This window comes from Dipteris shenzhenensis, chromosome 27 (genome assembly GCF_047967505.1).
Source record: "Dipteris shenzhenensis isolate YYH24624 ecotype China chromosome 27, Dip_SZ_1.0, whole genome shotgun sequence".
Taxonomy (NCBI): Eukaryota; Viridiplantae; Streptophyta; class Polypodiopsida; order Gleicheniales; family Dipteridaceae; genus Dipteris; species Dipteris shenzhenensis.
Window position 1 is genome coordinate 296,237 of NC_141622.1, and position 144,179 is coordinate 440,415.

Genomic DNA, 144,179 nt, shown 5'->3' on the forward strand with positions numbered 1-144,179 from the left:
AGCAGTGTAAGTAAACACTCATCTTGAATGGCCTTCATCTCGAATCCATTGATTAGCCTGCCTGAGTATATCCAGTGCACAACATGATTCTCCCACAATGAGCTCTAGCACAACTGAACCAACGTTAACTTCCCTGTGGCGCCCGGGCCCCACAAATAAAGACTCACTTGTTCTTTGGTATTCTGGTTAAACAAAATCCTAAGGAAGGCTCTCAATAGGTTTATTCAAAAGGGGTCACCATCCATAAGGTCTATAATAAATTGCTTCTACACCCACCTACAAATATGCCAAGGTTGGCTTATCCCATAAAGCTTCTCAAAGGTGGTCATCCCATGTATGGCATCCATGGGAGTTCTATTCATTATCTACACTGCTGTGTGTACTGATTTGGCTGAATATGTAAAGGGCATATCCATTTCATCCAATATGGCTCTAGGCATGTCTCCAATAACTCTATTTTCCCTTTTTGCAATAGCATTTTATTGAGGGCTATATTTACATCTAACCCATCTCTTTATGCCTTTACTATACAAGAACTTATCAAACCCATAATACAAGTATTCTCCACCATTATCCATATGAAAGAATTTTTTCTGACACCCAAGCTCGTTCTCAACCATTCTTTTGTATTGTCAAAACACTTTGAAAGCATCACTCTTTGCTTTCAAAATTTACAACCATATCATGTGGTTGAAATCATCTATAAAGGTAATGTAATACCTTGGTCCTCTTGGGATCACATTATTTGTAGGACCCCAAATATCAAAGTGCACTATCTCTAAAGGATATTTACTTTCCCCCTATTTGGAAATGGAAATCAAGTTTGTTTGGCAAACTAACATGGTAGGCATACAAGGCTAAAATCCAAATGACCAAAAATAGGCAACCTTTTCACTAGCTCATTTGCTTGCATCTCTTTCAACCTTCTATAATTGATATGGCCAAAACTTTTGTGCCATAATTCAGCTTCTTGATCTTGTTTGTATCCACTTTGTGTAGAAGGTGTTCCTACATCAAAAGTAAAGAGTCTTCCTCTCTTGTGGCCTCTTGCAACCACTTTTCAACTCTCCCATTGTAAAATTTCTCCACAAAGCATCCAAACTTATTGAATCTCACTTGGTAATCTTGGTCAGCCATTCGACCCACTGATGCAAGATTCTTAGTAATGGTGGGAATATTCCCCAAAGTGCTCTCAAGACCATTTTTATCAACAAATGGAATATTTTGAATGTGGGTTATTTTATGCATAGTATCATCCCTCTGGCACCTTATCTTTATGAGAAGACCATTCACCCTGGTAGGTTATATGAATGGTGGCACACAGATCAACAAACCATTTGTGAGGGGGTTAACATGCTACCCATAACATGCTCCATTAACTGAGCTCCATGCCTTTGCCAATAATCATACTCTCTTTGGCCAACATAATTGTTACGTTGATGTCTTTCACCACGGCCTCTACGGTAGAATTTTTCTTGGCATAGGAATCTCTCTCATAATGACCATATTTTGCACAAAAATGGCACTTTCTAGCTTGTTATACATGTTTGGCCCTTCCTCTACTAGGGTTTGGGGCTCTCCCCATTCCTCTTTGCATGTAGCCATGGCCCCTTGACACATATTCATTTCTTTCCATATTGTGTTCATGAGCATATGAGGCTCTCCCATGCCCTCTTGAGGGTATATTATGCCCTCTCAAATCACTTCTACCTCCCCTGTGGTAGAATAAACTGTCTCTTCCACTACTATTTGACCCTTTTAATCCAAGCTTCGCCTCTTTCATTATGCATAGAGTAACCAACTCTTCAAAATTGAGCATAGCACCTCTCATGGAGGTAGATGTGTTCAAAGACTTGTATTGAGGCCCCAATCTATTTAAGCTAATGGACACCAAGTCATCATCTTCCGCATTGTAATGACAGAAGCCAAATCCTTTGTGATTTGCCTAATTTCTGCAACATAATCTGTAATACTTCTATTACCTCCACACCTTCCATGGAGTCTTTTCTTAAGTTCATTTTTTCTTGCTTTGCTGGTTGTACCATACATTTTTCGAATTATATCCCAAGCTTCCTTTGGAGTGTGGTTCTTCTTGACATGTGGAACGAGAGTTTCTAAAATCATATTGATATCCAATGCAATATCTTCCTTGACTTCTCAACCCATGTCCTTTATCATATATGCCAACTTATCCTCATCCAGGGTAATTTGGGGCATTCATCTTCTCCTGTAATCAAGCCCCATAATCCTTTGCCCATGAGAAAATTCTCCATGTGATAGGGGAGGTTTCAACCATGCTTGATTCCCAAGCTTTATGCATATAATTCCTTTCAAATGCAATTCAACAACACCCAAAGTGTTGGCACATTTTTGAATTTTTGGCTCACCAATTTCCACTCATTTCATGTGAGGAATATAGCATCCAAATCTGAGATTTTCCCTTTGCAAAAGGTGTATTAACTTGCGCTATTCTTGGGCATTCAAGAGCATCAATTTTTGGCATCCACCAAGCCACTTTTGGGCATCAAAACATGCATATAGCTAGAAATCTAGAATTTATTTCACTGTTTTGGGCATCAAACACACCTAATAGTGGTCATTCACACCCTTATATGCATCCTCCAACATGAATTTACTCTTTGGGCAATATCCACAAACCAACCAAGAATTCAAGCTTTTGGTATCATGCACTCTTCTGCCTCACGGTGTAATGTTTTGAGTTTTTATAAGAAATTCCTACAAGTTCTATGCCGAAGGCAAGTTCTTCCACCATGCTACCCACAGGTACAATGCCAACTTTTGCAATAAAATAAATCACAATTTGTGCTCACATAGGAGCAATGGCATCTTACTTGGTCTCCGCTGATGATGGTAGGTAATGATTACCCTTCTCTCTTAAAAACAATTAATGAAATGCTATGGGCTAACTTCCACGATCGCCCAAAAAGAAATTAAGGTCCTCAACACATTTGTGAATAGAGGCCAAGAGACTAAAAACCACAAAGCATACTTAGTTAGGGACTCATTTACACTATGTTTTCTTGAGCCCCAATCTCTACCTTCACTCTCCTCTATATTTCCTTGACCTTTGATGTTTTTTCTGCTCCTAAAACAACTGCCAGTAGCAACACATATCAATCTAACCTTTTCTCTGTCTTTGTACAAATCATGCGAATAGTAGTAGATAGAGCTGTTGCACAAATGTCACTTGTAAATCATAGGCCATGCTTGAGTGTTTTCATGACTTTTTGCTCTTTTTTAAACTCGACTCCAAGGTGGTCGCTCATTATGTCTGTGACTCCACATTAGTCGTCTCTCTAAATCTGGGTTCGTTCTCTCCATCTCAACAAGGTTTGGTATACCTAGAGAGCTTCTTTTAGCAAGTGATGTTGCCACAATATTGCACTTGAGGAGCTAAATTGATAGAAAAACTTGGCGTGATACTGCCAAGGCTGTAAATCATGACATGCAAGACCTCCATGCACAATCTGTAGGGTTGAAATTAAGGATGAAGTGCAAAGCAGAGTGACACGTGGACACCCTTGGGCTTCACCCTTCTTGTGTAGCTCTCCTTTGACTTTGTTGCTCTTCTTATCCCTTACACTAATATTGCTCTACTACAGTTGTAATGCATTGTAGACAATTCTTGATCAGAAACACTTGTCTATAGATGCAACCATCGTATTTGATGGTTGGTGTGATTTAGGTGGCAATTCCCTTTTAAGGTTGCATGCGCCTTACCAGAACTATTCATTGCCAGGATTTTCTTCCCTTGACTAACATTACAATTTGCATATCCTTGATCCAGGCAAGACTCGTCAGAGGATCTAAAGAGATATAAGAAGAGATGCACAGTTCAGATGCCTCTCCTTTGAAAACACTCGAATTTGGGATCCATTGTCCTTTCACATTTACTCAATACATTCTTGAAAACTTCCCAACCACACAGCCAATCTATTGTCAGGTGCCAAAGAACCTTTCATTACTCTATTGCCTCAAGTTATAGTACCTAAAACTAGACTTGGTACGGTACAATCCATGCAACACAAACAAATATAAAGGTATCCTTCATCTGCTATGTGCATATCTTTCTTCCACACAATGCTTGTGCACCTTCTTGAGAAGAAATTATCTAAGAGTATTCACACACCTTTTCCGGGAAGGCTATGATACCAAACTAAAGATGGAAAGGAGAGGGGTATGCTCACACAAGGCAATGCTCATGAAACATACTTTTTCATTATAGGGGAGAGAGAGCTCATTGCACCTCTATTCACTTCTTCTTCTCTTCATTCACCATACAAGAATATTGTCCTTAAGTTCATTTACATCTATTTTTAAACATGCCAAGTCATCTTCTCTACACGCCTCTATATCCAAACATATATACCACATCTATACATCAACACCATGGGTAGGCCAAAAAGAAAAATTTATTGATTACATGATACATTTAAAGGGCATTAGGAAAGAATTCAAAAGAAGAGGTAAAGAGGATACCCTAACACTATCTTCTATCTGTCCTAATGGCACTCTTGCACTTAGAGCTTGGCTCAACTTATTTCCATATGTAGATTCTTTTTATGGGGTGGTTGTTCCCAAAGTAGGGCTCTATAGTTTTGGCAAGGGGTGCTAAGTGTGGGACATTATATCCGTTACATGTATCAAGGGTGTTTAATCATGTTGTTGCAATGACCGAGCAACCAAGTACTTCTTTGTGGCATTGCTAGTTTGGGCACATGAGCTAGAATGGAATGAAACTCTTATGCCATTTGGATTATGTACTGCATTTAAGTTTTACTGTCTTTGAATTTTGTGAGCATTGTCTCTATGGGAAGCAAACTAAATCAGCCCATAAAAGAAGGACAAAGAAAGAGCTTGAAAGGCTTGATTTGGTGCATTCAGACGTATGTGGTCCCTGCCTACACGGTCATTAGGTGGGGCTGAATACTATGTGACATTCATTGATGATGCAACTAAGAAAGTGTGGGCTTATGCTATAGCTCGGAAGAGCAATGTCTTTCGGGTGTTTTAGAAATGGCTGGCTTGGGTTGAAAATCAATCAGATAGAACACTTAAATGCCTACGGACTAACAATGGTGGAGAGTATCTCTCTCATGACTTTCAACATTTCTGTGATACACATGGTATCAAGAGGGAGCTCATGTCCCCTCGTACTCTAGAGCAAAATCCAGTTGCAAAACGAATGGACCGCACCATTCAAAAAAGGTTGCAATGTATGCTTTTCCAAGGCAAGTCTTTCTAGTGGTTTTTGGGCTGAGGCAACAAAGACTGCAATGCATGTGATCAATAGATCACTAAATAAGAGTTTGGATGGTGGTCTCATTTGTGTATATTTGGGTGTGAGACATATGCACATGTGCTAAAACAACTTCGGAAGAAGCTGGATCCTAAGTCTAGGAAATGTATCTTTCTGGGCTATGGTGAAAGTGGAGCGATGGGATATCGTCTCTCAGATCTAGAAGCAAAGAAAATCATACGAAGCCATGATGTGGTCTTTAATGAGAAGAAGATGCATAAGACACCCATGAGGGATGTGGAAATGAGGAGAATCACTTTCCAGGATGTGAATCCACCAGCATATGTTGATAGACAACAAGATGTCCATGCACCGAATGTGCAGGAAATGGTGCCACTAGGTACTCCCACAGGTACACAATCAAGCGCAGATGATGGATCATCTATTGGTGGCAATGATGAGCCAAATGCGGATGATATGAAGACGGGACAACAAGCTGAAATGCCCTTGATAAGAACATCTAGAGTGTCTAGACCGCTTGAGAGATTTGTTCCAAGGGCAGAGTATGTGATGCTTATTGATTGCAGGGAGCCTTCTTGCTATAGAGAGGCTATGATGCATGAGGATAAGGGCACGTGGGAGTATGCTATGCAATTAGAGATGAATTCACTCATGAAAAATAAGACTTGGGACTTGGTTTCTTTGCCACATGGAAAGAAAGCATTGCCATGCAAATGGGTCTACAAGATGAAGGTCACAAGTGATGATGTGCCTAAGTTCAAGGCACGTTTGGTTGCTAAAGGGTTCAAGCAAGAGAAGGGTGTGGAGTTTGATGAGATATTCTCTCCGGTTGTGAAGATGACCACACTTAGATGCGTACTTGGACTTGTGGCAGCAGAGGATATGGAGCTTATGCAGATGGATGGAGCTTATGTAGATGGATGTCAAGATAGCTTTCTTGCATGGGGATTTTGTTATGAGCTTCCTTGTTAACGGCGATCTAATCGGCTGGTGTTTCGGGGGTCTTTGCTTCTAACACAAAGGTTACCACTGTTGTTAAATGAATGTAAGGAGAATGTGTCAGATTTGGGCGTGTTGGTTGCTAAGAAAGACCAGTTGGTGGGTTGTATCCTTCAAGATATGGTTATTTTATTATAGTGATGCTCTGCTTTAGCAAGGTAGGCCACGGGGGTGTTAGCCCTTTGAGATGGCCACTTTTTGTAACTGATCTTACTTTTGGGGATTGATCACTCCTTTAATTCAAGTCGACTGTTGTTATTTTTTATTTTTATTTTAAACATACGTACTTATATTCTTACAAATGCACATACCCACACATACTGCCCAACCAACACGACAGCACGCATCTCACGTGCACACAAAAACAATATAGCAATAAGTTACTCACGACCCTAGTTAAGGATATGGAAACTCTTTTTTCCTCTTAGTAATAAGAAAGATAAGACATTGTGCAACTGAACATAAAGAAAACTTCCTTACTATAGAGTCAAAACACCAAAATTCTTCCTTTTGGAATCAAGAACTCACTTTACATTGATTGAAGATATCAACCTACTTCTAGTTTTGCCATTGGAAAATATGGTATTAGTAATTGTAGTTCGTCATATAATTCCATTTTGTATCTTTGCTAATAGCCTCAGTCACCCGGCACATCCTTTGCTTGGCATTCCCCTTGTCCCACATAGGATAATGGTATTGCAACATTGGGGCCGAGCAAGGATGCTATTTTGGGGTTGAGACAATTTGAATCCCTCTTAAGTGCCTCTAGCAAAAATGCTTGTGTTTTGAACCTTGAGTCTTGATTGTAAAAGGAAAGAACCAAGGCTCAATGCATCGCTAGGCTCAATAGATTGAGGGGTCTACAACTCACCACAAATTGCATTTTAGGACCTAACAAGGTTATTGTTCTTATGCAAATAACAATTATAGTAACAACGGTGCAAGTGAAATTACTAGACGTAAGCACAAGTATCAAGTTATGCCACTAGCACTGTAATGAATAAGACCCCCCTAAGGGAGGAGAGACCAAGCATACCTTAGTATAATCTATTAGCAAAGGGAGCTCATGTATAGGGCTCAAGATTGTGATGAAATCTAAGTGCCACAATTGCTCTAAAAAGTGAACATTCAACGTGTGTGTACTTCGCTAAGGCAAGCATTAGTACAATAGTTGTCGTTAAGTGAGCAATGTAAGTGAAAATTGAATAAGTAGATCTAAGAGACAACAAGCAAGAAACAATGGCTCCTTCCCTCTTGCATAAGAAACCTCTATGTCAACATGGTCCAAACTCTCAACGACATGTCATGAATCATGTTAACAATGCTAAATGGAAGCTAGCTTGTAATACTTCTTTAACCATAATAATATTAATGAATTTGAGCTTATGAGACTTGGAGATATGCCAAGGATGAGCTACAAGTCATAAAGATGGCTCCCAAGTTTGAATTTAGGGTGAGCCTTGATACCCCATGTATATAATATGTCTTTTCAGAAGAACGAGACAATCTTTTTTGGTCCGAGACCAAGGAGTTCAGAGTTTTGTTTTAACTCATGTTCATTTTTCAAGTGAGCGCATCAATACCCATCGTGCTTTGCCTTAGCTTGTCTTCTTACCATTTTAGGTGAATGTACATGCTATACATTTAGTGTAATGGGAGTAGTTGTGGTCACTACAACCCTTAGTCCATGAGTTTAGCCACAACCAAAGTCAAAATAGGGTAGTTAAGCATTTACTACCTCTGCATTACTAGCCATAGCTTGGGGAATAGGTGTAGTTCTAATCAAAGGCTTGATGCCTCCATGGTAAGAGGAGATTGTCATTCCCAAACATGGCCAAAAAAACTTGTTTACCTAATCAAAGCAAGTAGCCTTTGTTATTGGTTTATGGGGGTATTGCTTCATTTGGATAATTTAATATTAATAACTACTAGGACTTGGGAGTTAAAAATGAATGCTTGTAGTTTGTAAAGGTTGAGGATAATGGATTATACCCTCATGCTGCCTTTTACTCTTTATGTACGCATGGTTGTCTCTTTTCAAGTAGATGCCTCACCCTTTTGCAAGGCCTATGGGTAAGCTTGGTAATTCATTTAACATACATTCACTATGTTGATGCATGATGTGTCTGGAGTGTGAAATTATTGCTAGCTTTGCTTGCTTGTGACAAATCATTCATCGTCATGGCTTATGTTGAAGCCATGCACCTACAAGCCAAAAGTAATGCTTTCCACACACCCTAAGAAATATGCCACGATTTATAAACAAGTCGATATTGAATTCATATCATTGGTGACTATTATTTGAAACAATCCCCTATAAGAAAGCAGGTATTATGAGATAACAAAAAGCCTTGCAAAAAGGGGAAAACCGTGAAATGGCAAACCCTTGTTCCATCCTAGGATAGGGATGCTCCAAAGCACTTGTGCATTTAGTTTACAAACTCTAGGGTGCATCACACCTTTCTACACTTGTGGTTGTATTCCTTACCTACTCTTTTCATGCTCTTTCTTGGGCTCACAATACACAATGGGAGGAAACTATTGACACTTCATTAGTGTATACACGTACAGTCAAATCCAACCCACAATTACCCAACTTCCATGATCAACACTTCCACAACAGTCAGCTGAACCAGTGCCTCCTTTTAAGAAATAGAAAATAGGAATCCATGCCAAGCTACCAGATTACCCCTATTTACAGTTTCCGAAATATGTTCAAAACAAAATTACTTATAAAACCAAGCCTACACTCAGTATGCATTAGTAATGAATGACATTGGAATTCCGAGTTTTCAGGAGTCTATAGCCAACTACACAGCCATGTAGGCCACATGCAGTATGTTATCATTTATCTTGAATTAGCAAGTAATGATGATGTGATCGTTAGTAATGTAATGCCAAATCAAATAATCAATCAACGATTTACATCTTCTGCTAGCTCTTGTGAGCCTAAAACTGAAATTACAAGTTTTTATCTTTCCAGCAATAGGATGCTAAATGCTTTCATATGCAATATAATGCCTATATACCAGAGTTATGGAAACGGGGAAACGGAAACGGGAAACGAAAACGTTTCGATATTTTTAACCATCTCTTTTCCATTGTCAATAACATTCTTGACCCAATCCAATTTGCCAATGTCTTTCAATAAATTATTCAAGCAATGTGCTACACAAGCACTCCACTGGATATGAGGATACTTTTGCTCCAATAATGCACTTGTTGCCTTATTGGTATTTTCCCCATCTGAAACAAGTTGCAAAACATTAGACGGCCCCACATATTCCACTTCATCTACCCACATTTGCATCAATATAACTGCTGTTTTTTGTTGCACTCCACACTCTATGGAGTGTATGTAGAGTGCAGATCCCCTACAATATGCAAGGATACCCTATAGTGAGTGACTTCGCACATCACTCCATCCATCTGCAACCAAACTTACCCCATACTTTACCCATTTCTCTTTCACAGGTTCAATAGCTTGCTTAACTGCCACCACCTCATCCTCTAGAAGCTTGCCCCTCAAAGCATCAAATGTGGGAGAGATATATGTAGATCCAAATGTTTTGATTTCTGACACCATCTCTTTGAAGTAGGGTGATCTAGCAACATTGAAGCTAATCCCATTGGAGTAAAAAATCGGGCCACAGCTGCATCTACTTGTGCCTTCCTTTGCGGATGCCATGATATATACAGACTGCCCTTCCTATGTGAAGTAGACCGAGATGTAGCAGGAATATTAGCAGGAGCTCCATGTGCACTCGCAGAAGAAGCCGTAGTAGCAGAGGGAAGAGGACTCCGAAATGCAGTGGCCTGCTGAACACGTGCTGCACGAGCACTTGAAGAAGCTCCTACACCAGTGGAAGTCATTGTCTTTGCCCTTTTTGTAGTGGGAAATACTTCAACCTCTCTTTGCAACCTTTCTTTCTCTTGTGATGAGATTATGGAGCATAGCCCAATCCCCCCATCCTTAATGCCAAGAAGATGACATTTGACCCTATCAGGGTTCCCTCCTCGCTCCAATCCACACCATCTACATCTAAACTTGCGAGCTCCTTCTTTCTTGGAGTCATACTTGCCTACCAAATCAACTTGGCCCCACCAATAATCCGATTGGGTGAACTACTCCTCTTGCTGAGGGACAACGCTTTGTGAAGCCATATCCATGAGCAAAAAGAGCACTTGTACAAGCTGCAATAGATCAAATTTCAAAGGGAAAAGCCAAGAATCAATGGTTGCAGCCAAAAAACAGCAAGATGTTTGCGGCAAGAGAAGCATAGAGAAAGGAAATGTGCTCAACAAAGCCGGGTGTCCAAAAGAGCAGCCACTCGTAGGACTGGGACTCCGGACTCGGGAGAGAACCAAGCGGGCCAAGAAATCATGGGGGAGAGCAAAAAAACGCGACGAGGCACGCGGCATTTTTTTAATGTTTTGCCTTGTTTTTAGGTCACGCCCAAAACGGCACCGAAAACGGCGCGTTTCGGGTCTGAAACGGCGTTTCATATGCCGTTTCGGCATTTCGGATCGCCGTTTTGGTCTGCATTGCGCGTTTCAATGCCGTTTCGCGTTTCAAGGGGCCTGGCACGAGGGAAACGCCGTTTCAGGCCTAAGTTGCGCCATTTCGGCGTTTCAGCGTAACTATGCTATATACATAAATCTACATTGCCACACTTTCTATTGAATAATAGAAACTTCCAGCAATAACTAAAGATAACTGAAGAAGCCAATTGCAGCTCAAAAGGCATCATTTGTATTTTCTAGTTATACACCCTTTCATGAAGATTCCAGCCAAAATCTCCACCTTCACTGAAGCTGTCTCATAGGCACCATCTGCTCAAAGAACATTTAGTTATCACCCAAAATATCCATTAAAAAACATACATCTGCCCGAGGAAGCAGTCAACATCTTTACTTCCAGGAAATGAATACAAGCTGCAAGAGCATGCAGACCAAAATCAAGTCCACTGCCAGTGGACAATATGCCATAATCAAGAGATCAGGAAAGTTTCCCTAGGCAATCCCCACTTTGGAGAAGCTTTTTGCAGAGGGCTTGCTTCAACAATTAAGGAAGAAAAGCAGATGTGCATTGCCACATCCGACCGACAGATACAAACTATACAATAAACAGAATATTCTGGTGTAAAGAATGGAAAAACAACAAGCCAATTCCGGTCTTATAGAAAACCTAATTACAAGTCACGCCAGGGGTATACACCATTTAGTTGCTATCATACCCAGCAATGAGGTCTCAATTCCTAGGTATACCTCATATTCTCCTTCCACAAGATTCAAAGCAATTGGCAATAATTTAGTCAGCAACAGAACCACGAATGCTTCGCAGTACACTAAGCCTCATGGATAAAAAGATGCCAACCATACATCCCATAACTTACAACAAGAACTTTCTGGAGTGGAAGCAAAAACACCACACCCTCCCCTTGAAGAGAAATCATATGGCATATGATTCTTGACTCAGGCCACATCCTCGGATATGGGAGCTGGAGAAGCTTGCAGTTGCGAATGTGATATTTTGACTAAATTTCCAGGTCTGCTACTCTCCGGTAGACGCGTAGCTGTAGGTGGCTTTTGTAGTGGTTTCAGAGTGGCTAGAATGTCTGCAAATGAAGGTCGTGCACTGGGATCACTGCATGGACATAAGATGGAATATATTATCAGAAAACTTTTGCTAAACTCAGCAGACGAATGTAAAATGAAACACTGCATTTTCCTTGCATGATCACAGTCCTGGCTTCTGCCAAAAAAGCATTTCTGATGCAGTGTCTCAAACCCCTCAAGAAAAAGTAAAAGACAAAAGGGAGCCATTAAGATACAAACCCTCTGTGAACGTCAACACTACATTGTCATATGGGAGAAAAAGATATAAGATGGAAGAAGATCACCATCCGGACTTTAACAACACAATTCTTATTCCTATCACATTTTGATTGAACTCAATCTAATAACATGAAATGTTACCTCTGCCAGCATTGCCGTATGATTTTAGACACAACCGGATCCATGTCTTCAGGAATATCTAAGCACCTCCGCTGAAATCCAACTGCTCCAACAACTTGCATTGGATTCATTCCACCCCAAGGCTGTTGCAAAGTAGCCAGCTCCCATAATATGACACCAAAACTATAAACATCCGCCCTGCAGAAGACACAAAAAAACTGATCAGTGACACTACGATCTTTCTAACGAAGTTAGCATCTCAAATTTCCACCTCATTGTAGAGGATTCGATGCCTTACAAATCCATTTGGAAAAAATGCAAAATGGAAACGAAGAGGAGGAAGAACAGAACAAATTTTCAGTGATTTCCAAAAAGGACATAAAAGTGCTAGGCACATGCTTACTTTTCATTGGATGGCTCATTTCGGAGAACTTCGGGTGCCATCCATTCAGGCTGCCATGGCAGAATAGCTTCTAGTCAGAACATATTGTAACTCTATATAACCTTCAACAGAGCATCTTTCACACAAAAGACATGAGAGAAAATGTGCCGGCATTCTGTAATGGATCCAAAAACAAGCATGATTCAGATGGAGTTGAATGTCTTCCAAATAACCAGGAAGACCACCATCACATCCAGAAACACTATGGTTGTATAAGATTCTCTTTTTTCAGGGATCCTAGCATAAACACGAAATGTGGCCAGGATAGATGTACACAAGACAACAGTTTCAAGTGGTGATACACAAATTTTTATGTTGAAAGCTGCCAACCAAGTAAAAGGAATTTGCTCTTTCTACAACCGTATTTTACAATTTAAGCCTATGGACGCTTCAAGGTTTGCTTGGCAGCAAGGTTCAGACTTCCTTTGCATCAATAATACTCATGCAGGAATTCATTAGAAAGAGAGCCGCTGCCTCTAGCCTGCGAGCTGCACCTGCGAAACCAGCACCCCCCCCAACCCGTCTTCCTTCCCCGATCCGTTCCCTGCCGTCGTGAGCTCGGAAGAGCCCGCTCAGCTCCCTGCCATCGTGAGCTCGGAGGTGCCGTTCTCTGCGCGAGTCTTTCTGCAAGGGGGCGAGCAGAGCTCGCGGCCCCCTTTTGTGCTGCCCTGCAGAGAAACGGTGAGCTTTTCGGTGGCCGCCACGTACAACAGCCTACCCTCCAAGGGCTGGCTGTAACCAGCTCTTGTGCCCAGTCCAGGTCCCGCTCCAGCGTCCTTGCTCGCCACAGATTGAATGACAATCAGCATTACCTCCAGCGCATCAGGTGGCCTTTCTTCCAGCGTCCTATCCTTCACCACCTCTTGCATTAGGATTGGCGAAAGTGTTCAGCTAGCCATTTTTCAAAATTACAACCAGTCTTTTCATTGAAGATCGAGCCTCAGAGGTCTATTTTTCCCAACCTCCTAGCTTTGAGGTTGAAGGTTCTGAAAGCAAGGTATGCCGCTTGAAAAAAGCCCTCTATGGACTGAAGCAAGCACCTCGGGCTTGGTATTCCACGATCCAAACTCATTTTCTCACACTTGGCTTTCAGAACAGCGCTACAGAGGCTACCCTTTTGATCCGCAAGCATGGGACAGATTTGCTAATTTTAGTCCTTTATGTGGATGACATGCTTGTGACTAGGACACATGCTCAGCAAATTGCAGATTTTAAGCTTCATTTGCGGCAGACATTTGCTATGTCTGATCTTGGTCTTTTGCACTATTATCTTGGCATCCAATTGGCTAGTAGTGAGGGGGGCATTTTGATGTCACAATCCAAGTACTTTAGACAGCTTTTGCAGCGTTTTCAGTTTGAGGATTGCAAGCCAATATCCACACCATTAGAACCTGATTTTCACTTCTCTTCTCAAGATGGCAACGGTACATGTGATGTCACTGTCTATCAGCAGGCAGTTGGTTGTTTGATTTACCTATGCCATACGAGACTTGATCCACAGTATGATGTCTCACAGTTCAAAAGATATATGCACAGCCCATCTATGCACCATTGGCATGCCGTGAAGCGTGTTTTCAAATATCTCAAAGGTACTCAGCATTTAGGCCTTCTTTATGGGGCTGATACTTCACTTGTCATGCATCGATTGGGCTGGTTGTTTGCACGCTCGTGTGTCACACAGTGGCAACTGTTTTATGCTTGGTACTTCATGTGTTTCTTGGTTCAACAAGAAGCAGAGTACAGTTGCTACTTCTAGCTATGAAGCTGAGTATAGAGCAGCTTTTACAGCTACAGTGGAGTGTGTTTGGCTTCGGAAGCTACTTGCAGATCTTTATGCATGTAAGATTGCTCCTACCGTCATCTTCCCTGATAGTTAGAGTGCTTTGGTTGTTGCATGGAATCTTGTTTTCCATGCTCACACAAAGCATATTGAGGTTCACTATCACTATGTCAAAGAGTGATTATCAACAAAGGTAATATTCAGTTATCTTATGTTCCCACTGAAGACAACTTGGCATATCTTTTAACGAAGGCCCTACCTCGACCTAAGTTTGAGGCTTGTCGGCAATCTTTAAACTTAGTACCTTTTGTAACTTGATTTATTGTACTCTGTATAGTCATAGGTTACTATATCCCTACACGACGAACATGTTCAACCATGACATTGGATATTTAGGTATCTTGAGCCATGTCCTAGATACTCCAGCCCATACCATGGAGGGGGGTTTGTAGGCCATTCTATGTATCCATAGGTGCCACTTATTCCTTGGTATGTGCGTTGTAGGCCTAGTTATAGTCAGTTAGGACTATTGGTACAGTTAGTGCATGTACCACCTAGGTCAGTTAGGACACTTAGTCCGGTTAGCGTAGTTAGCCCTAGGGTTTTGTTATGTTGGCTCCCCCTTGAGCCTCCACACTTGTTGTAGCAGCATTTTCAATACAGCAGCTCGTTTTTTGCTCTCTCCTTTCTGAGCTTCCATTGCTTGCCATAGCCAACATTTCTAACTCTCTCCCTTAATGCTTAAGTTGATGTCTTGCGATCCAAATATGTGCTACAGCATTAAACCTTTCTACCACCCAATGGCTTTGTAAGAATATCAGTTACTTGTTGATTTGTGGTGCAAAATATCAGATCTATCTCCTGCGATGCAAGTCTCTCTTTCATGATGTGAAATTGTACCTGAATGTGCTAAGTCCTTGCATGAAAAAGAGAGCTTCAGTGGAAGACAATGCAACTATTTGTTGCCAAGTAACTGCACCTAAGCCGAGAGAGAACATATATTTTATTGTTGATGTCCTCTCATCCAAGCCCAAAGTATCTTTCAAATATGATATATCTAAGTAGCTCTCTGGCTGCTCTGCAGTGTACCTCCCTGGATTTTGGCATAAATTGACTTACTTTATGGACTGCATAACTGATATCAGGCGTCATGATGAATTAGGCTGCCCACACACTGCCTATATAAGTGGCATCAACTAAAGCTGAGCTGTCCTGCACTGTCAGCTGGTCAATGCCCATGGGAGTTTTGAGAAGTTTGCAATTCTGCATATTGAACCTCTTTAATATATCTCTCTCACAAGACATAAAATATATTAAGAATGTCTACTTAGGTGGAAGATAATCAAAAAGCGAGTTCTACATGGAAGAAGATAAGCGATCTCCCAAAGGAGGTTTCCCGATTTTGTTTTTGAGGACGTAAACATTTCTTAGTATATGTATATCACCCATGCGCGTGCATGCACACACACACTTCTTTTTTGTGAAATCCATGTTTGTTTATATTACAAGAAGCAGTTCCCAAAGAGAGAGCATGCCGTTACAAACATCAGAAGATTTCAATTAAGACAAGTAGACAGACAAGTAGACAGAGGAATTTATCTAACGAGCTCTGTGACAATCATAAAAAGATTGCCTAAGTAGCATCCAGAAGTGTGACTTGGAAAAAGTGGAATGGATAAATGCCAAATTTCCAAAAGAAACACGCGCGCGCGTGCACACACACACACACACATACATAGAGAAATGTATTATGTAAATACATACAAATCTGTACACATGCACATGGAAAACCCAAGGTTGGGAAGGGGAAGGGAAAGAGACAAGACGAGGGGAAGGGTTGCCGTTAAAGCCTAAAGCTAAGTGATAATAACAAGCAAGTTTAAAGACAAAGGAAACACACTTTGGGCCTTACGAGACCAGTCATAAACATGCTAGCTAGACGAAATGCATATGGAACCCATATACGTATACATATAGCGGTGTGCACTTCTAAAATCTTAGAGATTTCCTGTCTAGGGCATTAAAGGTGTCATATTCACTTCATGTTTCCAGACCGAAAGTGTTTTACAATATGACAAAAATAACTCTCTGGCAAATAAAATACCATACCCTTGATTGCAACCTAATATCATTTGATGGAAGTTTGAAGATTTAGAATCGATGTCTACAATGAATGCAACAACACTTGGACTCTTGACCCCGTATCAAAGTTCTGCTAGTTACCTTTATTAGGTGACCAGAAGGAAATTCTAAAAGCACATTATCAAAAAAGCGAGTAGCTGTTGTACCAAAGCAATATGCAGAACACCTAGAGTTTGTTTCCACACTTACTGTGCCAGCTGTTGACTTGGAAGATAAAAATGTGTTGTGCTTCATTCGGGAGAGACCAAAGTCGCAAACCTACAGTCAATTTGCACTGCATTTGAACATAAGAAGCATCTAACAAAAGCACCACCTTCCTTTTCGTAGTTATTAATCAAAAAAGCATTAATTGAACATTGGAAAATATCGGCAGCATCTATGAATACCTTGACCACCCAGTTCTTATCCACAAGAAGATTTGGTGACTTAAGATCTCGATGCACAATAACTGGAGTACTACTGTGAAGATAATTCATACCTCTTGCCTGCATGTGTTAGAATGTTTTGATAAGCATTGACAATAATAAAATTTCTGAAAAAGTGCACATCCTTGAAATTTGAGGCGTACAAGTTAACAAACTTCTCAATAGCAAAAGTCTAAAATAAGTACTCACAACATCCACAGCCATGCGCATCCTCCTCCTCTCATCCAACTGGTTGCTTGGCCGGTGGATCAAACGATAGAGACTTCCCCTGAAGATACATTCCATCATTAGTTTAAAATACAAGACACTGACAAGTCTCAATCGTTATTATGTATTTCTGACATTCCTTACATATCATCATCCTTTTTAGTCTTAAGATCCAATCATGAAAGAGCTTCAAGTTTGAACCACTTCAAGCTTCATCAATCAAAAATACAAAGCAGACTAAGCCATCAAAATTCACAAACCACAATTAAGTAGTTTTCTAGTTATACAAAGACTCGGACACACAATCTCTGACATCAGTGTAAGAAAAAATACGAAATACATTTGCTCCTCCGCTATTTTGGTACTTACTTGACAATCTCTTGAGAGGGATACACAATGAACAAAAAAATCAGGGGGCCTCGCTCTTGGCCTGCCTATGAACAATGGACCACATGTGGAGGGTCACCATCTCAATCGTCCTTCCTCCGGTGAGAACAATGGGCACATGGTGAGGAAACAAGTGAAGCGACAGATATATTGTGACTCATACGTAATTACATCTTCATCATCCAATTGAGGGACTAATACTTCTACGTATATAATTACACACTTATACACATTGTGACTCATAATTAATTACATTATCTCATACATAATTACATTGTCATCATCCAATTGAGGGAGTAATAATTCTACATGCATGTGATTCCTTTCTTATGCATACATCGTCAATAAACAAATAGAGGGCATAGTCACAACACAACGCATTGGTATGTAGCTAAATGCAAACCCAGGCCCCACCCAAAGTCCCCAAAAATGAGTTTTCTCACCCCTTTTTGGGAGGGGCCACTATCATAATCACGTAAAGTGATAGTTAATCTTGTGTACTTCTTCCTGCAGAGAGAATACCTTTCAATGTAGACATAGTGGCTCTGAGACACTCTCCTGATAATGCCACCTATGGAGAACCCTTCTGCATCCTACCCATCTCGCTTCAACACACTACTTTCCTAATGGACATACAATATTGCACAATTCCAAGTAGCATCAACATCTTCACATCCTATGTTTTTATTTATACTTTTGTTTTAAAATGTCTTTGCAAAAGAGTGAGATATTCAAATTTGGGACAACATACATTAACTAGTCCAGGAGAACCAATATCACCCCATGGATTTGTAGGATGCCTGTATACAACAACTTCGTGGAAAAGAGACTAGATGGCCCCTCACCGTGGAAGAAATTCGGTGACAATGGACAGATTTGGAGAACGCATGACAGCCCCCATAAAAAGAACTACATTAGGATGCCGCATTCGTCCCATCAATCGCACCTGAACACAAGCAAAAAACGGATTAACTAATACAAATAAGGTTTAAAAAGTATAAACTTGATAACCAAAAGCAAAAGTTAAGGTGTCCCAAGCTTATTGAGGTGACTCTGACAATTAAAATTTGCATAATGAAAGACATATTTATGGATCTCAATAGAGAAAAATGTCATGACAAGAGAAATCACTACTGTGTGATTAATAGGCATTTTAACATTATTAAATGAAGCGCCAATTTCATGGTGTGACATGTGCTTATATTTATGATGGACACCGACCAATTTTTTATGGCAGTGGATCATCTGAATAGATAAGGCTCGTCGAGCTAGAGCCACTACTTCAGACTGCATCAAATTTAAACATGTAACACTTTTTTTTATATTGGCGTGCACCCATGTGTCTAGGTCCTAGAGGTAATAGAAAGGGAAGGATGCATTCGAGTGCCTTGAATGGTAGATACATGGGTCATAGGTTAGGGGTAGGTCTAAATAGGAAGATGGAATTGAGTGATCTCAAGGGACATGAATGAAGGGTACTACCCTTATTGTGAATCTCATGTAGCAATCTATCTATCACCTTGCATACATGCACCATCTCTCTCCCACCTGGAATATAAGTCAAAACAAAAACGAGTGCTCTCACCAGCCGCTCTTCCCCCATTGGAGGGCCCAATCAGCGTTGAATTTTTGCAGGCATTGCTCCCATTTGCATTCTTGTAAGGGTAGTTCTTCACACAAAATTTGGTAGTGCAAATCAACTTTGCTTCACACAAATCCATTTTGATCTATAGGACTCTCTTATAGGCCTTTTATCACAAATATTATTTCTTCACATGTATGTGAGATGAAATACAACCCTTGGTAGCAAAATTAGAGAGTACTCCATTCACAATGGTTTGTTTTTCCAAAAGCATAAGGTCTGCACACCGGAGTGAGAAATATGAGACATCTATCATGTTTGAGTGTCATGACAGTCCCAACACTAGTCATCAGGAGGTACAAAGAGCTTTCGACCTAGTCAAAAGAACCTTCTTTCGGCCTAAGCTTAAGGTTTATGTAGAATTATATGCTCAAGATTATTAACAGTGCCAAGTCAATAAAGTTGAGTGCTTGAGACATGGTGGCCTGTTGCATCCTTTGGAGATACCTTAGAGTATTCCCATGGATTTCTTGGTAGAATTACCACAAACCTCTCGTAGGCATGATGCAATTTGAGTAATCGTGAATCGAGTCGCCGACTTGATGCTGCTCATACCCTCAAGAGAAAGTATTTCAGAATTCATTCAGCAGTCGGACAATAGACTCCACAACTGAGAAACAAAACAGCTGATTCAAATTTCAAAATTGAATTCTATCTCGAAGTTCATAGGCCAACTGATAAGAAGTCCTTATATCCTATTTTTGGTTGCATATTCCAGGCTAATTGAAGGTCCCATGGAAGCACTCATTGAAGAAGACTCTTTCATGAATATGACGTTCCCCAAATTTCCAGAATCTTAAACAAGTCTCAGATGACGGTGCAGTACCCATGCAGCTTCACAAAACCACGAACTGTTTTGACCCACACCTAAGCAGGGAAACGTTATAGATCTGTGGTTCCCTATTGTACAGACTTACAGACTTAACATGCAACATTCAGATGAACTACTTAGCCAGTACATTAAAGCCATACAATCAGTGAGAAAGAACACAACATGTTGAGGGATAGGCTTGTTCCGAGGTCACTGCAGGTTTGAGGAGCCTCAACCCTGGATCATCTCCAGCCTTGGATGCTGAGTAGGGCTTGACCCTCTCCGGTTTTTTTGGCATGCTATGCATGGTGTATTCTTTCCTTGAGCACTGCTTTTGGGGTATTTTCATACTTAATAGAGGTCTTTTTCTTGGGGGGGGGGGGGGGGGGGGGGGAGGGGGTTTGGAGGGGGAGCTGGAAGAAGGGGCAAAGCAAGATCCATCATTCTATCGAACACTTAACAGAAATGGAAACCTTTCTTATGTTTTCTGTCAGCAATTTTCTAATTAGAAACCATGGAAGCATCCAAGAAGGGCAGGGACAGAAAGATAAGAAAGTAAAGGCTTACCTCACTTCGAAATTCTTCTAATGCATCCCCTGAAATATCTTGGTCAAGAAATTTCTTTACTGCAACGTCCTGGCCGAAGATATCAAAATTCACCATCAGACAATATGGTCACTCCTACCAGGCCCTTGTGTAGTTAATTTGCAATACACTCTTCTTCTTCCTTGCATCACATGGCACAAATTAGGCACAGTTTAACTACTCTTTTGAATACACCCTTAAGTCCAACACATGCAAATCAGAGAAGTCAGGTTCAATAAATTCTGCTAGTTTTTTATTACACTACTTTCCCAAGATGGAAAAATCCTTCTACAAAGACGAAACTTCTCATGTTCCCTCTTATTCATTCAGTGATTAGGTTTTCTAATTGATTCACGTCACTCCCATCCATGTACATATTAAAGTCTAATCAATAATGTTATCTTGTACCACGTATGGAGCCTGACAGCCAGAAACCAGTAGGCTCACCAATTACGCAGAAGCATAACTTGATTTTGAAAAAGAAGAGTACCCATCATAGAGCCACACATCCATTGTTCCTACTACTACGTTGACTACAAATACTGCATAGATACAATGCTGGTGCAATCTGGAGAAACTCAGGGCTGCACAAGCTCCATCTACAACAGCTGTTCATAGGGCTGCTCTGTAGGCCATTCTATGGGCTATCCATAGGTGCCACCTATTCCTTGGTATGTGCCTTGTAGGCCTAGTTATAGTCAGTTAGGACTATTGGTATAGTTAGTACATGTACCACCTAGGTCAGTTAGGACACAGTCCAAATAGGGCATTTAGCCCTAGGGTTTTGTCATTTTTGCTCCCCCTTGAGCCTTCACTTGTTGTTGCAGCATTTTCAATACAGCATCTCGTTTTTGCTCTTCCATCACTCATTCTGGGCTACCTTTGTCCAACAGTGGTATTAGAGCAGGTCAGAGATCTTCCCCTCAGCCATTTCCAGCCACCCCGAGCTCTCCCTTGCTCATTGATGGCTGTTTGGCAGCCTTTTCTTGCTGTTTTCTCTGCTGGTCGGCTCATTTCCCTGGCTCCATCCACACATGTGAGCATTCAGGGCTTCTCCGAGCTTTTCTGTTGCCAGAAACTTCTTCCAAGAGCTCCTGCTGCATAGATAACCTGTTTTCAGAGCATTCAACCCCTGCTACAGATCTGTACGGACTTTTCTTTTGCAGGCAGCTCCACACGTGTGAGCCGTACTGTCCGTACAGACTGTACGGATGACTAACTGACACAATAAATGCTGTACGGAACACTGCAGGCTCATTTAAGGCTGTTCAGAACCTGTAGAGAATATTGCACCTGCATTTAATGCAGTACGGCTTCATTTATTTCTGTATGGTCTGCATTTAATGCAGTACGGCTTCATTTATTGCTGTGCGGTCTGCATTTCATGCAATACGGTCTCATTTACTACTGCTCAATCCGCCTCAAGGCTCGTGACAGCTGATTCGAAGCTCATACAACAGTCGACTTTGGTGTTTGGAGCTTGCTACAGCATTTTCGAGAGATTTTTTTCCACCGACTTTGGAATTTGCACCTTGCTGCTACACTTTGCAGCATTGAAGGTCTCCATTTGCACTCTTGAAGCAATATATTTGCTGTTCATTCAGCATCTTAATTCGGACAACAATATATTTTTGCAGTTTAAAGCCTTGACGCTTGTGTAGTCAACAATTCTTGCAGTTGAGAGTTGTATCTCTCCTTTTTGCCTTTATCCATTGTGCTACTGCTTCTAATTTGCATCAATGGCTAGCAACAAACATGACCTTTTTGGAATGCTTGGGGCTGATGAAAAGCTTGATGGCACCAATTATCCCATGTGCTCCTACATGATGGGGCATGTTTTGGTTGCCAAGAATCTATGGCATATTGTTTCAGGTTCTGAGGCCAAGCCTACACGTAATGCCACTTCTGGTGCTGCACCTACCGCCCCTGGTTCTACTTCAGGTGATGGGTCTTCAGGTGATGGTTCTAATGCTACTTCTAGAACACCTCCAGCTACTATTACAGGTACGTTGCCTCCTACATAGGAGCAGATTCAGTGGGATGGTCGTGATGCCAAAGCACATGCCTTGATTGCTCTTTCAATGAAATTGATTATTATCCCTCATATTCGGTCTTGCAAGACAGCAAAGCAAGCATGGGATCAGCTTGCGTATTTGTATCAGGTGCGTCATTTCTCATTTGACAAGCTAGTTGCTCTTCTTCTTCAGGAGGAGCAAAGTCCTGTGAATCACAATGCTTCTATGGCTACTGATCAAGCATTTTCTGCCCATCACAAACACAAAGGTAAAGGCAAGGTTTCAACTAGGAAACCCTCTCATTCCCATGCTGATCATTCTCATGGTGCCTCTTCTTCAAGGGATAACAAAAAGAAGAAGAGATGTAATTATTGCAGGAAAGCTGGGCATGATATTTCTGAATGCAGGAAGCGCATTGCATCTGAAAAGAAGTTTGGTCTTGCAGCATCTGGTTCTTCTAGTGCAGAAGATCAACATGGGTCCACTAATTTTGCACAAGACTAGCATTGGAATTTCTTGGTTACATGTCAGTATAATTGTCACCAGTTGGGGCTTCTCCCAAGAAAATAAAGAATAATATTTATTAGAATTGACTTTGGTCAAAGAATGGTTAAGTTAATTAGCCAAGAATAAGTTTTATTGTTTTACTTTTGCTTTGCATCAGTAAAAAGAGAACTGTGGGGACACCCACAAGGGACTAGAAATAGTCCAAGAACTAGAATACTTGCATTAGACTAACCTTTAACGGGTTAAAGTGTTGAATGTTGTTTGTGGCAATGTGTAGGACCAAGGAAAGTGCAAAGAAGCCCTAGAATTAGGGGAAAAGTGCAAAAAGCAGGTCCTACCAAAGGCAAAAAGCATCCAAAAAGTGTGCGCTTATATGGAGGAGGGCCCCAGCTAGGCAGACAAGCAAAAAAAGCAACGCAATTCTCAAGAAAAGCCCTAAAAGCAGCAGAAAAAGCTAGAAAGCTTGGTTTTTGTATGAAAGTAGCTTTTAGAAAGAACAAAATCATAAAATAGCTTTTAAAAAGCACTAAAGCTAGAAATAGCTTTCAGAAAGCAGGTTTAGCTTTTTGCTAGGCCAAGTTTATAAAAGAAGAGCCAAAGAGCTCAAGATCATTCAGTTTTGTACTCTGTTCATGCTCTTGTGAAGAGCCAGTTGTACAAAGACTATTTTCTATTGCAATCGGGGGGGGGGGGGCAGCCCTTCTTTCTGGCCCCTAGTGCTGTGTTCTTGCTTCTCTCCCTCATCTCCCAGCTACTCTACATGTCGGCAATCACGTTTCAACAAGCTCTTCAAAGTTCCCACGCTTTGTTCAAGTTCCGGTTACAGATTCTAGTGCAGCAGCATATTGCGATTTCTTCTACAGAGCTTGTCTTGGATTGCGTGCAAGGTTCTTGAGCCCGAGAGTGTTTCGTTTGCTACGATTTTGGTTTCTACACGTGGATTGAAGCCTGTAAGCGCCTGCAAGCTGCCGTGCCCGGGAGCCCAGGAGGAATTTGCGATTGGTTAGAGAGCTGTTCTTTGGTTTAGTTACGGTTTCAATAATCTTGATGTTCATGATGCTTGCATGGCAGTTTCAGATGTTCATGATGCTTGTTCTCTGATAGTGGTGCTAGCAAGCATATCACTTCTGGCCGGAAGTTATTCAGCTCAACATACATCTGAAGGGGGTAGTGTCACATGTGCCAATAATGCATCATATGTAGTAAGAGGTATTGGGTAGGTTGCTCTTACTTCTGTCTCTGGTGGTGTTGTTACTCTAGAGAATGTGCTTTATGTTCCAGGCACATTCTATGGGCTATCCATAGGTGCCACTTATTCCTTGGTATGTGCCTTGTAGGCCTAGTTATAGTCAGTTAGGACTATTGGTACAGTTATTACATGTACCACCTAGGTCATTTAGGACGCTTAGTCCAGTTAGGGCATTTAGCCCTAGGGTTTTGTCATATTGGCTCCCCCTTGAGCCTGCACTTGTTGTTGCAGCATTTGCAATACAGCATCTCGTTTTTGTTCTTCCATCACTCATTCTCGGCTCCCTTTGTCCAACATGCTCTCCCACTCTCCTCGAGGGGTTGAACAGTCATGTTCGAAAATAAGGAACAAGGGTTTCTTCGAGCTTAAAGGTAATCCCTTTCAATTCGCTTAAGTCGATGCTCGTGGATGGTGAGCTATCAGTATTGACCAAGCCGATCAAAATTCAGCCTTGACTCACATGTTAATGCAAAGTCAACAATGGTGTCTCTACTGCCATGCCCGCCTTGATGCTACAAGTTTTGGCTATGTTTACGGTCTTTTCGCTTGTGTGGCATCCCAAGGCTACTTGCCCACACTCTTACTATCTCCTTGCCATGCCTTTAGCTCCTTGACTTCTCTAATGCTTGCTTATATATATTCATCTCTAACCTACGGCTTTCACTCTACAACGTCCTTGCGAATAGAGAGGTTAGCAAATAGAAGTGGAGATATGAGCGGAATCCCACATAAGGAGGTCGCATTCCCGATGCTTTGTTACACAACAAGGAGGTGCAACATGCCGTAGTTGGAGCCCCCCCCCGTCCTACGCTGCTTGCGTAGTAGATGTGATTCAGAGGAGCAATGAGGAGCTCCAGGCGCACGCACTACACTGGCAACACTCTCTCTAGGAAAGAGAAGTAGAAGTAGAAGTAGAATTTATTAACGTCCACGGGGGGCCAAAAATGACCCATGGGACCATCTCAATACAATGTAAAGAAAGTTTTCTGTAAAAGGAGGGGTTAGGAATCTATGAGTTCCTGACGACATGTAAAAAGACGGGTGACAAGAGATCCCGACGCTGCAGGATAGGCAGTTGACAGAACTGATGTCAACTGAGCAGAGTCCTCCAATATCTGCTGGTTGTCCTCCCTGATATGTGCATCTCGGGGGCACTGTAAAGCTACATGTGCCTCCGTCTCAACTGACAACAAGTCGCAAAGAGTACAAACTCTGGCGTGTCTGGGCTGATGTATCCAAGCTCCCTTCTCTATAGCAAGCGTATGAGAGAGAACAAGAAGAAGAAGAAGAATATATTATCATCCTCTGAAGACCAAAAATCGGCCTATGGGACCTGAGCAATACAAAATCCTCGTACACAAAGACTCCTCCCTTGGAGGGGAGGGTATTAAGAGAAACTACCTTTATGTCTTAGGTGAGTTCCTGTGCTTGAAAAGCTTATAGACAAACATTCCTAAAGCTAGGGGTGACCCGCTATGTAGCATATCAGCCAGTCTGTTATGTCCCTTGAGAAGAGAGCTAAATGCTTTCCGGATGTGAGTATAGTGAGGGCATATCATTACCATGTGTTCTTCAGTTTCTACCATTCCTTGGTCACATAATTGGCATATTCTGCTCTCTTTTGGCATATCTTTCCATCCTCCTATTTCAATCTGCAGCTGGTGTGATCGGGTGCGAAGTGAGGCCAAAGCTCTTCGCTTATGTATTGCCATAGGTGTGCAAATGTACTTCTGCGTGGCTGTTTCTCTTCCTGTATAAGTAGCCCAATATTCGGGGTCGATAAATGTACGGTAGTACTCAAACTTATCTCTGTTTTCAGCTGTTTGCCATTTCCTCTATAGTGCATTCAGCAGGTCATGATGAAAGGCATCCTCATCTACCTCCTCTGGAGAGTAGTCCAAGTACCTCTCTACCTCCCATTTTTGGAACCATTTTTTTAAATCTAGTGCCCATCTTGATGCCAAAATCTTACCCTTATTCGTCTTTTGGGACTCTTGACTTTCTACCCATGCCCTCTTTGGCAGCCTTTCATTATTCATGCGCTTAACCTTTGTGATGTATCTGAGTACTCTCTTCAAGGCATGCAACTCTATGGGTATGCATCCTGTCTCTAGGAGTAGGAGAGAGTAGGGTGTGGTAGCCTTGATGCCAAGGTGTCTTCTAATGAAAGATTTCTGCATTTTTTCTACATCATTCCATTTTGATGATGGTATACTCCCCCCCCACACCTCTACCCCATAGAGCACTGTTTGTACCACATATGCCCCAGAAATCATCTTTCGTACTTGCCACCTTCTTGTGTGGATATTGCTGCAGTCATTTTCAAATTGATAATACTTTACCCATCCTGCATCAATTCTCCGTTGCACACAGCTACTTTGTTATTGGCCGGAATTTCAATGCCTAAGTATTTGAATGAGTGCACTGTATCAACAAGTTGACCCATATATGAGATTGAAGGGGGATTACTTGGCTGTATAGTCTTAACTATCATGATTTTAGTTTTGGAAACATTCACAGCCAGCCCACTTTCCGAACAGAACATGCTGAGGATATCCATCATTTGTTGCATCTTACCCTCACTAGTAGTGAAAACAACCACATCATCCCCATAAAGAAGCAAGTGAATCTCAAAATCTGCTAGGTAGAGGCTGGACAACCCTCTTTTACCTGCTTCTGTGTGCATCAGTTCCTCAAGTCTATCAATGCATAAACCAAACAAGGTGGGTGAGAGTGGGCATCCTTGTTTGACCCCCATATTGCTATAAAATTCTTGTGACATCCCATCCTTACATTTTAATTGACATTTTACTTTCTCATAAAGTCTAAAGACAGCAAACCTTATTTCCTGAGGCACTTCTATGCATTCCATTCTCTCCCATAGCACATCCCTAGGCACCGTATCGAATGCCTTCTTAAAATCAATGAAGCAACAAAAGAGTGCCTTCCCCTTAAGGCGGCTGTCCTCCATCAACACTCGGAGAGTAACTAGATGATCCACAGTGGAGTGTTTGGGCCTGAAACCCGCTTGTCCCATTGCCCTCTTCCTTTCTTTCTCTGCCCAAGCACTCAGCTTTGCCTCTACTATTGTACAATATAGCTTGGCTAGAGTAGAGCATACCATAATGGTTCTGTAGTTTGACACTTGATTGCGGTCACCTCCCTTGTAAATTGGCTTGATCCAGTTCTCTTGCCAATCGGTTGGGAAACCATACACGAATGCTTGGTTTAGTGCCATTACTATGTGCCTTTGCGTGTGTTCATTGGACCACTTAATGAGTTCTGCTGTGAGGTGTATAGTGTCTGCTGCCTTCCCATTTGCCATTTTCTTTAGGCCATCTTGCACATCTTCCAATGAGAAAATACCTTGAGTATTACCACTGAGAGACATGCTCGCCATGGGCCGAGCCTTGGGATGCATGTAGAGTTGTTGAACATACTCAAGCATCTCTATTTCTGTAAAATCTCCCATGATGTCATTTGGCCTTTGTTTAACTCCTTTCCATGCTCTTCTAGGGTTCTTGACAAAATCAATTGCATCTGAGCATTCCTTTTTCTCAATATAAACACGCCTCTTTTTACGTGTGAGAGCATGGAACTGCTTCTCGGCTGCTCTTCTTTCATCTCCCATTGGAATCCCCTTTAGTGCACTCCTAACTGCCTTGCATTCAGCATCAAACCAGTCATTACATGGCAGCCCTTTCTTACGCTCTTTACTACTCTTTTTGCACCCTAAAACTGTCTTAGCTGTGGTGAGAATGGTATTCTTCAATTGTGCCCAGCCAAATTTCTGTTTTCCCAGCAGACATGCTTCTAAACTTTCAGCATATTCCACCTTTTTTGCCTCGTTCACCTGATAGCCACACTCAGCTGCTTTATGCTCCTCCAAAGTTGCCTTGGCCAGCAATATATTAAGCTCTACATAGAGTGGTATGTAATCAAGAGACTTCGGGCCAAGTGAGAAATTGTGTATAAGATTGCAAGCTTCCAGATGAATCAATGCATAGTCAATTACGCTAGCCCCCCCACTGGCAGGGAAACAAGTAGGGGAATTAGATTTTGGGAAAAGGGCTGTGCCATTTACCACCAACATGTGCATACCATTCATCAAATGCTCCAATGCTATACCATGTGCATTCACCACTTTATCCTTCGAGCATCTACACCAGCTGGGGTCAATGTCTATCTCATGCTCCTTTATGTATTCTTGCTGTGTGGGATATTGAAATTGTGAGTCTCCTATGCGTGCATTTAGGTCCCCAATAAGCATAACATTTCCTTGTTTGCTGAACATAGCGATATCTAAGCATAGGTCCCCAAATGGCTGGGATGGGTCAATCTCATGCCTCTGGTAGAAGGGGGATTCTCTATGAGGAATGTAGCATCCTGCAATATACAATGGCAAAGGGCTTCCTTTTACCATAACCCATATGTAGCGCTTATGGATGTCATCTTTGACCATAGAGATCTTGTCGTGTATATGGTCTTTGTATATGCATGCTACCCCTCCCTGCCCTCGTAGGCCTGATTGCTTTTGCCAAACGGAGTGCACCAAATAGCCATCCATTTTAGGAATCCTGTGTATATCCCTTTCCCAAGTCTCTGCAAGAAAGATGATGTCTGCATCATGTAACACTTCATTCAGACCAGCTCCTTTATGCCAAGGAAAGCCTCTACAATTCCAAAACATGACTTTCAGCTTCTTATGGGTCCCATAAGCCTCGCGTTCCTATTGAGCTTGTTCAGCTCCTTGCTCTCTTTTTTTGACTCGGGTCTCATACATACGTCTCCTTTCTTCTTGTTGCATAGGGGTGCGGTCTTCTGTCACGTAGAAAGGTGTTCCTTTTAAATAAATCCTGCTGCTGTCCAGGATGATTTCTCTCTTACGTGTGTCAAGCATTGTGCAAACAATTGCCCGATGACTTGAATTTTCATCCCTCTTTCTTCCTACCCGGTGTGCCCCAAAGACCACAACCTCTTGCATGGCAAAGTGCTCAGCAAAAAAGTCTTCTATGTCCTTTGCAAGTGAGAGAGGTGTTTCTTTTTCTTTTTCAGATAGACCCCGTAGGACAATATTTTGTGACCTTTTTTCTCTCTCTTTGTACTCATTGGCATCTATCCCTTCTTCTATTTTTTTTTCCCTTTTCTATGTGTGCATTTGTCTGAGCATGCCCATTTACTACCTTACTTGCCCATGTCCCCGAGGTGCCTATATCTTGCTTGCAATCTAATTGAGGCTGTTGCGTCATATTTGCCCTCATTTTTTCCAAGATCTGTTCCATTTCAGCAACTTTCTCCTCTTGGATAACAGTCTTTTGCTCCAAGCTGGCTATGGAGCTCTCTTGCATGGCCACCCTTTGCTCCAAATCTGCATTTTTGTATTCTAGATGTTGGCATTTCAGTGAAAGCTGATGTATCTCCTGCTGTTGGCGGTCCATTGTGCATTGCAAAGCTGTCAAAAATGTCCAGATTCCAGTTTCATTAGAGAAAGTGTCTGCTGTGTCACCTTGAACTGACATGAATGGAGCTGTTAGAATGTTCCCTTGTGCAGGAATGAATGGGGCTGCCTGTCCATCTAAAATGATGGTGGGTGGCTCAGAAATTGCTGTCATTTGCAAAGCACTTGTTCTAGTTGGCGTTATAGATAGAGAGTTTTTCATACTGCCTCCAGAGCTCTTTGCCAAGGGAGTGGAATGTGCTGATAGACCACTCCTATTGATTCTTTTGTTGAGACTGGTGGAAGCCATGGTTGAGCCTGTGGTGCATCAAGAAACTGGCGATTGACAGCGCACGCACGATAAAAAACAGGTACAACAGGTATGAAAGTACTAGGAGGGATGAGGGGGCGTAAAAAGATCCTGACAGCCAACCACGTTCGAGTTTTACCCCCCTTTCGAAGCTGATGGTGGCCTCAGATTTGCGACCTGAGTTGAAGAGATGTCTCAAACTTAAATCACGAGTAGCGATCGCCGCGCGCGACAAACAATAAGAGGAGCAGGTGTCCCGAACATGGATGTACATTACTGGCGCAAAAGGATCCTGACGGTCAACCGCGTTGGGGTTTTACCCCCCATTCGGAGCTGTTGGTGCAGTCCAAATCGCCATCCGAGTTAAGCTAAGGGAGCTAGTGTTAGGAGGGGGAGAGAGAGAGAGAGAGAGAGAGAGAGAGAGAGAGAGGATTTGGCTTCCACATAATGTCTTAAGGAGCAAGACCCAGTCTCAGACAAGATTTCGCTTCCATAGTGTCTTTAGGCCACGCAGATATGCCCGGCCAAGTTCTCCTATCACTCCTCCACGCTGGGTCCAATAGGGAGATAGGATGACCAGATTATTTTTGGATACCCCAGACCTCACTTGGCAAGGATGCAGCTTAAGCATTGCAGACAAAAGTGGACGGATGCACTAAGACCCGCAGCACATTCTAGAGCTGACCGATGCCTTCTATCGATAGTTGTTTCAGCCTGAAGAGGCGTCCCCCAATGTCCTTACAGCCCGAGAGACAATATGCACCCACATCCAGTCAGTGGTTTCCCCGAGCATGAGTAGATAGGTGGAGGCCCCTTCATTAATGAGGAGTTTTTGAAGGCCCTCCCTCCATAAAAGTGCCCTACCAAGGACAGATTGACACCGACCTTCTTTAGGTGCTTCTGGGAGTCCATTCACGCTCCCATGCATATGGCTTGTCAATATATTTTTGACTCTAGCTTGCTCCCCTTGTCACTAAGTCAAGAGTACATTTGTTTAATACCAAAGGTCGGGAATAGATCAGACATTCGGAAATGGCACTCGATCACCTTGCTGGACATCGCCTACAAGAACTTAGCCAAGACCTTGAGCGTGCGGATCTTGCTGACATCATACATGACACGCAGACAGGTTCTATCTATAACACAATATCTTGGACAATATCTTCACCTTTTGGGAGGCAATGGATTGGGCCTGAGCGGAGCCTCAGCCTATCACAGCCCTCCTCTTGGATTTTGAGAAGGCTTATGACAGGGTGGAGTGGCCTTTCTAGAGAGCACCATTGCAAAGGATGGTCTTCTTGGACATATCGATTCCAGGGTCTCTGCCTTGTATACAGGAAGTGCCAACTAGATGCTTATTGGAGGCCATACTAGAGAGACCTTCTCCCTGTCCCAGTCAGTACAATAGAGCCGCCCACTTGCCCCTTTCCTTTATCTGTTCGTGGCAAAGGCCCTAGAGTATTTTCTATGCTCCCAAGCTGCTGAGCCTCACTAGGATGCGGCTCCCGATCCACCAAGGGAGGAGATGCTGGAGTCAAAGTTTGCGAACAACACGGCACTCTTTGTGGAGGGCACACGGAGAGCATAGAGGGGTTCCGAGGAGCCCTTGAGCTGTATTGATTGGTATCCGGGGCTAGGGTTAACTAGACCACATCAATCACGTTCCTCACACAACTGAAAAGGTTCAAAAGATCCTGGATTGGGGGTTGAGTTTGGCTTTCGTTGGATTCCCAAAGGATAGACAATGAGGCACCTAGGCTGCCCCACTGTAGAGCAACAAATTATCCATGTGCTAGAGAGAGTGTGGCGCAAGCTTTTGTATTGCAGCTCGGCCAAAGCCAACCAGATCCTAGCCACGGCCTGGTACATAGCCTACTATTGTTTTCATAGGGGATGCATGGGACAGCTCGGATGCTTCATACGTAGCTGCTTGTGGGTGGGATCGGACAACACGAGGAACAATAGAGACAGGGTCGCTTGGCAGATAGTGATACTGCCCTAGGCAGAGGGAGGACATGGCATCATTGACCTAGAGAACTTTTGAGAAAGTTTGAAGTGCGAGATCTCACTCCAAGCTTGGAACCCTGGAAGCTCTTGCTCTAAAGAGGACTTCTCATGAACACACTCCACAAAGGAGGCCACTGGCAACACTCCCACTAGTGGATCTTCGCAGAGGCCCCCCTCACAACGAGGGCTCCCCCTTCATAAGGAGTCTTCACAGAGTTTGGCAATATTTATCAAGAGGAATGATTCAAACCGACCCTCTATGCCAAGAGGAGTTCGAGCGATGGTCTCTCCTTTGGCACCAGGAGATATGAAATCATGTGGGTTTCATGCTGGGGCAACCGACGCACATTGCTTGGGCGCAATGGGATAGTGACCAACCAGCTCATGAGAAGCATGGAGCCAGCTCCCCACCGAGACAGTCATGAGTGAGAGCCCCTTCTCATCTAAAGAGGGCAGATATTGGCATGCTAGATGGGAGAGTTTGCATCGAACCTTAGCTCCCCACGATGGTATGGTCAATGCTCTAGGACTGGAGTGCTGCTAAGGAGTCAATTTTTGCATTGAAACCTTGGATCCTTCTACTCCAAGCAAGACAAAGTGGGGCTCAGAGGCCTTCTATAGCTAGAGACATATGCAGACCCAAAGATGGAGCTGGGCGGCTCTTGATAAGCTCCACACACGCATCTGGAGGCCCAAGATCCTAACTTGCACTGTTTGGGACTGTAATGATACCTTATGGTCACATCCAAGAAATTCCTTAAAGCCCTACTCAAGACGAGATATGCTTTTTGTACAGAGATCCATCGAAGCCCAGAGCGCCTTTTGTCCATAGTTAGTCGATACACATGGGATGCAGCATACCGGGACAAGTGCGTGGATTGGGAGGAGTGGCAGAGTCTCATCGAAACAATCTCCATCGAGAGGCATGATACATTCTAGATGTTTGTGGATTCGCATTCAGCGCTCCTCTGGATTGTAGTATGCGACCCCCCCCCCCCCCCCCCCGGCAACCTCACACTTTGCTAGGGACCTATGTGAGAAGGATGAGACTTCACCGTACCCAGCTCTATACCGAAACACCATGGAATTCTCAAGGTGCGGGGAAGGCCTCCTCAGGGACTTCAGTGCAAGGACGGGCACGCATCAAGTATCCCTTCTGGATTTTTTCAATGGCTCTATCTTATTGCCATATGTTAATTTGGATGACGGTACCATATCCCGAGTTTCCACAGACAGACAAGCACCAATCACATCATGATCTCATTGTCCCCCCTCCCCCCCGCTTGGCGCTGACCACTCCTATCTGACTTTCAACGTCTCAGCTTCCTTCTCGGTGGTCGCAGGACAAGGTCCACCAATTTCTACTCGGGTCCAGGTGCACTTTGATCATGCCCTTGATGCAGTATACATGAGTCATCTATCACATAAGCTACCACACTCCCTCAGCAACGGACCTTGCTCATGCCTCAGACACTTTAGTATCAATGGAACAGGATGCCGTAGTCAGATCGCTCCCCACGACTCGATCTACATCACACTCCCCGGCTGGGAAGATGCGTCAGAACCCACGATTCGATGATGAGTGCCAAGAGATGAGATCCCACCTCATACGGGAGCCGACCTTTGGGCACCTTACGAGCTTCTTTCTAAGGGTAAGTCAACGTCCTCATTGTTCACTACACTGAATGTGAGTGCTGCACTACGTTAGCTTCACAACCGGAAGGCTATGGATCATGAGGGATTGAGGACGGAATACTTTGCACATGGACATGAGATCCTGGCTCCGAACCTAGCACAGATGTTTAATCATGCGTATATCATGGCTTTCCTCCTTCCTATAGCCCAACCACTTTGCGCCGATACACAAAGCACGGGACCCTATGGATACGAGGAACGACCACACACTCATGATAGGCCATACACTAGCCAAGATCTACGGATCAGTGCTAGAGTGAGACATCAGCTCTTATACTGAGGCACATGGGTAGCGGGCATTACGACAGGCGGGTTTTTGACGGTAGCATTCCACCCTTGACCACATCTTCACTCTGTGGGCAGTCATTGTGGAGGCAAGATCCAAATCCCAAAATGTCTACGCTTGCTTCGTAGACTTTCGGAAGGCCTTTGGCACAGTACAACAAGCCCGCCTGATTCACAGACTTCAGGAGATGCAGATACCAAGAGTAATGATTAGGGGGGTGATGAGCTTATATGAGCTGTCAAAGGGAACATGTGTGCGCTTGGTGGTCTGTTAGATTGGATTGAGAGCACGATTGGAGTGAAGCAAGGATGCCCTCTCTCTCCGACACTCTTTGGGCTCTACATTGATGAGATTACGACGTTCACTAACTGCATAGGTGGAGAGCGATCCTTGCTTGCAGATTTGATGATACATATATTACTACACATCAATGGCATAGTTCTCATCTCCTCCTTTTCGGCCAGTCGACAGCGACATCTTGAGGCTCTTGATGCGTTTTGCAGGGACAGAGAAGTCAACCTTGGCAGAACCAAGGTTATGATCTTCAACGAAATAGTTTTAAATACCAAGGGGAGCCAGTGGAGATAGTGCAGTCATATACCTATCTTGGAGCAGTTTTTGCAAATCCTATCTTCACAATGACACACGCAGCTCAGGCGGGACTCACACGAGGGCAAGGGGCTTTAATGCAGCTAGAGGGACAATGCTTCATGGCACACTCCCCCGACAAAGGGGTGGCTCTTTCATACACTAGTAAGACCAACAGCCATGTATGCAGCACTCTTCCAAGGATGTGACCTACCAATAGCTGGGTGGCTAGGGTTTGCTGCATGTTACCATGGGATCCAAGACGATTAGGAGTAAGCCATGAGTCCCTCACCAGATCATACAAGCTGAGTTTTGGATGACACCACTACAAATTGATGCCATCTTCCAGACCATGACATATCTACACAAAGTTTGGGCCCTACCTAGATGGGGTCTTGATGGCTAGCTGAGCACAGGGACAACAAAGCTTGGTGTGCACACATCTCCAAATGGTTTCGGTCTTAGGGCATTCATATGGATTGCCTCCCTCCCTTCCAATACATTTTGGACTCCCTTTCCCTTCAGATCCCACGCGATGAGATCAACCGTATCATATGGTTGGACCTACTTGAGTTATACACATCACGGGCTTGGGGAGGACCCATGTGCTAAGGATTGCCAAGGTTGGGCAAGCACACAAGAATTGCTCCTCTATCTCGACCTCCCCCAGCGTGCATAACCTACAGATCCAGTGCTCTCTCAGTGTGCATGCGACTCTCCCTGCTTCAATCCTCAACCAATGGGAAGAGACTTGCATCTACCCAATGGCAATCCTCAATGCATGCAAGTTCTGATGATGAGTTTATCCTCCAATAGTCTCAAGAAGTGGTCGTGATAGGATCAAATCTTGGTGGGGAACTCCAAGTCCCCCTCCCAGGGTTGGAGGAGATCTAACCGTATGATACGTTAATCTCATCTCGTGGGATCGACTCAAGCCTTGCATCCATGCTGTACTAAAAGGAGAGAAGCCGGTCCATCTAGATACCCTGCCTAGCAAACCATGTGGATACGCATGTATACCATGTTGTGCTGACCCCACTCTCTGCTAACCGCTTGGATGACTCTAGTGCTAGCCTCGACAGTCTCTAGTTGGGTGTGGCTTACATGTTTCCTTCCATGTGGAAAATAGGTGAGTCCTCCGGATAACAACCATCTAGAAGACCGTTACATATGGGGTGTGAGGGAGAGAGAGAAATAGGCTAGGGAGTGAAGAAGTGATACTCAAATTAAGACATAATGAAGGCTTTCATTCATTCATCAAGTATATCATGGCAAGTGTAGTACAAGCCTTATATAGGCTACACACTCACACACTAGCACCAAGTGCATATGGGATAAGTCCCATAGTGACACGTCGCACTCACACATGACTCACACACATAAACTAGTACCAGAACTCCTAGTACTACACACCAACACATCACATCACCACACTCTTTGGCTATGATATCTCCAACACCCCCTTTCAGAGCAATACTGCAAAGGGCAAGTACAACTATCCAACATCTCCAGTGTGATAGCGACTTCTCAATATGCTTGCAACCAGCAAGGGCAAACGATCACTCATCACCCCTCCTTACTCTAAACTAGGTGGTCAATACCATCAAACCAAAGTAAAAGACAATACATTCTTTTTTGGAGGACAACCCAGGAGAGAGTACCTCTAATTGACTTCAAATACATTCAATTTAGAGGGACAAGAGAATCTTTATTGACTCAACACAAATACACATAGCATAGAGGGCCTAGAGAGCCCAATCTGTGTCATATGGATCCTCAAGAGAGAGGCCATGAACCTCTGTTGTAGCTGCATGTATCTCCTCAGGGGGCCCTTCAGGTTCAGCTTGTTCTTCAACAAGGACGTTGGCATGGTGTTTCTCTTGTTCTTGTTCCTGTTCCTTCTTCTTGAAGCAATGAGCTTCAATGTATCCTTTCCTCTTGCAAAACCTGCAAATAATGTTCTTGTTGGTCTTCCATTTACTTGTGGAAGCAAATGCTTGATCACCAGGAGAGGCAAGAGAGGCTTCCTTGTTGCGACGGTCCTTCTCAATGAGTAGTGCCACCATATCATCAAACAAGGCAGTTTGCTCAAAGCGAAATATTCCATGCATACTCTTCATAAGGACAGCCATCTTATCTTTGATCATCAGGTGGGCTTTTCAAACTTGAAAGTTGTTGAACAAGAGATTGAAACCTTGCTAGATGATCACTCAACTCATCAATGTCTTCCATTTTCAAATCATAAACTTGAGCTTCAGAAAGACTTTACAGTTGGTGATTTTATTACCAAACAATGTCTCAAGGCGATCGAAAATCTCCTTAGCTGTTGACTTGAAGTCCACATGATGGATGAGAGAGTCTGCTAAGCAAAGACCAATGAGGGAAATGGCCTTGACATTCTACTGTTTCCAAATCCTTTGGTGTTGCTAATCAAGTAATTCAACTTTGTCATCCTCAACAACACCCCAAACACCTTCACGCATAAGCAGCAGCTGCATTTTGGTTTGCGATGGGGGAAAACCTTCCCCCTTGAGCTTCTACACGAGCAAAGAACTGGAAGACTGTGAAGTCATGATGGCGAAGACCTTGATGAAGGTGGACAGCAAGACCGAGATTCAACGCTCCATCCAAGGTAATTCATCTGTAGGACCAACCGATATAAAGTTAGTTCTCCTTGATTGCCTCCATCCAAGCTTGATTCCTATGATTGCTTGCCATCCCAACAAAGATGTTACCCCACATCTCATTCATTACCAAGCTTTCCTCAAATTTTTGATTCACGTCCTGCCAAATGGGATCCCATGTGACAATGATATCTTCAGAGACACGAATTTCAATCCCAGAAGGGCCCTTCAAAGACAATGCGAAGGATCCTTTTTCTTCCAAATAGCCATGAGAAGTGAATGTGGATTTCAATGTAGATAAGTTTGGGCCAACCTGCCTCACACCATCATGAATATAAATTTGGCACAAAGGGATTAGGGGAGGTGGAATGCACCTTGGTGGGATAATGAAACCCTGCTCAGAAATGTGCAAGCAGTGGTCCCGATAGAAACCGAGCTTCATAGAAAGCTCTGTCTATGCCAACCACGTCCTAAATGTGTGTAGCTATAAAAGATCCTCCTGAATTGGGTTTAATTCGTTGCCCCGAAACGAGACAAACGGGACATCAATACTGTACTGAAAGGGAGGCAGCCTGTCTATATGGAAACCCAATCTCTCAAACCATATGCATGTGAGTGCATACCAGCATCTCTGATCACCCTGAGCTGCCAATGCCGTGGAAGATGCTAATGCTAACCAAGGTAGCCTGCGTCCCTGCTGTACAGAGCAATATGCTCGCACGTGATATATATATATACACCTTTGTAAGACTATAATATATCCAATCAGTGATAGTCTAAAATGCCGATACAAATAAGTGATAGTCTGAAATGCCGCATCTAACTGTATTGGGAAAGCCCCGAACTCAGTGTGAAGGATCTAATGAGAAAGAGATGGCGTATTGAGATCATCCGTAACAAGAAGAGAACATGTAATCTCTCCACTCGAGTTCACTCTGTGTCGGATAGATTTGGCTCCAGCAAGTGCTGCTGTACATGCCCACAGGTCGGACCAAGGAGTCAAAAAGGAGAACCTTGGTCCATGGGTCCTCAAAGTGTGAACAGAAGCACTATCTCTCCAGTCGGGCAAGGGAGGCATACCCTCTACTCAAACAAAGAAACAAAGAAACAAAGAAAGATGTATTACCGTCTTCAAGGTCTCGCACACCTATGAGACAAGGTATGATAAAAAAGAAACCCATACAAGCCATTGTGGGCTAAGGCAAAAGGGCTCACTAAGGCCCTTTACTGAGGGCTATGCTAATAATCTCAAAAACTCAAATGCTAGTGCTCAAAATACATATCCAGGCGCCATAATGGCTCTCCAATGGGAGGTGAAGATGTCTCGTCTCTGTATCTGTCGAACCATCTCTCGTTGTGGCAGGGGGCCTAGTCTCCGTGATCTCTATATCTGGCAGGCCATATCAAGAGTGACACCTTAGCTAATCGCATTCAAGGCATGGTCAAACTATATCTGAACATGGGGGGGAGCCGACGAGTCCTGTCTTGTGGCTGGCGTTGTTGTCGAGATGTTGAATGATAGATTGTAGTGATCAGCGCCAAGGTGGGGGGAGGGACAATAAGATCATGTACATGTGACACAAAGGCTAGAGGGCCCATTAGGTATCCACTGTATTCGTTCCCTCTCCATGTGAAAAATAGGCGAGCCCTCCGAATAGCAGCCAGCTATAAAGACCATTATACATGATGAAGTAATGTACCGCTCCAGTCTCCAATAGATGTCGACCATATCCTATGACTTGTAGTGCCTCGCTATCCCAAGCTCTACTGAATCTAGCTCCGGTACTCTAAGGGGGTCAGACCCAAAGTCATGTCTGCTTCCCGTATGAGCATTCAAGTCACCTGGGGGAGGGTCATCCCCTTCCTAGAGAACTCCATGATATCACCATATACCATTTCATATGGGCTATGACCCTCTGTGGTAAAATCATGCGCATAAGATGACGTGTCTGGGAGATAGTAGCATACTGCAATGAAAATCGGTCATACGCCAAGTGGCTGAATCCATATCCACATGTGCCGTGCATAATCCTCCTTCCGCATTACAGATATGAGTGGTCTCGAGTGTGATCTGAACAGGACAACTACACCCCCAGAACCCCTTATGTCCCCGTATCTCACCTTTTCTCCTTTCTGTGAAAAGACTCTCAGGTGCACCCTGTCACAATGGGTTGTCTCCTCTCTAGACTCTCATGCGTCTCGGTGTAGAAAATGGCATCTCTGTTTGAAAATTGCATCTCTGTTTGTGTAGGTCTCTGAGAAACCCTTAGATCGGACCAAAGGGTGCCATTACAATTCCAAACAGCCATACTTGATCTGTCTTGTGTCATGTGCTCTGTGTGCGTGCGTGAGTGCGTATGTATGTGTGTGTCACAGATGTCTAGCACCAAGGGAATTCTTGCTACATCTTTTCTGGCATTGCCCTATGACTTGGGACTTTCTGCTTTGTCTCCAACAGCGTCTCTAGGCGCGATCTCCTACTGCTTGCTTTGCCAAGCTTCTTTGGCTCCTCGGCATTCACCCACGAAGGCATAAGTTTGATCTGTTTTTCACTTAGTTCGATGTTGAGCACTCTTGACTCTGTGTAAAGACGGAAGTCATAGAGTCTTTGCAGATTCTACTTTTTCCAAGTTTCACTATTTCTGGATGTCACGTAGGCAATCACTTTATGATTGTTTGTCTGTCCATCAAATAGATTACAATGTTTACTTGTCTTATGTTTACTTGTCTTACAATGAAATCTTTTGATATTGTAATTTTTTTTAATATACCTTTGTAAGACTAGAATAAGTCCAATCATACAATTTTTGTTGTTCTAAAGATCAAAAATCTACAAAGAAAATAAAAGAGAAAATGAAAGAGAAGAAAAAAGAGGTAAACAAAAACTTTTATGAAAAACAAAAGGAAGACATACTTAGCAAGCAAAGCAACACTTATGTCGTCATCAGTGCCCAAGCATAAGCAGCTATACTGGGTTTCTAAAGACCCGCGGAGTCTCTTGGGCAAACCCAATGCTTACTAAAATACGTCAAAAAAACAAAAGAGAATGAAAACAAGAAATAAAGAAGAAACGAAGCAGGTGACTTAAGCAAAAATAAACAAGCAAGTCAAGAAACAAAAACTTCCAAAAAACTAGAAACTCTCTCTCTCTCTCTCTCTCTCTCTCTCTCTCTCTCTCTCTCTCTCTCTCTCTTATTTAAAACATAAAAAGTTAAATGGCACTTTACACTTATGTCTCCTTTCTGCAAAGAGGCAAAAATACATTTCTAACTTAGAAAGCACAAGTATACTCAAACAAACTCTCTTTTGAAACTAAAAGAAAAACGGGCTATTCAGCTCCCCGCTTTTTGTTTTCAGCTTATGTTCAATCATTCTAAACAAACCTAAGGCCGAAACACCATAGATAAAAGACTTCATATTTAAGAATGTGCGAACTTTTTTCATTATTTTCCTTGGATTATACCTCTTGTGTAATAGTAAAGTGATCAAATTACTACATGGAGTGATAAAAGACTCCTTAGTTGTACAAAGGCGGGAAAATCTATGGAATTGGGAAGACATGATATTGTAATTGCACGTCTCCTCTTTGGGGACTGATTTTTGTAATATATAAAAACATGGATTTCACCCCCATCCTTACTTTGAAGTGACTACCATAAAAGTAGTAGTGCCACTTCTTGATTGCATGTACAATAGCAAGCATATCTTTGTCATGAGTAGGAAAGATGAACTCTTTGTCTGTTATGCTCTAGTCGAGATAGCATGACCTCGGATAGATCGGTGGGCATTTTCTCTTAGATGACCAACTTTTGTAATGGTTAATGTGCGTAATTAAATGGTCGAGAGAAGTAACTGCCAAGGTCCTAGGTGAGGGCGTAATGGCATTGACTAGGTAGTTCTAATAGGGCTAGGGCCTAGGTGCATCTAAATGTGCAAATTGCCAAGGGGCAATTGTTTTTAAAGGAACTCCAAGAGAGGGGTGAAAAAGGATGCATCTAAGTAAGGGCCTAAAATGTAGACATGTGGCCAGGAACTATCTAGGGAATTGTGGGTCTCAAGGATAAGGATGAAGGAATTAACGATGAGATTAAGAAACAATCACAATCACGCATCAGGTCCCTGAGAGTTGGTTGGGAGGAAAGAAAAGATAGCCATCGCCCGTGAGAAAGAACTAGCGTAGGTCTAGTATATATCGCATGAGCAGCGTGAGATAGAAGTGGTGGTGTTACAATTGGGTATCAGAGCTCAGCGAGGGAGAGTTCGACGGACAGTAGACGATTGATGAAGGACGGCGTCATGACAGGGTTAGATGTGACGCAGCGTTAGCGACAGGATTTTGCGCTTGAAATCGGGATAGTGGGACGAATAATACGTACGCGCATCAATGAATGACGCCTGATTCAATTAATGCCTCCTTTCAGAAACAGGACGTAGGCCTGTAAATTCTAGCTCGTAACGATAAAAGGTGCACAACGTCTTCGAGTCCTGAGATCGGACTTGGACATCGATGCGGGAATTCTCGAAAGTCGCCTTACCTCAGGGCTGCTGACAAGGTCTCGCGCTGGCATCAGTGGCCTATTGCCGATCATGTTCAGCAGCATTACAAACATTCCTATGGTTAAGGCTGCTGCCACTGCCTGCCTGACGTCGAACTGCATTGTTACGCTCTATTCGAGGTAGCATGACCTCGGAAGAATCAGTCGACATTTCCCTTATAGGATCTATTTTTGTAATATATGTGTTTGCGCTTTATGTAAATGATCGGGAGGGATTAATGTCAAGGTCCTAGGTGAGGGCTGATAGCACCAGACTAGATAGATCTGAGACCAAGGGCCTAGTGCAAAGATTATGCCTAGGGGCAAGGAATTAAATGCATCCCAAGAGAGGGGTGAAATGTTGCATTAGGAAGGCCCTATATGGATGACATATGGCATCTAGATCTATCTAGGGATTTGGGGTCTGCTAAGGCTAGTGAGAGAAGGAAGAATATGATTTGACGTGATTTCGATGACAGATCTCTCTCTTGCTTGGAAGTCTTGGCAGAATAGGCTGGGAGGAAAAATCAGGGTGCTACTCCCGTGATAAGAGAGATAAGGCTAGTATATAGAGACAAGAAGTGTGATATGCATCCTGTGAATCCTGCCTCCGAACAGGCACCAGCCACTATTGCTGTCAGTCAACTAGCCACTGCGATCTTTGGGTGCGCATCGTCATCTGCGTAGGGAGATGACGACAAGCAGGAAAAATGATGGCGTCGCCTTCAATCGCGTGGTGGCGGACTTGAATCCAGGGAGCATCTATGTCTTTCGAAAAAAAATTCTAAGTAGCAGTTAGTTCGTTTTTACAGCAGGGACTGTTGTTTTTTTTTTTTTGTCTATAACAAAAAGGGGGAAATCCATCATTTTTTTTTTTTTTAAACCCCCAATTTAAAAAAAAAAAGAAAAGAAAAAAAGAAAAAAAAAACCATCTTCCACTGTGAACTTATGGAAGCAGAAGGGCAGAATTCAAGGGTGAATCCTAGTGAGTCTAGAGTACAATCCACACAACAGATGTCACATCACGCAGCACCTACATTGATTGGTAGGATTTCAATATTAGAGGATGCTTTACAGCAGATTATGAACCAGCAACTTCAAGTAAATGCTGGTCAAAATGAGATTAGGGAGATGGTGCAAGCTTTGTCGGCTAGACCGTCTAGGATTGATAAGGGCAAAGCTCTAGCAGAGCCAGAGCCTAGTGTACATTCCTTAGAGCGCGCAAGGGTCAAAGTGCCTAATATCGCTAATTATAGACCGGAGAAGTACGCTGGTCGGATGACCGAGCGCAGCTCTGATGTGATCGAGGTTTGGTTGCACAAGTGGGAAGAAGCCTTCGCCATTTGTGAGATTAGATCCGATCTAAAGAAAATCCGCGAGGCCACACACTTGTTTCTTGAGGCAGCGGATAGATGGTGGATAAAGCAACAGAAGGATCAAGTTACTCCAACCACCTGGGAAGGGTTCAAAGCTGAATTCAAGAAACACTTTCTCCCACTTGATGAAGAATCCCGAGCTTGGGATGCTTATAGAAATCTTCGTCAGAGGAGTTTGTCAGTGGCAGAGTACACTGACAAATTCAGGGAATGTGTTATGAAAATAACAGACCCTCTCCCTATGTCGGTTCAGTTAAAAGACTATATCTATGGACTGAACGACAAGATCAAAATGGAAGTTCGGGCTAAATATGTGACTACACTAGATGAATCTATAGCAGTAGCCCTGAACTATGAGGATGCCAGAGGCAGATCTGGTGGATTTGTGCAGGCAGGGACTCAGTATGAGCACCCGAGGAAAGGGGGATTTCAGAGGAAATGGGTTTCAAAGACAAGTGTCTCGCAGCCAAGTGGCCAAACCAAGCAGGTGAAGCTGGTTGAGGGACCAGTAAAAACAAGTACCACCGTTGGGGTGAAAAGGAAAATAACTCCAATGGCAGCCCGGGCTTGGTCAAAGTCCTCGTTGACCCCTGAACAAAAAGAGAAAGCTAGAAAAGAAGGATTGTGCTTCGGCTGCCTTCAGCGACATCAGTGGAAGGATTGTCCACTGAACAAAGATCGTCGCACGGCTAATATGATAATATCTGAATGTGACGTAGAGATGCAAGAGAGTCCCAGTGCGGAACATATGCAGATGCAACTGGCGGGACCTTCTCAGAGGTTAGTACCTTGTTTGTTATGTGTATCTGTTGCTAAGTTAGTGACGAGTGCACCTGATAACATCCTATCTAAGCCCGCAGCAACGGGGTATACGGCCTTTAATGATACGGAGTTAATTAAAATGAAAGGGCAAGTGGCCAGTCATGATGTCATTGTGTTGTTTGACTCAGCGTCAACTCACAATGTGATTAACTCCAAGCTCGTGAAGAGGCTGAAATTAAAGACAAGTCCATCTGACTATGCGTATACAGTCAGGATGGCAGATGGAAGTTCAACTGAAGTATGCGACCAAAGGGTTACCCAGTTGGAGCTTCGGATCCAGGACTATGCTGAGAAGCTTGATTTTGAAATGACCAAGCTTGCTCATGCAGATATAGCCCTGGGAATGGCGTGGCATTCTACGAAGAATCCAGCCATTGATTGGAAAAAGCACGTATATCAATTCAAGATGAATGATGTGCTTTATGTTTTGCGAGGTGAAAAAGATATACCTCAGGGACCGTTGGTTTCCGTGATGGAAATCAGAAAGGCTCAAGTAGAGTTTTTATACCTTTGCACAGCATCGGTAGAGTCGGTGAATGATTCTTCGACTAGCACTGATGTTACGCAAAGTGGTGAGATGGCCAAGCTGGCTAATCTTATAACAGAGGAGTTCTCTGAATGTTTAAGGGATGAACTACCTTATGGGTTACCTCCAGAGCGGAAAGTTCAGCATAAGATTGAACTGATCCCGGGGGCAGAACCTGTAAATAGACCTCCCTATAGGATGAGTTTTGCTGAAGAAGCGGAGGTGCGTAGGCAACTGGAAGAATACCTCAAGTTGGGGCAGATTCAACCAAGTTTCTCACCTTTTGCTTCACCAGTGATATTAAAGAGGAAAAAGGATGATACGTTTCGCCTCTGTATAGATTACAGAGCATTGAATAATATCACTGTTAAGCACAGGTATCCGATGGCTCGGATTGATGATTTGCTAGATGCATTACATGGAGCCGTGATTTTCAGCAAGATAGATCTTAAGTGCGGCTATCATCAGATCCAGATTAGAGCCGAGGATGTGCATAAAACCGCTTTTAGAAGCAGGTTTGGTCATTATGAGTTTTTGGTAATGCCCTTCGGACTTACCAATGCTCCAGCGACCTTCGTCATGCTTATGAACGATTTACTACGTCCGTATATCGGAAAGTTCGTAGTACATTTTATTGACGATATCTTGATATTCAGTAAAAGTGTTACTGAGCATCCTGAACACTTAAGGATAGTGTTCAGTACTTTGAGGAAAGCCAGTCTTTATGTGAATAGAAAGAAAACTATACTGTGTATGGTTAGGCTTGAGTATTTAGGGTTCATAATTACTCCACAGGGGGTAGAAATGGATCCGAAGAAAGTGGCTGCGATACTGACTTGGCCAATCCCTCAGAGTCTGACCGCGTTGCGATCATTCTTGGGATTTGTCCAGTTTTATAGAAGGCATATCAAAGGATATTCCGGAATAGTATCGCCATTGACTGATCTGACCTCAGATAAAGTACCTTTTGTTTGGGGACAGAATCAACAGGAAAGTTTTAACACCATAAAACAAGCTGTGGTCTCAGGACCGGTGTTAAAAATAGTTGATCCCCAGAAACCGTTGTTCCTAGAAACCGATGCAAGTGGCATTGCGGTAGGAGCAGTCCTCCTTCAAGAGGGAAGGCCAGTAGCCTTTGAAAGCAAGAAGCTTTCTCCCTCTCAAAGGAATTGGCCAACTCATGAATTGGAGTTGTATGCTGTTATCCATGCTTTGAAAACATGGAGGCATTATTTGGATGGTTCAGAGTTTTATGTGGATGTGGATCATGATACTCTGAAACATTTTTGTAAACAGCCTGACTTGAGGGGCCGCCAAGCTAGGTGGGCAGAGCTCATGCAGGAGTTTAATCTAACGATTCGGTACCGAAGAGGAAAAGATAATAAGGTTGCTGATGCGTTGTCTCGCATTATGCACAACCTGAGTTTCACGATATTAGAGAGTGCTCTAATGACCGAGATCAGAGAAACTCAGAAGGTGGACGAGTTTGTCCAGAGCTTATGGCCTAAGGCTCATGTGTTAAAACCCGGGGAAAGTGAAAAGGATGACCTGGCATCCAGAAAAGGCCAAACTTATGCAAGATATACCATAAGGGATGGTATGCTAGTTAGAAATGGCAAGGTTGTAGTACCTAGTCAAAATGATCTCAGGCAGAGAGTCATTCGACAATGCCATGATAGCCCGTGTGCGGGACATCCAGGAGTCAAGAAGACGTATGATCTCGTGAAGCGAGATTTCTTTTGGCCAAAGATGAAAAAGCATATTCATGAATATGTGACACGGTGTTTCTCGTGTCAGGTAAGTAAGGCCGAGCGGGTGAAGCCACCCGGACTTTTACAGCCCTTGGAAATACCACTAAGTAAGTGGGAGAGCATTTCCATGGACTTTATTGTAGGACTACCTGCAACACAAGGAGGATATAATTCTATCCTTGTGGTGGTTGATCGTCTAACCAAGATGGCTCACTTCATTCCGACTAGAGAGTCTGTTAGTGCCCCGCAAGTGGCGGATTTGTTCATTAGACATATATTTCGTCTGCATGGATTGCCCAGATCCATAGTGTCAGACCGAGATGTCAGATTTACCGGTCATTTTTGGACAGCGGTATTTGAGACACTAAGGACTGAGTTGGGAATGAGTAGTGGGGATCATCCTGAGACGGATGGTCAGACGGAGAGAGTCAACCAGATTTTAGAGGATATGCTGAGGGCATATGTGTCATTGAGGCAACATACATGGGACAAGTGGTTGCCATTGTTGGAGTTTGCCTACAATGATAGGAAACATTCATCTACTGGGTTCAGCCCGTTTGAGCTGAACTATGGTTATAGACCAGCCAATCCAACTATAGTTGGAGTACCTCAGAAAGTGCCTAGTGCCGCGAACTTTGTAGTTCAGATGCGGGAGATGCTAGCACTTGCGAGAGCTAATATCCGCCAGGCTATGGACAGAGCCAAGGTGTATGCGGATGAAAATCGGTCTATAAGAGTATTTGAAGAAGGAGAAAAAGTTTTTCTCAGAATTCCTTCGCACTCGAAGTCGTTGACTTCAGGAGAGTGTGCTAAGTTATCACCTCGATACTGTGGGCCGTGGTTAATTCTAAAGAGAATAGGCAGTGTAGCCTATAAATTAGAATTGCCACAGGGGTGTAAGGTGCACCCGGTTTTTCATGTTTCGCGCTTAAAGAAATTTTTGCATACAGGTGACTCACTAATCGAAGGTGTGGTTTTGTTTCAGGAGAGAGAGGATATTGCAAGGCGCAAACCAACAAGGATCCTGGACCGAGGAACAATGCAGATACGAAATCGGAAGATACCCACGGTGTTGGTTGCATGGCATGGTCAGCCCCTATCGGAAGCTACCTGGGAATCCGTATACCAGTTGCGGAGAGCGTTCCCAGATTTCATCATCGAGGACGCTGATGCTTGAAGAGGAAAGGAATGTTATGTTCTAGCCGAGATAGCATGACCTCAGATAGATCGGTGGGCATTTTCTCTTAGATGACCAACTTTTGTAATAGTTAATGTGCGTAATTAAATGGTCAAGAGAAGTAGCTGCCAAGGTCCTAGGTGAGGGCGTAATGGCATTGACTAGGTAGTTCTAATAGGGCTAGGGCCTAGGTGCATCTAAATGTGCAAATTGCCAAGGGGCAATTGTTTTTAAAGGAACTCCAAGAGAGGGGTGAAAAAGGATGCATCTAAGTAAGGGCCTAAAATGAAGACATGTGGCCAGGAACTATCTAGGGAATTGTGGGTCTTAGGGATAAGGATGAAGGAATTAACGATGAGATTAAGAAACAATCACAATCACGCATCAGGTCCCTGAGAGTTGGCTGGGAGGAAAGAAAAGATAGCCATCGCCCGTGAGAAAGAACTAGCGTAGGTCTAGTATATATCGCATGAGCAGCGTGAGATAGAAGTGGTGGTGTTACATTGTCACTCACCTTCCTGCTTTCATATGCAATGACACCATCACCCTGCTTGAGGACAGCCCCAATTCCCTTCCCACTTGCATCAGCCTCAATAAAGAAAGCCTTGTAAAAATCAAGGCTTGCCAATATTGGAGCTTTTATGAGTGCTTCCTTGAGGTCATTAAAAGCTGATTGAGCTGAAGAGTTCCAAGAAAAAGCACCCTTCTTAAGCAAATCTGTAACAGCTTTGTGTCTGTGTGTGTGTGAGAGAGAAAGAAAGAAAGAAAGAAAGTTTATTAAAGTCTTCGGAAGACCCATGGGTCTATGAGACTGTGAAAAACCTGATACAATGAGCTGTGGTAGTGGAGCTACTAACGAGCATCCACACCAATGCAAAATGCAAAAAATGCAAAATGGCAGTACTAAGTCCTAAGTACAACATAGCCATGTCGGTAGTCGACTATATATCACTCTTAGCATCATCATCAACATCATCATCATCATCATCAACTGCAAGGCATCAGGATGGATGAGGCAGTGGAGAGAGAGAGAGAGAGAGAGAGAGAGAGAGAGAGAGAGAGAGAGAGCGCACAAACACAAGCGTGAGGTGGACAATGGTGTGGAAGCACGTGTGCATGCATGTTTGCATGTGAGTGTGAGAAGATTAGCTAATGAATAGCATGTGTGTACATGTGCATGCACAGCTTAGGTTTACTCTCACACTAAGCACCATAGCATAAACATGCATGCATTTTCCCTTCAGTACACTCTGCTCACATAGCTTCAAACATGCCATCCAATAAAAACAAACAAATCAACATATCAACAAACATATCAACATCCATAGAAGGTGTACTGAAAGAACCAACACCTACAGTTCCATGCCATTCTCCACGATAAACTTCTCCATAAGACCCTGTTTTAGAAAAGAAAAAACAAAAAATAAACACGTAAGATTACTAGAAAGCAATCAAGCCTGACAACTTCAACAAATATCAGCAGGTTATTTTGTGATACACCACATTGGTGCTGAGACCCACAAGAAAATGAGCGATATTTCTTCAACCCAGTGCAGTCAACAAAATAGTTAAAAGACATTCTAGCCCTGGTAAGCATCTGCATCCTCACTGCAAACTTCGAAGCTATCGTAGAATAACTATCTTTTACATTATGCTTGTATCCTTTACAAATGAGCGCAGGCTCTGGTTCACTCCAGAAATGCTTCGAGTAAACCTCACATTACACTTTGCTAGAAGCACGTCATAGTTAAAAAAATGTGTCACAAGTTGTATCAAAGATGGATGCCACAGATGGGTACTGATGGGCCTTGATGTGATGTGTTGCACCTTTTGTACATGGGCAAATATACATTCCAGTACAAAATTCAACAGGATGCAAGCTGACTAACATCAACAGATAGTCTTAATTGATACCAAATGTTCGAACCGAAACTGCACCGTGGCACATATAATCAAGAGGCTTCACCACATAAAATTCAACTTATCTAGAAGGTGGTATTAGCCACTGAGGTGCTTTGATATCCCTCACTTGTTGCAATTGGCTACAGCTATAGACCTCCAATTTTATGATTTGTGAAACAAAGTCCTGGGAATTCGACCCTGGCAGGGGGACATTATTCTAAACAAGCTGGCCCTTGACTCATAAATGGATTCTGCTGGACTCCCTACACATGATTGGAGATTAACCCTGGTTACAGCACACTGAGACTTAACCCTAAGACTTAGCAAATCTTTGTATTGCTTGCAGGAGTAACATTATTGTCAATCTGTACAGATAAATTGCAGCGGTCAAGGATAGGAAACTTCCTGCAATAAGTTGTGACTGTTCTTGCTTTTGAAGACTGCTCTGAAGGTATTTCTAAACATTGTGACAGGATTCAGAAGTACATCATGCTTTTTCTACGTCTAAATTGAGCAATCAGATGTCATCTTCTTCAAACGTGAGAAGGATCAAAGACCATAGAAGTCCAAGCACCTTGATGGAGGAAAAACTTACTTACCAAGACCAATTCGCTCTCCAATCACGATATCTTCCCAAGGGATTTCCCATTCTGCCACATCATCAAGAACTGGATCTGACCTTGCACTAAGGGACCCGCTGGATTTATCTGAAACTCTATCTTCTTCTGCATTGAAATCCCCGCCAGTGCCTTCACCTTCAGGACCACTATCCCCTGGACTCTTTACGCTAGCTTCTGCATCTTCAACACTCTGAATGTTATTAGAAGCAACTTTCTCTGTGTCAACCTCACTTCTGGCATCAGGAAGAGCCTCCAGCCGCCTACCGACCGCAGCAGAGGTTGCAACAACAACAGCTGCCGTTGCCGTCGCAGCAGCTGCAACAGGTACGTCAAGAGTTGGATCTGGCGCACGCTCTGGATTTTTTGCAGCTGCCACCACCATGGAAGAAGCCACAACAGCAGCAGTAGCTGCTGCAGCAGCTGCCACAGGAACGCGTTTTATAATTTCAGGTGGCAAACTGTCCTGCATAACACTGAGTACAGCTACACCTGGTAGCACAGGGCTGGAAGGATCAGGAACCACGACATATGATGATACAGACGAACATGGTGGTGATGAACTTGAAGGAATGTCCAAGGAGGGTTCCAGTGGCCGTCTGTCCCCCAAGCCTTCAACGGAGTTCAGTCTTTGCAACCTGTCTTTAATTCCTTCATCTGAGCTTGAACTGTAGGAGGGTCCAGGAGCTGGAGGTCGACCAGGACCTACACTGTTCTTCTCTTTTCTTCGTACAGCATTCCCCTTGGCCTCTTTATTCCCTTCCCTTTCCTCCAAACGTTTCCTCTCTTCAATTACCTGCGCTTGCAACTGCTTTGGGGAGATTTCACTGAACAAGTCAGGGGGGGCTCTCACACCACTCTCACGTAGCACATCATGCAGCTTCTGTGCAAGTTTAGGGTTTTCCTTAGCTACGTCCATCATGTACTGTGAGACATCCTTTACTTTCATGTCTCTTACAGCTGGTGACCCTATACCTTCTGTCCAAGATGGAGATCTCCAGTGTGAAATGGGATGGCCAGATCTATTCCCAGAAAGCCGATCAGGTATGTTATTCGCCTTTTGGAGCTCAGTGGGTTCACTTTGCCGTCTTTCTACATGGTCTACTTCTTGAGACTGAATATTAACAGGCAGACCACCACTAACCACTAAATCTCCAGAAATGCCTTCCTTACCATCCATTGAGGTCCTGCATACATTTAGGTCACCACAACTATGCTTTGTACCCTCATCTGTCAGCGCTTCAGAAGGTTCTGCCATGCTTGTTACGACTGCTTCCTCATTTAAATTAACATTGGACCCAATGCTACCAAGCCCAGTAACATGTGATGGTATTAACGTTCCAGGAGCTCCCATCAAATCAATAATAAACTCCCTACACACAAAAAATTAGATCTCTCTCTCTCTCTCTCTCTCTCTCTCTCTCTCTCTCTCTCTCTCACACACACACACACAGAGACAGAAAGGAAGACACTTATTAGTGAATTAAAATCTAGGCCTAAAGACTCTCAATTCAAACTGATGTAATGATGGCCATAATTAGTTAGCATTAGAAACAGGTATGCTTTTATAATAATGGTGGAAATGCTTCATGCACTCCGGTGAAGATGCTTTATGCACTACCGTTTTGGACATATGATGTACAGGGTACTTGTTGGTCCCATACATCTTTTTGGTCTTCCACGGATCTTTTTTCTTTCTTTCTTTCTTTCTTTCTTTCTTTCACCAAAATGGCAGCCAACAGCCAGTGGCATCCCATCGTTGCCCTTGACATTTGGGTCCTTTCTCTCGCAGCAACAGTGAGATGTATTTATTTTCTTCTTCAAACACCAGCCTTGGGGTATGGGTACCTGTTTGTAGTGGCCCCACCCCTTAAAGTATCGGTTTTTTTCAGTCTAATAGACCCTTTGATCATTTGTAGACATTAATAAACTTTCTTTTTTTCTTTCTTTCTCACAATAGTTGGTACGATAAGTGCAAAGCACTTTGGCAACACTAGCACATTGAGACCAATCAACGACAGACTAACTAGGGATAGACTTATGACTGGTTTTTGCAATAATTATTATTATTTTATTTTAAATTTTACAATAATAAGAAGAATTAACAAAAGCAAGAGGAGAAAAACCAAACTAAACAGAGCAAATGACCTCCAAATATAGGATTTTAATTCTACATTCAAGGATCCATTCCAAACATATAACAACTACAACACAGGATAGAACGGAGTTTCTTCATTACTTTTCTAGGATGATAGCCCTCTTACTTGTTAAAAAATAGGAGAACCTCTAGAATTGGGAAGTGATCACTCCATACCATATCAGAGATGTTTAAACCAATCTGAGGCATTGGTATGATATTCAACACACCATAGTCAAGTTGTTGTTGTTTGTCATAGTATCAACTTCTAAACCTAAAGAAAGCTAAGTAATGCCAAGATCCAAGAGACTACAACAACTTCCATTGGTTGTACAATTAAGTTCACAAAATTCTAGTGGATAAATTCCTCCACCGAAGACATTTGGATCTTTGAACATAAAATCTTTGAAGTTTGGAATGCCTTGGACAAATAATTCACGTTTAGATGAGCTTCCTCAAATACTATGAGATCCAGGGAGATACCATTGGCTTCCCACCCATGCTACACTAAAATGAGAAAAGTCATCGACTATTCAAACCAAATCATACATGAGGACACCTAACTCAATTCTACATCCATGAGACCCGCCATGGATCACAAGCCCAGACAGCAAGAGATCATAAATTTCTTCTTTATAGGAAAAGACATGACTAGGAAATGCAGAGATTGAGACTCTAACTTTTACACACACCAGTTTAGCAAGACACCATCTAAGGTACCATTATCGTAGCATCTCGATGTCAGGTTGCACATCTTACAAAGAGGAGCCAAGGATGCCAATGACATATTTTGAACATGTTCTGGAGACCCCATGACACCCAATGTACCCAAGTCAAGCTTGAAAAGAAGCTTAAACTACTCATGGCTAACATAGGATAAGAAGGACATGACAAGAGCTTTTGACACTCGAAGCTTCTTCCCGTCAATGTTGTTGTAGTTTTCAATTCATCATCAAAAGTTTTGTGGAGATGTGGTAGACACCCCCAATTCCCCCCATACGGGTGTCCCTAGTCAAGCTTGCAAAGGAGCTTAAACTACTCATGGCTAACATAGGACACGAAGGTAATGACAAGAGCTTTTGATACTTGAAGCTTCTTCCCATCAATGTTGTTGTAGTTTTCAATTCATCATCAAAAGTTTCATGGAGGTGTGATAGACACCCTCAGTTCCCCCCACAGGGGTGTATTCTCAAATATTGCCATTAGATAGATGCCTGTCTTGTTCCATCAGCGGAGGATCAAGGTAGGGAGAGCTGCTAGCACACCTAGAGTGTTATGCTCTAGCCGAGATAGCATGACCTCAGATAGATCGGTGGGCATTTTCTCTTAGATGACCAACTTTTGTAATAGTTAATGTGCGTAATTAAATGGTCAAGAGAAGTAGCTGCCAAGGTCCTAGGTGAGGGCGTAATGGCATTGACTAGGTAGTTCTAATAGGGCTAGGGCCTAGGTGCATCTAAATGTGCAAATTGCCAAGGGGCAATTGTTTTTAAAGGAACTCCAAGAGAGGGGTGAAAAAGGATGCATCTAAGTAAGGGCCTAAAATGAAGACATGTGGCCAGGAACTATCTAGGGAATTGTGGGTCTCAGGGATAAGGATGAAGGAATTATGGAATGATCGCGCATCAAGTCCCTGTGAATTGGAATTGGCTGGGTGGAATATTGGAGTGCCATCGCCCGTGACTGTACTAACGTAGGAGAAGAAAAAGAGAAGGGTGTTACATTTAGAGAAGGGTGTTACATTTTGGTATCAGAGCGGGTTACGAAGGGGAAAGGTGTGTAGCGTTGGTGGCGAATCACCGTCGGTGACGACGAATAGTGAGAAGGGATCTGTGGGTTTGGACGAGAAGTCCAACGTGAGCGTGGAGCTGAAGATAAAAACAAATTGATATCCAAGTACGGAAGCGCTTTCACGTAGGTTTTGTACTGTTCGAATCCGATGAGCAGATTGCGCTGGCGAAAGAGAAGTTGGACGGGCTGCGAGTTCATTCGAAACAATTAAAGGTTGCGGATGTTCTAACCCGAGCATGGGGGTAAAAATAAGGCAAGCCTTTCAACGGATGTGGAACGCGGGATTGAAACCGCTAGAAAACCCACGGATATTTGTGACGTCGTGACGCCGCTTGGGAAACTGTCCTATCAGCGCAGCGTGGGAAAGGAATTGTGAGAAACCAGTGGCGTCTGTCGTGCAGAAGTGACGTCAAGAAGAAAATTTGGTATCGAATCGTGGAAGTCTGGCAGTTGGAAATAGTCGACTACGTAAAACGGGGTTGAAACGAGAAGACAGCCACGTAAGGAGTCTATTACGTTCGTCCGTTTGGGAAGATAGTCGCAGGTGTGTGATTGACGACAAACATGATTCCAGCATGACGTGTCGAGGCTCGTGACGGAGGGGGTCTTCTGGGTGAAATCAGAACAGGAAACGCAAGTCTGCACAATGGGATTGGAACTGGAGAATCCAGGAAGCATTTTTTTTCCTCTTTCGAAAAAAATTCTGAGTTGCAGTTAATTCGTTCTATACAGCAGGGATTGTCGTTTATCTTTTCTGTGTATAAGAAAAACATCTTTTTTTTTTTTTTTTTTTAAAACCCCATCTTCCACTGTGAATCTATGGAAGCAGAAGGACAGAATTCAAGAGTGAATCCTAGTGAGTCTAGAGTACAGTCTACACAACAGATGTCACATCAGGCAGCACCTACTTTGATTGGTAGGATTTCGATATTAGAGGATGCTTTACAGCAGATTATGAACCAGCAGCTTCAAGTGAATGCTGGTCAAAATGAGATTAGGGAGATGGTGCAAGCCTTGTCGGCTAGACCGTCTAGGATTGATAAGGGCAAAGCTCTAGCAGAGCCAGAGCCCAGTGTACATTCCTTAGAGCGCGCAAGGGTCAAAGTGCCTAATATCGCTAATTATAGACCGGAGAAGTACGCTGGTCGGATGACCGAGCGCAGCTCTGATGTGATCGAGGTTTGGTTGCACAAGTGGGAAGAAGCCTTCGCCATTTGTGAGATTAGATCCGATCTAAAGAAAATCCGCGAGGCCACACACCTGTTTATTGAGGCAACGGACAGATGGTGGATAAAGCAACAGAAGGATCAAGTTGCTCCAACCACCTGGGAAGGGTTCAAAACTGAATTCAAGAAACACTTTCTCCCACCTGATGAAGAATCCCGAGCTTGGGATGCTTATAGAAATCTTCGTCAGAGGAGCTTGTCAGTGGCAGAGTACACTAACAAATTCAGGGAATGTGTTATGAAAATAACAGACCCTCTCCCTATGTCGGTTCAGTTAAAAAACTATATCTATGGACTGAACGACAAGATCAAAATGGAAGTTCGGGCTAAATATGTGACTACACTAGATGAATCTATAGCAGTAGCCCTGAACTATGAGGATGCCAGAGGCAGATCTGGTGGATTTGTGCAGGCAGGGACTCAGTATGAGCACCCGAGGAAGGGGGGATTTCAGAGGAAATGGGTTTCAAAGACAAGTGTCTCGCAGCCAAGTGGCCAAACCAAGCAGGTAAAGCCGGTTGAGGGACCAGTAAAAACAAGTACCACCGTTGGGGTGAAAAGGAAAATAACTCCAATGGCAGCCCGGGCTTGGTCAAAGTCCTCGTTGACCCCTGAACAAAAAGAGAAAGCTAGAAAAGAAGGATTGTGCTTCGGCTGCCTTCAGCGACATCAGTGGAAGGATTGTCCACTGAATAAAGATCGTCGCACGGCTAATATGATAATATCTGAATGCGACGTAGAAATGCAGGAGAGTCCCAGTGCGGAACATATGCATAACCTGAGTTTCACGGTATTAGAGAGTGCTCTAATGACCAAGATCAGAGAAACTCAAAAGGTGGACGAGTTTGTCCAGAGCTTATGGCCTAAGGCTCATGTGTTAAAACCCGGGGGAAGTGAAAAGGATGACCTGGCATCCAGAAAAGGCCAAACTTATGCAAGATATACCATAAGGGATGGTATGCTAGTTAGAAATGGCAAGGTTGTAGTACCTGGTCAGAATGATCTCAGGCAGAGAGTCATTCGACAATGCCATGATAGCCCATGTGCGGGACATCCAGGAGTCGAGAAGACATATGATCTCGTGAAGCGAGATTTCTTTTGGCCAAAGATGAAAAAGCATATTCATGAATATGTGACACGGTGTTTCTCGTGTCAGGTAAGTAAGGCCGAGCGGGTGAAGCCACCCGGACTTTTACAGCCCTTGGAAATACCACTAAGTAAGTCGGAGAGCATTTCCATGGATTTTATTGTAGGGCTACCTGCAACACAAGGAGGGTATAATTCTATCCTTGTGGTGGTTGATCGTCTAACCAAGATGGCTCACTTCATTCCGACTAGAGAGTTTGTTAGTGCCCCGCAAGTAGCGGATTTGTTTATTAGACATATATTTCGTCTGCATGGATTGCCTAGATCCATAGTGTCAGACAGAGATGTCAGATTTACCGGTCACTTTTGGACAGCGGTATTTGAGACACTAAGGACTGAGTTGGGAATGAGTAGTGGGGATCATCCTGAGACGGATGGTCAGACGGAGAGAGTCAACCAGACTTTAAAGGATATGCTGAGGGCATATGTGTCATTGAGGCAACATACATGGGACAAGTGGTTGCCATTGTTGGAGTTTGCCTACAATGATAGGAAACATTCATCTACTGGGTTCAGTCCGTTTGAGCTAAACTATGGTTATAGACCAGCCAATCCGACTATAGTTGGAGTACCTCAGAAAGTGCCTAGTGCCGCGAACTTTGTAGTTCAGATGCGGGAGATGCTAGCACTTGCGAGAGCTAACATCCGCCAGGCTATGGATAGAGCCAAGGTGTATGCGGATGAAAATCGGTCTATAAGAGTATTTGAAGAAGGAGAAAAAGTTTTTCTCAGAATTCCTTCGCACTCGAAGTCGTTGACTTCAGGAGAGTGTGCTAAGTTATCACCTCGATACTGTGGGCCGTGGTTAATTCTAAAGAGAATAGGCAGTGTAGCCTATAAATTAGAATTGCCACAGGGGTGTAAGGTGCACCCGGTTTTTCATGTTTCGCGCTTAAAGAAATTTTTGCATACAGGTGACTCACTAATCGAAGGTGTGGTTTTGTTTCAGGAGATAGAGGATATTGCAAGGCGCAAACCAACAAGGATCCTGAACCGAGGAACAATGCAGATACGAAATCGGAAGATACCCACGGTGTTGGTTGCATGGCATGGTCAGCCCCTATCGGAAGCTACCTGGGAATCCGTATACCAGTTGCGGAGAGCGTTCCCAGATTTCATCATCGAGGACGCTGATGCTTGAAGAGGAAAGGAATGTTATGCTCTAGCCGAGATAGCATGACCTCAGATAGATCGGTGGGCATTTTCTCTTAGATGACCAACTTTTGTAATAGTTAATGTGCGTAATTAAATGGTCAAGAGAAGTAGCTGCCAAGGTCCTAGGTGAGGGCGTAATGGCATTGACTAGGTAGTTCTAATAGGGCTAGGGCCTAGGTGCATCTAAATGTGCAAATTGCCAAGGGGCAATTGTTTTTAAAGGAACTCCAAGAGAGGGGTGAAAAAGGATGCATCTAAGTAAGGGCCTAAAATGAAGACATGTGGCCAGGAACTATCTAGGGAATTGTGGGTCTCAGGGATAAGGATGAAGGAATTAACGATGAAAAATGGAATGATCGCGCATCAAGTCCCTGTGAATTGGCTGGGTGGAATATTGGAGTGCCATCGCAGGTGACTGTACTAACGTAGGAGAAGAAAAAGAGAGGGGTGTTACATTTAGAGAAGGGTGTTACATAGAGAGTAGCGGATCTACAGGTTATGCACACGACAAGAGGTGGAGACAGAGGAGTATTTTCCTATGTACTCGCCCAATCTATTATGAGATCCGTGGATGATACCGCTGTCTCTTTCAAAAGGGGCAAGTTTTGAGCCACTCTCTTCGTTGATCCACTTTCATGACATGGTTAGCATTGGTCTCTATTTGATTGAGATTCGGCAACACAGAAACACAGGAGCTTAGAGGTGAGAGTGCCACATGAGACATAGACAGATCAAGAGAACAATATGTCACAAATTTCTATGCACCTTAGTCAGCCCCAAGACATAGTGGAGTGCAGGAGGAGCAGCTAGCTGATATGAGGGCAGAGTGGGTTAGTGGGAAGAGATGACGCGGAGCTGTGGAGCTAGAGACCATGGAGACCACACATAATGCAGAGGTTGACCAAAGCATGCACGATGGAGGTTCATCCTCGACCACGAGAGTCAAGGTGTCCATCTCAATATGGCTCACAAATATAAAGATCACAGAGACGACGCCTCCCAACGCAGCAAGAGACAACCCAACAGAGGAGATAACACGATATCTTCGCATCCCACCGAAGAGCTACTATGACACCAGTCTTATAGCTGACACTAAATCACATCTCTTGCCTGACAGAAACACTAAAAATTGGAGAGTCATCAATTAAGTAGAGTCATCAATTAGGCATAGAGATGCAAAGTCTAATTGTTGACGCTAGATCTTGTATGGTCTTTTGTAGTGGACTTTAATCGTATCATATCGTCTCTCTCAGCCTGGTCAGAGTTGCAGTCACTAAACGTCCTATCTCTAGTTGGTCAATACTTAAACCTACTCGAGTTAGAGGCATTAATCAAGTGAAGCGATGGCCCATATATTCCACATGAGGGTTCTATCAAAAGAACCAGTCTTTGCCAAGCAATACATCTACACAGTCCACCTTCAAAATATAAAAATAAAGATTTTTTTTGCATTCCCTTCATCTCGAAACCAAAGATCCTCATTATATTCATCAATGCGTAAAGGAACCACATATACACTATGATCCCAAACATCAGAGTCTGCTTGGGCAAACTTCACAACATAAGAGTGGTTACCGCCCACCATAGGCAGCCTCAACTCCTGCACTAGAGACATATCAATAAGGGTGTGAGTACTTGCATTATCAAAGATAACATTCAATTGGTGTCCCTTTATAGATCCATGATAACATCATGTGGTCCAAATATCAAGAAAAACAAATCACAAATAGCACAAATCATGCCAGAAATAACAAACTAATGCTGGAGTGGGCATATCTAGCATAGAAACTTCCGTCACATGAACCACTTTGCCTTTACAATATTCATTATTGTTCTTGGGGCCACGGCTTGGCGATGTAGCCCGCCTTGTAACACTTGAAGTAGAGGAATTGCTTCCAGTCCTTTAACAAGTTTCACGAATCATTTCACTGCTGCTTTTGAGAAAGCTCGCAGCAGCAAAAGTCATATTGGCACAGGGCCTCTTGGCTCAATTATTCTTCTTTGGAAACTCTTAAAATAGCCATCCAACAAACCACCAATTGCACGTTTGTCGCCTCACGACACACTAGTATCATTGTAGGTCTGTCCCAAGCAAACTACATCCTCCAAGGATGTAAGTTTATTGCAGCAAACCTTGTTTCAATAGTCTCATGGGAGACCAATGTAATAGGGAATCGCCATACCTCATCAAAAAAAAAAAATGGATTGTAACAAAATAAATTTGTTACTATATGCTTCCAAACATTTTGCCATCATGATGAGCCTTTAGAATTCAAGCAAATTTTCAAACTCATCAAATTACTTTGAGAACTTCTCTGTGGATTTTACTTTAAACTCTGCCCAAGAAAGAGCTGCTTTCGAAGTCCTCTTTAAATCTTGGAACCAGATACTTTATCATGCAGTAAGCCTCCACAGCAATAACACAATGAACTTCCGGATAGTTCACTAGAGTGAAGTGTGCGCCCCAACAATTAAGCCAAGATCGCACATACTCAGCCTTTGTTTCTTTCTTTTGTGAATTTTACTTTAAACTCTGCCCAAGAAAGAGCTGCTTTCAAAGTCCTCTTTAAATCTTGGAACCAGATACTTTATCATGCAAGTAAGCCTCCACAGCATTAACACAATGAACTTCTGGATAGTTCACTAGAGTGAAGTGTGCGCCCCAACAATTAAGCCAAGATCGCACATACTCAGCCCTTGTTTCTTTCTTTTCCCCAAGGAAAGAATCAAGAGAAAATGGTAGATGTCCCTATAGCACAGACGGCATCACAATCTATTGTAGACGATGATGTTGTTGGTGTAGATAAGCAATCATCTGGCTGTAGGCTATAGCAAGCAATGGAAGCTCAAAAACGGAGGAGAGAAGACAAAAAACAAGATGATGTAATGAATTGCTGCAAAACTGAGAGTGGAGGCTCAAAAGAGAGCCAACATAACAAAACCTTAGGGCTAAATGCCCTACCTGGACTAAGTGTCCTGACTGTCCTAAATGGTACATGTACTAATTGTACCAACTAACCTGCTGACTGTAACTAGGCCTACAAGGCACATACCAAGGAATGAGTGGCAACTATGGATAGCCCCATAGAATGGCCTACAAACCCCCCTCCATGGTATGGGCTAAAGTATCATGGACATGACTCAAGATACCTAAATATCTGATGTCATGGTTGCACGTGTTCATCTATAGGGATATAGCAACCTATGACTGTACAGAGTACAACATATCAAGTCACAAAAGGTACTAAGTTTAAAGCTTGCCGAAAAGCTTCAAACTTAGGTCAAGGTAGAGCCTTCTTAAAAAGATCTGCCAAGTTGTCTTTAGTGAGAACATAAGACAACTGAATATCACCTGCTGATAATCTCTCTCTGACATAGTGATAGTGAATCTTAATATGCTTTGTACGAGCATGGAAAACTGGATTCTGTGCAGCAGCCAAAGCACTCTGACTATCAGTGAAGATGATGGTAGAAGCAGTCTGACATGCATAAAGCTCTACAAGTAACTTCCGGAGCCAAACACACTCCACTGTAACTGTAAAAGCTGCTCTGTACTTGGCTTCATAGCTAGTCACAAGCATGTCATCCACAGAGAGCACTAAGATCAGCAAATCAGTCCCACTCTTGCGGATGTAAAGAGTAGCCTCAGTAGGGCTGTTCTAAAAGCCAAGAGTGAGCAAATGAGTATATATCTTGGAATACCAAGCCCGAGGTTGGGAAACATAGACCTCTTCCAGCAAATGCCCATGAAGGAAAGTTGTCTTGATAACAAGCTGATGTACCTCCCAATGAAAGTGGGCAACAAAGGCAATAACAATGCGAATAGTAGTGATCCTGGAAGTGGGGGCGAAAGTCTCCTCAAAGTCAATGCCTTGCTACTGAGCATAGCCCTTAGCAATAAGACGGCCTTTGTAACAGTCCACTAAACCATCAGCTTTTCGTTTAATCTTATAAGCCCACTTAGTTCCAATGCCATTCTTGCCAAGAGGCAAGTCACACAACTCCCAAGTGTTATTCTAATAGATAGAATCCAATAGCCTTCAACCAACAATCATTCTGAAAATGAATCTTTATGGCATAATGGCTCTTCATTGCATGCTATAGCAACCAAATTAGCATGCTCTTTCCGGACAGCTGTTCTAGTATGGGCTGGCAGGGAAGTATCCTATTTGCTGTCTTTTAATGTGTCAAGGAGCCAACAGGGGACCTTTCTGGACTCCTGGAGTTCAGCTCTTTCCTAGTCAAGAGCCCTGTGCACAATGTCCTAATCAAGCTAAGGCATATCATGCAAGTAAATGAGGCTGAATATCATGCTGCACATGTGACTGCAAGTGACCAACAAATGGAGGAGGAGCAACCTTAGATGTGACATCATCATGAGCATCTGACGGAAACAAAGGCATCAAGCTGTCAAAGAGATCAAGGGCATCAACAATGGGCTGTTTTTAACAGTGCAGCACAGGTATAGTGGAGGATTCATCAAATACAACATCCCTATTGACAAAACACTTGCCCGTGCAGGGCTAGTAGAGCTTGTAGCCCTTGCTTTCTGAGCTATACCCAATAAAAATGCATTTGACAACTATATCATCCAACTTTGTGCATGTCTGAGAAGGCACATGGGCATATGCCAAGCATCCAAAAGTCCTCATGTGAGTAATCATGGGCTTATGACCTGTCCAAGCCTCACAAGGTGTGATGGTCTTCATGTGAGTAATCCTGGGCTTATGACCTATCCAAGCCTCACAGGTATAGTGGAGGATTCATCAAATACAACGACCTATTGACATAACACTTACCCGTGCAAGGCTGGTAGAGCTTGTAGCCCTTGCTTTCTGAGCTATACCCAATAAAAATGCATTTGACAACTTTATCATCCAACTTGGTGCGTGTCTGAGAAGGCACATGGGCATATGCCAAGCATCCAAAGGTCCTCATGTGAGTAATCCTGGGCTTATGACTTGTCCAAGCCTCACAAGGTGTGATGGTCTTCTATGCCTTTGTGGAAAATCTGTTCAAAATGTAATTAGCACACATAACGGCATCCAACCACAACTTGTTAGGCAAGTGCTTGCCTTTCAACATACACTTAGCCATCTCCATCACTGATCTATTCTTACGCTCAGCCATGGGATTCTGTAGCGGAGTATAAGGCACCGTGCACTGATGATAAATGCCACATGAGGCCAAAAAAATAGCAAACTCCTTGAACATATATTCACCCCCCTGTCTGTATTCATAGTTTTTTCCATACGTTACCATACGCATACGGCATATGGGTATGGAAGTATATACCTAGATGATTGGAGTATGGATCAGCCCCTTGGGCTGAATCATACGTGACCCTAATTTTTCCTTTTTTTTCAAATAAAAAAATATACAATGTACACATTTAATTGACAGAGAGCTACAAGATTTTCAACTTCAAACTTGTATCAAGTTTAAAGTCAAGAAACTAATCAAAAAACATGTTCATAAAGAATAGGAACCCCGTTTCCCCCCCAAAAAAAGCCAAGTATGATTTCCCCTACCATGCGTGTACGGGATAATTATTTCATACACGTATGGTTTGACCAACCATACGTGTACGGACCCAACTATGTCTGTATTAAGGTGAGCAATGTGCAACCCACTCTCATTCTCATCCAAGGCAATAAAATGCCTGAAGCATGTAGAAACTTCATATTAGGATTTCAAAGCAAAAATCCAAGTATACCTAGTGAAGTCATCAATGAATGTAGCAAAATAATAGAATCTCCCAAGAGCTACAGCTTGCATGGGTCCACAAACATCACTATGAACCAAATAAAGCTTGCATGAGGCACCAATTCTCCCATCCTTGGGAAATGCAGAACATTGCATCCTACCAAGCAAACAAGATTCACAAACATGTTTGGAAGACATATGCATTTTGGGAAGATCAACAACCATACCATCCTTATGTAACTTCACCAAAGTCCCAAAGTTGAGGTGTCCAAACTGTTGGAGCAGCAATGGAAACATGATGGAGGAACAAGAAGATGGAAGAAGCTTATTCATTCATGAGAGAGATGGCCAATATATAGGCAAGAGATACAATGTACCTATGAGCAAGAGATACAATGTACCTATGAGTTCAAGAGAGCATCTAGATCCACAAATTTCTCCATGAATCTCTCGATCACACACCACACTCCTTCAATCACACCTACTGACTGACACATAATCAGTCACACCACTTACAAATGTGTTTACGCACTCACTCATGTGATCACACCCACAACAATAGACCTTGGTATTGACCCATTACATCAATTTGTCCCAACATACCCCCCCACAAATTGATGACCTCAACCCTAGCAGTAGTCCATGGGAAACTTCATGGCTTGCCCACCTCTAGTAACAACACTCATGATTCCAACCTGGCACTCACTCTAGTTGCATCAGCAGTAGACTCATTTAAGCATCCTCACCCCAACATGATTTCAATCTGACTTTGGTCTCTTGGTTTACAATTAGAAGACTGGACAATGACTACGCATGGAAAATTCCCATGGGTAAATCTCACACATAAGATTAACAATCATTTAAGGGAGACATTCTAGGGCAGAGAGCTCTTATTGACCACACATAGAAAAGTCTAATTGAAGACCCCCTTGATGGCAATCTTTTTCTGGCGTCGTGTCCAAGCCACCATTGTATCAGACTCATAAACTTGCTTGTCTATTGCATTGTAGTGAGCTTACTGCATAACAGATATCTAGCCGTGTGATAGTCAAATATATAAGAGCTCTAATGAGCTGTCGATAGTACCTATCATTGACTAAAGGCTTTTCAAATCTTTTGTAAGTTTCAAACTTTATTCCATGGGAGTGGTTGCAATCTTGCAATTTGCCATATGAAGCTTCTTCAGGAGACTCAACATATTTCAGCTCACTCATGAAGGTGTTGTCTAAATCTCTCCAGAACTCAATACCAAGACAATAGTGCATAAGTCCAAGATCTTTCATGTCGAACTCTATAGATAAATCTTGTTTCAACTTTTTAATGAAGCTATCCTAACTTCCAGTCACAATCAGATCATCTACGTACAAATGTGCAATAGTAATGTCTTCCCCTTGAACTTTATAGTAGAGAGTATGATCTGCATTGGATTTCATGTATCCCAGATTAGCAAAATACTTATCGATTCTGTTGTATCAACTTCTGGATGCTTGCTTTAAGCCGTACAGACTTTTCTTGAGATAGCAAACCTGATTCTCTTTTCCGGGCTGCTGGTTGTTACATGTAGACTTCCTCATCTAAGTAACCATTGAGAAAAGCATTCTTGACATCGAGCTAGGACACATTCCATCTGCTGAGTGTCACTAGTGATATCAAGAACCGTATGGAACCCATCTTTGCTACTGGAGCGTAAGTCTCATCATAATCTTGACCATACTGCTGTGCAAATCCTTTTGCAGCTAGTCTAGCTTTGTACCTTTTAATGCTTCCATCTGGATTATACTTCACTTTGTAAACCCATTTGTTTGCAATAGCCTTCTTTCCTGGTGAAAGGTCGCATAATTTCCAAGTATTATTCTTGTAAAAATCTTCCATTCTTCATTCATAGCAGTTTGTCATTCTGACTTGTCAACTACGTCTTCGAAGTATATTGGCTCTTCTGTAGCCATGATGATAGTCATAAGAGCATAGTTGGTGGTTTCAACCTGAATTGCTTTGCCTTTCTGAGCATATGTCAATCTGGCCGGAGGTCTGCTTTCCCTAGTAGACCGTCTGAGTTGTGGCTCTTCTCGAGGTGTCTGGTAATTCTGGCTCTTCTTCATCAACCTTTTCTATAGATAACTATGTAATTAGTGTGTATCTTCTGTGTATTTGAGGTTTTCCATTCTGATTCCTAATCAAAGATTACATCTCTGGAGATAATGATATTTTGGTTTATGGGATCATACAACTTGTACGCTTTATTGTCTTTACTATAGCCAACCATAATGCATTTACGTGATTTCGCATCCAATTTCCTGCGATGGTCGTCATGTATGTAGGCATATGCTATATAACCAAATATGCGGAGATGCCCAATGCGTGGCTTATGTCGAGTGAATGCTTCATAAGATGTCATACCCTAAATCGGTTCGGTAGGAAGTCGATTAAGCAAGTAGTATGCAGAGGCTATTGCTTCTGCCCAATACTAATTCGGAAGATGCTTTTCACTGAGCACACTGCTCTAGCACTGTCTGCTAAAGTACCATTCTTCATTTCAGCTCTTGCATTCTGCTAAGGAGTGTCTACACAAGAGAATTGTCTTCGAATGACGTGACTTTTACAAAAGTTCATGAATGCTGAGGGCATGTATTCACCTCCTCTATCTGATCTCATGACTTTGATCTTTCTGACTGTCTGATTTTCTACCATGGCTTCGAGTTCTTGAAATCTGAAAAAAAAACTTCAAATTTCTCTTTAAGAAAGTAGACACAACAATATCTGATGTAGTCGTTAATGAAAGTCAAGTAATAAAGTGAACCATTGATGCTGCAAGTCTGGACATAACCCCATTCATCTGTATGAATCAAATCAAGAATACCTCTTGCTCAAGAGATGCTTCTGCCAAAGTTGGTTCGCTTTTGTTTACCGAAGCAACATGCTTCACAAACTTTTCCAAGAAACTGAAGCTTTGGAATTCCAATTGCCATATTCTAATTTCTGACCTCTATCAAGCTTTTGAAATTGACATGTCCATATCTCTTTTGCCACTTTGCGAAAAGTGGTATTTGTTGCGGTTGAGCTGACATGTCATGCAAATCTGGTACTGTGGCTACCATTCTGAACAAGCGTCCTTCCTTGACTTCTTTTCCTACTAGCTGATATCCTCTGGATTTGTCTCTGATCGTGCATTCATCTCCATCGATAACTTGATAGTTGTGTTCCGTCGTTTGACCTATTCACAAAAGGTTCTTGCTGAGCTTTGGAACATAGAGTACATCTTTCATCAATCCTTTCATATTAGTGCAATTGTTCATAGGGACAATACCTTTCCCTTAAACTGGATTTAGTATGTTATCTGCAATGTAGATAACGTTCCTCTGTCCTTCTAATCGTTTCATCTCTGTGAACCATTCCTGATGCATTGTCATATGAGATGATGCACTGCTGTCGATGTATCAAGGATCTTGATCTGCTCGGTCGACTTGATTACTGCATTCGCCTTTCGAATGACAATCAATGTCAAGATAAACTGTTTCAGTCTTCTCCATATCCATGCTTGCAAGGAACATATTCTCAGGTTCATTGGCATAAAAGCTGTGCTTTCGTGAAAATTCCCTCGATTGTTGTTGGATTGACCGCCTTGGTCGTACTGCTTCTTGCGGCAATCTCTTTATGCTCCCCTGGAGCTACAATACTTTTGTGACTACGATGACTGCAGGGCATAGGGCCGGGCCCATGACTTTCGAGGAGCTACTTCCATTGCTACAGCAGCAAGAAGCTCGGGAAAAGAAGTTTAACAGTATGGATAAGGATGACAAGGTCCTAATAGCTCTGAACAGGAGCAAAGGCAAGGGCGAGGGTAAGCCTGGTAGAGGCAAGCCCAAATTTGACGACAGAGCGGACTCTTCAAATGAAGACAAGAAGAAGATAAAGAGAGGAAGTTCCTCTACTGTGATGAGCCAAGACATTTTGTGAAAGATTGCAAAAAGAAGAAGATTGATTAGAAGAAGAAGGGTGCCAACTCAGAGTTAGACGAGTCAGCTCAGTTGGTGACACCGAAACTTCTCTTGGTGGCCACTCCGTGTGCTATTGAGATTAGATATATGGACCCCGCTGTGATTGTCAAAATGTCAGACATTGAGGATTGGTCAGAAGAGGAGTCAAGATCCTTTGTGAATGTGATGGACAATGACAAGTGCATGGAGTCATTTGGATGCTTGACTGGTGTTGTTGAAGCAGAGGGGGATTTTTCGACAGGACCTGAAGAGTCAAGATCGGATAGTGGCTATGACTTAAGAGGGTGACAACAATACAAAACCATAGTTGTAGCATGACGGTCCACGTAATCTGAATTTGTGCCTGGGATATGATGTCTCGGGTATGTTGTTTGGTTGCAAACCTAGCAAAACAGAGGACAAGTTGAAATGAACCATGGGAGCTTGGTGCCTACACGACTTCAGGCCATTCACCCATCATGAGGGGGACAGTTGGAGGATGCTAGTACCTGGAGAACTCGAGTTCATAGGCGGGATTCTTCGAAGACTCACGAGCAGATGGTGTCTATGACTTAGAGGGGACAACAATACAAAATCATGGTTGGAGCTTGACGGTCCACGTAATCTGGATTTGTGCCTAGGATATGATGTCTAGGGTATGTTGTTTGGTTGCAAACCTAGCCAAACGAAGGACGGGTTGAAACGAACCCTAAGAGGTTGGTGCCTGGAGGACTTCAGGCTGTTCACCCATCATGAAGGGGATAGTTGGAGAATGTTGGTACCTAGAGAGCTCAAGTTCATACGCGGGTTCATGGTTGAAGGTGGTGGTGCCATTAGGTACTGCCAAAGATGGACCTATGTACCAGACTAGTATACAAAAGCAGGACGAAGCAAGAGCCACTAGTTGAAAAGCCAGGAGAAGACTATGACAATGCCAAAGTGTTCCAGAGGGCTATGATACGGTCGCTACTAGAGCACCTTTATCGAAAGATTGGGATCGGGCTAAAATGGATCGGTGAGAGAAGATGTTGGAATAGGGTTGGTCACCTTCCCACTTGTGAGCCCACCAAATGAGGAGAGCAAAGGGGGGTGAACCATACAGTGACAAGGCTGCCACATGGGCAGGATCTAGACTGTCATGTGGGCAGCATATACACAATAGAGAGGATGCACGGAGAGCTTATGTGGTGTACGGAATTGTGAAGGACAGGGTGCGGAACTGTACAGACCTGCAGCAGTGAATCCATGGCCTGAGATGGAGGCACCGTATGGCAGGCCAGCCACCTTGTTTTGGTACTGCCCAAGAATGGGGCCTTATATAAGCCACCCTTGGGGCCGGCAGCAGCCCAAAAGAGCCGCCCCACGTCGGCCTACAAGTCGGCCAAAAGGGCCCTAAAAGTCGGTTTGAAAGGAAAGGGGAGGAAGGGAGGGGTTTGGGTTGACCGTCGGCCATTTCCCCCCTACTAGTCACTTATTTTGGAGGGCATAGAGCCCTATAAAAGGGAGGCCCCTTGGCCTCATTCATCATTAGTTGGACCAGCCAACCAAGAGCAGGAAGCAGCAGCAGCAGGACCATCCTTGGGCCTATACACAGGAGGTGAAGGAGACCTACAACGGCTGCAGACTTAGCTCAAGGCGTTGCCCACCTAGGCTGTCTTTCTGGATAGCAAGGTGGAATGGATCCTTCAGATGAAGAGTCTACATAAGCTCAATGGAGCATGCGGACTCAGAGATCTAGAGGTGCCACGCATATAGTAGGAGAACCTTTGGTATTGTATCTTGTCCAGTTTGTGGACGACGGAAATATATAAGAGTTGCTTCTATATTTGTATGTGAGCACAGTCTATTCGCTGCACTGCACACACATGAATGGTTGTGAAGTATACACATTTATGAAGCTTGATTCCACAGTGAAACACTTCCGTGTGTAATTGCTGGGCTAATCTGTCAGTCTTCTGCTGTGGGATACCCTCCCACCCTCGGAGCCTATGATTCGCCAAGCACCGCGCTGCGTCCATCACCACAACTCCCGTGTCCCAACCATGGGAGTCCACCAGTCTAGCTATTCGCCCACAAGAAAGACAGACCTGCCATACAATAATTCAAGAATATCTACCTAAATGGAAGGATACATCAGAGGAAAATGTGGCTTCACAAAGTGTAAGCAAACTCAAGAAAAAGTTGGATGAAGAGGTCAAGCGGAGCGCTATCATACATGGGGGTTGGGAAGTAAAGCAGGCTGCTCACAGGTCTTCAATCACAAAAACTTCAAATAATGTGTAATTTGGTGAGATCAAACTTGGTAGCAGGCTGGTAACTTCTGATTTTTTATTAGTAGTTCAAAATGCATTTGAATTTTTTGGAATATTAATTTTTTGAAATATTTTGAGAACTCACTTTATAAGTTGTGGCTAACACAACCTACCATTTGAACATGTTCTATCATGTGAAGTTAGATTGTGTGGATGTTCGGTAAATACTGTCATCACAAAGGCAATCACTGGCCAAAACAAGTGTTAGGACAAAAGCTACTTTTTGAGAGGACTAACCTTCCATCATCAACGTTTATGATGTTCATTGCACCTTCATCACTACCAATGTAGTGCCTGCCTTTAACTAGTTGACATGGAATCCCAATGGTGTCAGCTAAAACCTGCACATTCAAAACGCTGACAACACCTTCATGCGAAAGAAGATGAAGCAAAGCTACATATAATCAAGAAAACACTTAAATCTTAAAGCACCTGCACTTCGGTTTACATATGAACAAGAAAAAGCTTGAAGAGATCCCCTTTAGCTCTATGTGAGGATATAAACAGATATCCATGCTAAAAATATATAATTAACTGCAAAAGTTTGAAAAGTACACCCTTCTTTTTAAAACCTCACACCAGTTTTGACGATAACAAATGTGAATGGATGCTCCTTCATTTTTTAGGAACGTTTTAAACCAAGCACATAACAACAAAGACAAATATAAGTATTACGCTATAGAGGAGAAAAGAGAATGTAATGATTTAAAAGTGCAGCTACACAAAACATGCCCAACAATAACTCTTACAACCGGTCTTTGAGTCAAATCAAGTACTATAGATGAACTCGCACAGCATAAATTAAAGGTTAGTGACCTCCAAAGAGAACTTCAGAGAACATGACAGGAAGGAAACATACCCACAAGCATCAAGCAAAATACAAAAGCATATGGATCATGCTAGAATTGACTGATTTCAGAACAATTACTTAACTTAAACAGCAGTGCTCGATGCCGCGCAAGTCCTACTTGTAATTGCCCCAAAGGTAGCACAACATTTCCCAAGGATGATCGGAGCTCTCTACTGTTTGTGATCCAGCGTTTAAGAAGTAAATCTGCATCAGCAACTGGGCCTCCCATGTGATCAGCCACAAGATCTGCAATTTGCTGGATCAAGCCACTGTTCTGCAGCCCAACTGTACCGACTCTAGAGCTTAAAGCTATGGAGATAGCCTTCTGTTCAACTTTGACCAAGGCAAGATCCATTGCTCTGTTGACTAAAACAACTTCCCAGGTCATATTGTCCGAGACAGGTGTTTCTTGCAAGTCAATAAGAGCAGGCATCGTCTCCGACAACAAGTCTGACACCACTCCATAGACATCATAAAATCCATCCACGATTTTTTCATCATAATCAAGAGCATTGTAATTCTGCATAGCCCGACGCTCGTTAGATATGATCATTTTGCATAGCTGAGCCTTTAAACTGGTCAATCATAGATGAAGCAAAAGTTCGCAAAAAGATAAACACTGATGTCAAGAACTTGCTGAACACAGTTACGTCAGAATCAACTTGACTAAAGAAAGGTGAAGCTTCAAACACCAAAAAATGCAGAATGTATGTGCAAACAAACTGAAGCTTGTTGTCAGTGTGCTTCAAGCAAAACACCATGCACCATATCAGAGACTTATCACATTAAATCAGCAGCAAATATAACACAGTGTCCTTTGCAGGAACAGCAAGTAAAGGCAACCTCTTGTGATGGCAAAGCAAAAAGTGAAATAATAGTAAAGACCACTGATAGATTACGTTAGGACTCTTTAAGATAGAAGTGCTATGGTGTATAATTGGGATAATTTTTCAAGGAAAGGTGAAGCCTTATGTTTAAAGAGGTCCACGCACTATAAAACATACTGAGAGCCGAACAGATGCATACAAATATGGTTACGTGGTTGACTTGTTTTTGCTGTCTATGAAGCTAGAGAATTCCACACCACTGAAATTGTCATGCACTTCCATAGCACACCTCAAGGACGTCCATTCTTGCCCACATCATGAATACCAAATGCATATAAATGCAAGCATATAGATGGAGAGAGGGCAAGTCCCTCCAATGGAGAAGAATGCCATGTCTGAGAATTTACCACCATAAGGTTCACTCCAAAGGGGAGAGGACAAAAAAATTGCTCTGCGAGCGTCACTAGTATGAAACAGAGTAGAGGGCAGAAGCTCATAGATAAAAATGCATGGCATGCACCACATGAACAAAAGCATAGAGGGAAAACAGTGGCTGGTAGAGCGTAAACTTTAGTGGGAGTTGAATGCTCTAGACACTGACAAACTTCCTAAATGAAAAGGGATCATTTCCACCAAGCTCAGGGAACAAGTAAGAAGAACCTTTCAAAGTACTGTAAGAATGCATACTATCCCCATGCCTGCCTGCCAATTTCCTTGATATCAATGGGCCAATCACTCCTCTCAATATATCTATGTAAGAGATGTTAGAGAATCAATATTCCACCTTCTAGACAGTCACCTAGATCTAGATGCATAATGTATAAGGCTCCCGTATGAGGAAATGCCAAAGAGCAATAGGGCACATGAAGAACTCAGTCATCCACGGCTGAGATGTGGAGATGGCAGATTGCCATGTCATGTTTAGATATCCCAGGCACTGGTGGGTCCTGCAAAGGCCCAATATATGCATCATGGTTTGATGCTGAATTAGCATCCAGGTGGCAGCCACCTGTCAAGATGTCAACTCTGCAGATAACACTGCATGCAGATATATACATAATGGGTGTCACTTGCAATCCATTGATGATGTGGCGATGTCCACTGACATTGCTGATATGGCCAATGATGATGTGTCTGCCCACATGTCCACCATCCTAACTGTCTTACCAGTCTTTACGTTAGGATTCCTAAGTGTCCTAGGTGACTTAGGGAACCCCCCCTCACAAAAACAAAAAAAACAAAAAAAGAGGCAAACACTCAGAAATTTCCAGCCTCTTTAAGGGGGTTTCCACAGCCCTATTTTGGCTTATTCAAACCCCGTTTCGAAGCTTCTTCAACAACCTTTCTTCCGAGCCTCTCCATCGACCTTTTTCGAGTTTCCACACACTATCTCAGGTGCTCATTACAGCAGGGATTTGCTATCCATTTCTCTTTGTCTACATTCAAGCTTCTCTCTCCAGGGCCAGTCACCATCATGCCACCGAAGCGTGCCCCTTGTGATATATTGCATGACAATGATGAGGCTGCTCAGTATGAGCAAGTGCTTGCCACAGTGGTTGCATCCACTGGTGGTACAGAGATTCCTTCAACTCAGCCTCTCTCTCTTGCATCCTAGGAAGCGCAAGCAGCGCAGACATAGTTTTTGGATGCCCTTTCCTCTATGCTCCAGGGTGCTTTCCGCCAGATAGGACAGGAGTTCAGCCAGCAGCTTACCACAGCCATGGCTATGCAGGATACCGCTCTTGCCCAGATGGGACAGCAGATTGGTCAGCATATCACATCTGCCATTTGGATAAGAGTAAGCAGCCCGCACCCCAGCAAGGGGACCATTCAGGCAGTCTGGATGTTTTGTCTGCTCCACGCAGGGGTTTTATGGCAGATGCCCGTCGTGCCTATGAGCATCAGCCTTCTAGACCGTTGCATGTACCCCAGCATGGGGATTATCTGGACTTAGATGATGCATTTTTTGTGCCAAAGAGCACCTTTTTGTAGGATGTCAGGCCATCTTTTGGCTCTCAGCTTTCTTGCATCTATGCATGCTGAGCCATCTCTTTTGGGCCGACCCGTTGGTGTGCATCCGGCTAGTTCTCCTTTCACCACACCAGCAAGTATGCCTGGAGATGGCTTGAGTTTATATGGCAGCCCACACCCCTAGGGAGAGGTCACTCCTCTTCTTAGCCCTTTGGTATGCCATCATTTCGGAGAGATGCATTTGGCAGAGAGACCCAACCCGGGGTTTATGCACCTATCGCTCCACCAGCGAGCACATATAGCCACATGCAACCAATGCATCAGATGGCAGCAAATACTACACAGCCGGGGTTAGTGGTGGGCCGCAAGCCACTTTTGATGACATGTTGGCAAATTCTTTGCGTTCATATAAGGCCCTACCTGAGACCATCAAACTTGAGATGTTGTTCTTCAATTATGTGAACCTCAAGCGTGATGATGCCCGCACTTCTGGAGGTTACACACACAAGAATTATGCAGCCAAGGATATCAAGGACAAACTCACAGTGCATAAGTTTAAAGGGGACACTCGCACTTCCAATGAGTTGGAGGAGTGGCTCACAAAGCTGGAAGACTATTTCCGCTTCTACCCCAAGTCTGACGAGAAGCGCATCATTTTTGCAGGTATGCATATGCAGGACTATGCCTACACATGGTGGTGATACATTAGGGATTCGCCTCAAAGACCAACCACCTGGAGGGGTTTCAAAGAGTTGATGGTCACTACATTCGTATCCCCACTCGTCTTGGATCAATACTTCGCTGAATTCTATGCCTTGTCGCAGACCGGTATGGTCCAAGAGTACTTGCAGTGCTTCTGGAGGCTCTCCCTATTTGTACAAGACGTATCTGAAAAGGAAAAGCTGCTGAGTTTCATCCATGGGTTAAGTCCTTCTCTCGCTGCAGTTGTAAAGACACATAACCCTCAAACAATTGAGCGTGCATGTAGTAGCGATTGAGAGAGAGAGAGAGTGTGTATGCAGTACAGGACGAGTCGAAGATGATAGTCACGTAAACTTAGATAGATGGATAAGGTTACTAAACACAAGTACAAAGTACTTGTATCTAGGCCTAGGACTAAGTGTCCTAGGTGTCACATAGGACTAAGTGTCCTATTTGGCATAGAAGGCACTAACACAATAAGTGCCTACACTTATGCCTACAAGGCACATACCATGGCCTATAGGGCATCACTAGAACCACCAAAGGATGGCCTACAAACCCCCCTCCATGGGATGGGCTGAAGTATTCTGGAAACGTCTCAGAATACCTGGTAGTTTCTGGTCATGGTGGCACATGTTCATCCAAAAGGATATAGCCACCTATGAATGTACAAGGAATGTCAGATCATGTAACAAAGGGAACCAAGTGTAAAGCCTGTCGGAAGACTTCGAACTTGGGACGAGGAAGTGCCTTTGTAAACATATCTACGATGTTGTCCTCTATGGGAAGATAGGACAACTCTATGTCGCCTGCTGACAACAGCTCCCGAACATAATGATAGTGAACTTCAATATGCTTGGTACGCGCATGAAACACTGGGTTACGCGCAATGGCCAAAGCACTCTGGCTGTCAGTGTAGACAATAGTGGAGGATGTCTGGCAAATACCAAGATCTGTAAGTAACTCTCGAAGCCAAACACACTCTACTGTAGCGGTGAAGGCTGCCCTGTACTCAGCCTCACAACTAGACGTGGCAACTGTCGGTTGCTTCTTGCTGAGCCAAGAAATACATGAATTGCCAAAACAATTGCCAGTATGTGACACTCTGGTGTCGGAACATCCTGCCCAATCACTATCCGTGTAAGCATGCATGGTAAGTGAACCCTGATCACCATAGAAGAGGGCTAAATCCTGAGTGCCTCTGAGATATCTGAAGACTCTCTTCACTGCCTGCCAATGCTGTGAACTCGGCATGTGCATGAATCTGCTGAGCTGAGATACTGCATAATGCAAGTCAGGTCTGGTGTGACATAAATAAATAAGGCATCCAACAGCCTGCTGATAAAGAGTGATATCACATGGTGGGCTCCCATCATGAGCTGAGAATTTGAAGCCAGGGTCCACTGGAGTAGAGATTGGCTTGCAATCCTCAAACTGAAAACGATCAAGGAGCTGTCCAATATACTTGGACTGAGACATCATGATACCCCCCTCAACATGAGCAAACTGAATGCCCAAATAATAATGGAGCTGTCCCATGTCTGACATGTCAAAAATCTGCTGCAAATCAGCCTTGAAAGCTGCAATTTGCTGAGTATCTGGGCCCGTGATAAGCATATCATCCACATATAAAATCAGCACTAAAAAATCAGATCCACTCCCACGGAAATAAAGAGTGGGTTCTGTGGGACTATTATGAAAACTAAGGGATAGTAAGTGTGCATGAATTTTGGCATACCATGCCCTGGGTGCCTGCTTCAAACCATAAAGGGCTTTTCTAAGCCGGCATACCTTATTTTCAGAATTAACAATGTCAAATCACTTCGTCTATCCTAGTGCTAATTTTCGCCTAATTCTCTCCTTCGTCGTTGAAACTAGTCACGGGCGAATGCTTTTCACTTGTTCCTCCCAGCCAATTCTCAGGGATAGTTGATTCGTCATAATACGTACCTTTTCTTCGTTATTTTTCCATCATCCTTATCCATGAGACCCTCAATTCCCTAGATAGTTCTCCTTGCCAAATGTCAACATTTTGGCCTCTCCACTTGGTGCACCTTTTTACCCCTCTCTTGGGGCACATTAAAACCCACTTGCCCCTTGGCATTATTGCACATTTAGGTGCACCTAGGCCTTAGCACTCAGAACTATCTAGTCAATGCCATTCCGCCCTCACCTAGGACCTTGGCAGTTACTTCTCTTGACCATTTTAATTACGCACATTAACTATTACAAAAGTTGGTCATCTAAGAGAAAATGCCCACCGATCCATCCGAGGTCATGCTATCTCGGCTAGAGCATAACATTCCTTCCCTCTTCAAGCATCAGCGTCCTCGATGATGAAATCTGGGAACGCTCTCCGTAACTGGTATACGGATTCCCAGGTAGCTTCGGATAGAGGCTGACCATGCCATGCAACCAACACCGTGGGTATCTTCCGATTTCGTATTTGCATTGTTCCTCGGTCCAGAATTCTTGTTGGCTAGCGCCTTGCAATATCCTCTATCTCCTGAAACAAAACCACACCTTCGATTAGTGAGTCACCTGTATGCAAAAAAAAACCGGGTGCACCTTACACCCCTGTGGCAATTCTAATTTATAGGCTACACTGCCTATTCTCTTTAGAATTAACCACGGCCCACAGTATCGAGGTGATAACTTAGCACACTCTCCTGAAGTCAACGACTTCGAGTGCGAAGGAATTCTGAGAAAAACTTTTTCTCCTTCTTCAAATACTCTTATAGACCGATTTTCATCCGCATACACCTTGGCTCTATCCATAGCCTGGCGGATATTAGCTCTCGCAAGTGCTAGCATCTCCCGCATCTGAACTACAAAGTTCGCGGCACTAGGCACTTTCTGAGGTAGTCCAACTATAGTTGGATTGGCTGGTCTATAAGCATAGTTCAGCTCAAACGGACTGAACCCAGGAAATGAATGTTTCCTATCATTGTAGGCAAACTCCAACAATGGCAACCACTTGTCCCATGTATGTTGCCTCAATGACACATATGCCCTCAGCATATCCTCTAAAGTCTGGTTGACTCTCTCCGTTTGACCATCCGTCTCAGGATGATCCCCACTACTCATTCCCAACTCAGTCCTTAGTGTCTCAAATACCGCTGTCCAAAAATGACCGGTAAATCTAACATCTCTGTCTGACACTATGGATCTAGGCAATCCATGCAGACAAAATATATGTCTAATGAACAAATCCGCCACTTGCGGGGCACTGACAGACTCTCTAGTCGAAATGAAGTGAGCCATCTTGGTTAGACGATCAACCACCACAAGGATAGAATTATATCCTCCTTGTGTTGCAGGTAGTCCTACATAAAGTCCATGGAAATGCTCTCCCACTTACTTAGTGGTACTTCCAAGGGCTGTAAAAGTCCGGGTGGCTTCACCCGCTCGGCCTTACTTACCTTACACGAGAAACTTCATGAATATGCTTTTTCATCTTTGGCCAAAAGAAATCTCGCTTCACGAGATCATAGGTCTTCTCGACACCTGGATGTCCTGCACACGGGCTATCATGGCACTGTCGAATGACTCTCTGCCTGAGATCATTCTGACCAGGTACTACAACCTTGCCATTTCTAACTAGCATACCATCCCTTATGGTATATCTTGCATAAGTTTGGCCTTTTCTGGGTGCCAGGTCATCCTTTTCATTTTCCCCGGGTTTTAACACATGAGCCTTAGGCCATAAGCTCTGGACAAACTCGTCCACCCTTTGAGTTTCTCTGATCTCGGTCATTAGAGCACTCTCTAATACCGTGAAACTCAGGTTGTGCATAATGCGAGACAACGCATCAGCCACCTTATTATCTTTTCCTCTTCGGTACCGAATCGTTAGATTAAACTCCTGCATGAGCTCTGCCCACCTAGCTTGGCGGCCCCTTAAGTCGGGCTATTTGCAAAAATGTTTCAGAGTATCATGATCCACATCCACATAAAACTCTGCACCATACAAATAATGCCTCCATGTTTTCAAAGCATGGATAACTGCATACAACTCCAATTCATGAGTTGGCCAATTCCTTTGAGAGGGAGAAAGCTTCTTGCTTTCAAAGGCTACTGGCCTTTCCTCTTGAAGGAGGACTGCTCCTACCGCAATGCCACTTGCATCGGTTTCTAGGAACAACGGTTTCTGGGGATCAACTATTTTTAACACCGGTCCTGAGACCACACCTTGTTTTATGGTGTTAAAACTTTCCTGTTGTTTCTGTCCCCAAATAAAAGGTACTTTATCTGAGGTCAGATCAGTCAATGGCGATACTATTCCGGAATATCCTTTGATATGCCTTCTATAAAACTGGACAAATCCCAAGAATGATCGCAACGCGGTTAGACTTTGAGGGATTGGCCAAGTTAGTATCGCAGCCACTTTCTTCGGATCCATTTCTACCCCCTGTGGAGTAATTATGAACCCTAAGTATTCAAGCCTAACCATACACAGTATAGTTTTTTTTTTATTCACATAAAGACTCGCTTTCCTCAAAGTACTGAACACTATCCTTAAGTGTTCATGATGTTCAGTAACACTCTTATTGAATATCAGGATATCGTCAATAAAATGTACTACGAACTTTCCGATATACGGACGTAGTAAATCGTTCATAAGCATGACGAAGGTCGCTGGAGCATTGGTAAGTCCGAAGGGCATTACCAAAAACTCATAATGACCAAACCTGCTTCTAAAACCGGTTTTATGCACATCCTCGGCTCTAATCCGGATTTGATGGTAGCCGCACTTAAGATCTATCTTACTGAAAATCACGGCTCCATGTAATGCATCTAGCAAATCATCAATCCGAGCCATCGGATACCTGTGCTTAACAGTGATATTATTCAATGCTCTGTAATCTATACAGAGGCGAAACGTATCATCCTTTTTCCTCTTTAATATCACTGGCGAAGCAAAAGGTGAGAAACTTGGTTGAATCTGTCCCAACTTGAGGTATTCTTCCAGTTGTCTACGCACCTCCGCCTCTTCAGCAAAACTCATTCTATAGGGAGGTCTATTCACAGATCTGTCCCCGGGATCAGTTCAATCTTATGCTGAACTTTCCGCTCTGGAGGTAACCCATAAGGTAGTTCATCCCTAAAACATTCAGAGAACTCCTCTGTTATAAGATTAGCCACCTTGGCCATCTCACCACTTTGCGCAATATCAGTGCTAGCCGAAGAATCATCCACCGGCTCTACCCATGCCGTGCAAAGGAATAAAAACTCTACTTGAGCCTTTCTGATTTCCATCACGGAAACCAACGGTCCCTGAGGTATATCTTTTTCACCTCGCAAGACATAAAGCACATCATTCATCTTGAATTGATATACGTGCTTTTTCCAATCAATGGCTAGATTCTTCTTAGAATGCCACGCCATACCCAGGGCTATATCTGCATGAGCAAGCTTGGCCATTTCAAAATCAAGCTTCTCAGCATAGTCCTGAATCCGAAGCTCCAACTGGGTAACCCTTTGGTCCCATACTTCAGTTGAACTTCCATCTGCCATCCTGACTGTATACGCATAGTCAGATGGACTTGTCTTTAATTTCAGCCTCTTCACGAGCTTGGAGTTAATCACATTGTGAGTTGACGCCGAGTCAAACAACACAATGACATCATGACTGGCCACTTGCCCTTTCATTTTAATTAACTCCGTATCATTAAAGGCCGTATACCCCGTTGCTGCGGGCTTAGATAGGATGTTATCAGGTGCACTCGTTACTAACTTAGCAACAGATACACATAACAAACAAGGTACTAACCTCTGAGAAGGTCCCGCCAGTTGCATCTGCATATGTTCCGCACTGGGACTCTCTTGCATTTCTACGTCGCATTCAGATATTATCATATTAGCCGTGCAACGGTCTTTATTCAGTGGACAATCCTTCCACTGATGTCGCTGAAGGCAGCCGAAGCACAATCCTTCTTTTCTAGCTTTCTCTTTTTGTTCAGGGGTCAACGAGGACTTTGACCAAGCCCGGGCTGCCATTGGAGTTATTTTCCTTTTCACCCCAACGGTGGTGCTTGTTTTTACTGGTTCCTCAACCAACTTCACCTGCTTAGTTTGGCCACTTGGCTGCGAGACACTTGTCTTTGAAACCCATTTCCTCTGAAATCCCCCTTTTCTCGGGTGCTCATACTGAGTCCCTGCCTGCACAAATCCACCAGATCTGCCTCTGGCATCCTCATAGTTCAGGGCTACTGCTATAGATTCATCTAGTGTAGTCACATATTTAGCCCGAACTTCCATTTTGATCTTGTCGTTCAGTCCATAGATATAGTCCTTTAACTGAACCGACATAGGGAGAGGGTCTGTTATTTTCATGACACATTCCCTGAATTTGTCAGTGTACTCTGCCACTGACAAGCTCCTCTGACGAAGATTTCTATAAGCATCCCAAGCTCGGGATTCTTCATCAGGTGGGAGAAAGTGTTTCTTGAATTCAGCTTTAAACCCTTCCCAGGTGGTTGGAGCAACTTGATCCTTCTGTTGCTTTATCCACCATCTGTCCGCTGCCTCAATAAACAGGTGTGTGGCCTCGCGGATTTTCTTTAGATCGGATCTAATCTCACAAATGGCGAAGGCTTCTTCCCACTTGTGTAACCAAACCTCGATCACATCAGAGCTGCGCTCGGTCATCCGACCAGCGTACTTCTCCGGTCTATAATTAGCGATATTGGGCACTTTGACCCTTGCGCGCTCTAATGAATGGATACTGGGCTCTGGCTCTGCTAGAGCTTTGCCCTTATCAATTCTAGACGGTTTAGCCGACAAGGCTTGTACCATCTCCCTGATCTCATTTTGACCAGCATTCACTTAAAGCTGCTGGTTCATAATCTGCTGTAAAGCATCCTCTAATATCGAAATCCTACCAATCAAAGTAAGTGCTGCCTGATGTGACATCTGTTGTGTAGACTGTACTCTAGACTCACTAGGATTCACTCTTGAATTCTGTCCTTCTGCTTCCATAGGTTCACAGTGGAAGATGGGTTTTTTTTTCTTTTCTTTTTTTTTTAAAAATAAACCCAAATAACCAATATATACACCCTTCACTGCTGTTCTGCTTTCCTGTTTTTTTTTTCTCTTCTACAGTGCAGAAATCACAGGACCATATGAAAACACAAAAAAAAACTGCACGGAAAGAAAGGCTCCCTGGTTGTTTCGCAATAATCCCGGCTGCTCTTCTCAGACATACAGTTTCCCTTCGAAGTCCCTTCCAAATAGGCTGTGCAGAGGCCTTAGAATGCCTCGCACGCGGTGTCTCTGCGCTCAACCTGCTACCAGCATCTATTCAAAAGCCCCGTCGGGTTTTCTCTTGGACTCTTCTTCAAACAAAATCAGTATCGACTATCTGTCCGCCATAGCTCTTTCGATTCTCAAAAAACAGCCACCAACGTTGCGTCACGTCTGACCCCGTGACGAATCCCAGGCTTAACGACTCCCTTTTAACGTCAACATAGCCCAAGCTCAACACTTTCTATCCCTTATTAGACCCTACACTCCTCTTGGCGTAGATCAATCACCCGTCAGCGCCTCCTATGATCAGCGCGTCACCCACACCGGTCGTCGTAGCAGAAGACAAAACAAAATTGGCCGTCCACCTTCCCTTCACGCACAGCCTTGGCCTAGGTGAGGTTAGTCCGTCAGCTTTCTGTCGATCTATTCCTTGCCTTTACCTAATTCGTCGCAGATCGTGCACGTCACTCAATCACGTATCCCTCGATCTCTAACCTTGCTCTACGACCTGCTGGTGTAGGTCCACGTCAATAGTTTGACGCTCACGTCCCTTGATCTCTCCACCTGCTGTCCGTCACAAACCGACGGGTTCTACCTTACCTTTGCTCTGATACCAAAATGTCAAATCACTTCGTCTATCCTAGTGCTAATTTTCGCCTAATTCTCTCCTTCGTCGTTGAAACTAGTCACAGGCGATGGCTTTTCAGTTGTTCCTCCCAGCCAATTCTCAGGGATAGTTGATTCGTCATATTACGTACCTTTTCTTCGTTATTTTTCCAACATCCTTATCCATGAGACCCTCAATTCCCTAGATAGTTCTCCTTGCCAAATGTCAGCATTTTGGCCTCTCCACTTGGTGCACCTTTTTACCCCTCTCTTGGGGCACATTAAAACCCACTTGCCCCTTGGCATTATTGCACATTTAGGTGCACCTAGGCCTTAGCACTCAGAACTATCTAGTCAATGCCATTCCGCCCTCACCTAGGACCTTGGCAGTTACTTCTCTTGACCATTTTAATTACGCACATTAACTATTACAAAAGTTGGTCATCTAAGAGAAAATGCCCACCGATCTATCCGAGGTCATGCTATCTCGGCTAGAGCATAACAAACAACCTCAAAACCAGGAGGTTGAGTGACATAGACTTCTTCCTGCAGATCCCCATGAAGAAAGGCAGTCTTGATGTCAAGTTGGTGCACTTGCCAATGATGATGGGCTGCAATGGCAATGACACATCGAATGGTAGTGATCCTGGATGTGGGAGCAAATGTCTCCTCAAAGTCAATGCCTTGTTGTTGGGCATACCCTTTTGCAACAAGACGGGCTTTGTATCGATCTATGCTGCCATCAGATTTTCTTTTTAATTTGTAGACCCAACGCGTTCCAATGGCATGCTTGCCAGGTGGAAGATCTACTAATTCCCAAGTGTCATTTTTGGCAATAGATTGTAACTCAGCTTTCATTGCATCCATCCACTCTTTGCTGTCAAAAGCATCTTTATGGCACAAAGGCTCTTCATTGCAAGCTGTAGCAAGGAGTGCAAACTCAAGAAAGTGACCATGCTGTCTATTATCCGGGCAGCAAAAGGCTGATCTTGTTTGCTGTCCCTCAATGTATCAAGAAGCCATCTGGGAACTTGCCTTTGCTGTCTATTAACAGCTCTTTCTTCAATGACTGCATCATGAGTAATGGGATCATTTTGTGCCGGAAGAGAAGCCTGCAAATCAGCATGAGGTTGAGGCTGATTATTGCTTTGTGGAGGGCCTGCAGGAGGCGCATGTTGCTGCTCAAAATCCTCTTCTGATGATGGTAGAGGTAACCAAGACTCAAAGGCATCAAACATGTCAATATCTGGCTTTGCTTTGCAGTCCACAAGAGGAGAAGCTGAATGTTCAGCAAAGATCACATCTCTACTGACAATAATCTTCCCAGTATTTGGTTGATATAACCGATACCCTCTGCTCTCCTGGCTGTAACCAATGAATATGCATTTGATTGCCTTGTCATCAAGCTTATGTCTCAGCTGAGATGGTACATGAACATACGCAAGAGACCCAAAAACTTTCATGTGTGAAAGTGAAGGCTTCCTGCCTTTCCATGCTTCATAAGGTGTCATAGTCTGTAATGCCCGTGTAGGTGATCTATTCAGCACATAGTTGGCACACATTACTGCATCAAGCCAAAATTTATTGGGCAAAGACTTGGCCTTGAGCATGCATCTGGCCATCTCCATTGTGGACCTGTTTTTCCTTTCAGAAACAGGATTCTGCTAAGGAGTGTAAGGAGTAGTGCATGAGTGAATAATGCCCCGTGAGGAAAGAAATGCATCAAACTCCTTTGACATATACTCACCCCCCCTATCTGTGTTGAGGGTGACAAGCTTGCAGCCTGATTCATTCTCAACCATATTCAGCCATCTCTGAAAGCATAAGAAAACTTCAGATTTGGCCTTTAAAGGATATACCCAGCAATACCTTGTGAAATCATCAATGAGAGTCATGAAATACTTGTATCCTCCAATGGCATTTGTCCTCATTGGGCCACAGACATCACTGTGTACTAGCTGCAATTTCCTTTGTGAGAGTTTTGGACAATTCTTTTGAAAAGGAAATCGATGCATCTTACCCAAAAGACAACCCTCACACACATGTTTGGAAACTGTGTGAGTCTGAGGTACATCATTAGCCATCTGGTGTGAATGCAGCTTTGCAAGAGCTCTATAATTGAGATGGCCCATTCTCTCATGCCACAGATGAGTTTCAGCAAGCTGTGAATCTGAAATAGCCAATGCTTCAGTATAAAGTGCAGCTGCATGATGATCAAGGTGATAAAGTCCTTTTCGCAAAGTGCCAGTGAGAACTATGGCATTGTCATTACGAAGATCATATACTAGGCATCTGTAGCCATCAAAAATTACTCTGAAACCTGAAGTAGCAATTGCTGAAATTGAAATCAAGTTGACTTCAATTCCAGGCACAAAAAGAACATTTGTCAGAGTGACAGGATGGCTGGAAATGGATGTGAGCTGCACATCTCCAACTCCTTTTACAGCATATGAAGCATTGTTGGCACATGTAACAGTCCCCCCTCAAGGTGCATCAGCTAAAGAATGAAACAACTGTCTGCAAGATGTGACATGCTTGGAAGCACCACTATCAAAGTACCAGGACTGAGCATCATTAGAAGTAAAAAGTGCATCAGCTTTGGAGGGATCAAATGAGCAATGGACAGCCCATGCCCAATCATCCTGAAGAGCATGTGCATGTGAAGCATCTGCTGGCTCATGGGATTCAATGGCATGTGAGGCATAAGCTGTCAATCCTGCTTTCTTTTTCTCCAAAGCAATGCGCTTCCTGCATTCTGAAATGTCATGTCCAGGCTTGCGACAATAGTTGCATCTTTTCTTCTTTCTGAGACTAAAAGAAAACCTGATACAAACCATAGTAAGGGTGGAGCTACTAAACGAGCATCATCACCCGTGCTGAGTCCTAAGTCTGATCATACATAGTCAAATACATATGGGTGTGACAATGAAAAGCAAAAAGGAAAAAGACTGGAGCGCAGCTGAATCCTCCATATGTCATGTCGCCCTGGCTGGTGCGTAGCTGGTGATGGGACGCTGTGAGAGGGAAGGGAAGGGGGTGAAGAACATACGGGAGAGAGTGAGAGAGAGAAGTGACACTAAAGATGCGGGTGTGAAGTGATGAGCCACACCACAAACTCTTAAGTTTTATTAGGATTAGGTTTTTCACCCTATGACTGTCTTAAGACAGTCATAGGTGTCATATCTTTAACAAAAGGGTGGCAATGTGCCTTTACTCCAACACGCTGGCGTCTGTCAAGGGGTTACCGTGCGTCTTGGTCTCCTAGAGGAGGCTCAACTCAAGACCAGAGCCACCGTGACTCCCGTGGGACGTGTCCCGGGTCTAAATAGTGACGGGAGGTCCCCCAAAGTGATCTGTGTATCCCCTCGATGCCTCGTGTGTCATGTTGCGATCGTCGGGTCAGGGTCTCTTTGATGTCTGTGGCTAGAGACTGGATGATCAATGAAATTCTTGATGAACTTTCTATAAAAGCTACACAATCCCAAGAATGATCTTAATTCAAGTATATCTCTGGGTTTAGGCCATGTGACTATGCACTCAATCTTCTTTGGATCTACTCAAATCCCATCGGCGGATACAATGTGACCCAAATACTCTATCTGATCTTGAAAGAAACTGCTCTTTTCAGGATTTATGTACAATTGATTTTCTTTCAAGAGTGAAAAGACTAGCTTCAGATGTTCTTTATGCTCTTCAAAATCTTTGCTAAACACCAGAATATCATCAAAAAATACTACCACACAATCTTGGTGTTTAAGAAGGATTCGGTTCATCATTCCACTAAAAGTATCTAGAGCATTAGTTAGCCCAAAAGGCATAACTAAGAACTCATAATGTTCTGTTTGAGTTCTAAAGCCAGTCTTGTATATATCCTCTTTCTTCTACCATACAAACTTGATGATAGCCGGATTTGAGATCTATCTTATTGAAGACCTTGGCCCCTTTGAATTTGTCAAAAAGATCATCAATCCTAGGGATTGGATATCTGTTCTTCACTGTGATTTTGTTCAGTGCACGATAGTCTATGCACATTCGGTAGGTTCCATTTTTCTTTTTGACTAATAAGACAGGTGCTCCATAAGGAGAACTGCTGGGTCTTATCAATCCTCTCTCTATCAGTTCCTCCACTTGCTTTTGAATTTCCTTTTGTTCTAGTTGATTGACTCTATAAGGAGCTTTGCAAGGTGGAGTATTGCCCGATAGGATTTCTATCCTATGATCTCCAGGTCGAGAACATGGTAGTCTAGGCCGTGAATCCTCTAAGAAACAATCAGAAAATTGAGAAAGAAACTTTTGGTGTGTAGGCTTAGTGCTTGGCTAAGTAGCCATTACCATATTCACCAAAATCAAATATGTCTTTTCATGTTTTCTAATTGCTCTTATGGCTTGTGTGTGGTTGAGGAAGAACTCTGTGATCCTACTCTGAGAGGTCTCTGGTGGTGTGGCCAAGCCCCGTCACCTCAGTAAGTACTCTCTGTGTCGGACCCCCTCGTGAATGAAGGCCGCGAGGCATCTTTGATCTGTATAGGCGAGGAATCTAGAAAGGGCCCCGAAACCGTCTCTAAAGAGGCAGTGGTAGCGACCTCAGATCTCGTAGTACACTGGGCACCTGAAGATAAAATGCTCCTCCGACTCAACCTCCTGGCAATCGCACAATGTGCATATGCGATGCTCCCTAGGGATCCCCTCTGCTCTACCCCTCTCTATGCAGAGGTGGTGCGATGATATCCAAAACTGTCCGATGGAGATCCGTAGTGAGTGAGGCATGTGTAGCTTAGTGTACCCCGGTAGTGTGATGAATCCCTTCTCCGAAATACAAAGACAGTGATCTCTGTAGAAGCTCAGCTTCACTGGAAACTCCCTCGGCTCCAACCAGGTCCTAAAGGTGTGTAGCTATAGGAGATCCTCTCGAATGACCTGGTTGGTGTGTGGCCCGATCGGGATGGTGGCTGTCATACATACCGACTGGCCGGACCAAGGAGTCAAAGAGAAGAGCCTTGGTCTGAGGGTCCTAGAAGTGGGAGTGGAAGCATTGTCTCTCTAGCCAAGCCAGTGAGGCGTATCCCCTGCTCAATCTGGCGTGCATTGCTGGTCTCATCGTGAAGATTGGGCCGGAAAAGATGACCCCCAAGTAAGTGTATGAGGATACGATCTCAACTGGTGACCCACCGAAACTGAACTACTCCCGGTGCATGACTGCTCGAGATCATGACCTTGGTCTTGCCAAGGTCGACCTCCAAATCATGGCATAAACAAAAAGCCTGCAGTGCATCTAGGTGTCGCTGGAGCCCCTTGGGTGTGGACGACAAGAGTGCCACATCATCTGCATAACGAAGAATCCTAATGATGTTCCCGGCAAGTGAGTAACCGGTCCATTCGAAAGCCCCCATGAAAGTCTCAAGCTCGTCGATGTAGAGGCCAAACAGGGTTGGTGATAAGGGACAACCCTATTTGACCCCTATGGTGCTCAAGATCTCATCTGTCCAACCTACACATGTCCGAACTCGGCCTAAGACTCTCACATAAAGTGCCATGACTGCCCAGATGATCTCCTAGTCAAATCCCAGTGCATGTAGGCGTGTGATGAGTCGAGCTTAATTACTCGAGTTCATGGGATCCCCTACCTTGTGGATGGGGGTGATGGTGTTGAGTGTCCAAGTGCGGGGGAAGTTGGAATATGGAAAAAGAACTAGAACTAGAAACTGGAAATGGAAATGAAATGACAAGACTAAAAGACAAGAAATACCTTGAGAAGAGTGTAGACAAGACACAAGCTAGACTGATGGATTAGAATGATGTGACCCATTGAATATATGGGCCAAAGTACAAGACATAATGCAAGAGTGTTTATGGGATAATTGTAGAAGTGCCACATGGCACACACTCAAGACATAAAGACTAGACTTAGACTTAGACTAGGAAATAGTACACTTAGTGTGCACTTATCTCCAACACCCTCCTTAAGTGGACACTAGGAGTAAGACAGAAAGACAAGACTAGAGGACAAACATAAAGACTGATAGACTGAGAGACAAGATAGAAGACATGACAGACAAAAGATCCTGAGACACCCCTCCTCAAGTGATATCCTCATATGGGTCCACAAGGGTAGGGACAAGATGGATCTAAAACATAGTCAGATTGATAGACAAATAGACAGACAGACAAGACTAGATAGACAGAAGACTGACTGTAGACAAATAGAAAGACCAAGACACTAGAACCCCTTGACCTACATCATCGGTGGTCAAGGTGGTAGACAAAACATAGAAGTAATCAGAAAGCCCACTTTTCATCATGTAAGGAAGGAACAGCAGGATCAGCTGATGGAGATGTTGCAGCAACATGGGCTGAGGTAGATGCAGGAGCTGATGTAGAGGTTTTGGAGTAGCAGTCCCTCTCCCGGTGATTATCACGGCCACAAATGGTGCATGGATGAGCCTTGAAACAGTCCTTCTCCACATGATTAGTCTTGCCACAATGGGTGCAAGGCTTTCTTACCTTAGAACTGCCTTTCTTTGCTAAAAATGCAGTGTCAGTTACCTTGCGTTGTTGAGTTCTTTCTTCCTCTTGGAGAGCATTGATGATACCCTCAAGAGAAGGATTATTATGATACTTGAAGGTAGTGACAAGAGTAGCATAGGAGTCAGGTAAGCTTTTGAGAAGCACAGCAATAGCAATATCTTCGGAGATGGGAGACTTGATTGACGCAAGCTGAACCATAAGACTGCGAAGATAATTGACATGAGAGGCTATAGTAGCTCCTTCCTGCATATGTAGATCAAAGAATGAGATCATAAGTGCAATCTTAGAGTTTTTAGATCGGGCTCCAAAAAGAGTGTCCAAAGTGATCCATGCTTGAGGAGCAGACTGTATGTCGGAGATGTGATGAATGTAATCATCTCCAAGGCCGAGCAATATGATAGCATAGGCTTTGTCGTTCTTGGCAGCAACAACTTGCTCAGATGGACCTTCGGGAGCATCACGGTGAACAATGTCCCAAAGGCCTTCTTTCATAAGATGGCACTTGATTTTGATCTGCCAAGTATGAAAGTTGGACCCATTGAATTTGTCGATAGATATGAGAGAATGAGAGGAAGATGCCATGTGGGAAGGTCTTACCTCTTGCTAGGATGCAAGGGCAGTGTCTTTTCCCTTACAATATTGCAGAAAATAAATGAGAGGAAGAGATCCCAGAAGCCGGTTCTCTCACCACTTTGTCAGGGCCATAGCATATGACAGCCCATCGAAGTAGGAGGAACCAGCAAAAAAGAAGACTGTTCAGCAAACTGAAAGAGGCAAAGCTTAGTACCTCATTCCCGGGCAGAGATAGAGATGAAAAAGGAAAGCAGATCTTCGTGCAGATGAAGTCGAAGAAGTCTTCAGCCTGTGCAGGTACGGATTCCGTACAGTCGTACGGACTGTACGGACTGCTGAGTACTGTCGATGTACGGACGGTGGACGACGTACGGACGTCGTACGGAGTACGGACGACGTACAAATAGCAGGTACGTTGATGCAGAAGCGAGTGCAAGACGGCGCAGATCTGTAGGTACAAGACTGCGCAGATCTGGTTGTGACAGCAGGGGTTACGCAGATCTGGCGCTCAGATCTGTGGCGGAACTGCGCAGATCTAGAGCGCAGATCTGGCGCAGATCTGGAGCGCAATGCGGGGCAGAAAGAGGGGAGATCTCCAAGAAGAGGCGGCCAGCAGAAGGAGCAAATGTCGAGGCAGAGCCAAACTAATGGCGGGCAGTAGCAGAAGAGGTGCGTGCAGCAGCAATGGCGGGGCAGACATGGGAGAAGAGACGGCCAGCAGGAGCGTAGAAGAGGGCGATGCAGACAGAGATGGTGGGCAGAGGTAGAGGTGCCGCCAGAGGCTGGAAGAAGATGCGTAGACGAAGCTAGGGTTCCAGCAGAGTGAGAGAAGAGGAGAGGAGAGGGATCTTCATGGCTCTGATACCAAGTTGGAATATGGAAAAAGAACTAGAACTAGAAACTGGAAATGGAAATGAAATGACAAGACTAAAAGACAAGAAATACCTTGAGAAGAGTGTAGACAAGACACAAGCTAGACTGATGGATTAGAATGATGTGACCCATTGAATATATGGGCCAAAGTACAAGACATAATGCAAGAGTGTTTATGGGATAATTGTAGAAGTGCCACATGGCACACACTCAAGACATAAAGACTAGACTTAGACTTAGACTAGGAAATAGTACACTTAGTGTGCACTTATCTCCAACAGGGGAAGCCAAGGCAAACAGCATCATTGAATAGCTTTGCTAGGATCGAGGCTAACGTGTCGATCCCATATGCGATAAACTCAGTGCATAGCCCCTCGTGGTCCTTAGCTCGGCCATTGTGCAGTTTCAATTTTGCGTCCTTGACTCCCCGTCTCGTTAACAACGTGCAAGTGGTGGGACGAGGTGTGTGTATGAGCTCTGGAGTAGGCTGATTGGAACATCATAAAGATGGCGTGCATGTGTGCCAAACTCTCGTGTCGATGAGGAGTGATGGAGACCTACGCTCAAGGAATCTTCGCCAAAATTCCTTAGAGTTATTGTTGTACAAGATGTTCAGCAGCTCCTCATTTCGACGAAGAAATGCATGCTTCTTCCGACATACGAGATGTCGGTACTTGTGTACCATGTCTAGTGTGTTTGGGAGATGACACCTGGTTTCAAGTCGGAGTTGTCGGTGAGAAGCCTTGCACTCCGCATCGTACCAATTGTTGCAGGGTATAGAACCAAGAGGTGGTGGTCTAGTGGACCGTGTGGTGTGGGGAAAGACTTGGAGGGCAGCCTCGTGGAGTGTCAACTAATTAAGGCAGCACGGTTCTCTATGAGTGGTATGTGATCGATGTAGGTTAGGAGTCTATTTAGGCGTCTAGAGTAGGTAGGGGAGAGGCTATGATCAAAGTGTATGTCGTGGTAGGTGTCGTGCGTCATATGTGGTGCGTGGTGTGGCTAAGCGTGAGGTGGCGATAGTAAAGAATAGGTATGTGTGATCAGCTCCTGGAGGGAGTAGGGGATCCCATGATGTAATCTACCACACTAGTGCCGCCTCCATGTGGGAAGCAAGTAAAACCACCTAAGGAGGGCCATAGGTCAAGCCCGTTGTAGATAATGAGATCATGCATCCTGCCCAAGTCAAGGAGCGCGTGTCCATATGGTGTAACAGGCCCGTGTCGGTCCGATGAGATCCTGGTCATACCTGCTCCTTCTAGGTCCATGTTTGGTAGCATGATAAAGTCGTCTCGGAAGTCCAAGAGTGGTGCCTGACGTGTGCTCATCCTGGCATTGAAGTCCCCAACAAGGAGAACTTCCCCGCGAGCTGAAAGGTCTAGGATATCCGGATGTAAGGGTGCATATGGCGATGTCTCACCCTCCTCTCGCGCAACTCTGGCGAAGTGGGATGTGTCTGGCGGGAAGTAGCATACTCCTATGAAAAGGTCACCAGTGGCCGTGCGTCAAATCCGGATCCACATGAATCGGGAGTGTGCGTCCTTCCTCTCAACGGAGATGGCCCCGTGAGAGAAGACCTGTAAAATACTACAACCCCCGCCTGATCCTCGAACTCCTCCTGTATCCCTCGTCTCATCCCTGAAGGTTGACTCCCATGTGTAGCCACTGACTATCGGTAGTGGACCCTCTGGGCTCTGGTGTGTCTCCGTGTAAAAGACTATGTCTCGTCCTGTGTAAGATTCCAAGAAGTTTCCTGGGTCTGACCATAAGGTACCATTACAGTTCCAAATGGTGCAAGCTAGGGTCTCGGAAACCTGAGTCTCATAGCCCCCGTCCCCCTAGGGGACACGGGTGGGAGCTCGACGGGTGCCGGTCAACAACCTACCATCTTGGACCACGGCCCATTTTCCCTCCTTACAGGCAACATCCCGCTACTGGAGAAGAACTCATCGCTCCTCAATCTGTAGTGGTGTCAAATCCTCATCCATGCACAGGGTGGGATGCTCTCGTAGAGCGGCTCAACGTCGGAGTGTTGCTAGTCGAGCATGTGAATCTCTGAAGCAGATGACTAGGGGCTACTCTCGGTTGGGGTCTCTCCCAACACGCCATGCTCCCTCTATGCCGTGGTCGGGGACCCCCATTGTGGTGGTCACAAAGACAATCGCCTCCTCCATGGGCGTCATCGTGGTGCCGGTGTTGTCTCGCGTGATCCCTCGAATCCGGATGTTGAGGGCCTTCAAAGCCCTCAGCTGCTACTCTTGTATGGCGGCTGAAACGGTTGCCTTTACGGGCTCTCATTTCGCCACGTCCACCCATCTAGTCGTCTCTGCTATATCCGACTGTATCATGGCTATCTGTGCCTCCATCTCTGTGACTAGGGTCCCTCCAGGTGCTGCTCTCAAGGTCCCGAGCTCCTCTCGAAGTTATGTGATGTCGTGTCTGAGCCCCTGGATAAGGGTGCCCTGCTCGTGGATAATGCGGGGCTGCTCCTGGTTGTAGCAGGCCTGCTCCTGAGCGTAATGTGTCAGATCTGCCTGACGGGCCCCGATGCTGTGTATCTCAGCCAATAGGGAGTCCCCAGCATCTGGTGAGGGCCTAAGATATCCTAGTCCGGGTGAAAACTAGATCGCGAGAGGGGTTGGAATGAAGGTGGGCTGCTGAGGCTGTACTGAGGGTGGGGACAACGTGATCTGGGCGGGAAAGTGGTGTGTAGGAGTAGTGAGGCCAGACGAGGCAATGAAGGGTGACTGACTATGAGGTAGAGGGGATACGAGGGAGAAGTACTGTGGAGCCGTGGTTGATGGGGCTAGTGATGGAGCTACTGGGGAGGAGGCCTGTGATGATGATGCAAGAGAGGGAGAGGGAAGAGGTGGCGTAGATGATGAGGCGGATGCGGATGATGGTGGCGAAGTGGTGATGGTAATCATAGTGGTCGAGGCTGTGGTGAGCGGCATGGGCTTCGAGTGGGCCCCTTTCTTCTGGGCCGCGGTGCCGTCCACTGTCAAACCGCTCCGGTTGCTGCGTCTGTTGAAGTCCTCCAAGTTGAGTTGCTTTTGTGTTTTTCCCTTGTCACCGTTCCCCTTCCCCATCTCCTCGTGTATGTATATTTGGACTGAAGGGTCTCCCGCCTAAGTGAGTCCCTGTCCTCATCCCCCTTTGTCGTTCATTATGGTAGAGGGCTAGGGTCAAAGGTTGAAAGGTCCTCCAAGATGGAGCAATGTGCTGGTGCGATGGCAAGGTAGCGTGAGCAAGCGCGATGGCACGGCAGCATGAGCAGAGAGTGAGGGTGGAGCAAAAGTGGGGGAGAGAAGGCAGCGGGCGGAGGGGCTGCAGGCGGGGAGGCAACGGGCGAAGGAGCTGCAAGTGGGGAAGGGGTTTGTGGAGCTGCAGGCGCGGGGGGGGGGGGGGGGGGGGGGGGGGGGGGGCAGCAGCAGGAGCGGAGGGTCGAAAGAGGCAACGGACGAAGGAGGCAGCAGACGAAGGAGGCAGCGGGCGTTGGAGGGAGCTGCAGACGAGCGCAGGAGGGAGCTGCAAGCGGCGAGGCTAGACGAGCAGGGAAGCTAGGCGGGGAGGGAGCTATAGGCGAGGCTAGGCGGGGAGGGAGCTGCAAGCAAGGCTAGGCAGGTAGGGAGCTGCAGGCGACCAGGCTAGGCGGGTAGGGAGGGAGCTGCAGGCGGCGAGGCTAGGCAAGTAGGGAGCTGTTGAGCAAGCGCGATGGCAAGGTAGCATGAGCAGAGAGGGAGGGTGGAGCAAAAGCGGGGGAGAGAAGGCAGCGGGCGGAGGGGCTGCAGGCGGGGCGGCAGCAGGCGAAGGAGCTGTAGGCAGGGGAGAGGTTTGTGGAGCTGCACGCGGGGGGGGAGCAGCAGGAGCGGAGGGTCGGAAGAGGCAACGGACGGAGGAGGCGGCAGATGGAGGAGGCAGCGGGCGCGGAAGGGAGTTGCAAGCAAGCGCGGGAGGGAGCTACAGGCGGCGAGGCTAGACGGGGAGGGAAGCTAGGCGGGGAGGGAGCTGTAGGCGAGGCTAGTCGGGGAGGGAGCTGCAGGCGAGGCTAGGCGGGGAGGGAGCTACAGGCGGCGAGGCTAGGCGCGTAGGGAAGGAGCTCCAGGCGGCGAGGCTAGGCGGGTAGGGAGGGAGCTGCAGGCGGCGAGGGCTGAGAGGCTAGCGATGGAGGTTGCTGCTCTTGGAAGAAAGGTGAAGACAAGCAAGAAATTATTGCAGAGGTTATTGAAAAATCCAACACATCTCCACTAGCGCCAACACTTGTCTCCACAATTGAAGAGATTGATCATGGGCTGAGAGGAGAGGTGGCAAATGGACAGCATTTGGTCAGTAAACTTTGTTGCCAAGATGCAAGGATCAAGCTCTCTCAGGATTATGAGTTTGTTGGGGATCTCTTGGCACTCGATATGGGCCCAATAGATGTTGTCCTGGGCTGCGATTGGCTGAAATCCTTAGGTAAAATCAGCATGGATTTAAATGTCCTATCACTCAGCTTTGTCCACAAGGGTAGAATGCCCTCTAATGCATTGAATGTGTCAGTATCTCAGGGGGGTGGCATTGCCCGTGTTGAGGATTGTGATCTGCAGCACTTGCTATCGGAGTTTGCTGATTTATTAGCTAATATCCCAAGAGGAATGTGGATCATGCCATTGTTCTAGAGCCTGGCAATAAGCCCATAAACAAAGCCCCATACCATCTCTCTAAGGTTGAGCGGGAGGAAGTGGCAGTACAGATGCGGGAATTGCTTGAGAAGAATTTCATCTCTCATAGCACTTCTTCTTTTGCCTCTCCTAAAACCAGCCTTCGATAAACAAAAGGGCAGTGATCTTCTTCTACTCAGTCATAAACTTCATAAATAGCCACAATGCAAGCTTCAATCACTTAAATCACTTAGCATAACTTAGAAATTAGCTTCAACAACAACAAAGGTGAAGCTAGAATGCCCCTGCTCAATGAAAATAATACACAGTGCACCCACTGGCCCCAAATGCCTTGGCGCCCCTTACAATGCACCACTAGAATTCCCACTAGCAAGGCATACTCAGGCATTCACTTCTGATCTGACACAACTTAGAGGCATTCATGCATCCAAACCACTGGCAAACTGAGCTCAAGGCATTCTCAAGGCTATCACATGCATCCACACTGTCCTTAGGCCTTCCACAGGAACACCCTGACCTTTGGGTGCTTACTAGAACCTGTTGGAGTCCTAAAAGGACTGCACACAACACGCATGCACTGCAAAAAGTTGCAAAGCAAGAAAGAACAAGGAAAAACCGAACCTGGAACCAACTCCCGCCATCTATGGCAGAGGGGCGAGCTCCTTCCTCGCACCTATCCTCTGTCCAAGCTCCCCCCAGGGTGCAGGTGTCTTCCAGCAATCAGGAGAAGAGAGAAATGAAGGTACAGAGCAGGTTGTGAACAGGAAAGAGCTGTAGAGGAAAGATGGTTCACAGATCTGCCCCGAAATGATTGTCTCGGGATCTGTGCGTGAGTCCTCCTAAGAGAAGGTGCCAAAAGCAACAAGGAAAGTTCCTCCTGCAGCCTCCACTGGTCCAAAACAGCTCCAGAAGCCACCACGCAGCGAAAAACATGTGCACAAAGGTCCAGCACAGCAAAAGACAACCCCGGGCACCTGTTGGAGGCAGCTGAACACGTCTGTACGAACGTCCGTACAGCCTGTACGAAAATTTTTCAAAAGTTCAAAAATGAGTTATGGCACTTCCTAGAAGTGCGTACTAGCCTTGGAACAGTCAAAACAGTGTTAAAACGGCTGAATTAGTCTTGAAACAACTCAAACAGCTCAAAAATTGCACAAGGACAACTGAAAACGTCCTACACCTCTGGGAGAGTGAGGGGAGAGAGATGGAAGGTGGGGGAAGGGCATGCATACACATGCTTGACAAATGGAACCTCCTCCTTGCCATTTGCCCCTCCATTAAAGTCCTAACCCCCATACCAAGGACAACGTTGGTTGTCCTTGGGCCCAACTTTTAGACCCCTCTTTTAAAGCCTTTGCCTTGCCCCTAGGACCTAGTGGTGCACCTAGACTTTGCCCGTAGGAACTTCTAGGAAGTGTGCACTTCCTCTAGCCAATCCCTCACGGCCAAACCATTACAACACTTAACCATGGTTAACCCCGGGTTAAGCGTAGGTTGAGTTACGAAAATACTTTACATCACTTTTCACGTCCTCTTTTCACGTCCTCGTGACATACCCTCCTCTTAAAACAGCAAACTACCTAGGTTGCTGTTAAAAAAGTACAAATAGGCAGAAATAGCCCATACCAAAATATACATCATCTGTAAGATACAACCTGCAATGATAATATGGGCTAGGAGAGCTCGAGAGTCCATCCATACATCGATGCATCCTCTATGTCGAGTGTCGCGAACACCCATCATGAAGACCTCACGGCATAAATACTATCAGCAAGCAGATCTCGGGCGAGACAATCGGTGCCACCAAGCGATCTCCAGATATATGAGCAGTCTGAATCAAGGAAGGAGAGGTGCTACCCTCCTCTTGAGCACCAGGCAATGCTCCAGATCTCTGCTCTGCTGAACCTGTAGGAGCCTGTACCGTAGTTGGCGCAAGCTGAAACGCGTCAAGGTAGAGCTGCAAAATCTGAGGTGAGTCTGCCTGGTCACCCTCCTCCATCCACCTTGCATCCAGTGCAGGATAATTCCTGAACTTCACCAGATAGCGACGGGAAACTCTACCTTTTACTTTTCTTTCCATATGTGCCAAAATCTGTTCCGGAACCAAGATTTCATCCAACTCTTCCACCTCGGGCTGATCCTCATGCAACAGGTCAACAGGCACATCACCCTGGAAAGGTTTCAATAAACTCAGATGAAAGGCATTGTGTATGGTCCAAGTGGCAGGTAGCTTCAGCCTGTAAGCCATGTCATTAATGCGTTCAAAAATCTGAAAAGGACCATAATACCGCATCTTCAGCTTTGTGCACACTTTCGTCTTGCCTTTCATCTTCCTGAGTCGTGCTTTTTGAAAACGCAGCAGCACCCAATCGCCCTCTTTCAAGAGCAACTCCCGGCGATGCTTATCGGCTGCTCGTTTGTGCTTCTCTTGGCTTTTTTGGAGGGCTGTTTTGACCTTCTGGTGAGTAACATCCAAACTTTCCACAAATCTGTCCGCTTCAAAAATCTTCTCTTTCGTATGCAGAATGGGAGGTACCTTCCGTTCTCCTGCCACAATTTCAAAGGGGGCTTTCCCTGTGGAGGAGTGTACAGTGTTGTTGTACGCGAACTCAACAAGTGGCAGAAATTGCTCCCATTTCGATTGCTGATCTGAAACATAGCATTTGAGAAGATGAAGGGCAGTGGAATTGGCTTCTTCGGACTACCCATCAGATTCAGGATGGAAAGAGGATGAGAAATTTAGCATGGTACCCATATTCTCAAAGATACCTCTCCAGAAAAGACTTCTCATCCGCGGGTTTCTATCATTGACAATTGATTGAGGCATCCCGTGATGTTTAAACACATGAGACATAAAGAGTCTCACCATCTGGTCTGCTGTAATTTTATTTTTGACGGGAATGAAGTGGGCCTGCTTGCTGAATCTGCAAATAATGGTCCATATCCCATCATGTCCAGATGGTGTACGAGGAAGATCAAAGATAAAATCCATGGCAATGCTCTGCCAAGGTCGATCGGGAATAGGTAGAGGCTGCAGCAGTCCAGCCGGCTTCTACCTGTCATATTTCACCTTTTGGCAGGTGATGCATGTCCTGACATATGCCTCGACATCTTTCCTCGATGATGGCCAAAAGAAATAGTGCTCCACAGCTTTGATGGTGGCATCAATGCCTCTTTGTCCAGCATAGGGTGGAGCATGACTCTCTGTCATCACTTTGGGCCTCAACTGTTTCGTAACACACAATCTGCCATGCATCATCAGAAATCCGTCTTTGAGAGTATAGTGCTCATGCCTCTGTCCATCAACAAACTGATCATAAATCCGTGAAAAATCAGCATCATTGGCATATAGATCCTTCATGGCATCAAGCTCATCATGATATGCAATGGTCACTGCTGAAACTTGTGGCTTAACAGACACTGCATCTGGAGTGGGCTTGCGTGAGAGTGCATCTGCCACAACATTCTTCTTCACATGCACATGCACAATCTGAAAATGAAACATAGAAAGAAAATTTGCCCACCTCATATGCTTCTCAGACAACTTTCTCTGAGTGAGAAAGTACCGCAGTGATTGATGATCGGTCTGAACATGAAAATCAGCACCCAAAAGATAATGCTTCCAGGTCGAAAGAGCATGTATGACAGCCAACATCTCTTTCTCATAGATGCCAAAATTCATTTCAGCATCGTGGAGCACTCTACTCTCGTATGCCACGACTCTTCCATCCTGCATAAGTACCCTTCCTACGCTGTTCCCACATGCATCTGCTTGGACAGCGAATGGTTTGCGAAGATCTGGCAAAATAATCACAGGATCTGAGCAGAGTGGCTCCTTTAGTAGGTCAAAAGCTGCAATTTCTTTGGGACCCCATCTGAAAGTGACCCCTTTCTTCTGTAAGGCATGTAAAGGAGATGCAATCTCTGCAAAATATCGAATGAACCTCCTGTAGTACGAGCACAAGCCCAGAAAGCTACGTACTTCATGGATGTTCTTCAGGTATGGCCAATTCCTGATGGCCTCTACCTTGGCAGGGTCGATCCTAACTCCATCCTTGGAAACAATGTGCCCGAGAAAATGGATCTCATGCATGAAGAATTCACTTTTCTTGGCATTGACAAGCAGCTTATGCTTCCGTAGCTCCTCGAGAACAATTGCCAGGTGCTTCCTATGTTCAGCCTCATCCCGAGAGAACACGATGATATCATCGAAGAAAGTGCCAACAAAGGTTCGGTGCTCTCTAAAAATCCTGTCCATCATTCTGTTGAAGGTGGCAGGTACATTAGTTAACCCAAATGGCATGACAAGAAACTCATACAAACCAAATGTGGTACGAAATGCTGTTTTGTGAACATCCTCTGGCTGAATTCTGATCTAGTGATAACCACTCTTCATATCAATGCGGCTGAACATTCCAGACCCCTGTAACCTATCCAAAATATCATCTATCCGAGGTATAGGGAATCTGTTCTTAATGGTAATCTTATTGAAGGCTCTATAGTCAATGCACATCCGCTAGGATCTATAGTCAATGCACATCCGCTAGGATCCATCCTTCTTCTGGACCAAGAGCACGGGTGAGCAGTAAGGTGAAGAGCTGGGCTGAATCAGCCCCTTCTCCAGCAGGTCCTTGACCTGGTTCATAATTTCCTCTTGCTGGGCTGCACTGACCCTGTAAGGAGGTCGGGTAGGACGACTGCTACCAGGGATTATATCTATCGTGTGGTCTTCTGGCCTTTCAGGAGGCAACTCTGGTGGAAGTGAGTCAGAAAAACAGTCCCTAAACTGAAAAAGAAAATCTGTCCGCTGTTTTTCCAGCTTAGAAAAATAAGACTCTTCTTCTACTGACTTCTTTTCAGATGCAAACACTAAGTACGCTGAAAGTTACATTGCCAATGGCAGAAGCAAATCCAACAGGGATGGATTCTCCCTTCAATTTAGCATCCAGAACGTGGGTCTTGCCACGGTGAGTGATTGTGATTGTTTTATTCTTTGTATCCAAAACAGCCCCAACACGAAAGTGCCAAGGTATCCCCAGTAACACATCACAACCATTCAACGGCATAATATAGAACTCTTCTGTGTCCACGTAGCTCTGAATATGCATCCGCAGCTTGCCTATCACGGGAGTAACTGACTGGCTGAGTCCCGGACACGCCATATCTGCATCACACAAAGGACCCATCTCTTTTGCCCTTATTCCTAACTTTCCAGCCAGCTCTGGAGAGATGAAATTGGCCTTGGCTCCTGGATCGAAAAACATCAGAGCTGTCTGGTCTCTTATCTTGCCCCATGCCCGGCATAACTCTGTAGCATCTGTATTCTGAACAGCCCCAATCAAGTCTGGCAAAAGACCAGCAGTGGGCTTGGGCTTTTTATTCTTCTAATCAGTCCTCTTTTCCTCCTTGTGCTCACTCTGCTCAGAAGGAGGGAACTTCCGCTTCTTATGTGGGCATTCAAAAGCCCTGTGGCCTTCCTCCTTGCAAATACAACACTTGTTGGCATCATACAGGATTTGCTTTTCCTCATCAGACATGCGGGTCAGTATTCGCCTCTGTCCTCCAACAAACTTTGCCTTCATGGGCTGCGAAAATTTTCTGAACTTCTTAGGGGATTCCGTCTTGCTGCCCTTTGGCCTTGATGTCTCCTGTGAGCTTCCTTTGAACCCATAAACTTTCCCTTGCATTAGTGCATAAGCTGTAGTGCATTCTCAACCAACTGAAACATATTGGAAACCCTTGTCTTCGTGCAATAGTCCCAAATCTCCTTTGGCAACCCGCAGCAATATCTTTCAATTTGCTCGGACAGCGGCACATGTCTGTAAGAATTCACTGGCAGTAGGGCTTCCCAAAACTTCTTATTGTAGTCCTCCAAATTTTGCAATTTGCAGCATCCAACCTATACCAGGCGGTCATGATATCCACCTCAAACGTGGTAGTAAGCCATGCTACTGAGAAGACCTGCTTGAATTCGACCCAAGTGGTAGGTGCTCTGCCTTGCAAGAGGAGGTTGGTCCACCATTGAAGCGCATTGCCCTTCAAAAAGGTGGCTGCCTTTCGGACTTTGGAGGATTCTGTGAAGTGTCCACCTGAGTAGGCAGCATCAAACTGTTGCACGAATGTCAAGGCCTTCAATCTGTCCTGCATCCGATTGACAGCATGTTGCAACTGCGACACGGCTCCCGCTACACTTTGCATTTGTAGCTGAAAAATTGCATTGGGATCAAGCTCCTCTGCCTCATCTATCTCATCCTGTGAGTCCTCCGTGGCATGCTCAGGAGAGACTCGATGAGTCCCACTGTCCTGCTGGTCATCACCCCTGCTGGTATTGTGCTCCTCTTCAAAGCTCTCTGATGCTTTGTCTTCGTCCTACCCCTCCTGCTCTGAAATGGTCAATGACCTCTCACGGTGTGACATGCTTGCTAAGATTGATGGCTATAGCAACAATTGCACTGAAGGTGTCCTTCACCCAACACTACCAGGGCCCACCTCTGTAAAAAGATGGTGACTATCCCAACAATGGAACCACTGGAACCGGCCTTCGATAAACAAAAGGGCAGTGATCTTCTACTCAGTCATAAACTTCATAAATAGCCACAATGTAAGAAAATACTACAACGTATGTGCTCAACAAATAACATGATCTCATACGCAATAGAGAAAACAGATAGTATGAAGAATCAAAAATTTGATTACTGTAGAACTGATACAATAGATGGCGTTGCCTCCCAGCCGTGTACTCCTGTGAGAGAAGCTTCGATGGCGTGCCAGAAACAGTAGAGGACGGAGGTTGGATGCTAAGGAATCAGGGTTGTTATAGCCAATGATGAAATGGGCTTCACGGGCTTGCTCTTATATAGCCACCAGTCGTAGTTGGTTGGGCTCAATTGGGTGACCGACCCAGTCCACCCAAATTGGTCAACTGGGGATAGGCCACCGACCACACGATAGAACCGGTGCGCAAAATAGAGCAACTAACCTACGATTACCGTTCGGCCCACAGCCATCCGGGATCATCTGGGACTCCAAACGAGCCCCGTAACCCGAGAGTGGGCTGCCCCGGAAAATGCTCCGTCTACCCTCAATGCGGTCAGTCATGGGATGCCTTCCCGCACTTGCATGTAGCCTAGTTGGCAGTGTGCCAACTCCATCCAGCCATCAGGCCACACATGGCCCCCATCTGGTGTCCAAACCAGGACCTACCGGATAACCGAGCTACTCAAATGCCTTCTCCTCATATGGGGGGCTTACAAGTAGAGTTAGCTGATTCTCGCGTAGTTACACGAGACTCGAGCATTGATATCTAACACACAATGCAAGCTTCAGTCACTTAAATCACTTAGCACAACTTAGAAACAAGCTTCAACAACAACAAAGGTGAGGCTAGAATGCCCCTGCTCGATGAAAATAGTACACAGTGCACCCACTGGTCCCAAATGCCTTGGCATCCCTTATGGTATTTATTTAATGCTTCTGAATGGAAATGCTTTACAACAAGGATTCAACCTTGCACTGCTCCTCTCTGCAAATCCTCTACTTGTCTTCAAGGCATCTAATCCCAGTGCACCACTAGAATTCCCACTGGCAAGACATACTCAAGCATTCACTTCTGATCTGACACAACTTAGAGGCATTCAGGCATCCAAACCACTGGCAAACTGAGCTCAAGGCAGCCTCAAGGCTATCACATGCATCCACATTGTCCTTAGGCCTTCCACAGGATCACCCTAGCCTTTGGGTGCTTACTAGAACCTGTTGGAGTCCTGAAAGGACTGCACACAACACGCATGCACTGCAAAAAGCTGCAAAGCAAGATAGAACAAGGAAAAACTGAACCTAGAACCAACTCCCGCCATCTATGGCAGAGGGGCGAGCTCCTTCCTCGCACCTATCCTCTGTCCAAGCTCCCCGCAGGGTGCAGGTGTCTTCCAGCAATCAAGAGAAGAGAGAAATGAAGGTAGAGAGCGGAGGTTGAACAGGAAAGAGCTGTAGAGGAAAGATGGTTCACAGATCTGCCCCGAAATGATTGCATCGCGATCTGTGCCTGAGTCCTCCTAAGAGAAGGTGCCAAAAGCAACAGGGAAAGTTCCTCCTACAGCCTGCACTGGTCCAAAACAGCTCCAAAAGCCACCACGCAGCCAAAAACATGTGCACAAAGGTCCAGCACAGCAAAAGACAACCCCGGGCACCTATTGGAGGCAGCTGAACACATCTGTACGGATTCAATACAGCCATACGGACGTCCGTACAGTTCGTACGAAAATTTTTCGAAAGTTCAAAAATGAGTTCTGGCACTTCCTAGAAGTGCGTACTAGCCTTGGAACAGTCAAAACAGTGTTAAAACAGCTGAAAACAGGCTTGAAACAACTCAAACAGTCAAAAACTGCACAAGAACAACTGAAAACGTCCTACACCTCTGGGAGAGTGAGGGGAGAGAGATGGAAGGTGGGGGAAGGGCATGCATACACATGCTTGACAAATGGCACCTCCTCCTTGTCATTTGCCCCTCCATTAAAGTCCTAACCCCCATACCAAGGACAACATTGGTTGTCCTTGGGCCCAACTTTTAGACCTCTCTTTTAAAGCCTTTGCCTTGCCCCTAGGACCTAGTGGTGCACCTAGACTTTGCCCTTAGGAACTTCTAGGAAGTGTGCACTTCCTCTAGCCAGTCCCTCACGGCCAAACCATTACAACACTTAACCATGGTTAACCTCGGGTTAAGCATAGGTTGAGTTACGAAGATACTTTACATCACTTTTCACGTCCTCGTGGCATCTCCGGTGCTTCTGGTGAAGAAGAAGGATGGATTATACCGCATGTGCATTGATTACAGGGATCTAAATAAGGCCACTATCAAGAACAGGGTTCCAATCCCCAGCATAGATGACCTGTTGGATGAACTGAAGGGTGCTCAGTTTTTCACGAAGATAGATTTGAGGTCTGGTTACCATCAAATCAGGGTGAAAGAAGGAGATGAGCACAAGACGGCCTGCCGCACAGAACAAGGCTTGTATGAATTCAAGAGGATGCCTTTTGGATTGACTAATACACCGGCCACCTTCCAAGCAGTGATGAACAAGATATTGCAGCCACTTCTTTTCGGATGCGTGCTAGTTTTCTTTGATGATATCCTCATTTACAGCAAGATAGACAAGAGCACATGCTAGAGATTTTGAGGATGCATCAACTTTACGCAAAAGCCACCACATGCACTTGTACGTTTTGAGACCGCCACCGTTATGCTCATTGTACTAGTTATCTATAGTCTCATAGACCTTCACTGTCTCCGGAAGACTTTAATAAAATTTCTTTCTTTCTTTCTCACTCATGCGCCTGTTTTGGTATGCCCTGATTTTTCACATCCTTTCATTGTAGAGGCAAATGCCAATGGCAAAGGATTGGGGGTTGTTCTCATGCAGGAACACGGGGTAATAGCCTTTGAAAGCAGGAAGTTTGATGCCAGAGAACTAAATTTCCATGTTTATGATCAGGATGTTAGAATTATAGATATAATTCAGCAGTGACCAATGTAATTGAATAAGCTAGTTAGGGGCACTTTTCCCTCTTTAAGAGGTTTTCCCCCCTAACCGCAGTTAGTTCACTAACTATGGTTAGTGACTACTAAGGTTTTGTCACTAGGACAAAACCTTATCTCTTTCTTTTGAGTTGTACTCTTCACACTCTTCTATTGCAACTAAGCTTTCAGCTTCCAAGCTTTCAGCTCTCACTCTCTTGCTCTCTCTCTCTCCATTCTCTCACATTTGGTATCAGAGCATTAGATCCAGCTCCCTACGACTTCCCCGTTGAGCTCTAGCACCCAGCCCTGCTTCTCCATGTTGTTCCTGCTCCTGCATCAACAACCCGTCTGTACAACTCGAGTTGTCCATACAGCGCCGTACGTTCCGTACAGGTCCGTACGGATCCGCTACTCTAGTACCTGCGTAGCTGCGCTAGTTCCGTATCTGCCGTACCATACCGCCCGTACAGGTCGCAAAAGTCGTCCGTATATCGCACAACCGTACAATTCGTTGTCAGACTGTACAGTGCGCCATATAGTGCAGTACATCGCGTACCGTACCTGCTCACCGTACAATGCCGTACCAGTCGTACAGTGCCGTACCAACCGTACTGTCTTCCGTACAGTACTTCTGTACTGGATCTGCTTCCGTACAACAAGTAGTCCTTTGATTTCGTATGGGAGAAATTCGCAGGTGATCTTTGGCAGGCACATTTTGCAGACAGCCATTGTTTGGCTCAGTCTTTGGGAGAAAATTTGGGGCATTTTTGTTTGTTGCAAACATTGCAATCATTTTGTAGTTTCGGAGCTACACTTGGAGCAAAAATTGCAGATTTGGTCTGAAATTTGGGGCTTTCTGCTGAAATTGCAAAAGTTGGGGCTTTCAGTACTTCTGCCCCTTTCTGGTTGCAATTTCAAGCTCGAAACTTGGGGCTTTCAATTCTGCAGTACAATTTCTTGAAGAAATTTGGGGATTTTGTATTTACACTGCAATCTCGCAGTGAAATTTGGGGCTTTTGCAGACAGAGCGCAATTCTTGCAACATTTGGGCCTTTTGATCAATTTCCCCCTTTCCGGTTGCAATTTCAGGCCTATTTTGGGGCTTTTGTGTTGGGAGAGCAATTTTATGAAGTTTTCAGTTCATACTGCCTTTCTTGGAGTGTTTTGCAGCACTTTTGGCAGATTCTGGAGAGTTTTTTGATGCTTGAACATATTTCTGACAGCGCAAGTACAAAAATCTGAGTTGCATTTACAGCCGGTGCTTGGCTGTGTTTTTTTGGGAGTTATGCATTTCATTCCCAGTAAGGGAATTCAGTTTTGTATCGGCTTAAATCTCTTTCTCGGATATGGCCCAGCAAAATCAGAATGACTTCCAGTTCGGTGGTCTTTCACAGGAAGACAAGTTGGATGGTACCAACTACTCCCTCTAGAGTTTTATGGTACGCAATATTTTGATTTCTCACAATTTATGGGATTATGTGAATGGGGGTGAGATCCGACCAGCAGATATGGCACCTAATACCCCTCCTCAGCAAGGAGGTGGAAGAGGTCGTGCACAAGGGGCAGCTGCAGATCAAGTTGTTGGTGCAGCCATGGCCCCTACTCCAGATCAGAAGAGATGGGATTCACGGGATGTCTTAGCTTTGTCATGCATCTCTCTTTCAGTGAAAAGATTTATCATTCCGCATATCCGGTTGTGTAAGACCTCCAAGGCAGTGTGGGATATTTTAGAAAGCATGTATGCAGCTCGGAATGATGCAAGGGTATCTTTCTTGAAAAGAGAGTTAAGTCATACACATATGGAAGAGGGTGACTCCATGTCAGTCCACCTCACAAAGCTACAAGATCTCAGAGAGCAATTGTTAAATATAGATGAAATTATTCCTGATTCAGAGATGATTACAACCACTCTGAATTCTCTTCCTGAGTCTTATCTCAGCTTTCATACCTCGCTGAACTTATCATTGAGGGGGGGTGCAAATCCTCTCACTTTTCATGAATTGATAGGACTTCTACTTCAGGAAGAGCAGACCAGGAAAAATTTGGCTTCACGTGCAGGTGAACAAGCCATGCTCTTAAAGTTTAAATCAAAAACAAAGAGACAGGCAAAGACATCAGTAAATCAGTCTTCTAGTGGGTCAGGACAGCCTTCACAAAAGGCTAAAAATGATGCAAGTAAGCCCAAGAAGAAGGGTTTTGTCACTACTGCAAAAAGCCAGGTCATCACATTGCAGAATGCAGGAAAAGGCTTGTAAAAGAGAAGAAAAACAGCTCCGGAATGGCTGTTTCAGATTCAGCTCCTCATGCATCTCACAGTGGGGATGCTGCAGCCAACTTTGTTGGACAGGATTATGCCTTTTTATCTTGCATTTCAGATTCTAGGCTGGCTGTTCCAGATGCTCGGGATAGTACAGCCACTTGCAGTGATGATACATATGCATTTTTGACTTGCAGTTATGACTCTTCTACGGATGCATCTGCTTTCAGTGTCAATGAAACACTGAACACTTGGTATTTTGACAGCGGTGCATCCAAGCACATCACTTCTAGGAAGTGTCTTTTTACTTCCTTGCATCCACCTCCCGTTGGTTAGAAAGTCACTTGTGCCAACAACTCATCATATTCAGTACGTGGCACAGGAGATGTTGAGCTCACTGCCATTGATGGCTCAATTTTTAGACTTTCAGATGTCTTATATGTGCCTGGTATAACCAAAAATCTTCTTTCAGTGTCCACTCTTAACAAGCTGGATTTCAGGTCATCTTTGAGGATGACAAATGTGCTGTCCGAGACAGGGAAGATGACTATGCCTTAAGGTTATCTGGTACTCTGCTGCGTGGGCTTTTTCAGCTTGATCTTTTTGAGAAAAGAGCAGCCCATGCTCTTGCAGTTTCTACCCCTACAGCTGCCATGCAGAATGCAGAATTATGGCATGCCCGATATGGCCACATGCATTGCAACAGCCTGATGACACTTCAGAAGTATCCATGGTTGATGCATTGCCACCTCTTGAGATACCTCCTCCACATGCCTGTGAAGGGTGCATTTTGGGCAAGATGCATCGATTTCCCTTCAAAAAGGATGGTTCAGTTAAAGCTGTCCGCAAATTACAGCTTATACACAATGATGTCTGTGGTCCCATGAGGACTCCATCGTTGGGTGGTCCTCTCTACTTCGTTACATTTATTGATGATTACTCCAACTTCACTTGGGTTTTTGGGCTGAAACTCAAATCAGAAGTGTTCACGGTGTTTAAACACTTTTCAGCCACGGTTGAAAATGAAACAGGACTCAAGATACAGACATTGTGCACAGATAGAGGTGGGGAATACTTGTCTGCAGAATTTGATGCTTTTCTGAAAGGCAAGGGTATTGTGCATCAGCTCACAGTCAGGCTGACCCCTCGGCAAAATGGCAAAGCTGAGAGGAAAAATAGAACTCTCATGGAGATGGACAGATGTATGCTGAAAAGCAAACACATACCTCACAAATTCTGGCTTGAGGGTTTGATGTGTGCCAATTACATTCTCAATCGGGCTTTAAAAACAAAAACTCCTTATGAGGTCTGGAATGATAGAAAGCCTTCAGTGGATCACCTCCGAGTCTTTGGATGCCTTGCTTATGCTCATGTGCCAGTTGAATTTAGGCACAAGTTGCCAGATAAAGCCATCAAATGCATATTTGTTGGATACAGTGCAGAAAGCAAGGGGTACCGCTCTACAATCCTGCTACACGCAAGATCATAGTAAGTAGAGATGTGATATTTTCTGAAAATTCAGCTCACACTCAGGCTGAATTTCAAATGCCTTCTTCTTCAGAGGATGTCTTTGAGGGGTTGCTACCCATTGCCTTGGGTTCCCCTGCTGATTTTTCTGATGCAAATCAGAATTTACAGCAACCTCCAGATGCTTTAGTTCCGCCACAGGATGTCTTGCCCCCTCCACAGGCAGTGGAACAGGTGGTGCAGCAAGAACTTTGCAGACATACATGCAGCAAAAACAGTCCCAAACTGGCTGTTACAGACTCTCAAGGAGAGTAAAATTGATGCTCCGTTACCTGGCAGGACTCGCAGTGCAGCAAGGCACATGGAAGGTGCTAATTCAGTGGAATCAGCATATGCAGGTACTCTTCTTGATGAGGAGGAGCCTACCACATTCGAAGAGGCAAAGGATAATGTGCATTGGATGAATGCCATGCACGATGAGTTGCAGTCCATTGCAAAAAATCAGACTTGGGATGTTGTAGACTTGCCACCGGGTAAACATGCCATTGGTTTTCAAGGTCAAATGGAAGCCAGATGGCTCCATTGACAGATATAAGGCAAGGCTGGTTGCTAAAGGCTATGCTCAGAAAAAGGGCATAGATTATGAGGAGACATTCGCTCCTACATCCCGGATGACCACCATCCGATCAGTTATTGCAATGGCTGCACATTTTGAGTGGAATGTTCATCAGTTGGACATAAAAACAGCCTTCTTAAATGGGGACTTGCTGGAAGAGATGTATGTCAAACAACCTCCGGGCTTTGAAATTACAGCAAATGCACTTCAAGTATGCAAGCTCAACAAAGCTTTATATGGGCTGAAACAGGCCCCTCGTGCATGGTATGCCAAGATCCATGCCTTTTTGACCAACAAGGGGCTGCACAATAGTCCTACTGAGAGCACCCTCTACATCAAGATGGATTTTTAGTCATCCTTCTTTATGTCGCTCACTTACTGCTCACAGGGTCCAATGAAGACAAAATTGCAGATTTCAAAGCTGATTTGCAGACCAACTTTGACATGTCAGATTTGGGGCTGCTTCACTTTTATTTAGGGATCCAGTTCTCTCATGAGAGACGTGGCACTGTTATGTCTCAATCCAAGTATGTTCAGAAACTCTTGGACAGATTTAACATGCATGAGTGTAAGCCCATAGCCACTCCCATGGAGCTGGGGCTGAAACTCACAATGCATGATGCAGGAGAATTAGTTGATGCCACACTTTACAGTCAGGCTGTTGGATGCCTCATATATCTCTGCAACACTAGACCTGATATTCAGTTTGCAGTATCTCAGGTGAGCAGGTACATGCACAGCCCAAAAACTATGCATTGGCAGGCAGTTAAGCGCATCTTCCGTTATTTGCAGGGCACAAAGTCTTTTGGCTTGCTATTTCCCCAGGGGGGTGACTTGCAAATGCATGCCTACAGTGATTCAGATTGGGCTGGTGATTATGATACTAGGCAGTCCACTAGTGGCAATTGTTTCTTTTTGGGTAAATCTTGCATTTCCTGGCTGAGTAAGAAACAATCTACAGTGGCTACCTCATCATGTGAAGCTGAGTACAGGGCAGGTTTCACAGCAACAGTTGAATGTGTCTGGCTGCGACGTCTATTTGCTGATCTTCATCTGTCTTTGGAGGGTCCTTCTCCAATTCTCACTGATAGTCAGAGTGCCATTGCAGTGGCAAAGAATCCAGTGTTTCATGCTCGCACGAAGCACATTGAGGTTCACTATCACTACGTCAAAGAGAAGTTGCATGCAGGAGAGATCAGTATGATCTTTGTGTCCACACATGACAACGTTGCAGATATTTTCACCAAAGCACTACCACGTGAAAAGTTTGAGGCATTTCGCAATGCCCTGAACTTATATCCGTTTGGTGATTGATCAATGTACATGACATTGGCACTGCAGGGGGGTGTTAGAATTATAGATATAATTCAGCAGTGACCAATGTAATTTAATAAGCTAGTTAGGGGCACTTTTCCCTCTTTAAAAGGTTTTTCCCCCTAACCGCAGTTAGTTCACTAACTATGGTTAGTGACTACTAAGGTTTTGTCACTAGGACAAAACCTTATCTCTTTCTTTTGAGTTGTACTCTTCACACTCTTCTATTGCAACTAAGCTTTCAGCTTCCAAGCTTTCAGCTCTCACTCTCTTGCTCCCTCTCACTCTCCATTCTCTCACACAGGAGATGCTGGCTATCTTGCATGCTTTCAAGAAATGGCACCATTATCTGTACGGAAGTAAAATTAAGGTGAAAATAGATCATAGGACACTCAGATTCTTCCTCACCCAGCCAAATTTGTCATATAAGCAAAAGAGGTGGTTGGCTGCAATCCAATCCTATGATTTTGACATTGAGTACAGAAAAGGGAAGGAAAAAGTGGTTGCAGATGCCTTGTCCATGATGTGGGCTTGCAATTTTTCTCTACCATATATTAGGAGTGGATTCATGGCATTCACGAAGAGTATATGCAGAATTCTAAGGCAGCTCCCATATTTTCAGATTTGCAGAAGCCTTCTAGTCAGGGTCATCCAGAATTCAAATTGCATAATGGGTTGTTGTGGTGCCAAGACAGGATTTATTTAGTGTCGGACTCAAAATACCGCCAGTTGGTTTTGCAAGAAATGCACTCCTCTCCCATGGCTGGACATGCCAGTATCACTAAAACATATGAAAGAATCAAGCACAGCTTAACCTGGGAAGGCATGTGGAGAGATGTGGTTAAATACGTGGCTGAATGCTTGCCTTGCCAATAGAATAAAGTGGACAGCAAATTACCCGCCGGTCTCTTGCAGCCATTACCCATTACAGAGGGCAAATGGACGCACATAGCAATGGATTTCATCACACGATTGCCTTCTTCAGAGAAGGGATGGGACAGCATTTTTGTTGTTGTGGATAGAATGACAAAACAGGCCCATTTCATACCCACTAAGACCCGGTATTCAGCATCACAGGTTGCTTGGCAATTCATTGAACGTGTCTTTAAGCATCATGGTTTCCCTCAAGAAATTGTCAATGACAAAGATGCAGAGTTTATGGGTCACTTTTGGCTGGAGATATTTACAGCAGTGGGTACTTTACTCACACCTAGCACTGCTTACTATCCTGAGACTGATGGACAGTCAAAAAGGGTGAACAAATGGGTGGAGGAATATTTGAGGCATTTTTGTCATGATACTCAGAAGTCTTGGGATAAATGGTTGTCACTTGCTGAATTGTGCTACGACAGTACCAAGCATCTCTCCATTGACATGAGCCAGTTTGAGGCAATGTTGCAAGATCGGAAAGCCTTCTTCAATTGCTGACATGGCTGTGAAAAATCAGCAAGCACAGAATGACTGGAGAGGATGGATGCCCTTCTGCAGTTGGCAAAAAGGAATATGCAGGATGCCCAAGCCAAGCAGAAGAAATATGCGGATGAACGCAGGAGATATTTGTCTTTCAAAGAGGGAGATTATGTGCATTTGCGTCTCCATAAGAACCGTTATGCCTCGCTGGAAGGTAATACCAACACAAAGCTTGCTCATAATTATTACGGTCCTTACAGGATCATCCGCAAGGTTGGAGAGGTAGCATATCAGTTGGAGCTACCCAATACCTCCAAGATCCATGATGTTTTCCATGTGTCTTTGCTGAAACCACATGTTGGACAGCATGTCCATGTTCTTCCAGAGGTACCACCTATGGATGAAGAGGGCCATATCCTCTATGTCCCGGAGCGCATCGTGGGTTTCAGAGACCATGTACTCCGGAACAAGGTCTACGTAGAGTATCTTATCAAGAGGCGGGGCCCTGAGGATGAAGATTCATGGCAGCCAGAAAGCATTGTCCGAGACCACCACTATCTCCTACCGGATTGATTAGTAGTTGTGGTTTGCTGCACTTTTGGACAGCGATGCTATGAATTTTGAGGGCGAAATTCTATGGGAAGGGATGGCTGTAATGAAGGGGGGAAAGGGCCAAGTTAGAGGTCCTTTAGGTGACAAATGTGGAGGGTCTATATAAGTCCCCATCCACCCCCTACGATGTACTTTTTGATGTGACATGTAATCCTATTTACTCTTCCACCTCCTTCCTGCTACCTACTCCCTACTCTCTCTCACCCTCTCTCTCTTCCCTACTCTCTCTCTCTCTCTCTCTCTCTCTCTCTCCCCTACCTCATTCTCTCACTCCTACCCCTCCTCTTCCCCCTTTTCCTTATCTCTCTCTCCCTTCTGCTCCTCTATCCCCCTTCTCCAAATCTGTCCCTATCCCCCTTTTCTACAAAAGAAGTTTTTGCACCCAGGTGACTCACTAATCGAGTGTGTTGTCTTGTTTCAAGAGATAGAGGATAATGCAAGGCACAAACCAACAAGAATCCGGGACCGAGGAACAATGCAAGTACGCAATCGGAAGATACCCACGGTGTTGGTTGCATGGCATGGTCTACCTCTATCTAAAGCTACCTGGGAATCTGTGTACCAAATGCGGAGAGCATTCCCAGATTTTATCATCGAGGACGCTGATACCTGAAGAGGGAAGGAGTGTCATGCTCAAGCCAAGATAACATGACTTCGGAAGGGTTGGTGGACATTTTCCTTTAGAGGACCAACTTTCGTATTATATTTCATTGCGCTTCAAGCATATGGTTGAAGGGATCAATGTCAAGGTCCTTGATGAGGGCGACTATGAATAGGCTATCTTGAAAGGAGCGGACACACCCACATAGAAGCCCTCACTCACTATGAGATGCCTAGCTTTAAAATCTTCTACCCACATCTCCATATCAAACATACTCACTGTGACTTATAGATCCGCATACCTTACCTCGGTAACGCACGGAGATGTCACCAAGAATTCTTTTCCATGTTGGATATATCATAGCCAAAGAGTGTGTGAGATGTGTGGTGTGATATGTTGTACTAGGAGATGTAGTACTAGTTCATGTGTGAGTGCCACGTGTCACTATGGGACTTATCCCATACGGTGCAAGGTTGTGAGTGTGTAGCCTATACAAGGCTAGTACTTCACTTCTCTCATTTGATGATGATGAATGAATAAAAGCCTTCATGGATTGTACATTTGTCTACCATTTCTTCACTCCCTAGCCCTTTCTCTCACTCTCACACACCATGTTTCTAACATGATATCAGAGCAGATCAATCTGTCATAGCTGCCCTGCCACGTTCTCTGCCCTAACCCTAACCCTAATTCTACCCTGCCATGTCATCTCTGCCCTAACCCTAAATCCTATGCAGGTGCCTCATTTCTGTCTCAGCTGAAGCTTTCCCTCTGCTCATTTCTGCCTCCTTTCAGCTGCTCCTACCTAATTAGGGTTTTTGCACAGCTGCCTTCATTGCTGCCTTCATTCAATCCCTTTTGTGTTCATTTTTGCAGCCAGCCACCTCCATTTCTTGCAGGTAGGTACCCTGCAGCCACAGGCACCTGCACACGAGCTGACTTGGACCCTTTCCAAAGCTGTTTCTAGGGTTTGCAGGCTGCTGCAGCAGAAGTCGACCATTTGTGAGCATTTCTTGCAGATTTTTGTGACTTTTGGAGGCTGTTTTGACCTAGTATTGGAGCTGCTCTTGCATTCTCAAGTTGTTTTGGGGCTGCTGCTGCAGAACCGCCTTCAACAGAGCCATTTTTAGGGCTGTTCCTAACCTCCAGCTCATCTAGAATAGCCGATTCTTTGACTGGTGACCTGTTGCTGCATTTTCCTACACCTATGCCTCTACTACAGCATCTCGGTATACCTTGGGGCTGGTTTTCTACAAATTTTGAGATATATAATTGCATTTGGCACCCCTCCAGCTACCTTCTCGAGGATTTCGGACATGCTACAGCACCTTGAGCAGTCATCAAGCCCACAAGTGCTCTTCCCTTGGCTCATTCTTGCGTTTCCGGGTATCTACTTGCTGTTATTTGACTTGGGTTCACTCAGTTCTGCATTTTGGGGCATTTGGAGCACTACTAGACACTTCTGCCCGAGACCAGCCTATTCCTTTGCTTGTCCTTCATTTCAGCTTGCTGTCCGCCTTCATCAACATCTTTGCCATCATGACTTCATTATCTTCTAGTTCTTTGCCATAGTTACTATCAAACACATTTGATTGGTTTACCAAACGTTTGAAAAACAGGCGTTTGGAAACTTCAATCAAACTTTGCTTTCAATGCACGAGTTTGAAATTTTTCAAACGTTTGAAAAACCCTGAAGTCATAAAATATGTGAATTCGCCTCTTTTTCCACGCCCATTTGCTTGTCCTTCATTTCAGCTTGCTGTCCGCCTTCATCAACATCTTTGCCATCATGACTTCATTATCTTCTAGTTCTTTGCCATAGTTACTATCAAACACATTTGATTGGTTTACCAAACGTTTGAAAAACAGGCGTTTGGAAACTTCAATCAAACTTTGCTTTCAATGCACGAGTTTGAAATTTTTCAAACGTTTGAAAAACCCTGAAGTCATAAAATATGTGAATTCGCCTCTTTTTCCATGCCCATTTTGACGCCCGTACCTGCGCAACAGCTTCTGTACCTCCTGCATTGGAAGCGACCCAGGCCCTAGGGTAACGGGTTGCATGCTGCAGGCTGCAGCCTGCTCTAGTCTGCTACAGCTTGAGCCTACAGCCCAAGTCATACAGCCCACTAGTGACTGCTCTACACACTACTCAAGAGTCAAGACTAGAGTCTAGACTGTAGGCTCTACTAGACTGCGCAGTCCCAAGCTCCAGCCCCCCCATGCTGAGTTCTCTCCTGTAAGGTAATTTCTTGCTGCTGTAACCTGTTAGAACCTATCTTTGAAGCTTGAAAGTTGGCAAGTGAATGCTACAGCCTGTTGAAACTTGAAAGCTGAAACTTCAAGCTTATCTTATAAATTATAATTATTTTGTTTGAACTTTGCAGTCTGGAATCTGCAGATAGCTTCAAAGTTCAAACCTTAGCCTTGCATTACTTTCAAGGTGCAAATTGCAATTTGCAAATATATCATATACGTTATAAGCATCCCTGCAGGCTGCAAGCTCTAGCCTCGAGTGACGAGTCTCGACCTCGAGTGACGAGTCTCGACTCTCGAGTCTCTACCTCTTTATGCCTTATCATAAAGAACTTGTGTGCTCCCATCTTGAAGCTTCTCCGTCTTGTGGATCAAGAGGGTGCAACCATGGGATTTGTTTATGAACTCATGGACAAGATGGTGGAGGAGCTTGATGCCATGAAGAATATTTCAGCAGATCGCATGAAAAAAGTACACGACTTATGTGTGTCAAGGTGGGCTTTTATGAGTCACTTGTAAGTTGTAACTGTAAGTTGTGGTATCTTTTTTGTGCATTTTCTAAGTAGATACTTAATAGTTATTAGTGACTCATATACATCAATGATATTTTGTAACTTAGGTGGAATATGATGCCCTCTCCCTTGCATGCTACTGCATTCGTCCTTCATCCAGTTTGGAGAGGTAAGGGTCAGGAAATTGATCAAGAGGTGCAAAGTGGTTGGATGACCACCATTGAGCGGTATAGCAAAAATGATATGGAGCTGCAGGTAAGGCTTAAGAAATATGGCACATGCTTCAGGATGCATTTATGCAAGCTATAAGCTGCAGCAAAGTTTCTTGAATTTAAATTTCTGGTTGGAACTTGGGACTTGTTGGCCATTTCAGGCCAAATTGATAGACCAATTGAATATGTATCGTGATTGTGAGGGATCATTCTCACGTATGGCTGCAAAGGACAAGTCACTTATGGCCACAGGAGTGAAGTGGTGGGAATCTTTTGGAGCTAGCACTCCAGAGCTACGACGACTAGCCATCCGCATCCCTTCACAGGGTAGTAGTGCCTCTCCTTGTAAAAGAAATTGGTCCACATTCTCACTTATCCATACAAAGAAACGGAATCGCTTGAAGCCCACACAGATGGAGAGATTGGTATATGTGCATACAAATCTCCGTCTCACAAGAAATATCAAACAACGGGGTTTTCTCAAGATGGAGGTGAGTGAAGTCTTTTGGATCTTTCAAGTTTCAATCTCCCATCTCTCTTGGCTATTTTGAAGCTTCTTCAAGCTAGAACATAGAAGATAAAAGGCTTATCTTTCTTTCAAATTTCAGGTCACACTTGCTATGCTTGAGAAGGAACGTGATGTGGATCGCTTACTCACATTGGAGAAGTTGCGGGCTGAGCTAGAGGCTGAGCAGCCAATCACCATAGTGGATGTCGATGATGGGTTGCTTGATATGGACGAGGAGGATGACGAGAATGAGAATGAGGACGAGGATGAGGATGAGGATGAGGATGAATACAAGGAAGAAGAAGAGACCCAAGACATACCAATGGAAGCAATAGCATAGATTTGTTTGTTTAAAGCTTTTAGATGCTACCTACTAGCTACCAACTATTTAGTAACTAGTTACTAGCCTTGACATGGGGACAAAATCACTTTCAAGTTTCATATTTTGCAGCTTGCAAGTTCTAACTCGTAAGCTGTTTTTTTTAGAAAAAAGGTTTCGTATTTGACTTTGTAATTTTGTTTTCAATTTATGGGCCTAAGTGCCAAGTTCCAAGTTTTGTAATTCAAGTCTTTGAGAGTCAAAACTCAACATGTGACTGGTTTGGCAGTGGTAACTTGTAACTTGTAAGTTTGTAAGTCGTAGGTGCATCTGCTGAGTGTCTCACTATCCTGAGCTCTGCTGGATCTAGTTCCGCTACTATGCGGAAGTCATCATCAAAGTCTAGAAAGCCTACTTGTCTATCTCATGTGCGTGCATTGAAGTCACAGAGAAGGAGTATCTCCTTGCCTGGAGACCTGTGTGATGTCATCATATATCGTCTCATATGGGCTGTCTCCCTCTGTGACGACCTCATGTGCATTGATGTATCTGGGGAAAGTAGCACACCGCAATGAAGATCAGTTGTGCCTCCAGTAAATCAAACTCCAAACCGTCAAGCTTCTCGATTAGTGCAAGCATATTTGGTTGAGGCAGGCCAACACATTTGTTGTTGTTTTATGAGCTGTCCCTGTTGAGAGGGCTGTCATGGCATTTTCCAAAGCTTGTTTGCCCCTTGTGTCTTCTACACCCTCGTGTAGGCATTGTGTAAAACAGTCCTGTAAATAATCACTGCTAATTACAAGAATGTGCCAAGTGTGACTTACATGCTTGATTCTTGACCCTTTTCTTGATCTGTTTGAAGGACTGGTCTGTGTTTGTCCGGCTTGCAGATTTGAGGTGTGTTGGATAAGCGTGCAGCAGAGGTTTAGGGCCCCAAAACGGCCTGGAGATGTGACTTGGAGTGGCCCAGGTGGCCTAGAGCAGACGCAGGGGACCCTAAGGTGCAGTGCCCCTATTGTGCACAGTCTTTGAGGCAGTCGTGGGCCCAAGATAGCCCCTAGGGGGCTGGTGGGCTGCTCCTAGCAACCATGCTTGGCTAAGCCAAGCTATATGCTGTGCATTGCAGCTGCGCAGCCTGGTGCATAGCGTGTGGCAGCTCCATCGCCCAAGAAGCCCACCCCGCAACCTTAAAGGGAGGCCCAAGTGCAGGATAGCCTGTGGACAGGCCAGGCGCAGCAGCATCGCGACATGGTGAGGCTGAGGGAGGGACAGAGAGAGAGAGAGAGAGAGAGAGAGAGAGAGGGGGGGGGGAGGGGGAAAGGGGGAAGGGGAGCTGGCAGAGGAAGCTGAAAGAGGGATCGAGAGAGAGAGAGAGAGAGAGAGAGAGAGAGAAAGAGAGAGAGAGACACCAGAGATAGCAATAGCAACTACATATAGATCCAAGAATACAACCATAGCCAAGGGAGCTGGTCAAAAGAAAGAGAGAGAGAGGCCCTGTGTGAGAGTGGAGAAGGGGGAAGCCTTTTATAGGCCCCCCACCTAGCCTGGTCTGCCAGCAGGGCTGGCCATTGGACTGACCAGCAGGTCGGCCCTGACCCCCGACCAATAGGTCAGCTGACCCACCAGTGTGGTCAGGTCGGGTTAGGTCAGGTTGACCCGACCAATGTGGTCCGGTAACACGCCCTAGTTGGGGCCCAGTTTGGGCTCCCAACTCAGCCCTATCAGCCAGCATAGCAGGCCTCCACCTATCCTATCCTCTCCGGGTGGGCACACTCACAAAGAAGAGCTCTCTTACTATGAGATGCCATACACTAACAACTGCATCCTACAGTCTACCAAGTGCAGTCTGCACCTGTTGTACTGCCCTGCGTGGCCTTTTGGAAGTCCAAAATTGACCCACCTCTGCAGCACATCATGCAGCCTCACACCTGCTCCAGCCACCTGTCTATGCTGCTGCCGACCAGGTACAGGCTCTTAAATGGCCCCATATTGTCCTTGCAGCTGTATGAGCTCCATACCAATTTGTAGGTCCTGCTGGGCTGCCTTGGTCCTCCGTAGAGCAGGCAGATGTCCACACGGCTTTATTTAAAGTTTTCAAAGATTATGGAGCTCTATTCCTCCAGAACTGTTTTGGGAATCAAGTTACTCTTCCCAACAGCAACAAATGAAGGAGATAATGAGGAAAACCTCTGCCAAGGAAATTGTCTACAAAACAATGTGATATATTACAATAGAATGCACAAAGTGGATTCAATGAGTGTCATGGATGCAATCTTCAGGGCTCACCAACCACCTGTCCCACATGGACTATAGATACAGACCAACACGGATGATGTCTCATATAACATAGCCTCAAGAAGGATCCAAGCCTTAATGTTTTCTTGTGTGGGGACTCACAATTAGGGCAGGAGAAATCAGCCGGCTTGTATTGCAAAACTCTCACGATCGGAGAGTGACAGCTTTTGAGGATGTGTGCAAGATGTACACACAAAGACAAATATCACGAACTGATGTACTTAAAAAATTAGGGTTTCTATACCTCTATGAAGATATGGCCGTGCCAACGTACATGGCGCATGGCAGGTGCAAAAAAATAATGCGCCCAAACTGTAGACACGTTGCACTAGCTGAGCTTAACTAGATTGTCAGATTTTTAAAACAACCACACATCTTCATCTCCATCCCTTTGGGGCGCACACCCTTTCAAAGTGTGGCTCTTCAGCCTCTATATAAGAGGAATTTGGATCGTTCATTATGACATTTTCAGGCATTACTCAGCTATCATTACAATCTTGTTCGCTCACTAAGGATATTACATTATTAGAATCTCTTACACGTCTGATCCTTCACGGTCTTCAAAGTGTGGCTCTTCGTTCTATATAATCAGCTATCATTACCGTCTCCTGCTGCTCATTAGCTCATTATCACTTCATGGTCTTGACCCTACATCAAAATTTATTCGATCAACTTTCTGAAGCCTGCTGCATGTAAGCTCTCTCGCTCGAGCTAATCAAAAAGTGGTGCTCAACCCTAAGAAAGTCACAGTATAGTCTACCCTCCTAAACACAACAACAGCAGTAGAAGTCAATCCCTAGAGGGAAGAGAAGGATGTGAGTATGATCCAATGGCACCCAAAAACAGAGGTACCTGCAATGCACTACTCATCAAGATGGAAAATAAGCACAGCCATCTTGATGAATCAGAAAAATCAATCCATTGTAGTACATGGAAGAGGCCAAGTGGGAAAATCGAGATTTCAAACATTCCTCTTTCAGGAGGGTAAACAAGGGTGCGACCATATCCTTTCACAAATCTCCACGAGAAACGTGTGTTGAGGGCTTCACTAATCCTGACCTGCCATCCTTCATGTCTCATGGCACGTTCTCTGAAACATCAGCTGCAACACACTGTAACACACTAAGTCTGTAATATGAGGGGTAGTGCTTTTAAGCCACCTTCAACCCTACGGTCTGCTATGTCCCATTATGCTTTAAGACAGCTTCCCTGCTGTTGGCTAAGCCTCGGTACACCCATGCCCTCTCTACTTCAACTTCTAGTAAAAACCCTCTAGAAAAATCCATTTGAAGTCTCCACAGTTTGGCCAGGTTAAACCACCACTCCTGCCTCATGCCTCTCCTGCAAACAGACCTCACACTCAAAGGGACACCTATGAGCATGCTCTTTCAACCATCCTTCGCAGTTGTTTCCACCTTCCATATCCCTCTTTAGGCAGCTTTGACCTGCTGCTGTTTGAGGATCAACCCAAAGGTCTCCTGAGGTTTCACCTCTTAGTCGTAGGCACGTCCGTTATCAGCTCCTCCCAGGTTTCTCTTTCTAAAGCGAGCACAATTTTCTAAGCCGTCAGTTCAATTCTCAAATGTCATTGATGTGCTTTTGTGAAATGGGTTCTTTTTTATCTTCCGACAAAAAGAAAACTCTCTCTCTCTCTCTGCCCCCCCCGCCCCCGATGACCGTTGTGGGTTGTCTTTTTTGAATCCTGAAACGTGCGAAGGGGATAGAGCCAAAAATCAATGTCGTCAAGTATCCGTAAAGCGACCCAAGCAAAAGCCGATAACACAACAGCACGCATTGCATGCTAATGCTACCAATGCTATGACTCACCCAATATCGGTATGCAACCACCTCTGCTGTAGCGTTACGAAGGGTTGGATCGTCATTTATGCTAAGACGCATGGCTACCTGCACCAGATACTCCTCGTCTTCTAATGATAGCGCTTGCGCGTTTACCACTTGAAATTCATCTTCAGCAGCTTCGGCTACAGCGTGCGGGGGGTGGTCCTTGGATTGAACAGAATCGATGGAAATCTCTGTTTTGGAAATGTTCGCTTCATCCTCTTCCTTTTTGCTTTCCGCCACAGAACCGTCATCTGTCCTGTGTTTAGGACTCCCTCCCTGGCCACCGGAGGATGGATGTAAAGTGTTCCTGGCAACATTCAACCAACCGGACAATCCAGATAGAGGCTTCTGATCAGCTGCTGAAGAAGAAGCGTCGGAGACAAGAAGCCTATTCCTCAAATGTGAGGCTGAGCCACGTTCGGAAGAGCCTTTAGATCCATCGGGAAATTCCTCCTGGCTTGCTCCAATGTGAAGTCTACGGAGAAGATTCTTCATTTTTGGGAGAAGGCTCGCAGCTAGTCCAACATGCCAAAGGAAAAGAAGCCAAAGTCCAGGGCCTGAAAGTCGAGCTGTAATCTTTCCTTGGAGCTACGATAGGATGGCAAGGGTGGAGAAGGTCAAGAATCGAGAAGCGGAAGTGCAAGATCGATGGTGGTGATCCATGGAGGAGGGGCAGCCGAGGGGAAGAGCTAGGCCCCAGCCACCCAATCTGGTTCGCGAGCATCGTTCTGGTCTGCGTCCTGCGAGTCGGCGCTGGAGGTGAGCATGGCGATTGGATTGGTTTGTGGTGTTTGGGTCACGGGCAACATGCGAGCGTGCGTGCGTGCGTGCGTGCGCCAAGCCACGAGACGAGAAGAGACGAGAGCAGAAAGAAAGCAAGCAAGCAGCAATCGCTTTTTTTTTTTTTTAAGTTAAAACGAACAACACGCTCTGGCCTTACCAAAAAAAAAAGAGACCAAAATTGATGTACATCTACCAAGCTACTCGCCAGCTCATGCCCTCTCACACCGCCCCAACGATCCTCTTCATCCCCAACAACGACATCCTCACCATCAAAATCACACCTCACTACAATTTGCATGGCACATGCCTACACCATGCACTCTAGTCTACACTCCAATCACTAACCAAATGAATGTTATTCATTAGGCCTGCCCTCTTAATTTTTAAAATTATGTCATTATATCCATAGTTGTATAAAGAATTGAATGGTCACTCCAAAAGGCAAAATTTGTTCCGTAATTAATTTCTTTAGATTCCACATTTTTTGTTAGTATGTTTACTTTTGTAGTTGGTGGTCTGTACACGTTAATGATTTTTATTGTTTCTTCTCCTTTTATTTTGAATATTGTGAGTAGACATTGATTTCCCTTTCCGTGTGTGTAGTGTGTTTGTATTAGTTGTACATTTTTGTCGTAATTTGTTGCTATACCTAGTCCTTCTTCTTTGTGTATGAAGTTGTATCCCTGAATTTTAACCTCATTTGAATTCTTTGCATGTGTTTCCAGTATTGTAGCTACCATCAAGCTCTTGCATTTTTCAATGTCTTCCTTGTGCGGTTTTAAGTTTGATGTGTTGAGCGATTGTATAATGATTGAGGTTTGTTGTTGGTTAGTGAATTGTTATTGGTTGAATATCCATGGGCTTTGTTGTTGTAGTCTGTTTATTTCTTGCACTACTATTGTATCTAATTCGATGTGTTTGTTCTCGCATTCTGCTAGTAAGAATAGTTTTTAGGATCCCTTACTCTAGATAAAGCTATATACAAGCAATGAATTGTTCGTGATGCTGTTGGTTGCACAGGAAACTAAGTTATTGTTACTGTGTTTAGGTGGTTTTTTCTGATTTGGAACTCTCTTTGAATTTGTGTGATTGGTGTTAAATTTCTTGGCGTGTTTTGTGTGTATAATTGATTGTTGTTATTTCTAGCTCTATTCCTGATGTTTTTGTTTTGAAAGTTAATCCATATGACTGGTTTGTTGCCACTTGTGTTTGAGTCCATAAATATTTCATTGACTCCATTGACGAGACCATTGGTGACATCTAAGTTTCCCGAGCATATCTTAATTATCATTCCTACCTTGAGTTGTAGTTGTCCATGTAAACCTGCAATTGCCTTTGGGTCGTTTAGTATGTGTAGTTTTTTGCTACATGCCTTATGTCTTCTATCTATACATGTTAGGACATGTAGTATTCCTTTCCGTATGTTGAATACTTCTTTGTTGTGCTTATCTTTAGATGCATTTGAGTAGAAGAGATGCGGTACTTCTTCTTTATTCTTAGGTTCTCTTAAATAAAGTTTGTAGTATTCCTTTTAGTATGTTGAATACTTCTTTGTTGTGCTTATCTTTATATGCATTTGTGTAGAAGAGATGCGGTACTTCTTCTTTATTCTTAGGTTCTCTTAAATAAAGTTTGTTTAGCATGTATAGATCTTCTTTGTATGTTGTCATGTTCTTATTTTGTTAATAATTCTTAGGTAGTCGCTGTCGTTTTGGCGCATTGGTTGTTGAAGTTCAAAGTACTTGAAATGTTGTCTCCATATTTCTTTAGTGAATGATAAGGTGTTTGTCTATTCAACAAATATCCAGGTGTCCTTTGTTGGACTTGCTTGACATAAGTCCTCACATAGAATCACATCCACACCCCCAAATGGTTCTAAGTGGTTATGTTTAATTTCTGTCATTCTCAAATCTATTGCAATGAAAGTATTTTGTCAAACTAGTGAAATCTTATCAATAACGAGTAGTTGTAGGTCTTTGTATATATTTGACAGTGTTTGTAGTTTCTCTGATGTTAGTGGTGTGTAATTTGAAGTGATGAGAGCCAAATGCAATGCGGAGTGTATTGTGTATCCTCCAACATTGAACGTTGCTCATCCAGTGTATGCAAGCAATAATGCCATTGTTTTGCCATTGAAAAATGTTTCCCTATGGGAGTAGTACCGGAGCAGAGCTTGCACCATTACCATTAGCATGAAGGTTTGCCATTTCTTGCATTTCCAGACAAGTATAAGTGTATCTTTTCATTACTGTGATGGTTTTCTTATTAGGAATATTGTTGGTTGTGATAGTTTTGATCAAAGTGCTAAAATATATTGACCTTGTGTCAACCCAATGAAGTTCAAGAAAGATGCGTAGTCTAGTGTCTTGATGAGTTCTTCTTCCAAACTTTTGTATATTAATTTCACGTTGTTACTGTGAACACTTTCTTTCTCATGATCGTGTAGAGGTTGTAGTATCGAAGTTTCACTCATAGGTGGTTTTGGGAATCCAAACCTACAACATTTGTTCCTCTTTAAGCATGCTTTCATATGCTTGTGGGTTCGTATGTCTTTCTCTTTGTTATCGAATAGGGAGATGTCCGTTGATATGTATTTGTCAATAAACTCAGTAACCTCATGATGTGTACATTTGTCTAAAGTTGGTGCGTTTTGAATCCATATTAAATCATGGTCATGTTGGCTTCCCCGATTTTGGAATTCCGTAACGAGGTAGTCGTCTACTATTCCTAAGATTGTGGGGTCATTACGATGGAGTTGTTTCAAAGCCTTGAACTTGTGGACATAGTATTGTGTAGTTGTGACTGGGTTTGATCAAATAATCTCACGAATCAAGTTTTTTTTAGTGTTGAACTGGTTGTCAGAGTTCTTGCAAGCAAGTGATCAAAGGTTGCCACTATCTTTCTACCAATGATAGAGTAATGAAGAATGTTGGTGCACCACCGAATGTTTGATTGAAGCAATCTCTTAATGTTTGTGTCTGCAACAGCCTCCTGCGCTATTATTGTTTGCTCTCTTAGCTATCCTTTTCTCATTCTTACCCATGTCGATTGCATTACTTGTAGCACCATTATTTTCATAGTCTTGAAGAAGAGATTCTCAATTGACATTGCAAATCTTCTATCTTCATTTCTCAGCTCCCATTGTGCTAGTGTTTGATAAGAAGTGGGGGGATTTTGTATTGCCTAGCGTGTCCATAAAATATTGTAGGGAATTCAAGATCCTCGCATTGCTTCTGAGGGAGCTACAGAAATAATTTTGTCCTCAAAGCCCACCACTTGTGTTGTATATATCCCATGCACTAATGTGTAACTCTCTTATTTAAGAGAACAGTATCCTAATGAATACAAGCCGACTCTCGATATTGTTCAATAGGGATGTATAAAGTGTTTGTGGAGTCAATAGCATGTTCTTCGTTGATAGCAACAAAATTTTGCCTCTCAACACATAAGTGCACAACAAGCTGTTTATCTTGCACTTTCACTACCACTAACAAGTAGCACCAAACAATTCCAATACATAAACACAAGCGCCACAAACGAACACACCTTGCTACTACTAAAGAGACATTGGTAACTATAGAAATTAGACCCTGAAAGCAAGGACATCTAATTCGATGATATAATAACAAAATATTAAAAAGACCACCAAACATCATAGATATTTGCCTCGTAGAATATGCAAGCAAGTACAACAACATCACAAAAAACACAACCAAACGGAAGAGAGAGAAATTATACGATTCAATAACTACGACATAACAAAGGACCCCAAAAACCATTAGAGAGAAATTTGCATGTTGTACATGCCATTCTAAGAAAATGAAGATTCACTAAATATTGACAACCTCACATGGCATGACGTTTACATTGACAACAAGGACATTATAGAGATTAACAAGGACAAGTTTAACAAGACAATACTACCACTGCAAGAGAATCCAACAACAAGCAACAACGGTTGATGAGTCAACACAAACAATAGATGATGCAAACACAAGAGAGCAATACGACCTCGGATTAGAGATTAAAAGTCACACAATGCACAGAAGCATCTTCTATAAGAATCAAATGTGGATGGAAGAATTAGGTTGTGTTGCAAGAAATCCCTTGTGGAACGACTCAATGACCTTAGCTTCCTTGAAAATGTTAGTGTCCTACAACAAATACAAGAATGCTTTGGAGAGTCTTCAATTTTCTCATTGTATATGACCTGTGCTGATATCTTGTTCCTCTTCCTCTTCTTTGTTTGTTCTTCTTGGCTTAGAGTGTCATTGCCGTGTTCTGGTGAAAATTGTGGTCTACATAGATTTTGATATTCTTCTGTTGGTACAGCAATGTTTAGTCGAGAGAGAGTGCTTTGCTTATTCATTCTATATATCTTATTAACAATGCCCTCAAATGTGTACTTATTGCCTACAAGAGAAGATGCAAATGCAGATGCAATTTCTCTAGCAGTTAAAGCTGGGTTGAAAGCTTGCCATGGTCTCAAATCATCCTCATCCTTTTTGGTCCATAAGACATATTTTCTTTTGGAAATGGTTGCGTGTAGCGGTGATATAGTCGGAGGCTGATGTGTTTTGTCTATAAGTATTTCATGACAATCATTGAATGAGCTTATGTTTATCTTGAATGCAGTTCTCACTGAATGTCATAAAAAAGAAGAACTCTATAGGAAACTTTCAATATTGTAGATATGTGTGAAAGCACCTTGTGAACCAATAGAGTAGATGAGGCTGCATTACGGACAAAAGCTGCTACATGTTCTCCTGTTATATCTGCCTCATTCAAATTGTCCAAGATCCTTGTGAGCAAAAAGAATGCAGATGTTCATACTGCATCAGAGTTTCCAACACTTTCACATAGTTCATTCAGCAAGGTTTTATATGTTTTTAATGGAAGGAAGTTCAGTAGGCAAGTGATGATGTCTATGTTGTGCCTATTAACCTCATGAAATGCATGTGTTTTGCTAAAATTATATCCTTCCAAATGCCTTGTATATTCCATTCAGGAGGTGGCAAGTTTCAATTAATAATTGATCAATAAACACGAATGCATAATCAGTTCATTATATGTAGGTTTTTCCAATCAAGCACATAATTTAACGTAACACCCAAGACAAGCCAAAAATGTATTGGCTGAGCAAAATGATAGAATTCACCCTAGGCTATTACTTCAGATGTGACCTCACTACAGCATCATAGAAGACACTACAACAACCTCATTTGAAACCAAGGCTGAATAGTTTATGGAAGATAGACACAAATGAGGCCAACCAACTCTGATCAACTAGAGTATGCCAAAATAGCTACTCAACCTGGTCAAATAAACTGAGCCAAGGGTTGAGCTGGTTACAGGGCAGCAAAGCTGCCTTAACTATCTTCTACTAATTCTGCAAAGCTGAAGTGCGACCAAGGTGAAAGTAGAATGCTACTATTCTGCCTCTACGTCTTCAAATACATAAGTATATCTTGTGCATACTTGATTCGTAGCCTAGAATACCAATGTCGTTTATACATTTTCCACATAACATAGGAGTCGGATAGTCCAAAGGAATATCATTCATACAGTGGACGTAGTTATGAATGTCGATTTTCTTCTTCTTGGGAGCACATTCACCTAATACTGGGAAAACAAATCTTGACTTTGATGCACGCAGAATACTCTTGAACATCACACAAGATATAAATGACTAGATACCGTTTGGTTGATCTTCGTTTATTGAAGTACCTTGCATGTGACACTAATGATTTCATCTCCACCAGTGTGCTGAACAGGTGCCACATGCAAAGGATCTGCAAACTTTTGCAACTCTGAAACTCAGCGAAAATTGTGGGTTTGTTAAAGGAAATGCATACAACAAAAAAAAAAAAGGAAGGAAGTGAAGTGACAAATCACAAAAGGACGTTCAGATCATACCACGTTCGAAGTTCTGCTACCGATCTCCATGGAATCACCTGAGAATTCAACAGGAGAAGCCTTAGGGAGACGAGCAGAAGTATAAAACTAGAGAGTGAAAGAAATGAAGTCCGATGAAAACACCTCCTCTATCGATTATATAGGCACAACTATGCACAAGGTGCCAATCGCCTCATCAAACTCACCAAATCAGGTTTGGAGGGAAGATGGGATCCCTTCAATTACTCCGCTGGTTTGGTCGAAGCACCGACAATCAAAAACACAAGATACGACCCAAGAGAGGACATACCAAACATCTCTATGCTATGTACAATATGGACTCGGTGGACCACAACAACGCCCATCAATGCTTAATACCAGCGCCAGTTACCAACCCAGACACAACAACATACAACAGGTGTGCAAATCCTGCCGAGACAACAGAGAGGATGCCAGATCACATACAGCCGAGACAAACCACAAAGCTTGCCAAATCCCATAGAGTTGAGGCTAACCAGAGGCAAAGCCTCAATTCAAGGGAGGAAGACACCCACTAGTACAATAGGAAGCATGCATTCAACAAGTGGCAGCTTGGGAGTGGAAGAGCACGTGCCCAAACAAACAGAAGCATAGGGAAATTATACAGATGGCAGTGTAACACATCTAAGTTATCTTTAACCGAGGTCCCAGCCTCCACTTGCATGCTGCAGCTAGAGACAAGAAAATGAGGACTGAGACAGGAGCAGAAGCATAGGAAAATTATGCAGATGGCACACTAAGAGAAGCTACTGACCTAACAGGTGTCCTTTACTTTAAGAACATTAATCCAGTAAAAGATGGTTAAACACGACATACTTGCATCGTCAGAGCACAATATTAACGTAGCCTTGATAGAAAAATAGAGTGCATAAACATTGCACGCTGAGAGGAGAATATAAACAATTTATAAAGTAGGCGAACTTGGAAAGAGAAGTCGATATGTAAATGGATTGGAAAGACAATTTTTGTGAAAGTGTAACATCAGAGATCAGAGAATATTGTATTCTATTTTTATTGTAAAGTTACCACATGAAACAGCAGCAGAATTTAAACATACATTTCACTTTGTTGGAGAAGACGAAGTTCCATCATCGTGGCACAATTAAAAACGGAAAGAAGTTTTATTTCAGTATGAAAATGACGGTATGTAACCTTCTTTATTACAATCCCTAGTGAGAGGAATTATTTCCTCTTTATTACAACTTGAAAAAATAGCACAAAGTCATCACTATCAAATGTCATAGCTACTCAGCATCATAGTGAATGATGTGACCATAACTATTGATATTATGCCTTGCACATACCCTATTCTCAGTCTGGAATACCAATGTCATTTATACATTTCCCATATAACATAGGAGTTGGATAGTCCAAAGGAATATAATTCATACAGTGGTCAAAGTTACGAACGTCGACTTTCTTCTTCTTAAGAACACATTCACCTAATATTGAAAAACAAAATCTTCACTTCAACACACACAGAATACTCTTGAGCATCACACAATGTACCAAATCAAGCTCGGAGGGAAGATGGGATCCCTTGAATTACTCTGCTGGTTTAGTCGAAGTGCTAGCAACAACCAAACACACGAGATACAACCCAAGAGAGGACACACCAAACATCTGTATGCCTTGTACAATATGGACTCGGTAGACCACAACATCACCCACCATCAATGCTTAATACCAGCGCCAGTTACCAACCCAAACACAGCAACATAGCACAGGTGCAAATCCCATTGAGACAACAGTCGCATAATGCCGAGATGAACCATAGAGCTCGCCAAATCCCATATAATCGAGACAAGCCATAGGAAAAGCCTCAATTCAAGGGAGGAAGACACCCACTAGTACAATAGGAAGCATGCATTTCTACAGGTGGCAGCCTGGGAGTGGAAGAGCATGTGCTCAAACAAATTGGACCACTCTAAATTTTTCCCAAATAAGATTTTAAAAATTAACAACGTTTACCTTTTCAATAACCAAAGCCCCTTCACTATAGCCTAGCCCCCTAAGACAAGAAATCTAATGTAAAACTCACCTCAATGCAAATACCGAGTGATCATCCAAAACATTTGCAATCATTGTGAGATGGCATATGCAAGGGTCTAAAAAGCCATTTTTTAATGTTCAAAGTTTGACCAAGCATGCCTCATAGCATGAAGGGGTTAGCTTTGCCTTCATTCCTCTCTTCAATCTAGGAGCTAGTAATATAGTTCTCCGTTAAGTACACAGCCACTAACATCTATGGAAGCCTTGGAAGTGCAACCATTTACTGTGACACACGCGGCTTAAAATCATTAGCAATTTTTTGGCTAAGCACTTGCAAAAAGTCATGACAATTGGCTCTATAAACACTTGCAAAAAGTCATGACAATTGGCTCTAAAAACCATTTGTCCCCAAACTCTAATAACTACCCATCTGGTTGAGGTGAGCAATTAGTCCATTTCTTCTGCTACAAATGAGTTTGAAGTGAATTTGTAATTTGTTAGGTCGGTTAAGCAAGTAGTTAGCTCAAAGTATCTATGTTTTGCATGCTGACTAGTGTTTGTGAAAGGTCGCAATGTTTGTTAGTGACTTTGAGAATCCAAGATTCTTGCACTAGAGCTAGTTGGTATAAGCCTCCACTTGTTATATTTCCAAACTATATTCACAATGTTTAAGGTGTTGATGACACATCAACGTTTTGGATACTAAGACGTTGATGTGGTAGTCAACCATGTGGCATGTTGATTGATATCTAACACATAGCAAGTCTACCATGCGCAAGGGTGCCACATGGAGAGAGAGAGAGAGAGAGAGAGAGAGAGAGAGAGAGAGAGAGAGAGAGAGAGAGAGAGAGAGAGAGAGAGACAGAGAGAGGTTTTGAGATGTTGACCTAGGGTTTATAGAATCTAGGGTTTTGTGTTTCACACATCTATAAAAGCGTTCAACATGTGCTTATTCTCATTTGCACAATGTCCCAAGCATTCACTCTTCCCTCCCACACTGGTAATCCTACTCAAGACCACTACCCCTCTCATTCTCTCACTCTCAGTCACCTCTTAGCCTCCCACCTTCTTCATTTCTCTTCTTCCCTCATTTTTAATGACTCACCCCCCTCCTCCCCCCCCGGCCTTTCATTTTCTCTCATCTTCTCAAGCCCCATCTCTCTCTCATCCTCTATCTCCCACTTGCCCAATTCTCTCCCTCTCATTCTAGCCCTCTCACTCCTTTCTCACTCCCACAACTCTCTCATGCTCATTGTCTCCCTCACACTCTCTTCCTCTCACTCACCCTCTCCCTCTTGTCATGTCTATTTGACTCCCTTCCTCACCACTCTCTTGCCCTCATGCACTCACTCTTCCTATCTTTTTTTTTGCTCTCAATCCCAATCAAGCATGCTATCGACATACCACTCTCTTGCACTCCCCTCTCGCACATACCACTATTCTACTCTCTCTCTCTCTTGCACTGCCCTCTCACACATACTGCTATTCTACTCTCTCTCTCTCTCTCTCTTGCACTCCCCTCTCACACATACCACTCTCTTGCACTCCCCTCTCACATCGACCACTATTCCACTGTATCATCAACTCTCTCTTCCTTATATGTATCCTCTTGAACTTTCATCCTTACACTCGATCCCACTACACGCCCTCCTATCCCATCTCAAGATGCCCTACAACCTAAGATTTAGACAACCTCATCTCACAAGTTCAATATGACTCCAAAAATCCCAATTCTAGGACTACATAGAATCTGGAAATCATATAAGAGACATATTTGATGCAAAGTCTTGAGAGGATACAACATACTTCCATTCAAGGGAGAATGGGTTCAATTTTGGCTTCACATAGTGTCATACATCCCCTAGGGTAGCAAGTGGATTAGAGGAAATGGAGACACTTGCATACAATGAGGAAGTCATATTGGTTATGAAAAATGGTTCCAACGGTGGCACTTGCACCCTCCAAGGGAGAAACCCACTCCATTATAGCACCTAAAGGAGTGATTCTATTAAGTGTTCAAGCCTCATGGGATGCTACAAGGCCAACTATAGATCCTTACTTTTATAGGACATAGAGGATGGGGAGAACGAACATGCAAGAGGAGATAGAGGTAGCATTAGAGGTGGATGGGACACCCAAGATATTTGCATGTGACTTTTATTAAAAGGATATTACACTCAACCCTTCTCTAAGAGACTTATCAATTGGTGCATGGAATTTGCCCTGAACGCTTCAGATTAGACTCTCCTATTAATGAGACAATGTAGACATGTTGGATCATCAAATAAAATTTTGATGACATTATAGATTCCCACAATGGAAATGCTCACAAATATTTTATCATCTCTTTGGTCAAGGTCCTATATTGGTTTTGGAGGACAAGGAGACATCTTGGCATTCTCAATATAATGGGGTCAAGTGAATGACAAATTTGGTATAGGGCCTAGGTAGTCAAACAAGTGGGTGTAGCTTCAATTAACCTTGAGGCAACAAGGACCAAAAGCACAGTTAAGTGTAGCCAATATGAGATCATTGTGGGAGTAGCAACATAGCTATGCTTATAATGCCTTGAGCTTAAAAGTGATGTGATGGATCTATTGGGCATAGTTAAGACACTCTCTAGAAAAAAATTCTAAATATAGTTGCAAAACCATGATCTAGAGAGAAAGTAAAATTTTTCATTAATGTTTACGAAAGACCAAAGGGTTTATGACATTGGAAAAAACTCTGATAGAATGAAAGGTAAGGATGGGGTCCATAATGCCACCCAAGGTTATGTCTATGATGAGAAAATGAAAGTGATACATTATGCTTTCACTTTATGAGAGAGACCCAAAAAGGAAAGTCCAACCAAGATAACCTCTTGGTCATCTGCAAATCGGTAAACTATCCATTAAAGTGGCTAGCCCTGTGTATGCTATTTGTGGGACCAAATCCATTGAATGACTGGGAAGAGACAAGAGTACCTCATGTGATAGTGGCTTGGGATCTAGTGAGGGCTAGCATTGAGTAAGGAAATTAGTGATAGACTGTTGTTGGTGGCACTTGGCGGTATCCATCCTCCTTTATGGTCTTCATGATGCAGCCCCTAATTTTTCAAGTGCTATGTCACTCCAATGATCTACCTCCCCACATAAAAGAGAGAGGATAATTTGTAGTTCTCATGCGGGGGTCCACCAAAGATCAGGTCTGTCAAGTCATGTCCTTTGGCTCTTTGTTGTGCTTGGTCTACTATTGCCCTTAGTGTGGGTGATTAGAGAAAAAATATATGATTGTGTTGTGGCTAGGCTTAGTCGACCCCTCTGGTGCTCTCCTGTTGTGCTCCTATAGATGATCTCCAGGTTTCTTGGGCCTCGATAAGGAAAATAGCCATGTGTCACTAATTTAGATGTGCCAAAACTCTCTGAGTGGGCCAAAGCCTCTATTCAAAAGATAGTGGTGCTGTCCACAAATCTCATAGTATATAATACAACGTCTGTGCTCAACAGATAACAGGATCTCGTATGCAAGAGAGAAAACAAGATAGTATGGAAAATAAAAAATTTGATTACTGTAGAACTGATACAATAGATGGCGCTGCCTCCCAACCGTGCGCTCCTATGAAAGAAGCTTCGATGGCATGCTAGAAACAGTAGAAGACGAAGGTTGGACGCTAAGGAATCAAGGTTGCTGTAGCTAGTGATGAAATGGGCTTCACGGGCTTGCCCTTATATAGCCACCAGTCATAGTCAGTTAGGCTCAATTGGGTGACCGACCTAGTCCGCCCAAAACGGTCGACTGGGGGTCGGTCCCGAAATAGGCCACTGACCATATGATAGAACGGGGGTGCAAAACAGAGCAACTAATCTACGACGTTTGGCCCAGAGGCATCCAGGATCATCTGAGGCTCCAAACGGGCCCTGCAACCCGAGAGTGGGTCGCCCCGGGAAATGCTCCATCTACCCTCAGTGCGGTTCATCAAAGGATGCCTTCCCACACTTGCATGTAGCCTAGTTGGTGGTATGCCAATTCTATTTGAAGCCGTCCAGCCATCAGGCCACACATGGCCCCCATCTGGTGTCCAAACCAGGACCTACCGGCGGGTAACTGAGCTACTCAAATGCCTTCTCCTCATATGGGGGGCTTACAAGTAGAGTTAGCTAGTTCCCGCGTAGTTACACGAGAGTGGAGCATTGATATCTAACAATTTCTTGGATACCTTGCTTACATTTGCTATCCTCTCACAAAACTTACGCTGGAAATAGAGCCATACATCTGGGGTGATGCACAGCAATATGCTTTTAATATCTTGAAGGAAATGTTGATGATAGCTTCTATACTACAACCCCATGACTAGACTTTTCCATTCGAAGTTTTTGTTAATGCTTCTGATGCAGCAGTAGGTTAAGTACTTATGCAGTAAAAAACACCAAAGTGGTTCGGACCAGTTTATTATGCCAATAGAATCTTAACTAACCATGAGAGAAACTATGCAGTCACAAAAAAAGAAGCACTTGGAATGATCTATGCATTGCACAAATTCAGACATTATTTATTAGGCAACAAGGTGCATTTTCATGTGGATCATCAAGCTCTCATTTATTTAGTGAATAAATTGCAATTAATAGGAAGATTCGCCAGATGGATGCTTTTGCTGTAGGAATTTGACTATAGCATTGTGCATCGGCCTAGAAAAGAACATGCCATTGCTAATTACTTGAGTAGGTTGCTATCAGGAGAAGCTCCAACTAGCATACCAGAAACTTTCTGATGCAAGAATTTTTATGGTAAGAATTGAAGAGCCACCAAGAGAAAGAAACTTGTTTTATAGAGCAAAACTTTCCTAGTCATTGCTGGAGTTTTGTATAGAAGAGGAATTGACCAAGTAATCAAAAGATGTGTCCAAGATCATGAGCAAAAAGCTATCCTAGCTGAAGCCCATGGAGGACCAGCAGGAGGACACTTTTTTGGAGACATTACAGGTAAGAAGATTTTGTAAGCTAGTTTATGGTGGTGGCCTATAGTTTTAAAAGATGCTCATAATTGGGCCAAAGCATGTTTGCCATGTCAGAGAGATGATAGACCACTTGATAAGGATGCCCTATCTACCAATTCTCCCCTTGGGACCTTTTCAGAAATGGGGACTAGATTTTATTGGACCCATCAAGCCTCCAGCAAAGTTTTCAAGTAATCAATATACTTTGGGTGCCTTGACTATTGTACAAAATGGGTTGAAGTTGTAGCACTCAAAACATGCAAAGCTAGAACTATGGCACATTTCCTTTATACAATATTGTCACCAGATTTGGTGTTCCTATTGAAATAATGTCCGACAAAGGAACACATTTCCTCAACAAAACTATCAGGAAGATGACTAAAATGCACATGATGTTGCATAAAAAATCTACAGCCTATTATCCACAAGCCAATGGGCAAGCTGAGAGCTCCAATAAACTGATGAAAAAGCTCTATAGAAGAACAGTTGCTCATTACCATGAGGATTGGAATCAACACTTGGATTCAGTACCATGGGCACTTAGAACAACACACATAGTTGCAACTGGGTTAACACTTGGTATATGGCTATGAAGCGGTGGTATCTATGGAATTTCTGGCAAGTAGCTTGAGAGTGGCAATATATAATAAATTATTCCCAAAAGATTCTATCAATGCAAGATTAGAACAAATTTTGCAATTGGATGAGGATAGGCTCACAAGTTCACATATTGCTGACATAATTCAAAAAAGGAGGGCAGTATGGATAAATAGAAACATATAGTTCAAATTGTTCAAAAAAGGTGATTTAGTGCTAATATTTAACACAAAGTTGGGAAAAATGCCAAGAAAGTTCAAGCTCATATATGATGGTCCCTTCAAAGTACTTGAGGTTTTTGAGCAAGGTACCTTCAAATTACCTGACCTACACGAAAAAATATTTGACAAACCAATCAATGGTTTTAGGCTCAAACCTTATATTGGACCTGACCCCACTCAAGAAAAGATAAACTCAATCTCTGTGCAAGGCTGCAAAGAACTCAATCTGGATAATATATGTTTCAGCTATTCAGATTGACAAAATTATCTTCAACAACCTCCAACTATAGTCCGATACTAGTCCGATAGACATAAATGAAACATGTTATTTCATCTATAGCGACATTCAGGTAAGCTCTAATCTAGACCAGCCCAATCCAATCACTGATGTAGGTATGCCACACTTAAATGAAGCACCCATAGTGGGTGGTGAGCCTGGACCCAACGATCATTCGACAACTATTCGACAAGGAAACATCCAACTCCGAGTCCAACTCCGACTCCGTATTTGACTCTGACTTCGTCTCCAACTCTGACTCTGACTCTAACTTCGATCTACCCGACACGTGTGACATCACTCATCCCATCCCAACTCACATCCAACTATGACATCCGCTTTTGCTCCACTTCACGTACAAGGGAATACTCCACCTCTGATCCCCGACTACTTTTTCACCATTCGACACCACTCTGGCGTACTGAAGAGTTTTCGACAATGCTCCAACAACAAGGGAATTTGTCTCACACATACTCAATCCTCCGTACCAATAGGATAGCCAACCGATGTACACGGTATGAATCAAAACATTCTCAACAAGCTTGCTCACTCAAATGAGGCTCACACCTCCACATTAGCCATTCTACCCGACCTCTCCCCGATGAGCTCCATCATCACAAATACATCCCGCAATGCTAAACACAAGCTGATAAGTAGTCCCTTACACAAGTCGAAAACCATTGCCAATTCGTTGCATGCGCCACTGATGAATCGTCCCTTGCAACACAAGATCGACAGAAGCTTTTCCCATGACTCCATCTACATATGGCACCCAAACGCGATCATCGCCTCACATTTCCTAGCACATTCGAAGAGCCCCAGCCCAACCTCCAACTCTTGAGCATAGCAGCACTCCTTAACATAGGCATGGCTCCTATTAGATTTGTAACCCCTACTCGAAAAAGTCCATGCCAAATCCCAGCCGCAGAGAAGATCGTTTGACATACCCGATCCGGAGGAGACTAAATCAGATGACGAACCACCTCTTCCACCACAGAAAAAGCTGATGCTCACAGTAAGCTTTGCCAATTTTAAGGTGTCATTAGACTTGTCAAAGCATCAGAATTGGCTGAAAACGATTCGCTTATTATAGTTTGCAAGTCTCTACCCTGGGCATCATGGAAAGCTTCCTCGGAGGAGCCCTCACACAGTATGAAAGTTTCCAACGCAGTGCAGGTATGCTCGCTGGCAATATCGTGCTTTCCCTTGAGATTATTGCATAGGTTTTTCAGCTTCCAATCATAAATGAGGAAGTTGTCTACAAAAAAGATGACTTTGACATGCAGAAGGAGTTCAGCCCCCAAAAAACACAAAAGAACTACTTTTTCATCAACAACATCCAAGATTTGAGGAGACGACAGCAATTCGTGTGGTATCTTGAGCAGATGAAATTGCTTGTAAAGACCAACACTATGGGTAGAGACTCTTGCTACCCTCAGTGCAGCTAAGAAGGGGACCAAGATTTCATGGGCTCATCTCCTACACTGTCTTGACTAATGAATTTGCCAGTCAAATGGATGCAAAGGGCTCGGAGATAGTTCAAAACTACAGTGTAGAGCACACCAAAGAAAAGCAGGCAAAAACACCCGAGGAGGATAAGGCAAAGAGGGACATGATGCAAGCTCTGCATGCCCAATACTCATTAGAGGAAGCCACTATGGTAGTCTATAGCCAATCCCTAGTGGAATGATTATGGGATATGCCTCTTGCTAGGGAAGAGTTTCTAGCCTCGCCAGCTGAGCATAAATCTTCAAAGAAGATCAAGTTAAATCTTTGATCAGAGTCCGTGCTTCAAAAGCCTGAGAGCTCGAGCAAATTGAAGGATAACATTGCTAGCATTTTGTTGACAACACCTCCCAGGAGATCTTTTGAACAATTATCCCTTGTTCACAACATGGCTGACCTACTGAGATCACCAACACTGAAGGAGAAGGCTCCGACTATAGAAGGAGTATAGGCCAACAGAGAACCAAAACATGCATTGAGAGTTTTACAGAACTATGTTGATGAACATATGACAATTCAACTACAGCTTAGGTAGCAACAAGTACAAGAATTAATAGAAGAAAGGAAGGTTGGCCATGAATACATGTTGAAGCAGGAAGACATGTAGAAAAAGCTACATGCCACATAGTTGAAGCTCAAGGAGGTCAAGAGAGTATATGATCAGTACAGAACCATGCAAGAGAAACAAATCTCCAAACTCGCTGCCCAAGTGAGAGTCCAAAAAGAATACTTACCTATTGTGACAACGTGGTTGGAAGAAATGAAGGCAGAGTTTTTCCTACAATTAGATCAAATGGGTGCAGACTTAAACATTAAAAATCTATTACTTAAGGAATGGATAAATGCTTGAGAAGGGGTTGACCAAAAACTCAGGAAAATGGCAGAGGAGGTTGATGGTATTTTCTTAAGCTCCTTTGATAACATAGATATGAAGACAACTAGTCAAAACATCTCAAGACCTCTAGTCCAATCTTATGAAATGCTTGTTTTATTGCACAGCAACCATATGAGGCATTCGCATCTACTGCTTATGCCTATGAGATTATGGCACAGGAATTGGAAGCCCTTAAAGTTGTAGCACAGAATGCTAAATAGAATCAGATGCCATTGGATGGTGACATATATTTTTGAGTTGACAATAGAGCTTGGGAAACCAGATGAAACAGAGTGAGGCCAGTCTACACAATTGCTTGCCGAACATGCTTCTTTAAAAAATGACAAATATCAGGATACAAAATTCATTGCTATTCCCAACTAATCCTTAGCCCCTACTATAGATTTTAAAGAGGTAGAGACAAAAGTGGAGGAGGAACCAGAGCTGCATGGCACCTACAGGGAAGACACAGAGGAAGCAAACCCAATTGCTACCAAGGTAGTAGTAATCGATCTAAACTCAACACATACTATCAAGGTCCACCTGATGGACTATTTCTAGTAAGAGTTCGAGTCTTCCAACTTTTGCAAAAAGTTTTACCACACCAGGAGTGCTAGGTGTTGAGGGTGACCTCTCCACCCACGTGAACACCCAAGGAGGGTTAGTACACCCCTAGTAAAGGGAAGTTACATAAGGGAGTAGTGGATAATTTTGTACCTATAGGGACATCTATAACTGTCCCTAACAGGTAGTAGTAGTGGCCTTATCCAGTGACATCATGTTTTGAACTATTTCTATTTTTGACTATTACCCAACTGAAGTCGGTGGATGATGTTATAAGCTAATCTTCACCTCCTATATGAGGGTTGTTGTTGTGATCTTTTGGAATACAAACTACCAGTAATATCTCTACTATGTACATAAGTATCTCAATTCTTTGTATGTTTTGAGTTATCTTTTCATCTTTCTAACATTAGTTAGACATAAGTCCCAACCTTGGCACTACCATTGCTAGGTGTGGATATGTGTAGGTGTTTTCTAGCCTTTTGGAGACACCACTAACATCTCCCCTCCCTATCATTCCCTCTAGTAGTGACCCTGCTCTCCCCTTCCTCTAGTGGTGACCCTTCCTAGCCCTCCGCTCCTCTCCTCTTCCCCTAGCAAAGGTGTCAAGCAAAAGTTTTCATTTTTCTATTCATGTGCTTGCCCTCCCTTGCTTCATCTCAATGGAAAGATAAATAAAGGTTGAAGGCATTGATCAACATTTTTGGTTGCCTTCATGCATCCATTCACCCTCCCTTCCTTCGTCCCAATGGCAAAGAGAAGAGAAAGCTTCTCCACCATTAAAGGAGAAAGGGATTACATTTCTCTAAGAAGACTAGTGGGGCCATAGTAGTAGTAACATCAAAGGGGATTCTATTTTTTTCTCTAAGAAGGCCAGAAGGCAGTGCTGTCAAAGTGTAGGAGAACTGAGCTGCTGCTCCTCCCCGCTCCCTTGCTGCACCCTCTCCCTCAGCCCGTCCCTCCCTCTCTCCCCTCAGCCTGCTCCCCCACCCCCTCCCCCTGCCTGCTCCCTCGCCCCCTCCCCCTGCCTGCTCTGCCCCCTCCCTGCTGTTCTGCCCCCTCCCCCTGCTTGTTGTTCCGCCCCCTCCCCCTGCCTGCTCCCTCGCCCCCTCCCTGCTGTTCCGCCCCCTCCTTGCTGTTCCGCCCCCTCCCCCTGCCTGCTTTTCTGCCCCCTCCCCCTGCCTGTTGTTCCGCCCCCTCCCTGCTGTTCCGCCACCTCCCCCTGCTTGCTTTTCTGCCCGCTCCCCCTGCCTGTTGTTCCGGCCCCTCCCCCTGCTTGCTCCCTCGCCCCCCTGCTATTCCGCCCCCTCCCTGCCTCGCCCCCTCTCTGCCTCTCTGCCCTCTCCCTGCCTCTCAGCCTGCCCCCCTGCCCCCTCCCTGCCTCTCCGCCCCCTCCCCCCTCTCCTCCCCCTTCCCTTCTCTCCCCGCTCCCTCTCCTCCCCCTCTCAACCTGCCTCGCCCCTCCCTGCCCCTCCCTCTCCTTCCTCTCCCTCTCCTTTCTCTACCTCTTTCTCTCCTTCCTCTCCTCTCCCTCTCAGCCCTCCCCTCCCTGCCCGCCCCCTTCCAGCTTCTCCTTCCTCTCCCTTTCCTATTCCTAGCCTGCCCCCTCCCTCCCTCTCAGCCTGCCCTTTCCCCTTCAGCCTCTCAGCCTCTCTCCTTCTTCCCTACCCTTCTTTCCCCTTCCCCCTGCTTCCTCCTTGCCTCCTTTCCCTTTCTTCTGTGGTAATGGATACTCCATCAGCCAATCCTACTCCACCTCCACCGACCGCGAAAACTATCACTTTTTCTAAAGATGAGTTGCAGCAGCAGCTCAAGAAGGATGTAGAGATTGAATGCTCTACCACGTTGCTAGCACGCATCTTCGGGTCTCACCCCTCCAGATCCCAAGCCAGAGACTGGATGCTTGTGGCTCTCCCCCTAGACCTCACCCCACGATTGTTAGATGTCCGTCTTCTAGGACAAGGTTTTTTCCAGGTTGTTTTTGACACTCCACAGGCTGCGAGCACTATGCTCAAGGCTGAGTTTTTACACCTGGGACACAGGAAGATCTTCTTTGAAGCCTTTCATATTGGTTTCGACCCAGTGGAGGTAGATAAGAAAATCTTCTCGCTCTTCATCAGGTTCCCCGGGCTTCCCCAGGTTTACCATCGACTTCTTTCTATTATTGGGGAGCATTTTGGCAGATTTGCTGAGATCCCACCCCTCCTTGGGTTGCCATTGACTGCAATAGAGGCAACCAAGGCTGATGGGGTTCCTAGAGTTAGGGTCCTTTGCAAGGATCGTAACCTCAAGATGGATCAGGTTATGATCCAGCGCCCGGATGGTTCCTTTTTTTGCCAGAGGGTAGAGATTTCAGGCAAGCAGGACCAGTGCAGGATTTGCAGGACCTTTGGACACTTTGCCAGGGATTGCCCCAGGAAGAAGAAAAGGCCCAAGAAGCCCTCTAGTACAACTACCACCCCATGGCCTCGACAGGGGGGATAGGGGGGTGGTATAGGTCCAGCACTTGCTCCTCGACCTCGACAGAGTGGTGGTACAGGTCCAGCTCCTACTCCTCGACCTTCGCATGGTGGTGGTACAGGTCCAACACCTACTCCTTAGCCTCGACAAGGGGGTGGTACAAGTCCTTCACCTGCTCCACACCCACCTACCTCAGGTACACGCGACACTATACAGTGGGTTCCAGTACGTGTGCAGATCCCTCCTTCAGTTCACGAGGGTACCTTAGTGGACTCTGCTTCACCTCGAGCTGTCCCTCTAGTCTCACCATGCACAGTCCGAGACGCTGAAGCTTCAACCTCCTCCCCGGTTGCAGCTTCTTCCTTAGATCCAACGGTGCTAGATGCTCTTCTTGAGGTAGGAGAGGTCTCCGTGGCTAGGCAGACACAAGATAGAGAGCATTCCTCACTTCCTCCCTTGGATAGGGGGAAGGGGATAGCTTACACTATTGATCCTCTTCCCTCACAAGGGATCCTTCGCACTCCGGTGTCTGGCTTGCTCCACAGGAACTCGTTTTCAGCCTTGGCAGAGGGTTCAAATTTCCCAGAGGAGGAGTTTGTGCCCGCTACTTTTGGGGAGCCAGTGATTGGGTTTCCTGTTGATAGGGCTTCTTCTTCAGGTGCCAGGATTTTTTCTTCTGTTGATTTTCCACCACTTGGTTCCATCCCTCCCCCCTCGAGCAGGAGGTCTTCCCCTGTTGAGGAGTTTGTTTCCGCCACTAGGTCGGGTAAGGTGTTCCACTCCACATCCTCCCGTCGATGAGGATTATTAGTTGGAACATACAGGGCCTAGGTGGCATCCCACATCGCCGCCGTAGATAGCTGATCCAGGATCAGCTTCATCCAGGTGTTACTGGGGGTTCCATTGATATATTATTTATTCAAGAGCACAAGCTGGATTCTAGAGATTGTGCCAAGTCAGGCAAGTTGCTTTCTGGCCATACTTTTTGGTCGCCTGCCTTGGGCACTAGGTTGGGCACTTTTATTTCAGTTTCGCAGTCGGTTCTCCCCTTAGTTGTTGGGCACAGAGTCATTATTCCCTCTAGAGCTCAGTGGATTATTCTTTTGATTGGAGGGCGTAAGGTTGGTTTCCTTAACCTATATGCCTCCAACATTAGAGGGGAACGTGTCCTTATGTGGAAGACTTTGCTCTCCTGGGCCCCCATTGTGGATTCATGGGTGATTGGAGGTGACTTTAACATGGTCGAGTTACCGTCAGACAAAAAAGGGGGTAGAGAAGACAGACTTCACTCTTTGGAGAGAGCAGCTTGGGATGCCTTCCTTTTCCATTTCTGTGGCAGAGATACTTGGTGTGATGATGCCTTTCTTATTCAGCCATAGTCCCTCCTGTTCTCTTAGTCAAACAGGAGGCAACATATGCCTATTCATGCACGCATTGACATATTCTATGTAGATGACTGGGCACTAGACAGAGGTGGATCGGTATGCATTGCTGCTGGGGTTTCCACTTCAGACCACTTCCCTGTTGTGCTAGCTATCTCAGAGCCTCACTTGAGAGGCCGGTCTGCCAGCATCAGGATTCCAGATGCCTTTTACACAGAGGAGGACCTTACAGAGGCAGCCTTGCAGATATGGTTTGCTCATGTCCAGGGTGGGCAGCCATATCCATCACATGTAGCCGCTGCCCTTTCTGGTATTAGCGACTTCTATCGCTCAGTTGCTTGTACCAGGAGACAAGATATTCTCAGACATGAGATTGGTGTTCACCAGTAGTTGGCAGCTTTGTAGAGGGAAGAGTAGAAACGGCCTTCAAATGCTTGGATATAGGAGTGCCTTGCTGCAGCAAGGGCTCATCTACAGTTATTGCTTGATCAGAGAGCAGAGTATGCCTTTCATGCACGGGAGTCCTTCTGGATTCAGATGGGTGGTAGAGTCAATAAACACTTTTTCTCTACTCTTGGCCCTAGACATAGTAGAGAGAGTGTATCCCAACTTATGGACTCACATGGGGTTTTACAGACAGAGCCTGATGATGTCTTACGCATAGCTTCAGATTTCTATGCCACCCTTCTTACTGTTGATCCTGAGACACACGATAGAGAGGATGCTAGACAGGCTATTTGGCAGAGTATCCCTGTGTTGGTGAATCCGGGTATGCATGTTCTACTCGACGCACCTTTCACCAACACAGAGTTCAAGACTGCACTTTCAGCCCTTCACAAGGGCAAGTGCCCAGGTTCAGATGGCCTCACCCCATCTTTTTTCATTGCATTTTGGGATATGATTGGAGACTATATTACTTCAGCCCTGTAGGCCATCTGGGACTCTGGCGAGATGCCTGGGTCGTTTACAGAGGAGGCTCTGGCTCTATGGGGGAGTTCCCATCAGGTATTTACAGTGGGACCCTGGAGAGTGGGAGTGGATTGACACAGGGCATCGAGAGAAGAGCATCCCCTTCTTTCGTTACACGGTCAGTAATGCCAGGAGATTTCAGCTCAGTAGTAGAGGTTGGAGACCCTCCAGAGTTCCTCATTGGGAGACTTTTGGTATTACTGCGGATCAGCAGAGGTGCTTCTGGAGGAGGCTCTAGAAGTCCCACAGGAATAGAAAGATCACTATCTTCTTTTGGCTTTCTATCCATGGAGGGATTGCAGTGAACCTTTGGAGATCCAGGTTCGGAGCCGACCCTACATGCCCTCGATGCCTTTCTGCTTTGGAGTCTATTCATGGATGGGGGTAGCTAGGATTTTCAGTCACTTTGCCCATTCCCCACTTTTTATGACATGGGGCTCGGTGGCTTGGCTTTCTCTTACAGGACCTCAGGTTTTCTATGAGGGAGTTGACTCCTCTCGGGCCATTTCGGTTCGACGTCATCGGATTGAGTCATGTTCGTTGGATGTGGTACCACACCTTCCTTTTATAGCTGTACATGCCTCTGTGGATACTTCTTGGGAGATTCTAGCGAGCATAACAGCCTGGCATATCTGGAGAGCTAGATGCACAGAGGCTATGGAGGGTACTCAGGTTCATCCCTCGCACACATTGGCTAGTATTTGGACAAACATCGTACATGCTTTGATGGCCGTATGGATGGGTATGCAGGGGGACTCCCGTGCAGCCTCAGCTAGGAGGGCTTCTTTCTTTAGGGAATGGAAGGATTCTCCTTTCTTCTCTGAAACTACTACAGGGTTGAGATGGCACTTTCAGCCTCAGCCTTGGTTGTTTTCCACCTCACTCTGAGGGATTTTTTGTTTATCCTCATGATTTCATGATGTATTCCGCTTTGAGCTTGCTTTTGTGGGTTTTTTTCTTACTTAATAGAAGTCTTTTTCTTGGAAAAAAAAGGAAGGTCCATATAGCAGCAACAACATCACAATGAGGATGCTACTAATAGAAAATGGAGGGTTATAGAATTTGATGGATGTGTTCTTGAAGATGGAATGATTAGTTTGTTCTTTGGTGAGGATTGCAAGCATGGATGATTGAATTTGCAAGCGATATGAGCTTAGCTGAGTGATTTTGTATTATTCTCATGGTCAAATCTGGATTGGGTGAGGGTGGGCAGAGTGAAAGCACATCCACAAAGTCCTGGGATTGGCATTGTTGTGGTCTTGGACCCAAACATTTTCAATGTTAAAAAGCATATATAGTGCTCAATGCTCACTCTCAATGCAAAAATGATGAACTACACTTGCCCCATTATAAATAAAGCCCATGATGACTTTTCCAAACAATTTTATTGAAGATGTGGATGATGTGTTTCTGCTTAACTCTTTGGATAGATATGATATATGTTATGGTTTTAACTCCTCAAGGTTTGGATGTGGTTGCTCTCAATTTTGACTGACACAAGCCCTAAAAGGGGAGAGATTAAAGCTATAAATCTAGCAGCT

The 144,179-nt window shown here is 44.2% G+C and overlaps 2 protein-coding genes across 2 annotated transcripts; both read right to left on the reverse strand.

The window, feature by feature from the left end:
• Nucleotides 1–11,029: 11,029 nt before the first annotated feature.
• Nucleotides 11,030–120,961, reverse strand: LOC147883700 (putative serine/threonine-protein kinase SIS8). Its single transcript, XM_087398431.1, has 13 exons — nucleotides 120,090–120,961; nucleotides 70,463–70,900; nucleotides 69,768–69,871; nucleotides 50,066–51,456; nucleotides 48,921–48,961; nucleotides 20,642–20,710; nucleotides 18,467–18,567; nucleotides 17,217–17,295; nucleotides 16,989–17,087; nucleotides 16,792–16,860; nucleotides 12,642–12,691; nucleotides 12,260–12,436; nucleotides 11,030–11,927 (listed from the first exon to the last, which is right to left on the reverse strand). Exons 1-13 carry the CDS (start codon nucleotides 120,597–120,599, stop codon nucleotides 11,756–11,758), a joined length of 3,300 nt encoding a protein of 1,099 aa, XP_087254557.1. The 5' UTR covers nucleotides 120,600–120,961; the 3' UTR covers nucleotides 11,030–11,755.
• LOC147883701 (uncharacterized) lies at nucleotides 96,117–97,193 on the reverse strand. Its single transcript, XM_087398312.1, has 2 exons — nucleotides 97,136–97,193; nucleotides 96,117–97,015 (listed from the first exon to the last, which is right to left on the reverse strand). The coding sequence occupies exons 1-2, from the start codon at nucleotides 97,191–97,193 to the stop codon at nucleotides 96,117–96,119; spliced, it is 957 nt and encodes a 318-aa protein (XP_087254438.1).
• Nucleotides 120,962–144,179: the final 23,218 nt, after the last annotated feature.

Bases quoted from the DNA above. Each gene is read 5' to 3' on its own strand.
- LOC147883701 (XM_087398312.1), bottom strand. From the start codon at position 97,193: ATGCCTCAATCAATTGTCAATGATAGAAACCCGCGGATGAGAAGTCTT. The intron at 97,016-97,135 runs GTATCTTTGAGA...GCTATGTTTCAG, and splicing joins GAGAAGTCTTTTCTGGAGAG to ATCAGCAATCGAAATGGGAG.
- LOC147883700 (XM_087398431.1), bottom strand. From the start codon at position 120,599: ATGAAGAATCTTCTCCGTAGACTTCACATTGGAGCAAGCCAGGAGGAA. The intron at 69,872-70,462 runs TTAAGTAATTGT...TTGAATGTGCAG, and splicing joins ATCGAGCACTGCTGTTTAAG to GTTTTAGCTGACACCATTGG. The intron at 18,568-20,641 runs GTAAGCCTTTAC...GCTTGTGTTCAG, and splicing joins TAGAAGAATTTCGAAGTGAG to GTGCGATTGATGGGACGAAT.